Raw genomic sequence first — 144,179 nt, 5'->3', positions numbered from 1 at the left:
TTAAAGCACATTTGACACACTGAAATCTGTAAAACGGGGTATATGTTTTACAAAATATAATATCCAATATATTTTATGACCTACCAAGTCCACAGCACAACTATGTATTTTAATAAGATTGAATTGTGCGGAGGGATTTCATGTACACTGAAGTACGCTAACCGTTTTGCCAAGCGCAGTAAGGAACCGTCCACATCTACACATTAGCTAAAGATAGGTAGGGCAAGATAACGAGAAACAGTTTTAGGAAGGTAAGGCGAGCCTTTTAAAACAAGGTTGATGATTTTATCAATCATTGTTATAGTTTAATAAAGGGTAAAATATTATCCTGTAGTTTATGGACGACCAGCTGTTTTGAAGAATATTTGAACTGCCTCAGGTAACGTTAACAAAATAATGTATAATTGCTTGCAAATGTAGCTAGTTAACGCCTGCCAAAAGTTAGATCGGGTAGAACGTTTCAAAGTGGCAACAACATTTGGCTTCGACTGCCCGTTCACAACGGTGTTGAAATAGCCATTCTACATTGGTTGGTAGTTTGCTAAATGTGTTTATTATGAATAATTCGGTAACACTGAAGCGCGTGGGTAGTTGGCTAGCTAGGTTAGCACAGTGCCATGCTTGTTGGAATACATGTTGGTTGGCGATTCAATTTTAAAGTCAAATGTAACTAATTTACAAAGACTGACGCTAGCGTTTACAATCCTCAAACGTATCCTTACTTGGCAGTTGTAACCAGTTGGCACAGATTATTGATCAATACATTGTTGCGATGATGTTACAAATCAGAACAATGTGGCTAACTAGAATCATTGTTGAATCAGTCATATTTTACACGATCGCTCATTATCTTAACGTTTGTTTCTTTGTATTTTAGGTAAAGTTGAATTCAAAATGTCCCTGCACGGGAAAATAGTTGTAATCAAAAGGAGTGGCGGAGATGGGACTGAGTTTCCTCTGACTGCATCATGCTTATTTGGAAGGTGAGAAAAAGCATTCAAATTCTGTCAACAATACGTGTAATACCATGGAAGTGAGAGTCATTAAGTATGTTTTCGTTTTTTTTATTGGTACTGTTCAATGTATGAAAGTCAACTTTTACTGCATGTAATGAAACGTGTTTTTACTCAGTGGTTCAATGTTGCAGTCTAGCCATTTTAAATTTGTAAAGAGGCGGGCTTTCTTCTGCTGTCGTTGATCAGTATTACAGCGTTTCAAAAGACATGTCACCCAGATCCTAGAGGCCCATTCAACTTTATCCACTGAAAGTTAACTGGTTTGGGTTTAGCACACCCATGTTGATAAATTGCCACACGTTTAACATTTACTCAACTGGACTGTTCCTGTATGTGCTGCTGTTAACCCCAATACGTTTTGCTGGAGTGACAGTTTATGGTAGGGTGTCCACCCATGGGTGACAATTGTACTTCCTTATGTTATAAAATACATTTGACCAATAAATGATTATTCATGTTCTAAATCTTTCAGTGGTATCTTTCTCTAACATATCATTGACATGATATCCAATAAGATTTGGATTTGGTAACCTAATACATCCGATAATAAGCACCTAGCTCTGACATAGTTGTGCAGATTTCTCATAACTTTAGAGGATTTTGTGGTCGTCTTCAAAGCTGCATGACATGAGCTGAATTAAATGTGTCGTTCAAAGATTGTTTTTTGAAATAAATAAAAAATATATATATTTCAAAATATATATCTGAGAAGCATATTAAAGATTAAAATACTACATGCCTCAAAATCGACATCCATCTTAGCTCTAAATAGTTTAATGTCCTCCAGATTCGAGGCGAAAGTGAGCCTGTCAGGTGCAATGTCACTTTTAAAAAAACAAAACCTTTATTACCCTTTCTCAGGCTTCCATTTATTTAGTAATCCTAATTTTGGCCATCCTACAAGGGTAGAAAATAACTAATTATGATAGATGTGGTTTGGGCCCTTTTTCCCATTGGTCAAAAAAAACATTTTTGATTGGACACCCTACTAATGGGGTTATGAAATATAATTGACATGCCATAAACACATGTTGTATTGACAGAACCAAATCTTTATGTATGCAATGAAATCAAAATGTAGACAACCTTTTTACATAATATAATGGTGTTTTTGTCTCTTAGGAAACCTGACTGCGACATTCGCATTCAACTTCCTCATGTCTCCAAGGAGCATTGCAGGATTGAGTTGAATGAAAATAAAGAGGTAACTATAGTCAGTCGATATACATTGCATTCAGGAAGTATTCAGTTTGCTCTACTTTTTCCACATTTTGTTACGTTACAGCCTTGTTCTAAATTGGATCAAATGTAAAATAATTCAGATCTACACAATATCCTGTAACGACATGGCAAATATATAGATATATTTTTTGCCAATGTATTAAACTGATACCTTATTTACATAACTATTCAGACCCTTTTGAAATTGAGCTCAGGTGCATCCTGTTTCCAGTGCTCATCCTTGAGATGTTTTTTTGGGTCCACCTGTTGTAAACGGTCCCACGGTTGACAGAGCAAAAACCAAGCCATGGGGTTGAAGCAATTGTTCGTAGTGGTCTGAGACCTGATTGTGTCGCGGCACAGATCTGGGGAAGGGTACCAAAACATTTATGCAGCGTTGAAGGTCCCCAATAATAGTGGCCTCAATCATTCTTAAATGGAAGAAGTTTGTAACAGCCTAGACTCTTCCTAGAACTGGCCAAACTGAACAATCAGGGGAGAAGGGTCTTGGTCAAGTCTCAAAACAAGTCTTAACCTGTTTTGCTTTGTCATTATGGGTTGTTGTGTGTAGATTGTCCCCCCAATGTAATCAATTTTAGAATATGGCTGTAATGTAACAAAATGTGACAAGTCAAGGGGTCTGAATGCTTTCCGAATGCACTAATTGCTGTCTTGAATAAGTCGGCTTTATTTTAATATCTGTAGAGCAAGTATTGAAAGACCGTTTTCTCTTACAGGTTATTTTAACTAATTTGAGTTCAACGAACCCGACCCGTGTCAATGGGGAGGTTTTTCAGCAGTCTGAACGTTTGAAACATGGAGATGTAATCACAATTATTGACCGTTCTTTCAGGTTTGTGCATCTTCTGTCGGTTTATAACAGTCAGAGAATAAGAATTATGTGTTTAGTCTGCTTACTGTCTTCCTCCACTTTGATGGACAGCATGTCATAATTGGACAAGTGTTTGTCATTTTGAACATGCACATGGATAGACACTATGATAATGGGCCTTTGTAATTATTTTTCTTCAGGTTTGAATACCCTCCAGCACCCACTCCAAAGAAAAATCGATATTCTACTGCTAGCAAAAGTGAAACTCCTCAGGTATTATGCATGTTGCACACTAAAAGTAAAAGCCTGAGGCATATTTGATAATAAAGCATGACTTACTATTCATTATATGCACCATTTAGGAAATCTACCTCATGAATTGCCCTAGAAAGTCTGCTCAAGCTGTCTTTGTCACAGGTTTTACATGAAACCCAAGCAAGGGATACCAGTGCTAAAGATGGAACCAACACTTCTGATGTCAAACCCAAGGAGGATGGAAGTCTTGAACAGAACAAGCCAAGCTCCCCTTTCTGTGAGCTGTACCAAATGTTCAAACAAGATCTGGATTCCAAGACTCCAAAGAAAGCACTTGGAACACCTGCTTCGAGGCTTTGCCCACAGAACCCTATCTCAACCAGGAAAGTGGATGGGGCGTCTGTCATTTCCACACCCAAGAAGGCGGAGACTGAAAATGTGTCACCTGTCACTGGAGTGACTCCAAAATCAGCTCAGAAGAAGCGAAAGTCCCTCAAAGGTCGGGTTGTTGAGGGGAATGTGCCAGTCGACGATTTCATCCAACTGCCTCCATCTATTCTTGAAACTCCCAAAGGTAAAAGGCGTTCTTCAAAGTCCATAACACCCACCACTGTTGAAGAAAAATCCGCCCCTGTTTCTCAGAGGAAAAGTCACCTGGCAACCCCCGAGAAGTTCACTGCTAGTGAAGTGGCTGAGCAGATTTCTGAGTGTCCGACTGCAGAAATCCTTACGACCCCCACTCGGAGGAGGAGTAGGGAAGCCACTCCTATCAAATCTTTGATAACTGGGGTAGAACCACCTGCTGATGCTTTCGTCTCAAACCAAGACCAGATCGTACTAACTGAGAATTCCACGCCAAGTACTCCTAAGACCGAGCACTCCCGCTCTCCAAGGCCTGCTGGGGAAAAGCTTCAAGCCCAGGATGTGCTTTGTGAGCTGGAGGTGACCGCACCCATCAATGGTGAGGAAACGATGCCCAGTTATTTTCCAATAGCTGTCACGTTTTTCACGTATACATATTAACCTACTTTGAAACTTAAGCAATGTCAATTATTTGATTTACATTCTGTATTATTCCTATGTTTAACCCAATGTCTGTATATATGTATAAACAATGCCATTGATCATGTGACACCATTCATTCCTATGCGGAGACTCGATAGCGCATTGAAGTCTGTTAAGATGGCTATCATGGAGACATGCACAGTTTGAGCTACTCCGGGAAGTGACTTTACACCCTAGCTGCCCTCTCTCAATCACTGACTCAAAGTTCAAGGCCGACCAGAGTACTGCAGGCCGCCGTTAGCAACTAAATTATCCTTAACTACTTCTGTGTGCAATTTAAAATAACCTTTTCAAGGATCTGTTGTCTATTGGTCCCATGATTCTTCTAAAATGTTTCCATTCCCTATAATAGTGGTCCTGTTTTCTGCTAACAATGCCTGTAGTACTGCAAACAGCCATGAACCTCTGGTTTCAATGAGAGTGGGCAGTTCTCCCCTGGTTTAACCTAAGGTGTCATGTCCTCTTGTGATTGCATGTGTTTGACCACTATAATAAAATATTTTTCATTTCCATCTACTCAGTTAAACAGTCGTCTGCTAAGAAACGGAAGAGTGGAGACCTTGAAACTGAATTTCCAACACCTCTGTGCAAGAGGAAAAGGGTTTCATTTGGAGGTCATTTGGAGCCGGAACTGTTCGATAAACGTCTTCCTCCTGACTCCCCACTATGCAAAGGTGCCACTCCTGGACGGCGAAGCTTGTGTGCCCCCAAAATGAAACAGTCACTCCTCAGGAGAGCGTCTGCAATTGGTCTGATAAAGGCAAGTTCAATAATATACTGTTGGTTTGTGTGCTGACTTTGCTCATTTCACATATATTGCTGATTCTCACTTAAATAACTTTTGCATTTCATAGGAGCATGAACAATCTGCCCCAGAGAGTCTTAGCGTGAAAGGAAGTCCAGGAAAGAAGGCATCTCCCAAGACTCCCTCGCCTGCCAAGAAGTCGCCGAAGGCATCTCCCAAGACTCCCTCGCCTGCCAAGAAGTCGCCAAAGGCATCTGCCAAGACTCCCTCGCCTGCCAAGAAGTCGCCGAAGGCATCTGCCAAGACTCCCTCGCCTGTCAAGAAGTCGCCGAAGGCGTCTGCCAAGACTCCCTCGCCCACCAAGTCGCCAAAGGCGTCTGCCAAGACTCCCTCACCCGCCAAGTCACCGAAGGCGTCTGCCAAGACTCCCTCGTCTGCCAAGAAGTCACCAAAAGCTAAAACGCCATCTCCAGGTAAAGAGAAGACCCTGAAAACTGCTGTCAAGACTCCATCTCCTGCTCGAAGAAAGTCTACATTAAAAGATGAATCTCAAACACCCAAGGCTGGGAAAACTCCCAAGACCCCTGCAAGTTTGCCATCAGCCAACACGACACCCACCATGCAAGGCCGGTTCTCAGTGTCCCTCGTCAGCACTCCATCACCCACCGCAGACCAGGACTCTGTCCTACAGCCGTCTGTCACTGTAACGCCTCGTGTTCCTTTGAGGCGAACGACAATGTCGTCTACCTCGAAGACGACACAGAAAAGCGCAATGAAAAATTCCCTTCAAGTCATCCGTAGAAGAAGTGGTGTTTCTCGGGCATCTATGAAAGGTATGCATCCATTTACTTCATTTCCTATTTGGGATTCAGTAACTTTTTTTTGTTGCTTTTTGTATTTTGATTCCAATCTAAGTGTTTAATTTCCTTTGTTTCAAGTTGTGAATTCCTGGGCTGACATTGTGAAGTTTGGCCAGACCAAGACCCAAGCTGTTATCCCAACCAAGAAAACCACCCGAGTGACTAAGACGAAGACTGTTGTACCAAAACCGAAGGTATGTTTCAATAGTATTTTGCCCTCCATGGCTGCACTTTATGAAATTTGTCTAGTGTAGCAAATTGAAGCTTGTTGTTAAATTGACTTCAATGGTAGTCTTGATTTTGTTTTCCTATGGCTACATTACCTAACTTGTTGTTTGTTCTGTTACAGACACCTGTGAGGAAACTCATAGGACATGTCAGCACTGGTCATGCCGATTCACCTGTGACTATTGTTGTGGGCAAAGCTCACAGGCTGAAAGCCATTCAGCCAAGTGGGGCCGCCCCAAAGCTTGTCCACAACATTGCTGTGCTAAAAAAGAACATGAAAATGGATGAGGATTTGTCAGGTAATTGTTCTATTTCCTAATCCCACTGTTCTATGTGCATATGTTTTTCATGTGGGGTGTTGGTAAATATACTGTATTGTAAGAGTGCCTCACTCTGAACTTTTTACTTGCCCTAGAGAGTAGAGCCGGTGAGTGTTTGTTATGAAGATGGTTAGTGACTTACTCTGTTACTAGCAACCATTTTAATAGGTATACATAAACATGCGCTAAGAAAGCTGTCATAAATTAAAACAATTATTTGGCGCTCTGGAACTCAAACCAGGGTGCTCAGAATTCGGCGTAGATTGCCAGGGTGAATTTATGAGCTCATCCATTGTATATAAAGGACTTGTTACATACATTGTTCTCAAGTAAAGCAACCTGGTTTTGTTTGGTTTCAGGCATCGCAGACATTTTCAAGACCCCTGCTAGGCAGAGGAAGTCTGTGGTCAATGTGCAGAGTGCCCTCAAGACCCCCCTGAGAGCCCAGTCTACATCTATGATTGAATCATCAGGGATGAATACCCCAGAGGAGACTGGTAAGTGATTTTGGGGGGTGTGGGCTCAATTGCATACTCCTTGTCCCTCCCCTCTGACCTTCTCCAATGGGTTTTGAGAAGAGGCGAGAGGACACAAGGAGTATGTAATTGAGATTCTCCCTATGATCATGTCAAGATGAGTATGAATGATGAAGAATCTGGTGTGGGGGACTTTTTCTGAATTGTACACTTATATGTTTCATACGTTGTTTTTATGCTCATCAAACTATTCAGTGACCACTTGTGCGCTGTGGATGGGGAACATTGTCATCCTATGGGGGCGTAGCCGAAATAATGCCCTGCCCAGCATTTTTATACAAGGGTTGGTAATTCCAGTCCTAGGGGGCCTGATTGGTGTCACAGTTTTGCCCCAGCTAACACGCCTGACTCCAATCACTTAATCATGATCTTCAGTTTAGAATGCAATTTGATTAATCAGCTGTTTGCTAGGGATGGAGAAAGTGTGACATCAATCAGGCCCTCCGAGGTCTGAAGTTGCCCTGCCCTACATGATGTTAATTGCTTAATTAACTCAGGAACCACACCTGTTTTCAATATACTTTGTATCCATTATTTACTCATGTGTTTCTGTTATTTTGGCAGTTAGCTATATCATGCTGAAATCAGTTGACACTAAACATATCCTATCTTCACAGGTGAAATGGTGGTGTCTCCACTTGTTTTTTCTACTGCTAAACGGGGAGCGTACAACAGCGATGCAGTCACTAGACTCCTTCGGGATGGTCAAGAATCCAGTTTCATCACGGAGGAAGCTGATGACTCCCGTACTACACAAAATGAGATTCTTGCCTTAGAGAGGTCTTCAGAGGAATCGAAGGAAGAACAGCGGCCAGAATCAAAAAAATCTATTTCGACTCCCAAACAGAAGAAACCCGAACAACCCGAGTGTCTCACTGGAGTGAAGAGGATCATGAAGACCCCAAGACAGAAGGTGCAACCCATTGAAGACCTCAGAGGAAAACTGATGACAACTCCAAGAGGGCCTAAAGCTTCTCAGGAAGTAAGCTTAGTTGGTGTAAAGGAACTGCTGACCACCCCCAAACAAATTGCTGGACCTGTTGAAGAGATGTCTGGGAAAGTCCAAGATGACAACGTCCACAGCGAGACAAAAGAGGTAAAGGCAACACGGCTATTTCTGTGTAGTTTCAGCTCCATTGTTCTCTTTTTATAACACAGATGCTGTTTGGTATAATGGTAAGTTTACACACAAAAGTCTTTGGCATAACTTATTTGCCTGTTATGTTTATTAGCTGTTGAATGGTTTATTTAATCTTATCCCATGACTATAATAGGTTCTGAATATTTCAACTTTATCAGCTTTTTAATTAAAAAGGTCTTTGTTTCATTTTCAGATTCACGGTGACGCTATTTCTCCTAAATGCCTCTCAGGTAACATATCTGCTTGCTAGATAGCTAACATAAGCATTCACAATGCACAGAGTGACAAGTTAGCTTCACCCGTCAGTCCACATCAATGTTTGAATAGCAATTCTACATTGGTGTTTGACGCTCTGCTTATTCTGCTACCGGTAATTAGTTTACACGGAAGAGCGTGGTTACTTGGCTGGCTAGGTTGGTAAGCACAGTGGCATGCGGGTTCAATGCAGCAATACATATTGGTTGGCGATTCAATTCTTAACTCATGTAACCTACGAGTAGTTTACTACTATCAAGAGGCACTGCAATCACTCAACTTAATCTTGCTAGGCAGTACTAACCAGTTTGCACACAGGTTATTGGTTGCTGTTCTTTTTACGAATCCTAACAACTTGGCTCCCCTAGCTAGCTCGTGCCAGTAGCTAGAATCATTGAGTCACACATTTCACATGATTGCTCAATGTCCTAACATAATTTTTTTAATTTAGGTAATGTTGAATTCAAAATGCCCCTGTTCGGGAAAATAGTTGTAATCAAAAGGAGTGGCGGAGATGGGACTGAGTTTCCTCTGACTGCATCATGCTTATTTGGAAGGTGAGAAAGAGCTGTTCAAATCTGTCAACATGTGAAATGCCATAGCAGTGAGTGCCATTGTCTAAATGTAATATATTCATAGTTTTGTATGGTACTGATAATTTTATGAGTCTACTTTTGCTGCATGTATGGAACATGGTTTTTACTTGGTGCTATTTTGAAATAACAACAGGTTGATTTACAATACCGGGAGGAAGAAAAAACGTCATCTGAAATGTGTCAAATTATATCCAGCCCAGGGCTCCAGCTATGCATTTGGTTTGTTTACTTGCTAGCCAATCAAGCTTCTTGATTACAGCAGAGACATTTGCTTAATCTTGACATCTAGCAAGTTAGCAAACCAAATGCATAGCTTGAGCCCAGAGCAGGATATAATTTATTTGACACATCTTAGATTTCTTAATGTTTTTGCCAATCCCTACTTGGGGTCACTTTTAAATTTGTGACGAGGCGGCCTTTCTACTGCTGTCTTTGTTTGTTGAGCTTTGTTCACTATTACAGCTTTTCGAAATTTTTCAAAAGACATGTCACCACAGACCCTAGAGATCCATTCAGCCTTATTCACTGAAAATTAATTGTGGATTGGATTTAGCCTGCTCTTGTTTATAAATTGCCACACATTTAGCATTTACTCAACTGAACTTTTGTTTCCATATGTGTGCTGTGTGAACCCCAGCAATTGTAGCTGTTGCTGGAGTAACAGCTTATGGGGATAAAGATAAACCATGAAATACAACTTAAATGCCTTAAACAGTAAAAAAAAAAAAGTTTAATAATGTGACAATCATATATTTGCAGAGCTGATGACGGGTATACAATGAAATCAGGAAATGTTGACAACCTTTCTACAGAATATTTATTATGGTCTCATTGTCTCTTAGGAAACCTGACTGCGACATTTGCGTTAAACTTCCCGAAGTATCCAAGGAGCATTGCAGGATTGAGTTGAATGAAAATAACAAGGTAATTGCAGAGTCAGCCAATATAATTGCTGCCTTCAATAAGTCAGTTACTTTAATTTTAGTGTCTGTAGAGCAAGCATTGTAAGATACTCCCCCCCCCCCCCCTTCTCTTGCAGGTTATTTTAACTAATTTGAGTTCAACGAACCCGACCCGTGTCAATGGAGAGGTTTTGCAGCTGTCTGAACATTTAAAACATGGGGATCTAATCACAATTATTGACCGTTCTTTCAGGTTTGTGCATCTTATGTCAGTTTATAAGTCAGCGAATAAGAATTTATTTAATGTGTTTAGTCTAGAGCCTGACCGATATGGGACTTTTGATCTGATTTTAATGTAAATATTCACTGTTAACCTCTTGAAGCTAGGGGGCACTATTTTTATTTTTGGAAAAAATAACGTTCCCAAAGTAAACTGCCTATTTCTCAGGACCAGATGCTAGAATATGCATATAATTGACCGATTATGATAGAAAACACTAACGTTTCCAAAACTGTCAAAATATTGTCTGACTATAACAGAACTAATATTGCAGGCGAAACCCTGAGAAAAATCAAACCAGGAAGTGGCTTCTATTTTAAACTCCATGTTCCATAGACTCCCATTGCTCAATTTTAAAGGGATATTAACCAGATTCCTTTGTGGCTTCCCTAAGGTGTCAACAGTCTTTAGACATAGTTTCAGGCTTTTATTTTGAAAAATGAGCGTGAAGGATCACATGGCATAAGTGGAGAGGTGGGGGCTGTCGGAGTAAGTTGAGTAAAGCCGCCATTGTTCCTCCGCTGTTATGGAAAAAGCTACACACTCTGTTGATATATTATCGAATATATATATATATATATTTTTTAAACTATCTGAGGAATGATTATAAAAAATAAAAAAAACGTTTGGCATGTTTCTGTCGACACTTTAGAATTTCCGTCTGCGTTGTCATGACCTCTTTCCTGTGGATTTCTGAACATAACGTGACAAACAAACGTCAGTATTTTGGGTATAAAAATAATCTTTATGGAACAAAAGGAACATTTGCTGTGTAACTGGGAGTCTCGTGAGTGGAAACATCCGAAGATCAAAGGTAAACGGTTAATTTGATAGCTTTTCTGATTTTCGTGACCAAGCTTCCTGACGCTAAGTGTATATAATGCTATGCTAGGCTATCGATAAACATACACAAACGCTTGGATTGCTTTTGCTGTAAAGCATAATTTCAAAATCTGAGACGACAGGGTGATTAACAAAAGGCTAATCTGTGTTTCGCAATATTGCACTTGTGATTATATGAATATTAGTTAGTAATATTATTTGACTGTTGCGCTATGCTATTCAGCGGTTGCCGACGAAAATGATCCCGCTACAGGGATAGGTAGCGTCGAAGTTAACTATCTGCCAAATATTTTATTACTATAGCTGGAAAGAAAAAACATACATTTTCTGTATGGATTGCGCTTAAAACAGCCCTGCAAAAATACTCTAAGCTTATTTCCTACATTTGATTAAAGAACATTAAATGTAAGCAAATAAATTTGAGCACCAGAATGACAAGATATGTTTATGGAAAAACTGTTACTCTAGTGAAATGAGGATAAACTGTACTGGCTGCCTCGTGCTAGCCTGCTGGAAAATGACACGGGGACACATTTTCAATGTATTGGTATTTACGGTAGCTATGTTGTCATCAATTGAAGAGCTGTGGTCACTGAATTCTGGTAGTTGTCACTTAAAATGAAAAACATAACTCACAAAATTGGCTGCTGGCATATTGCTGCCTTTCGCCCCAAGCGTTGCCTCAGTGAACGGTCCTTGCTTACCCCATTGAAGTTGAAATGTAAAATGGTAAGGGTTATGGTTTAGTTAGGGTACTCTCCACCACAAAAAAATATATATTTTTAGAAGCAATAGAAATGCATATATTAATGTGTCTTGTTTGCCACATTTATTCTATTAGACACCTTTAATGCATACTTTTTAAATTGTGAGTTAAACACAACTAAGAATAAATATACAGTGCCTTGAAAGTATTCACACTCCTTGACTTTTTCCACATTTTGTTGTTACAAAGTGGGATTAAATGTGATTTAATTGTCGTTTTCAGTCAACAATATACACCGTACAAACATTCTAAGATTTGTTAACGATAATGAAAAATAAAACCAATCTTGATTAGAAATGTATTCAACCCCTCAATACATGTTGAATCAACTTTTGGCAGCGATTACACCAGTGAGTCTTTCTGGGTAAGTCTCGAGCTTTCCACCTGGATTTGCCAACATTTCCCCATTCTTTTAAATTCCTCAAGCTCTGTCAAATTGGTTGTTGATAATTGCTAGACAACCATTTTCAGGTCTTGACATACATTTTCAAGCAGATTTAAGTCAAAACCATGACTCTGCCACTCAGGAACATTCAACATCTTCTTGGTTAGCAACTCCGGTGTAGCTTCGGTTTTGTTTTAGGTTATGATCCTGCTGAAAGATGAATTCATCTCCCAGTGTCTGGTGGAAAGCAGACTGAACCAGGTTTTCCTCTAGGATTTTGCCTGTGCTTAGTTCTGTTTCTTTTTTATCCTGAAACTCACATCCTTAATGATTACAAGCATACCCATAACATGATGCAGCCACCACAATGCTTGAAAATATGGAGCGTGTTGTATGTTTGGGGCAAATGCAATAACACTTTGTTCAGGACAAAAGGTTTATTGCTTGGCCACATTTTTTTGCAGTATTCCTTTAGTGTCTTATTGCAAACAGGATTCATATATTCTTTATCTACATGCTTCCTTTTCACTATTTCAATTAGGTTAGTATTTTGGAGTAACTGGTGTTGATCCGTCTTCAGTTGTCTCCCTTCACAGCCGTTGTTTTAAAGTCACTATTGGCCTCATGGTGAAATCCCTGGCAGGGGAGTTAGGAAGAACGTCTTTGTAGTGACTGCGTGCTTTTAAAAAAAATACATGCCAATAGGTGCCCTTTGTGGCATTGGAAAACCCCCCTCATCTTTGTGGTTGAATCTGTTTGAAATTCCCTGCTTGACTGAGGGACCTTACAGATAATTGTATATGTGGGGTGCAGAGATGGGGTAGTCATACATTTTTTTTGTTTACAATATTATTGTACACAGTACATGCAATTTATTGTGACTTTTACTCCTGAACCTTTGCCATATCAAAGTGGTTGACTATGTATTGATTTTCATTTTTAATGAATTTGCAAAAAAATGTCAACACAATTCCACTTTGACATGGGATATTGTGTGTAGGCCAGGGGGAGGGGGAAATCTATTAAATTCATGCTGTGATACAACAAAATGTGGAATAAGTCGAGGGGTGTGTCAACTTTCTGAAGGCATGGTAAATATTTTAGACATTACTAATGTTACTGTCCCCATTACAAAAAAAATATTTTTTTTTACTCATTTGTTCCTTGAAACGTTTGAAATAGAATTTCATGATTTCCTATGGAGAACCGCTCCTACTGGGGAGTGCCAATATGGCCGACCGTTGACTTGAAAGCCTCAATAGAGCTTCTGGTTTGTTCAGCCATCGCTATTGGGAAAGTGTATATAGGGTTTTAGAATAAACAAACTCTATTTTCCATCACTGGCTTAGGCGGTCTTATACATTTTTTTTTCTATGAGATGATAGCAGTCAGTTAACATGACCTTTTTATGAAGCCTTTATGGTCCTTATGTGCTTTATTACAAAAAGACGATTACAATTTTTTTTTCTTTCTGGCAAATACATAGCATCAGCAATCCATGGTTTATGTACATAAATGAATGCGTTGGCCAACTGACTTTAGAAACGAGGCATTCAGAGGCATCAAATCTTCCAATGCGTTATCAAACAAATCTAGAAAATAACTGAACGAAGCATCACCTAATGCGCTCGACATCTTTAATCAATACCTTTTGACATTATTAATTAAACAGGTCTGGCTGCGGTTCGGGCTGCCACCCAGACGGAACCGGCATGGACACGTAGCCAACACCACTATCAACAATAGCGACAAGTGTCACATCAAAGGTGACGGGCTCACTGTGCTGAAAGGGCAGGGACCGTAATAACTGCACTCCATGGCACCGATGGAGAGCCAATTCTGGTCAGGCACGGCTGATACAGGCGACAGCCGTTAAACACAGCATCAAATAATGCTAAAGAATAAGCAGCCCATTCACTCCAGTAGGCCCCATGAAATCATACCAATACAACAGCACAACCATTTTATGTCACAAAAAAAAAAACGCTATTACCTTCCATTGCAAATATAATTGATCATGTCTATCACACTGACATGGGATCTAAAGTTTTACATGCAACAATGTTTCAGTCATTGTTTTCAGAGATGGCTAACAGCAAGCGAGCTGCAACAAAACAGTGCCACTCATCAGATAATCAGCTGTAAACAGTATGAATGTACATCTTAAAGGTTAGCAAATTAGCAAAAACATCCATCTTGAAGTTAACAGCTGCTGCAGCTGCCTTCGCTATTTTGTCACTACAACAAAAGCTAGTGAACGTTACTAGTGTGAGCAAACTACTGCTTGTGACACTGATTATTTTTCTCTTGTCGAGTCCTGTAAATGTGATTGGGTCATTCCACTGTCACTCATTCTGCTCTAATACAGTTGAATGCCAGAAGCCTTCTGTCCAGCTTCTGAAGGCCTAGCCAATGGCTGGCTGAGCTAGCTCAATTTTCCTACCCAGAGACCACCGAAGAGAATCCTGATTTTGATCATTTTCTCTATTCAGTATTAACCCTGCTCTTTACAACACAAACTGAAGGCATGGAATCAGAAAATGATTACAATTATTGTAAAGATGAAATACAAATGACATTTTAATTTAATTTCTACAAAAATATCTGAAGGCCTACAACTGATTGTAACACATCGGATTTTGCGGGCTTCGCTAAAGGACTAATGAAATGCAAAGAGTCTACTTTTCCTCATGTTTTCTCTGCACCTTATCTCGGCCCTTTTCGGTGGATTAAGCGCTGATGCAAATACATCCGTAAAAGGCTGCTATCGTCCGTTTTTTATTATATCGGCCCACCGATTTTAAAAATCAGGCAGGCTCTAGTTTAGTTTGCTTATAGTCCATTTTAAAATGTGATGGACAGCATGTCATAATTGAACAATTATTTGTCATGTTAAACCATACACTTGGATCCATAGGTTTAATGGTGTACTATTAACATTTTAATTTGATATTTTCCTTTTCAGGTTTGAATACCCTCAAGCACCCACTCCAAAGAGAAATAGATCTTCTAAACAGAACACTCCAAGAGGGCCTAAGGCTCTTCAGAAAGTAAGCTTAGATGTTGTGAAGACCCCCAAGCACGTCGTTCAACCTGTTGAAGAAATTTCTGGTGACGCCCAAGAGATTCCTGATGCCATGACAACCGAGGCAGTGGAAGAGCTTGCTGCTGCTCTTGCTGAGGCAGTGGAGGAAGAACAACCTACTCCTCTTGCTGAGGCAGTGCAGAAGGTAGAAGAGCCAGTTTCTGCACATGCTGAGGCAGTGGAGGAGAAACAACCTGCTCCTCTTACTGAGGCAGTGCAGGAGGTAGAGACCGTTTCTGCACCTGCTGAGGCAGTGAAGGAAGAGCAACCTGCTCTTCTTGCTGAGGCAGTGCAGGAGGTAGAAGTGCCAGTTTCTGCACCTGCTGAGGCAGTGAAGGAAGAGCAACCTGCTCTTCTTGCTGAGGCAGTGCAAGAGGTAGAAGTGCCAGTTTCTGCACCTGCTGAGGCAGTGAAGGAAGAGCAACCTGCTCTTCTTGCTGAGGCAGTGCAGGAGGTAGAAGAGCCAGCTCTTGCACCTGCTGAGGCAGTGGAGGAAGAACAACCTGCTCCTCTTGCTGAGCCCGTTGCCGCACCTGCTGAGGTAGTGGAGGAAGAACAACATGCTCCTCTTGCTGAGCCCATTGCTGCACCTGCTGAGGCAGTGGAGATGGTACATCTTGACAGTGAAGAGCCTTCTGTTCCAGTAAAAGGTAGAGTAAAGAAAACTGAGGGGATTGTGCCACCATCTGCTAGAGGGAGATCGGCAAGGCGTAATGAGACCAGTAGCGTTGAGGCACCAGCAGAAACGATGGACTCTGTGGATGTCCAGGAGAAAATGGCAGTTGACCCAGTTCCTGCTGAAAAGCTCAAGAGAGGAAGAAAGGCCAAAGAGGCTTCTGTAGAGAGAGTTGAATCAGTGCAGGAGAACGCTGTTGAAAGTGAGAGTGCTGAAATTCCTCCAATTGAGGACCAGCAGCCAACTTCTGATGTCCCCGTGGAGAAACCCAGAAGAGGAAGAAAGGCCAAACAGGCTTCTGTAGAACAAGTTGAAACCGTGTTGAAGAACACTGAAGCTGTGAGTGTTCCTGTCACTGAGACGTTTGAGGCCCAGACTCCAGTCGTTAGGTCTGAGAGAGGAAGTAAGCCTAAACAGGATTCAGTAGAAGAAGTTGAAGCGGGGGTTCTTGAAATTCCTCCAATTAAGATTGTGGAAGCCAAGGAGATGCCTGCTAGTGTTCCTGTTGAGAAACCACAGGCAAGAGGAAAACGGGGTAAACAGGAATCTGAAGAAACCAAAACAATGGAAGAAAATGTTGTGGCGGTTGATATTCCTACAGAAGAGGTGGAGGCCTCAGTCCTGTTTGCAAAACCCATAAGAGGAAGAAAGACTAAGCAGGAGCCTGTAGATCAAGTGGAGTCTGTGAGTGTTGAAACTCCCATTGAACAAGTTGAGGCCCAGGAGCAGGCCACTGTGGCTCCAGTTGAGAAACCCAAAAGAGGGGGAAGAAAGACTAAGCAGGCTTCTATAGAGAAAGTTGAGCCTGTTGAGGATCACCCCGTTGAGTCTCTGACTGTTGAACTCCAGGAGCAGACTACTGTGGCCCCAGTTGAGAAACCCAAAAGAGGGGGAAGGAAGACTAAGCAGGCTTCTATAGAGAAAGTTGAGCCTGTTGAGGATCACCCCGTTGAGTCTCTGACTGTTGAACTTCAGGAGCAGACTACTGTGGCCCCAGTTGAGAAACCCAAAAGAGGGGGAAGGAAGACTAAGCAGGCTTTTATAGAGAAAGTTGAGCCTGTTGAGGATCACCCCGTTGAGTCTCTGACTGTTGAACTCCAGGAGCAGGCCACTGTGGCTCCAGTTGAGAAACCCAAAAGAGGGGGAAGAAAGACTAAGCAGGCTTCTGTAGAGCAAGTTGAGGATCACCCCGTTGAGTCTCTGACTGTTGAAGCCAAGGAGCAGACCACTGTGGCTCCAGTTGAGAAGCCCAAAAGAGGGGGAAGAAAGACTAAGCAAGCTTCTGTAGAGCAAGTTGAGCCTGTTGAGGATCACCCTGTTGAAGCCCAGGAGCAGACTACTGTGGCCCCAGTTGAGAAACCCAAAAGAGGGGGAAGGAAGACTAAGCAGGCTTCTGTAGAGCAAGTTGAAGATCACCCCGTTGAGTCTCTGACTGTTGAATTCCAGGAGCAGACTACTGTGGCCCCAGTTGAGAAACCCAAAAGAGGGGGAAGAAGGACTAAACAGGACCCTGGGTGTGTCCCGCCAGTATCCACAGAGACTCCGGCGGAAACATCTGCTCCCCCTACAGAGAACCCTAAAAGAGGAGGAAGAAGAGCAAAGCAGCAGAAGGTTCCTGAAGTGGTGGAAGTTGAGAACATGGTAGTGCAGGAGGTCCACCTTCCTGCACAAACTGAGGTTGATGCTAGACCAGAGTGTGAAGAGGCTGATGCTGAAGAACTGCTGGAAGCTCCGGTTGTCAAACAAGGATGGAGAAGGAAGGCAAAAGCCGTTGTGAAGGATGAAGTGCCTGCCAAGCGAGCACGCAGAGGAGCAGCTGATTCCACAAAGGTGCCCACTGTTGCAGAAGCAACTGTGGAAGTTCCAACTGAGCCTGTCAAGCGAGGTAGAAGGGCAGCTAAATCCATAGTCTCTGCAGATGAAACCACCATTGCAGCTGAGAGCACTCCGTTGGAGGCTGAGGTAACAGACACGGAGGTTATGACTGCTGTGGTTAGAAGTGGAAAAGCCCCTAAAAGGGGAAATGCTGTTTCTGAAACGACCTCTGACCAGGCAAATTCTATTGACGGCATGGAAACCATTGACGAAGACTCAAAAAAGACCTCAAAATCTGTGAATTGGAAACCTGATTTGGAAGTTACACACAAGGTCACCCCTCTTCCTAAAAGGAAGACATCCAGACGGAATGATACTGTTCCTGTTACTAAGGTTGAACAGCCTGAACGGAGTGAAGAACAGCAGGTTGTGAAGACAGTGCGAGGGAGAAGAGCAAGATCTTACGTCGCGGTCAAAGAGGAGACCGTACAATCAACACCCTCAAAAAGGGCACGCCATAGCACAATAGAGACCTCTGCTGCTGAAGCCACGGTCCCCATTTCAAAGCCAGTAAACGAAAGAAATGCAGCAAGATCTATGACAACTGAAGAGGCAGATCTCTCTGATAAAGCTGTTCCAAAGGAGCCTGTCAAGAAAACAAGACGTGCAGCAAAGTCTACTGCAGCAGCTCCCGTTGAGGCCACGAGCACTACTCCTGCTGTCCCGGAGGGAGAGACCATCCCCGATGCCACAGTTGTGGCTGCTACAAAAGGAAGAGGTAAAGCGACAAAAGGAAAAGCGGTATCTCAGGAAATTGACATTGAGCAAGGTACTGAGTCGGAGCAGCCGTGTAAGCCCCGCAGAGGGAGAGCGGCAAGGAAATAGAGCTTAGGCAGTCATAGGCAGATTTTTGTTTGTTTTTAATGCTTTGTTATAGAAATGCTAATGCTCAACTTATTATTTTTTTTGTACTTGCCTGGAGTTACAGATGTATAATTGAAGGCCAGTGCTTTACAATATTATTCTGATTTTTGGTCTTAATTGTGGTTAGTTTTGCTACATTCTCTGAATATTTTTTTACATTTTTAAAGAATTTTGTATTTAGACTGAAAATAGTTTGGGTGAAATTATTCATATTAAAAATCAAAAAATTAAGTTGTCAGAATTTCTTATTATGCTGTAGCATTATTGAGTAGGTTCTGGTACTGTACATTTTTATATTTGTCTTTGATTTAACTCCAACACATACAATACCACATGCATGGAGGTTATCCCCACACATTATTCATTCAGATTAGTGAGGATACATTCACAAACGATTCAAGTATTTCCATTGTGGCTGTCTTGGCCAAAATGACATCGCCGTTTAAAAGAATAACAATGCTTTGTTTGACACACACAAAGCAAGGAGGCAGCTCTTGTATGAAATGGTTTCCAGAACCTGTGAAGAGAACAAATGGTGCAAAACTCCCCATCTCTGCCCCAGACCCTCTGAGGAAACAAGTGGTCATCTTTACTGTCAAAAAGAAGCCTTGTAAGCTTCAAACATTTGGGATCTGCATAAAGTACGTGTCAAACTCATTCCACAGAGGGCCGAGTGTGCAGTTTTTTTTTATCCTCACTTGTACTTGATTGAAGAATTGAGGTCACAGATTAGTTAGGAACTCCCTTCACCTAGTTGTCTAGTTAGGTCTTAATTGAAAGCAAAAACCAGCAGAGTTTGACACCCCTTGTCATAAAGTAATTGTCTGTCAGTTGTCTCGGAGTAAAATAAAGAAGGAATCGTTCTAAAGTTCACATACTGTGCAGAAAAAGGCATTGTGGTTTAGATGACTTCTGACTGCATCTAGAAACAAAAGATGAGATGCAGTTTTCAGCTGGCAAGTATGTTGACCCTGCCAGATATTGTATTCCTCTTATAATTTCTAGTATGTGCAAACAAGCTGTGTAGGAAATGTTCCATGTTTATTCTAGCTGCATTATAAACATACAATTATTATGATCATTGACCATCTAATACCGAAGCTGTGTTTGAATACTCGTATTAACCTGCACTAACTGTATATGTGACAGAAATTGAGTATGTAGTATGCTTATTGGTCATCGTATGGACATAGTTAGTATACCAAAAGTTCCCGGATGTCGCACTAAATTCGCCAAAATACGAAGTATACAGGCAGTGGACAGTATTTCTGTGCTTTTAGGGCCCATAATTGAATTTCTTCAGAAAATGGGCGTGGCTTCACAAAAATATTCCGGTTTGAAAGAGTGGATACAAATTCATTGCTTTAACTAGTTATGGCAAATGTTAACATGTTGAGCAATGTAATAAAGTAATTACTTTTAAAAGAAGTTACATTACATGTTATGTTGGCTGACAATTGATTAGATATGCTATCTCTTATGAAACACATATTATGTACCGGTATGTTGCTAACATTAGCTACCTACTAATACATCGAACTTGCCAGGCATTATATTAACTATATGTTATTTAACTAACTACGCAACATGTGTTGACTTGATTATTTAGGATTATTCCAATTTCATAGCGCAGAATAACGCTCAACACCTGTTGAATATGACCGGTGTCAATATTGACAGTAAACAGGCACAAAAAAAAGCGTATTTAAATAGTTGCCAGCAGCACAGTTACAGTCACCAACGCTCTGGATAACACAAAACAGCCTAACCAACTCTGCTAGAGCGAGTAGTCTGACATTCTGAGCAAACTCTGGCACTCCAGATTGAATTTACGAACACACCCAAAATCATAAAATTAGTCATTTGTTAACAAGCTAGCAAGAGGTTGCAACAGTATTAACTTCCGGTACAGGCGAAGCCCTAGTACCTTCGTTTACTGTATACTAAAATGAACTAATATTGTGTAGTATACACTATCAGTCAAAAGTTTTTCAACGCCTACTCATTCAAGGTTGTTTTATTTGTACTATTTTCTATGTTGTATAATAATAGTGAAGACATCAAAACTATGAAATAACAAGGAATCATGTAGTAACCAAATAAAGGGGGGGTATACAGATGATAGCCAAAAAAGTCCAACTCCATATTATGGCAAGAACAGGTCAAATAAGCAAAGAGAAACAACAGTCCATCGTTACTTTAAGGTCAGTCAATACGGAAAACTATCAAGCACTATGATGACACTGGTTCTTGTTAGGACCACCACAGGAATGGAAGACCGAGTTACCTCTGCAGCAGGAGGATAGGAGGGATAAGGTCATTAGAGTTACCAGCCTCAGAAATTGCAGCCCAAATAAATGCTTTAGAGTTCAAGTAACAGACACATCTCAACATCAACTGTTTAGAGGAGACTGTGAATCAGGCCTTCATGAACGAATCGCTGTAAATAAACCACTACTAAAAGACACCAATAATAAGAAGAGACTTGCTTGGGCCAAGAAACACAAGCAAAGGACATTAGACCAGTGGATTTTTGGTTCCAACCGCTATTGCTTGTGAGATGCAGTGTAGGTGAACGGATGATCTCCGCATCAGTATTTCCCACTGCAAAGCATGGAGGAGGTGTTATGGTGTGGTGGTGCTTTGCTGGTGACACTGATATATTTAGAATTCAAAGCACACTTAGCCAGCATGGCTACCACAGCATTCTGCAGTGATTCACCATCTCATCTTGTTTGGGCTTAGTGGGACTATCATTTGAATTTTCAACAGGACAATGACCCAACACACCTCCAGGCTGTGTAAGGGATAGTTTACCAAGAAGGAGAGGGATGGAGTGTTGCATCAGATGACCTGGCCTCCACAATCCCCCGACCATAACCAAATTGAGATGGTTTGGGATGAGTCGGAGCGCAGAGTGAAGGAAAAGAAGCCAACAAGTGCTCAGCATATGTGGGAACTCCTTCAAGACTGTTGGAAAAGTGTCCAGGTGAAGCTGGTTGATAGAATGGCACGAGTGTGCAAAGCTGTCATCAAGGAAAAGGGTGGCTATTTGAAGAATTTCAAATATAAAATATATTTTGATTTGTTTAACACTTTTTTGGTTACTACATGATTTAATGTGTTATTTCATAGTTTCGATGTCTTCACTATTATTCTACAATGTAGAAAATGAATGAGGAGGTTTTCTAAAACTTTTCTAAAACTTTTGACCGGTAGTGTATACTCATTAAGCATGTAGTATACAGTACGTTGGTATGGGTATTCGAGCACAGCTCGAGTATGAAGGAAGCGCATCTCCCCTAAATATCGCAGAAAGACATTCCCAGACCCACCCATCCAGCGATAAAGGGGAGCAGTTTTTCGCAGATACTCTGTGCAACAAGTTTTAAATGCCAGGTCTGTCTTTTTATTGACATATTTAGATTTTAATTTGTAAAAAAAAAAAAAATGCAATCCAGAATGCAACATTATGTCCATTTCAAATTATGAAATTCATATTTCTAGCGGAACTAGTAATTGAGGTTTGCACATGTACCCGGATGAGATAGCGGATGGACTAAGGAGAAGAACGCACGGTGAACGACGGAGGGAGATTTGAGAAGAAAATATATTCATTTACTTTGTTGAATTGTTTATTTGGTTTCTTGCAAAATGGAAGATTTGGACAAAGACATACGATCCACTGCGAGAGGTTTTCATTGCATCCTATGCAATGTGAATGTACCCAATAGTAAGTGAATGTCGTCGTTTTGCTATTTGGTTGCAGTTAACGTTAGCTAGCTATCGGCTAGCCACAAACCAACCAGATATATGGCTAACTTACTTTAGATAGCTAACTAGTTCATTACTCTGTCGGCTGTAAACTAATCAGCCAATCGTACAGGTGGCTAGGACAGTAACGTTAGCTAGCTAACCTTTTAGAATTTCTATGATATTTTATCAATTTCAGTTAACAGAAGTAGATACTTACAGTAAATGCTTAGCTAGATATATGAATTCATGACAATTAATACGGACGCTGGCTTAGTTTTACACATGTCTGCTGGATAATCTAACGTTATGCATATCAGTTTTGTGACCAATTTTCTTTACTGACTGGAAAACACTGAATCTACAGAGGCCAGTCTGGATGCCCATGTGAAAGGGCGAAAGCATGTGAAGCTGAGCACAGTGCGGGCGACTCGGAAGGCTCAGGTGGAGAACAGTGTGTTTGTCAGTGGGATCAAACCGGATACAGCTCAAGCTGACCTTGTAGACTACTTCCAAAGGTTTGGACCAGTGTCAGAAGTCATCATGGACAAAGACAAGGTGAGCTCTAAGTAGTTGGAGTGCTGATCTAGGATTGGGGCCATTGTCAATATCATCTTGCTGCCATCTCTTCTCTCAATATTATATTCTCTCAATCAGACATTGAAAAGATGGCGGCATATACATTGTCAGATTACTTCATGGCGCAAATTTAGCATTTGCTAAATTCCAAAGTTCCACCTGCAACTAGCCATGGGAGTTTAGAAAACACTGGTACCTTCCAAGCTGAATTAAGGAAGTATCGGCAAGTAAAGGTTGGTTGAAAAATAATGCCTGATTGAACATCCCAAACCATAATTATTAAAGGACAACTCTTTCATTAGTCCATTGTTGATATAGTCCCAAAATGTTTTGCATGTCATCAATCAAGTTTTCAAGATATGTAACTTTCAAAATAAAGAAATCAGGCAGATTTGAAAGTTCTTAAACCTCTTAAACTTGATTGCTGACATGCAAAACATTTAATGGTAGGATAATCCATTGCTTTATAAAGTTTTTTTTCCATAGCTAGCTGGAGAGGAATATTCTTTGCAGTATTCTTATGGACCCCCAGCCCAAACAGTTGGTTGACACAAGCCTCGGACATACCCCTTGTCATATGTCTATAATCCATTGTCTTCCGTCCACAGGGTGTGTACGCTATTGTGGAATTCAGTGAGAATGACAGTCTGCAGGCCACGCTGTCCCGGTTAGAGCACGACATGAACGGTCTGAAGCTGCGGGTGAAACCCAGGGAGAACAAGGAGTTCAAACTGATCCCTAAAAAGAGGCAGGATTCCAAGAACCTGCAGCAGATACTGGAGCGGCTCACCAAAGAGCTGTGCCAGACTGCTTCGGTAAGTGTTCCTTAGTTTAGTGTCCCTCCTCATTTCATGTTCCATGACTCTCTCTGTCTGATATGCACTATTAATGTAGGGAATGATAAAAAGGGTAAGTATCAAAGTGCTGATGGATATGATGTGTTGTTGAAGTGCTTCTCTGTCTCCAGGTGAATGAACAGATGCAGAGTGTGGTGGAGCGATTCCAGTTGGGGGAGAATGAGAAAAAGGCCAGAGAGTTACTAGTGCAACTGCTCCAGGAGGTGTTTACAGAGTTCTTCCCAGGTAGGCCAACTTTCATTGAGCCCAATCATGTAGCTTGAAGTACAAATAGCCCCTAACCACAGATCAAGGATCAGATTACCTCCAGTCATAATCTTAACCACAAGGGGGATGAAAAATAGCTGACCCCGTGTCAGTGATTAGGTGCATAAATGATGGCCTTTGATGTTTGTGTGTGGTCTTGGTACAGATAGTCAGATCCTGGCCTTCGGTTCCTCCGTCAACACATTTGACATCCACTCCTGTGACTTGGATCTGTTCCTGGACCTGGACAACACCAAGGTGTTCCAAGCTCGGGCCAAGAATTCTTCTGAACAGGTGTGGTGGTGTCAACTTTTATAACGTCCCCCAGCGTCTCAATGTATTTTAAATTACCCATGCTATCTCCAGCACTCCTCTTCCTCTGATGTCCTCCAGGCAGGGGAAGGCCCATCGGATGACACCCGCTCTGAGGACTCCATCCTGTCCGACATCGACCTCTCCACTGCCTCGCCGGCTGAAGTGTTAGAGCTGGTGGTGGCCATCTTGAGAAAGTGCGTCCCTGGGGTGCACAAGGTCATGCCGGTCAGTGGCGCTCGCCTCCCTGTGGTTAAGTTCATCCACAAGGAGCTCAACCTCCAGGGGGACGTGACCATCAATAATAGGTCAGCCTATACAATGCTACTGTCATAATTAAATGGTACGAGTCATTTAATGCATCTCTATTGCTACTGTACTGTGTATGGCCCAGAACTAAGCTGACCACTACCCCTTCGTCCTAGAAACCTAATAATGATCAGAAAAGTCCCAGAGAGCAACTCTTAGTACTTTGGGTATGAGGATAAGCACGACGGGCCACAATGGGTCCCCCCACCAGCCAACCTTACTAATCTCACTTCCTCCACCCCTCAGACTGGCGGTGAGGAACACCCGTTTCCTGCAGCTGTGCTCAGGGCTGGACTCCAGGCTGCGCCCTCTGGTCTACACTATCCGCTACTGGGCTAAACAGAAGCAGCTGGCTGGTGAGTGGCCTTCACAGCTCCCCTGTAGGAGAGACTAACATCATTTTAGATCAAACACCATTTTGAACAGTATTCAGTAGGGGTCAGCAGAACCTTGCTTGTGGACTTTCTGTGACCTTTTTTTTGTCTACAGATGATGTGGTATTATGCCTCTTTGTGCTACATGCGTGTCATAACTGTTTTGTCTCTCTGGTGTTTCTCCCGTAGGTAACCCCAGCGGTGCTGGACCCTTGCTGAATAACTATGCTCTGACACTGCTGGTGATCTTCTATCTGCAGAAGTGTGACCCTCCTGTTCTCCCCACGTTGGACCAGCTGAAGGACATGGCCTGTATGTACTACTTCCTGTCTGCACCTCTTTAAAGCTCATCACAAATGGAACATGCATGACCTTAACACGCATCTCATCTCAAGGCATTTCTATTCTGAACAAAAAATCTAAACACAACATACAACATGTGTGGTGAGTATGCTAGGCCACGGAAGAACTAGGACAGTTTCAGCTTCCAGGAATTGTGTACAGATCCTTTAGACGCAGGGCCGTGCATTATCATGCTGAACACAAGGTGATGGCAGCGGATGAATGGCAAGACAATGGGCGTGAGCATCTTGTCACGGTATCTCTGTGCATTCAAATTGCCATTGATAAAATGCAGTTGTGTTCGTTGTCCGTAGCTTATGCCTGCCCATACCATAACCCCATCGCCACCATGGGGGCCTTCTGTTCACAACGTTGACATCAGCAAACCGCAAGCCCTCACGACTCCATACACGTGGTCTGCAGTTGTGAGGCCAGTTGGAAGTACTGCCAAATCCTCTAAAACGACTTTGGAGACAGCTTATGGTAGAGAAATTAACATTAAATTCTCTGGCAATTCTCTGTTTGTTTTTCTCACTGTTCTTCTCTTCCTCTAAGGTGAGGAGGAAGAGTGCGTGATCGAAGGCTGGAACTGCACCTTCCCCAGTCAGCCCATTGCTGTGCCCCCCAGCAAGAACACCCAGGATCTGTGTAGGTTACACCAAAAAATTGCATGAAAAATACATCCAACCATGCAGGGGAAAAAAGGATGGGCAGCATTTAATTATATATATTTTATATATATACACACACACACACACACACACACACACACACAAAGTAAGCCACCAATTGTGCAAGTTCTCCCACTTAAAAATATGAGATGCCTGTAATTTATCATTATAGGTACACTTCAACTATGACAGACAAAATGAGCAAAAAAAAAATCCAGATAATCACATTGTAGGATTTGTAATGATTTTATTTGCAAATTATGGTGGAAAATAAGTATTTGGTCAATAACAAAAGTTTATCTCAATACTTTGTTATATACCCTTTGTTGGCAATGACAGAGGTCAATTGTTTTCTGTAAGTCTTCACAAGGTTTTCACACACTTTTGCTGGTATTTTGGCCCATTCCTCCATGCAGATCTCCTCTAGAGCAGTGATGTTTTGGGGCTGTTGCTGGGCAACACGGACTTTCAAGGACCTTGAAATGCTTCTTACGAAGCCACTCCTTCGTTGCCCAGGCGGTGTGTTTGGGATCATTGTCATGCTGAAAGACCCAACCACGTTTCATCTTCAATGCCCTTGCTGATGGAAGGAGGTTTTCACTCAAAATATCATGATACATGGCCCCATTCTTTCCTTTACACGGATCAGTCGTCCTGGTCCCTTTGCAGAAAAACAGCCCCAAAGCATGATGTTTCCACCCCCATGCTTCACAGTAGGTATGGTGTTCTTTGGATGCAACTCCGCATTCTTTGTCCTCCAAACACGACGAGTTGAGTTTTTACCAAAAAGTTATATTTTGGTTTCATCTGACCATATGACATTCTCCCAATCTTCTTCTGGATCATCCAAATGCTCTCTAGCAAACTTCAGACGGGCCTGGACACGTACTGGCTTAAGCAGGGGGACACGTCTGGCACTGCAGGATTTGAGTCCCTGGCGTCGTAGTGTGTTACTGATGGTAGGCTTTGTTACTTTGGTCCCAGCTCTCTGCAGGTCATTCACTAGGTCCCCCCGTGTGGTTCTGGGATTTTTGCTCACCATTCTTGTGATCATTTTGACCCCACGGGGTGAGATCTTGCGTGGAGCCCCAGATCGAGGGAGATTATCAGTGGTCTTGTATGTCTTCCATTTCCTAATAATTGCTCCCACAGTTGATTTCTTCAAACCAAGCCGCTTACCTATTGCAGATTCAGTCTTCCCAGCCTGGTGCAAGTCTACAATTTTGTTTCTGGTGCCCTTTGACAGCTCTTTGGTCTTGGCCATAGTGGAGTTTGGAGTGTGACTGTTTGAGGTTGTGGACAGGTGTCTTTTATACTGATAACAAGTTCAAACAGGTGCCATTAATACAGGTAACGAGTGGAGGACAGAGGAGCCTCTTAACTTCTTGCGTCGAGCAATCCCGTATCCGGGAGCGTAATCATAGCCTCAAGCTCATTAAATCAAATCAAATTTATTTATATAGCCCTTTGTACAGCAGCTGATATCTCAGTGCTGTACAGAAACCCAGCCTAAAACACCAAACAGCAACCAATGCAGGTGTAGAAGCACGGTGGTTAGGAAAAACTCTCTAGAAAGGCCAAAACCTAGGAAGAAACCTAGAGAGGAACCAGGCTATGTGGGGTGGCCAGTCCTCTTCTGGCTGTGCCGGGTGGAGATTATAACAGAACATGGCCAAGATGTTCAAATGTTCCTAAATGACCAGCATGGTCGAATAATAATAAGACAGAACAGTTGAAACTGGAGCAGCAGCACGGCCAGGTGGACTGGGGACAGCAAGGAGTCATCATGTCAGGTAGTCCTGGGGCATGGTCCTAGGGCTCAGGTCCTCCGAGAGAAAGAAAGAGAGAATTAGAGAACGCACACTTAGATTCACACAGGACACCGAATAGGACAGGAGAAGTACTCCAGATATAACAAACTGACCCTAGCCCCCCGACACAAACTACTGCAGCATAAATACTGGAGGATGAGACCGGAGGGGTCAGGAGACACTGTGGCCCCATCCGAGGACACCCCCGGACAGGGCCAAACAGGAAGGATATAACCCCACCCACTTTGCCAAAGCACAGCCCCCACACCACTAGAGGGATATCTTCAACCACCAACTTACCATGAGACAAGGCTGAGTATAGCCCACAAAGATCTCCGCCATGGCACAACCCAAGGGGGGGCGCCAACCCAGACAGGATGACCACATCAGTGAATCAACCCACTCAGGTGACGCACCCCTTCCAGGGACGGCATGAGAGAGCCCCAGCAAGCCAGTGACTCAGCCCCTGTAATAGGGTTAGAGGCAGAGAATCCCAGTGGAAAGAGTGGAACCGGCCAGGCAGAGACTGCAAGGGCGGTTCGTTGCTCCAGAGCCTTTCCGTTCACCTTCCCACTCCTGGGCCAGACTACACTCAATCATATGACCCACTGAAGAGATGAGTCTTCAGTAAAGACTTAAAGGTTGAGACCGAGTTTGCGTCTCTGACATGGGTAGGCAGACCGTTCCATAAAAATGGAGCTCTATAGGAGAAAGCCCTGCCTCCAGCTGTTTGCTTAGAAATTCTAGGGACAATTAGGAGGCCTGCGTCTTGTGACCGTAGCGTACGTGTAGGTATGTACGGCAGGACCAAATCAGAGAGATAGGTAGGAGCAAGCCCATGTAATGCTTTGTAGGTTAGCAGTAAAACCTTGAAATCAGCCCTTTCTTTGATGGGAAGCCAGTGTAGAGGCTAGCACTGGAGTAATATGATCAAATTTTTTGGTTCTAGTCAGGATTCTAGCAGCCGTTTTTAGCACTAACTGAAGTTTATTTAGTGCTTTATCCGGGTAGCCGGAAAGTAGAGCATTGCTGTAGTCTAACCTAGAAGTGACAAAAGCATGGATACATTTTTCTGCATCACTTTTGGACAGAAAGTTTCTGATTTTTGCAATGTTACGTAGATGGGAAAAAAGCTGTCCTTGAAATGGTCTTGATATGTTCTTCAAAAGAGAGATCAGGGTCCAGAGTAACGCCGAGGTCCTTCACAGTTTTATTTGAGACGACTACAACCATTAAGATTAATTGTCAGATTCAACAGAAGATCTCTTTGTTTCTTGGGACCTAGAACAAGCATCTCTGTTTTGTCCGAGTTTAAAAGTAGAAAGTTTGCAGCCATCCACTTCCTTATGTCTGAAACACATGCTTCTAGCAAGGGCAATTTTGGGGCTTCACCATGTTTCATTGAAATGTACAGCTGTGTGTCATCCGCATAGCAGTGAACATTATGTTTTCGAATAACATCCCCAAGAGGTCAAATATATAGTGAAAACAATAGTGGTCCTAAAACGGAACCTTGAGGAACACAGAAATTTACAGTTGATTTGTCAGAGGACCAACCATTCACGTGGTGTTGCAAACTGATATTTTTCCGACAGATAAGATCTAAACCAGGCCAGAACTTGTCCGTGTAGACCAATTTGGGTTTCCAATCTCTCCAAAAGAACCATAACGCAACGTTAACTATTCATGAAAATCGCAAATGAAATGAAAGAAATATATTCACTCACAAGCTTAGCCTTTTAACAACACTGTCATCTCAGATTTTCAAAATATGCTTTTCAACCATAGCTACACAAGCATTTGTGTAAGAGTATTGATAGCTAGCATAGCATTAAGCCTAGCATTTAGCAGGCAACATTTTCACAAAAACAAGAAAAGCATTAAAATAAAATAATTTACCTTTGAAGAACTTCGGTTGTTTTCAATGAGGAGACTCTCAGTTAGATAGCAAATGTTCATTTTTTCCAATAAGATTATTTGTGTAGGAGAAATCGCTCCGTTTTGTTCATCACGTTTGGCAAAGAAAAAACCCTGAAAATTCAGTCATTACAACGCCAAACTTTTTTCCAAATTAACTCCATAATATCGACAGAAACATGGCAAACGTTGTTTAGAATCGATCCTCAAGGTGTTTTTCACATATCTATTCGATGATAAATCATTCGTGGCAGTTGGGTTTCTCCTCGGAAGCAAATGGAAAAATACACGCAGCTGGAGATTACACAATAATTGCGACAGAGGACATCAAGCGAGCACCTGGTAGATGTAGTGTAAAATGGTCACTCTTCCAATGATATGCCTACAAATTCGTCACAATGCTGCAGACACCTTGGGGAAACGACAAAGTGTAAGCTCATTCCTGGCGCATTCACAGCCATATAAGGAGACATTGGAACACAGCGCCTTCAAAATCTGGGGCACTTCCTGTTTGAAATTTCATCTTGGTTTCGCCTGTAGCATCAGTTCTGTGGCACTCACAGATATCTTTGCAGTTTTGGAAACGTCAGTGTTTTCTTTCCAAAGCTGTCAATTTTATGCATAGTCGAGCATCTTTTCGTGACAAAATATCTTGTTTAAAACGGGAACGTTTTTTTATCCAAAAATTAAAAGATCGCCCCCTATATCGAAGAAGTTACAGGTCTGTGAGAGCCAGAAATCTTGCTTGTTTGTAGGTGACCAAATACTTATTTTTCCACCATAATTTGCAAATCAATTCATAAAAAATCCTACAATGTGATTTTCTGGATTTTTTTGGGGCTCATTTTGTCTGTCATAGTTGAAGTGTACCTATGATGAACATTACAGGCCTCTCTCATCTATTTAAGTGGGAGAACTTGCACAATTGGTGGCTGACTAAATACTTTTTTGCCCCACTGTGTGTGTGTGATATATATATATCCCTTTAGCAGACACTTTTATACAAAGCAACTTAGTCAGTCATGCGTGCATACATGGGTGATCCCTGGACTCAAACCCTCTATCGTGGTGTTGCAAGCGCTATGCTCTACCAACTGAGCTACAGAAGATGTTAGAATATCAATAGTAGAATTGAAGATGCCATTTTATCCATTGATTTCTTTTAGATTGAACAATGGCTTTAAGCTTCTTCTTTTTCTGTAGGTGCCCTGCTGTCAGGCTTCTTCTCCTTCTATGCCCAGTTTGACTTTGCCAGCTCTGTCATCTCCATCAGGGAGGGCTGCTCTCTCCCTGTCACCAGCTTTCTTAGCCGAGACAAGGTAAAGGGGGAAGGGGAGGCCATGGAGCAGGAGAGGTCCTCAGGCCCCAAGCTGGGCCCCCTCAATGTGCTGGACCCCTTCGAGCTGCACCACAATGTTGCGGGCAACCTGACTGAGCGCAGCCAGAGGAGCTTTCAAAGGGAGTGCCAGGAGGCAGAGAAGTACTGCCGCAGCCTGCAGTACATGCGCAAGTCCACCAAAGGTAAGGTGTGGGGCCTGGTGCGCCTTTTCACCCCCCGGGACGAGGGCCCTCACCACCACAAGGGGGCTGAGGGGGCAGAGCGGGAACTAGCCATCAGCATCCCCTTCAAGGCGGCATCGCTCCCCGAGGTGGTCCGCAGCCAGCTGCACTCTGCCGGGGACGGCTTCCGCTTGCTCTGGTTCCAGAGGGTGTGCTCTGCTGTGGAGGGGGTGATTCAGGGAGTCCTTAAGTGCAGCCTAACTAACACTGGCATGGGGGAAAGCACTGGAGCTGACGGAATGGATACTGCGTCTCCAATTGGCAAATCGACAAACGACCACGGTGAGAACGCCAGCCGCCTTGCCTCCAGTGACTGCAGCCCACAGAGCAAGGACACCCCAGGAACCAAGAGACACCTGCTGTCCTCTGAGAGCAGTGGTGACTCCGTGTCCCCGCAGGGCAAGAGGCCCAGGTTGGACAGTTACATCGGGTCCCAGCCCGGTTCTCCACACTGGACCTACATCCAGAGGCACAGGGTGTGGGCGGGCCGGCGGAAGGTAAGGAGGGAGCTGCTTAAAGGGGGAATGGACATGGACTCCAGGCCAGAGGGCAGCAGTGTGGAGCTGGAGACCCAGGTGACCAAGCACATTGTGGACAAGGAGCCAGAGGACAAGGAGCCGCTGGAGTTCCAGGTTCAGGCCCAGGTGGTGGGCGGCACAGAGAGCACCAAGGCCGTGATCAAGTTTCGACCCTCTGCCGATGGTGCCGGACTGTTCCAGGACTTCTTTCACTTCCTGGAGATGTTCCTGCCCAAGATGGCCGACACACTGATGGGGAAGACTGGGTAGATGATGTCAGATGACGTCAGACTGTTTTGTAAAAGGGTTGTGTGGGTTCTGATAATCATCACTTTTAGTTTTTTCTTCTGAATAGTGGAAGAGTGGTTGAAACTGGCCACTTTGCACTATTTTCAGATTATGGGAGATTTTTTGTTGTTGATAAAACTAAAGGAGTTGTCTCTTCCGAAAACGGATCTGACCAAGATGGCTCTGAAGTGTTATGAAAGAGCTTGAGCAATGGCTTTGATAAAGCCATGAAAATATTGTGAAAATTGATTGTGCGCTGTCATGCTATTAAGTTAGGTATGTTTTACTTGTTTTAGATTAGGGTTGGCAAGTGCCCTGCAGCAATGCACTCCTTTGTATTGTTTCAGTGATTTGTTTAGTTTGACATCTTGTTTTATGGGGGGGGGGGGGGGGGGGTTGAAGGAAATTAAAGGCTATTGAATACTGTTCTCAACAGTTGGAATTAAATGAAAAACATATATTTTTTAAATATTCTTTTTAAAATTCACATGCCGACTTTTGCCCTTTGTCTTGGCGCCGTTGTGCCACAGAATCTATCCAATGTTTAACTATTGGACAAGCTCCCATGTCCATAAATCACAATGGTAGGCTGTCTACCTAAGGTCTCCAGGGGGACTTGCCTGTTTATGATGTTACACAGGTCATAATTACATGGTGCATGCATCATTGACCCTCTGTCCACCATTGAAACAGCCTGGCAGACACAGGTCTATGCCAGGGGAAGTGTGTTTACTGGAAGCCTGGTCCAGATAGGCCTCTTCTCATACGACTGAGACCAACAACTGCAATTGCTCAGGCAGGTAGCCTAGGTAATAAAGCAGCATATCTGCCGCCATAGTTGGCAGTGGATAGGTGTAGTGCTGGGCGGTATGGCCAAAATATCAGCTCACGGTTCTTTTTAAAAATGTTGAAGGTATTTGATAGTATTTTATGTTTTTAAATTATATTGTTTGCAACACTCATTATCAAGTTCCAAACTGCCCCTGGAAGCACCATCAGAGCGATAACTGTTCGTCAGGGGGCTTCCTGAAACGGGTTTCCATGGCCGAGCAGCCGCACGCACACAAGCCTAAAATCACTGTGCTCAATGCCAAACGCCGGCTGGAGTGGTGTAAAACTCACCACCATCTGGATCAGTGGAAATGCGTTCTCTGGAGTGATGATATCATGCATCACCATCTGGCAGTCTGACAGATGAATCTGGGTTTGGCAGATGCCAGGAGAACGCTACCTGCTCCACTGCATAGTGCCAACTATAAGGGTCTGAGGATGTTTTTCATGTTTCAGGCTAGGCCCCTTAGGTCCAGTGAATGGAAATCTTAACGCTACAGCATACAATGACATTCTAGACGATTCTGTGCTTCCAACTTTGTGGCAACAGTTTGGGGAAGGCCCTTTCCTGTTTCAGAATGACAATGCTTTTGCGCACAAAGAGAGGTTCATACAGAAATGGTTTGTTGAGATCGGTGTGGAAGAACTTGACTGCCCTGTACAGAGCCCTGACCTCAACCCCATCGAACACCTTTGGTATGAATTGGAACGCCGACTGCTAGCCAGGCCTAATCGCCAAACATCAGTGCCCGGCCTCACTAATGCTCTTGTAGCTGAATGGATGTTGGATCATCCCTGCAGCAATGTTCCAACATCTAGGGGAAGGCCTTCCCAGAAGAGTGGAGGCTGCTATAGCATCAAAGGGGGACCAACTCTATATTAATGTCCATGATTTTGGAATGAGATGTTCAACAAGATGTCCACATACTTTTGGTCATGTAGTGTAGCTACTAGAACCATGCTATCACTGAAGACTGAAGTGACCACAGAACAAAATGTACTGTAGCATGTTTAGTACATGAAACAAAGCCTAAAGGCTCTGTCACCATTGCACTCATCATTCCTGCACTGTCTTTGAAGTCTGTTTTGTCAGTACATCAAAGACTCATAGAAGCCCTGCTTGTTAGATGTTTTACACATGTCCTAGTACACTGCTGTCAGAACATAAGGCTGGAAGAAATTGAATAAGAAATTGAGTTTTGCCATATAGCAAAATATTAGCTATTGTAGCTAATATATTAGCTATACGCATGATCTGTCCCAACGATGACGTCCAACAGGGAACATCCACCATTTTCTCTTAATTGCTTTTGTAGATGAGTGTATATTATATGCAGACTATCGCAACGGAGAATGATTTCATGTAGGCTAATTGCTCAACCATCGTCAGTTTCATGGAGCTCTCTGAGTAATCAATACCATCACGAATTGATTCTGCTTCTGAATCTTTTAACGTTCTTACGTAATAGTTTTTTTGTTGTGACACTAGCGTCAATCTTTAATTAGGGGGGAAAAAACACCTCATTTAATATTCGGTGTCATTGGTGTCCATGATACAGCCACTGCGTCAATTTGTTCCCCAGACACCCTACATTCCCACTGATTCAGATCAATGGCATCAATTAGTCCTAACTCCCAACAGACTGAGTAAATAAAGTTACCCATGGAAATAAGGTTTATGTGGCTGTCTTTTCTGTCTTAAACAGATATATCAGGTGGCCTTCTATTGGTTTAATTAGTCAGATCTTTTTAAGAAGGGGTGTGGGTTAATTGCTTCTACAGGCAGACTGGCTTTGTTCCTCTGTGGAGATGACATCTGTTGCGAGGGAATCAAAGCAACGTTTCTCATCCACAGCTAGCAGAACTGAAGGCTGTATACGTAGAGGGTTTTACGTGTAAGAAGAGTGAAGCAGTTTTGGACACATAAGCTACAAATGACATACCAATCGGAAGGCATGTCTTACTCTGCCAATATATTCTCTCCCATGTGTGGTGACTCAGGGATTATGTTCCCCACATTAAATGGAAAAACCCTGGGAAATGCCATCTCATTGTTTGGTTACTGTTATGCGGTAGTGCTTCTGAGTGATGCTCGAGGGCTTTTCAGGGCATTTCATGTATTCATAAATTATTGCACTAAACAGACAGTGATATCCATTGATGAAGTCTGCAGTGCAAACAGACCGGGTTGACTGGATCACTGGAAAGCACTCTGCTCACATTAGTGGCTGCCTCAATCAGAAGATAACGCTAAATTAGCCTTGCAATACTACTGGAAGGAGTCAGATTTCTCTGGGGAGACATCCATGAAATGAAGCGCGTGGGCTTCTTTCTGTGCATTAGTCCTCCCTCTACTATGTTTGGAAGCAGCAAGTGTCATGAGTACAAAATAGGGTACAATCATATTGTCTCTTCTTCAAAGTGAGAGGTTTTTCAAACAGAGGAATTTGGTCTTGCCTTCTAACATGCATACTAACATAGTATTAGCATATCTGGTATTCCATGGAATACATATTTATATTTACATACAGTACCAGTTAAAGTTTGGAGACACCTACTCATTCAAAGGTTTTTCTTTATTTTTTTCTATTTTTTTCTACATTGTAGAATAATAGTGAAGACATCAAAACTATGAAATAACACATGGAATCATGCAGTGAACAAAGAAGTGTTAAACAAATCAAGATATATTTTAGATTCTTTAAAGTAGCCACCCGTTGCCTTGATAACAGCTTTGCACACTCTTTGGCATTCTCTCAACCAGCTTCACCTGGAATGCTTTTCCAACAGTCTTGAAGGAGTTATCACATGCTGAGCACTTGTTGGCTGCTTTTATTTCACTCTGCGGTCCAACTCATCCCAAACCATCTCAATTGGGTTGAGGTCAGGTGATTGTGGAGGCCAGGTCATCTGATTGCAGCACTCCATCACTCTCCTTCTTGTTCAAATAGCCTTTATACAGCCTGGAGGTGTGTTGGGTCATTGTCCTGTTGAAAAACAAATGATAGTCCCACTAAGTGAAAACCAGATGGTATGGCGTATCGCTGCAGAATGCTGTGGTAGCCATGCTGGTTATTTGTGCCTTGAATTCTAAATAAATCACTGACAGTGTCACCAACAAAGCACCATCACACCACCTCCTCCATGCTTCATGGTGGGAACCACACATGCGGAGATCCTCTGTTCACCTATTCTGCATCTCACAAAGACACCGCAGTTGGAACCAAAAATCTCAAATTTGGACTCATCAGACCAAAGGACAGATTTCCACTGGTCTAGTGTCCATTGCTCATGTTTCTTGGCCCAAGCAAGTCTCTTCTTCTTATTGGTGGCCTTTAGTAGTGGTTTCTTTGCAGCAATTCGACCAGGGAGGCCTGATTCACGCAGTCTCTGAACAGTTGATGGTGAGATGTGTCTGTTTCTTGAACTCTGTGAAGCATGTGTTATTTTTCATTTTTTTTGTACCATCTTTGAAATGCAAGAGAAAGGCCATAATGTATTATTGCAGCCCAGGCACAATTTAGACTTGGGCCACTAGATGGCAGCAGTGTGTGTGCAAAGTTTTAGACCATTTAATTTCTGTTCAAAATTTTGGATCAAGACTGCCCAAATGTCCCTAATTGGTTTTCAAGTTCATAACTGTGCACTCTCCTCAAACAATAGCATGGTATTATTTCACTGTAAATTGGACAGTGCAGTTAGATTAACAACATTGTAAGCTTTCTACCTATATCAGATATGTCTATGTCCTGGGAAATGTTAATATTACTTACAACCTCATGCTAATCACATTAGCCTACGTTTTCTCGATCGTCCTGAGGGGGACCCACCAATCCTGTAGAGGTTATTAAAGTAATGATGGACTGTCATTTCTTTTTGCTTATTTGAGCTGTTCTTGACATAATATGGACTTGGTATTTTACAAAATAGGGCTATCTTCTGTATACCACCCCTACCTTGCCACAAAACTAATTGGCTCAAACTAATTAAGTAGGAAACAAGGCACACCTGTTAATTGAAATGCATTCCACGTGACTACTTCATGAAGCTGGTTGAGAGAATGCCAAGAGTGTGCAAAGCTGTCATCAAGGCTACGGGTGGCATCTTTGAAGAATCTCAAATATAATATTTTCTTTTGTTGGTTACTGCATGATTCCATGTGTGTTATTTCATCGTTTTTATGTCTTCAGTATTATTCTTCAATGTAGTAAAAAAAAAGAAAAAAAGAAAAACCCTGGAATGAGTAGGTGTCTTGACTGGTAATGTATATTTATGTAAAGTAAATGTCAAATGTTCACTGTTAAAGAAGGATCATCAGCACATACATTGCCATTAGTTACACCTGTAATTGAGTAATGGGCACACCAACATTAGTAACAAAATGTGTTGCGTGGTTGTGACTGAGTTGTATTTGCTGCCTTCTTGGAGTGCATTAGCCTGAGACTTATCTGGAGGAGTTTATTGGTTCTAATGAGCCTTGGAAAAACTCAACTGTTTGCCTTTTCGTTATTTTCTGTTACTTCTGATTGTTTACCCGTGGAGACGGCGATCGGGTGAGGAGATGAGTTTGCCTTCTGCCTGTTGTTTCTTGTCATTGACTTTTATTGCGAGTTGGGTAAACAGAAAGAGTCAGTAGATTACTATCACGGGAGAACGGACAAGTTGTAGTGGGATACACTGTGCTTTTACTGCTATCCCATAGGCCGGATGTGAGGGGTGCAAGAGAAAGGTACAGTGGGCCTCCAAATTATTGACACCCTTAATAAAGATGAGCATAAATGGCAAAAATAAATCTATAATATTATTGTATTCTCTTAAATGTATACTAATACAATTGCTCAGAGAAAGATTTTGTTTAACAAGTCGTTATATTTCTCAAAAAGAACGTGTCAAAATGATTGATGCCACTGTTTTCAATACCTTTCAATACCTCACCTTGAGGTAGGCGGCAGAAGGCAGCAGTCAGTGGCTCTGGATGAAGAGGAAAGACCCCAGCTGGGCCCCGAAGTGAGAGGGCCAGGAGGTATGCGGTCAACAATGCTTGACTCAGGGAGGAGTCCCATGGGATGTTGGCTATCATCAACAAGGCAACTCCTATGACTAATTGGGAATGGGACGCAAGCGTAGGATTGATCACCCTGTCGCTGGCCGCCTTTGGGGAGGGTGTATAGTGTGAAAGGCCGAAACACCCTAGGAACCAAAGGTACACTACTGATGATGCGCTCCCCAAATTTCACCAGGCTCACTGTTCATTAACTCTTGGAAGTGCTTGCACAAAGGATAGTAACATCTCATCCTGTGTTCTTGGAATCTTTGCGAGGATAACGGCACCGAGTCTTTTTCTAGAATGTTTTATGAGATCGGTGAACACATTGGGAGGGATCTTAGACCATTCTTCCATACAGAATCTTTCCAGATCCCTGATATCCTTTGTCTACTGTAAAATATACTGGTGGATCTTTGATGTTATGGGGCCTATTTTGCTTCCACTGGTCCTGGGGCCCTTGTTAAGGTCAACGGCATCATTCACTATACCCAGTACCCAGATATTTCAGCCCAAAACCAGGTTGCCTCTGCCAGGAGGTTGAAACTTGGCCACAAGTGGATGTTCCAGTGAGACAATAACCCCAAGCACACATCAAAATTCACAAAGAAATCCACATTTCCAGTCTCAGGACTTGAAACCCATTGAAAACACTTTGGGTTTCTACAGCACAATGGCAGAGTCATGTCATAAGTGTAAAACTAATAATGATGCAATAATCCATGCTTTCTGGGAAGTCTGAAAATTGTGGGCGGAGCAAGAAAGTTGGCTGTCAAAAAGGTGTTACAATGTAAACTTACTTTTAATCCCGTCGGTCTGCATATTTCAAGACATGGCTTATGTGGATGTAGTGAGATACCCAACGGGCTGGACTCATCACAAAAACAAAAAGTATACTAAATATGTGGAAATCAATCAATCCTCCATCATTAACACAATGGAAAAATCTAATGATTAAAAAAAATATTGAAATAGCATGGGTGACAAAGAAAAACAAATTGATACAATTTAAGGTCCAAGTGGCAAACAATAATGCAGGCACTAAGGGATGGGGGTGTGAACATGCGGGTCTGGGCAGATGAGATGTAGTCGTTGTTTGTGTGCGTCTGTAAGTTGTTCATATACGTTTGAATATGGAGTGGATTAAAAAAATATATTTTAAAAATAGAATACCTGTGGTTTGAATTGAAGAGGGCAGTCTATAAGCGCAGACAAAGGATATCAAGGATCTGGAAAGATTCTGTATGGAGGAATGGTCTAAGATCCCTCCTGACGTGTTCTCCAATCTCATAAAACATTCTAGAAAAAGGCTGTGTCGTTATCCTTGCAGGGGTAGGGTGCTGGAATATGGAAAACGGGTGCCAATCAATTTTACCCCTTATCTTTTTTAGATTGCTTAGTATTACTTATTAAACCAAATCTCTTTCTCTGTATTAATATAAAATAATATACATTTTCAGTTTTTTTGAGCATACAATATAGCTCAGTATTTGTTTTTTTTATACACTTTTTGCTCATCTTTATCAAGGGTGCCAATAGTTAGTGACCCCTCTGTACAGACGCTAGAATTTTTCATTTGTATACCTAATTCTTATGAGGGATTCTCTTTACTCAATATGGTAAAAATGTGATTAAATGTAAATTATATCTATATATCATTTAGCATTTGTTCTCAACAATGATCCTGGTAAAAAATAAATAATAATCCTGGTATTGACACGTTTCTTATTGCTTTTCAGGCTAGATAAGAGGGATACACTTGGGGATAAGTAGTCGCAGACAGAGAGATGAGGGAGGTTAAACTACGTATCGACATCACAGTCAACTTCTCAGACAAATATTTTTAAATCAGGAAATAGTCTTCATGTCACACACACATAAGAATGTGTGCACTTTCACATGCAAAATAATGTATCACGCACCCCACACTTTCTGCATGCGCCGTTCATCTTTGCCTCAACCCTGACTAGTATCCTGGTCCCTGCTGCTGAAAAACATGCCCACAGCATGATGCTGCCACCAGCATGCTTTACCGTAGGGATGGTGCCAGGTTTCTTCTAGACGTGATGCTTGGCATACAGGCCTTAAGAGTTCAATCTTGGTTTCATCAGACCAGAGAATTTTGTTTCTCATGGTCTGAGAGTCTTAAGGGAACTTTTGGCAAACTCCAAGCGGTCTGTCATGTGCCTTTTACTGAGGAGTGGCTTCCATCTGGCCCCTCTACCATAAAGGCCTAGTTGGTGGAGGGTTGCTGAGATGGTTGTCCTCTTGGAAGGTTCTCCCATCTGCACAGAGGAACTCTAGAGCTCTGTCAGAGTGACCATCTGGTTCTTGGTCACCTCCTTGACCAAGGCCCTTCTCCCCCAATTGCTCAGTTTGGACGGGCGGCTAGCTCTAGGAAGAGTCTTGGTGGTTCCAATCCTCTTCCATTTAAGAATGATAGAGGCCACTGTGTTCTTGGGGACAATTTCTTTGACCTCATGGCTTGGTTTTTGCTCTGACATGCACTGTCAACTGTGGGACCTTATATAGACAGGTGTGTGCCTTTCCAAATCGTGTCCAATCAATTTAATTTACCACAGGTGGACTCCAATCAAGTTGTAGAAACATCTCAATGATGATCAATGGAAACAGGATGCACCTGAGCTCAATTTCGAGTTTCATAGCGAAGGGTCTGAATAATTATGTAAATAAGGTATTTCATTTCTGAAAACCTGTTTTTGCTTTGTCATTATGGTGTATTGTGTGTAGAATACTATTACGCAATTGCTGTGACTCAGTCTCATATCAAGTCTCAGCTCCCCTTTATTCCACCCAGGGCAATGGCCTCTGTTTATTCTAGACCTTCATGGTCTACTGTTCACATGACGCCTATCTCCCTACAGTCCTTATCATAGGGTATTCATATCAGTCAACTTGTTCAATTCAATTCAAACAACTTTTATTCCTGAGAGGGAACTTCATGTGTGGTGACGGAGCGGTACACAGAACGTAGAACACATCAACGTAGAACACAAAATCATGTTCGGTATTAGAGGATTAGAAGCATTATATGCAATCACAGGTTATACACATCTATATTTGCTATGATAACGTAGAGATGTGTACAAAATAAATGTGTGTGTGTGTGTGTGCTCTAAGGCTGTATTTTTACATGATCAGACTAACAACCATATTATTAATCTGTGACTAGTCTTTCTTCTGACCTCTCACTCCACCAGGTCACATGGAGACTGCATCATATAGTCATTCTATCTATAATGCAATCTGGAATTATGTAGGTGTAGGCCTACAGAATTACTGCTATTTTGGGTTTATTTTTTTTCCCTCGATTGATGTATTTTATAAGCTACCTCATATGAATAATTCAACAAGAAATGACTCATTAGGGTCATTCATACACCTACACCGATATGGGTGCGTTTATGATAATTTTACGCGATTCTCGGGCAATTGCAAATACAAAGATTACTTGGCTATTCTTATCTATACATAACTGATTTATTCAGGTAAGTATGCAACAAAGTTATCAATGTAACGTTTCTTGAAGAAAAACATGTATAAGCCTAGTTTTGATATTAAATTAAAGAATGTAGGCTTTTATCAAATCAAATCAAATCAAATTTATTTGTCACATACACATGGTTAGCAGATGTTAATGCGAGTGTAGCGAAATGCTTGTGCTTCTAGTTCCGACAATGCAGTAATAACGAACAAGTAATCTAACTAACAATTCCAAAAAAAACTGCTGTCTTATACGCAGTGTAAGGGGATAAAGAATATGTACATAAGGATATATGAATGAGTGATGGTACAGAGCAGCATAGGCAAGATACAGTAGATGATATCGAGTACAGTATATACATATGAGATGAGTATGTAAACCAAGTGGCATAGTTAAAGTGGCTAGTGATACATGTATTACATAAGGATGCAGTCGATGATATAGAGTACAGTATCTACGTATGCATATGAGATGAATAATGTAGGGTAAGTAACATTATATAAGGTAGCATTGTTTAAAGTGGCTAGTGATATATTTACATCATTTCCCATCAATTCCCATGATTAAAGTGGCTGGAGTAGAGTCAGTGGCATTGACAGTGTGTTGGCAGTAGACTGCCACTTTTATGCACTGGCACCTGTTACCAAATTACACATGGATCTAAATTCCCATTAATTACATTTCCACAGATAAGACCAGAGTCAATAGAGACAATTTGAACACCGATTACAATCTTCTCCCGAGCAGCGACTCATTAAGGCAAATACTCCAGATTAATTTACACCAACTCCTCCTGTAGGCTGGTATTGCTGATTTGCTGAATGCTTGCCCCATCCCACTGGGCACACACTTGTTGAATCAACTTTGTTTCCACGTCTATTCAATGAATTTACTCATCAAATCACATTTTATTTGTCACATGCGCCGAATACATCTTTACGGTGAAATGCTTACTTTACAAGCACTTAACCAACAAGTAAATTATTACGTTACAAACAAAGTCCCACCATTCACTCCTAAAGATCATTCTAAATATGAGAACTGGAGAATTTCCATTGCAATGCAGAACCAGGCGTCGAATAGTGAACGGAGGGATTTGTTTGGTGTTCAACTTTCATATTTACGTTTTTTTATCGGCCCATCCACCACTCCCCCTCTTCGGAGGACAAAAATAACTTCATTTTTTTGTTACGTGTACATTCTACAGACATTTTTACATACATGGCACTTTTTGTACACAGTAGTTACATAGAAAAATATAGCAATTAGTTTTTTTGATGGACTGTAAAACTAAGATATTAGGGTGGTTGTTTTCAAACCACAGGGCATGACTCGAAACTCCCCGAGTAGCACGTAAGAAATAGAGGCTAGCAGCAATTTATATTGATTGGTTTGTTACTTTTAGAGCTTTATAGCTAGGCTACTTTGCAATTTTGTGAACGATTAAATAGTATCTCTGAAACGCAGACTCACAAAGTTATGTAAAACACACTTGTATTCGGTGCATGTTATGCTGCAAACAAAATGAGAATGAACGCTGTGTGCTACTATTTGACGAATCACCGCACTATTTCCGCATAAAACATTAAAATCACCGCACTATTTCCTCATAAAACATTAAAATCATCTCAATATTATTGCATAAAACTGATCCATCACCGCAGTATAAAAACAATCAAACAATCACTGCACAGAAAGCAAAATTATGTTGAAAATATATATACATATATTATTTTCCAGACATTTAAATCAGGTGTATTTTACCTGAATTAATGGTGAAAATACGTTTTTTTCCAGATGTATTTTCCAGATGTTGAAAATATGTCATTTACAAAAAAAATGCATATTTTTCGGGTCATTGATTCTAAGGCCAAATTTCAACTGCTGTATATATTCTCAATGAAGTAAGTATTATATCACAATCATATTTGTTGAAGCCTCTTAATATACTGAAGATTGCAACATAATATGTATTATTATTATCTGTTACATACACTTTAAGCTTTAAAACCGGCAGCAATGATGTTCAAAGTAGTCCAACCTACAGAATAAACCAACAGACCACTTCAACTACAATAACATTCTCAGTTACAGAATTACAATTGCAGATTATTATTTTTTATTTTTTGCTATGACTGTGATATCTTGTTGTTTATTTACCTTTTACCTGTTTATTTAGTTGAATGCACTGACTGTAAGTCGCTCTGGATAAGAGCGTCTGCTGAATGACCAGAATGTAAATGTGAAAACAAACACTTGCTGGGTATTATTCCAATGAGCTCCACCCCAAAACAAGTACACATTGGTCTGTGCGGACCTGATCAAGATCTGAACGAATCATAGACGTCTATGCTATGTTTCACAAGTTTGAACATCACAGTACAGTATGGCACAGTTTAGTACAGTAGAGCACAGTAGAGTATGGTATGGTACAGGACAGGACAGTAAAGTTTTATTCAGTAGAGTACAGTAGGGTACAGTACGGTACAGTAGAGTTTAATTCAGTAGAGTGCACTACAATAAAGTAGAGTACATTAGAGTAAACTAGGGTACAATACAGTACACTATACATGTATTTTATTTACCCTACTCTACTGTGCTATTCTGTATTGTGCTGTACTGTACCCTACTTTTCCTTAATGTACTGTGCACTGTACTGCAATGCACTGTGCTGTACTGTATGAAAGAACCCCTCAACTCACCGAAGGTGCAAACATGAACCATTGACTAGCAATGATTGCCTGAGGAACTCCAGGGGTTCCTTGAGAATCTCCAGGTTTCCTCAAGTCACCACTAATTCTAAGAGTGTACTGCATAGGCCTACCCTTTCAAAAAATACAAAGAATTGTGTGCACAGTGTGCTATTAGCGTGCTAACAATCATTAAGACAGACTGGTGAAATGACTAGCATAGCTAGCCATCGCTAGCATTTACTTGTTGAAGTAACTTTTGAATGTAATGGAGTTGATTGTAGCCTCTTCACTCTGGGAGATCTGTAGAAATTGGTCTTATCCTATACCCCGATAACATATTGACCTATTTCTGATACACTTTTACAGTCACCGATGGCAAATCTATAATGCCTTACCAGTCGATACGGGCTATACTATGGTTAAAAAAAACATGTTTAAATCTACATTTTTCCAAGTTCACTGATCTCAGATGGCAGCGCACCTTTAGGGAGATATGGTGTGAATTCTGTAAACTCTATAAAAGTTCATATAAACTTTTCTTTTCACACATTGTATAGCCTGTACCGACTGATAAGGCATTCTGGATTAGTTTATAGATTTGCCATCGGTGACAGGAAAAGCTTCTCAGAAATAGGTAAACCAGAGTGCTGATAAATATGTTTTGGGGGTACGGGATGTCTCCTTCAGCGACGGGAGGCCATATGTACAGGACCATATGTACAGCAAAGATGCTAAGTAACAGGTCAACTATGACATTGATATACACTACATGCAGTGGCGACCCGTCATTCAGGGCAGGTGGGGCAGAGCAAAAATAAAAAGTGTTCTCTAGTTGAGCCGTGATGGCTCAGTGTTCTGTCACTCATGGGAACACTACGTAACCGCAAAATCTACGAGAGAACTCGAGGGTGCTGCCATAGAGTTACATTAGAAGTGCCCATCCAAGAACGCTCAAGGTCATTGGCCACGGATAAAATGATGTCAAATCAAGTTATATCTATAGTAGCTTTGATTGGACTGATCATGTCAAAATCTTAGCTAGCAGTCATCATCATGAATCAAGTCGACAATCTACTGGCAAATCCTTTTCAATCCTTGTCATATGAAGTGAAATTATAGATAAAACATATCGGTGCTCATCGGCCATTGGATATAAACATTAGACAACAAGTTAGAAATCGTAAATTCAGCAATGAGTAGTTTGTAAGGAATCAGTGGCTAACTGCATGCATTGCAAAGCAATCACTAGCCTGCTATTCAGTGGTGGGTGTGTGGTCAAAGTCTGGATTTAAGGGTCTCTTTTCCAAGCTTAAAAGGATAAAGATTCACATGCCATGGGCCAGAAAAGGTTGAATACATTGGCCATGCTGTCAATCCAGCATGACTTCTGCCTCATTCAAAACAATTGGAAACTCAGAACTGGGAAATCTCAGTTCAAGACAACTGGAAACTAGGGGAAAAAACGATCTCCAACTGGGATAATACGTTTTGAAAGGTCATCCAACTCGGAATTCCATGTCTGGAACTCGGGCCTTTTCTACAGCTCCGACCTGAAGATCACTGACGTCATTTTTCCCCCAGTTGTCTTGAAAGCACCATAAATCCAGAGAATGCCAGACTTTGAAGACAAAGTTTGATGACAAAATTTGCCCACGAAAGATGGCCACGCCACCTTCCTGTTCACGTGAGCACAGCACAACAAGGTGAGTCCAAAAATGTATTGTATGCTGCTGCATAAATTATGTAACATGCCAGGGAGATATGTATACTGTAGCTAAGAAAGTAATACTAATTGTATGTTGTGTAGTAAGATGTTAGTAGCCCATGTGCCTCACCCTAATAATTTGGTCTCTTTCCCCCTCATAACTTAGCCTAATGTTCTGACTTGGTGGTGCACATGTAACCCATAGCCTGTTTTTGAGAAATGTAATCATCGATTATTGTAAGAGCTTTCATTGTCTGCTTATATGCCCCCTTTATTTATCTTATGGTTCTGACTAGGTCTACAGGGAGAATACTGTAAGAACAGCCCATGTTTAGAATTCTGTCACTGTACATTTTAAAAGTGCTGAACAAATAGTTATATTGACTACGTCCATTCTAGCTCGCTCATTAATGTCTTTATTCGAAATTACGAATTGCCTCTTATCTGCTCGGCATCCCCTTATGCCATAGTTTGTACATCTCAGTTGTCAGTAGAAACCACATTTGTTTAAGCATGTCAGCCATATCAGCTATGTTTTTTAAAAGGCAGTAAATGAGGCTGAATGAAATGTCAGACCAGGCTCCGCTGATAGCCAGGTGTAGCAGTGGTAAGGATTCACTCCATGGGGCTGAAAAGAAAGCTCTGCTGTTTGGACAGCTTTATGTAGGCCCTAACAGTTTGTGGGCACCGTTTGTCACCGTTATAGTGCAATTAATGCTGTGTTGTGTGGCTTTTCTGGCATGCATCTAAAAAAATGTTGGGTAATTTGCCCCACCAAGATTTACATGTTCAAATCGCCACTGACTACATGGCTAAAAGAATGTGGACACCGCTTCAAATGAGTGGATTTTCCTATTGAAGCCACACATGTTTCTGAAAGGTGTATAAAATTGAGCACACAGCCATGCAATCTCCATAGACAAACATTTGCAGTAGAATAGCCTTCACTGAAATGCTCAAAATGTTCAAAGTGGCACCTTCATAGGATGCCACCTTTCCAACAAGTCAGTTTGTCAAATGTCTGTCCTGCTAGAGCAGCCTCGGTTAACTGTAAGTGCTGTTATCGTGAAGTGGAAATGTCTAGGAGTAACAACAGCTCAGCCTCGAAGTGGTATGCCACACAAGCTCACAGAAAGTGACCGCCGAGGGCTGATGCGCGTAAAAATAGCCTGTCCTCAATTGCAACACTCACTAACGAGTTCCTCTGGAAGCACAAGAACTGTTCATCAGGAGCTTCATGATATGGGTTTCCACCATGCACAATGCCAAGCGTCGGTTGGAGTAGTTTAAAGCTCGCCGCCATTGGACTCTGGAGAAGTGGAAAGGCGTTCTCTGAAGTGATGAACCAAGCTTCACCATCTGGCAGTCCAACGGACTAATTTGGGTTTGGCTGATGCCAGGAGAACGCTACCTGCCCCAATGCATAGTAACAACTGTCAAGTTTGGTGGAGGAGGAATAATGGTCATGGTTCAGGCTAGGCCCCTTAGTTCAAGTGAAGGGTTCTGTGCTTCCAAGTTTGTGGTAAGAGTTTAGGGAAAGCCCTTTCCTGTTTCAGCATGACAATGCACCCATGCACAAAGCGATGTCCATATAGAAATGGTTTGTCGAGATGGGTGTGGAAGAATGTAACTGGCCTGCACAGAGCCCTGACGTCAACCCCATCAAACACCTTTGGGGATGAATTGGAACGCCGACTACGAGCCAGGCCTAATCACCCAACATCAGCGCCCGACCTCGCTAAGGCTCTTGTGGCTGAATGGAAGCAAGTCCCTGCAGCAATGTTCCAACATATAGTGAAAAACCTTCCCAGAAGAGTGGAGGCTGTTAAAGGTGAAAAAGGGGGACCAACTCCATATTAATGCCCATGATTTTGCAATGAGATGTTCGACCAGTAGCTGTCCACACACTTATGTTAATATAATTCATGACGGTATCTACAATCCATTTATAATTAAAAAACACATGATAAACTCAGCAAAAAAAGAAACGTCCTCTCACTGTCAACTGCGTTTATTTTCAGCAAACTTAACATGTGTAAATAAACTGAGACATAAGCTGAACAAGTTCCACATACATGTGACTAACAGAAATGGAATAATGTGTCCCTGAACAAAGGGGGGTCAAAATCAAAAGTCAGTGTCTGGTGTGGCTACCAGCTGCATTAAGTACTGCAGTGCATCTCCTCCTCATGGACTACACCAGATTTGTCAGTTATTGCTGTGAGATGTTACCCCACTCTTCCACCAAGGCACCTGCAAGTTCCTGGACATTTCTGGGGGGAATGGCCCTAGCCCTCACCCTCCGATCCAACAGGTCCCAGACATGCTCAATGGGATTAAGATCCGGGCTCTTCGCTGGCCATGGCAGAACACTGACATTCCTGTCTTGCAGGAAATCAAGACGACTCGTTACGGATACCCTGTGTACATAGCCAAGTTATCTTTACTCATTGTATATTTATTGTTGCTTTTATTATTACGTGATACACTTTAAAAAAATTATTTATCTATTTTCTTTCTCTATTCGTTGTTGGGTTGGCCCGTAAGTAAGCATTTCACTGTTAGTCTACACTTGTTGTTTACAAGCATGTGACGAATAGAATTTGATTTGATATTTTCAATAGGGAAACAGTGCTTCCGTACTCCGCTCGTTCTCGCTTGCGTAGATTGAGTTGAAAACGTGACTTTGCCGTGTCTCAAGGCGCGCGCATCAGGTAGCCTTGACCATATAAACCATCCCGATTTGGGAATAATAAAACGCACAACCAGAACATAGTGAAAACCGGTGAAGCAAGCAAGCCTGCTGCAGAGTGAGTAATGAGTTACGTTTTTCTCTCTGTGACTATGCTGAGTTGGGAGGTTTTGACTGTTGAATTAGTTTTAACAATTGGGTCGTTTTTGAAATGCGATGGCAATGCCATTTAGGAAATAATAAACTACATTTTTCTTTATTTAAATGTAGGCTATATTGGTATCATCCATTCTAAATCAAATAATTTGGCAGCTTAATGACGACTATCAGTAACATTTGAACTATCTACTAACCCTAACCCTAAACTTTACCCTAGCCCTATAACTCTAACCTTAGCCCTTATCATAACCCTTATTCTAAACATTACCCTATAACCCTAATCTAACTTCAAGAAGCAGTTGCTTATCAACAGTTTGTTAATAGTATGACCACTTACAGATGGACTATTCAAATTTTTACCATTATGATAACTTTGCGCATACTACAAAGTAGGATCTATGAGTTACCCAGCTAACTTTGATGAACAACCATAAATAACTATTGATTTTCTGGTTCATTAAGAAAGCTAAACTTGGATATGCGTTTTTGGTTGTTGAGTCAATTACACCATGCCCAAAATAAAAAGTTAATTCAGAACATTTAGGGAAGCTAGTTGGCTAACTTCTTGATCCTGCTTCGTACACCCTACAGGTGTGGTGGTGCATTTATGCTTGAGGGTGCTGTACTACGGTCATTTTGCAACCCAATCACTACAACTGTTATTGGGTTGTTGCTGAATGTTTACTCTGCATCATTTGTATCTAATGAAGGAATTCCCTTTATATATTCTAAAATACATAAACATATGTTGTTTTAGTAGTTTATAACATCTCAAACTGGATTCTACTAGACGCTATACGGCACATAAACAGTATAGTATGATTGTGGAAGAAATTAGAGGGAAATAACAAGAGGAGTAAAGAAACTAAGGACAATAACATGTAAGAAAGTAAGTATTGAAAATAGGCTCAATTTATGTAAGGATTTATGCATTTGTGGAATAATAGAGCTGTTTTGTGATCAAGTAAAAACTGTGCAGAATCCTTTAGTTCGATTTTCACCAAGAGCTTGGAAGGTTCCCAAATACATTTTACAAGGGCATGGAGAGGGTCTAGTATAATGTCATTGACACAATTGTTAAAACAGAGTGTGTTATTTATAAGCCTCTACAATGCCTCTTTGATAATTTCATAGCAAGTGGCAGGTGAAGTGGGACATTCATTAATTTCTAATGAGAAAATAGTGCCCCACTTCATCTACTCAATTGCCCCACTGCAACTGAAAGACACACTTTAGCAAAAGTAAGGGTCTGATGTTGTTTTAGGTATTGTAGCAACCACTGAATAATCCATTATCCACTTGTTTTCATCATAAACATGTAGATTAAGACCGTAATTAATGAAAATAAACATTACTTGAGTAGGGTAGGCTGATTTTGATTGTCTACATAGCGATTTACCAAAAGTGTCCCTATAATGCTGACTTCACCCTCGGAGTAGTAACACCACAGATGCTCAAATCTAAGGTCGTTAACCCTTTAACCTTTTCATTTACTAAAGTGATATGATTAATCCATTTTGCTCACAATTTAATTTCCCTTCATTTAAATTGAGTAACACGCATGACAGTTTGTATTTAGACACACTAAATGATCAATGGAATCGTTAAATGACTAAATGGGATTCACTAATCTGAAGGGAATGTTCAAGGTCCTTGTATATCTTTGTAATGAGTGATTTTCAAACGTGTTTGATGTGTAAGTATTTGTAATTTTAAAGTGTTTTTCATGGTTGCAAAGGCAAAGGACGCAAATGGCACCGCAATTGCAGTAGCAATTAGCAAGAGTAAGCAATTCTTTCATTATCATTACTTAACACAATATAATGTTCCATAGTATTGTAGAATCAATAGGTTGAAGACCAATTGGTTTATTTCGTAAGCAACTTTGGCGCACATTTCAGCACCATAGACAGTGCAACTGCAAATGTGTCTCTGATACAGACTCCTTTCAAAAAGACGAAGACTTACTCATCTGAGTCATCAAAAAGCTTTGCTTAAAACTGATAACTTTGAGATTCTGATGCCAAGAATGCCAAGCTTTTGTTCAACTTTTCTTTAAGTCCAGCAGACGTCAGGGAAATGCTAGCCTACATTCTTTATTTACAGATGGCCAACACACTGAGACCCTGGTTGATCCTTGTCGTCCTCGTCCTGGGCATGCTGGTTTGTCTGGGCACTTTCACGGATGCCTACTTTACCAAGCCGGTGAGCCCCGACGACAACGCGCCTCCGGAGGAATGGGCCAGATACAACACAGCGCTGCGACACTACATCAACCTCATCAATAGACAGAGGTGAGTGAGTTCAGCACTCTGTAGGTTAGCATTTTATCAACACGGGAAAACCTTGTCTTAGATATGGCACGAGAGTCCGAGATAATGCAATGTTTCAGCCTATTGGGGGGGGAACAATTTCTCAAACCAGTTTTATGGGAACGGAACCTCCCACTGACAATCAATAGACTCAGCATATTCCTTCACTAAATTTGTTTTCAAAGGTAAAAAAAAAAATCCCATCTGCCAAATTACAATAAAATGTTGCTGATATTCTGAAGAGGGTTAAATTACCACTATAGCCAAGGTCACAGAAGAAGCTCTGAGGGGGCAAGAGATATTTTAATTAATCCTGAGGATAATGATATTCTCTTGGCTCTCCAAGTTCATGTCCTGTCTCTGTGCCTTGGGGGCAAAAGGAAAGCACAACAGGATTTGCCCCTGTCTCTCAGTACAATTGAGTCTGTGTGTCTGCGACACTGCATCAACCTCATCACTAGACAGAGGTGAGTGAGTTCAGCACTCTGTAGGCTAACATGTTATCAACAGGGGAACACCTTGTCTTAGATATGGCACGAGAGTCAGAGATAATGCAATGTTTCAGCCTATTGCAGGGGGGGGGACAATTTCTCAAACCAGTTCTATGGGAATGGAACCTCTTACTGACAATCAATAAACTGATAGCATATTCCTTCACTCAATTTGAATACAAAGGCAACAAAAAAATCCCAATACCTAAATTCCAATCAAATGTTGCTGATGTTCTTAAGAGGGTCAAATTACCACTATAGCCAAGGTCACGGGAGAAGTTCTGAGGGGACAAGAGATATTTGAATTAATCCTGAGGATAATGATATTTTCTTGGCACTCCAAACAGGCAGTTGTTCTGAACACTGTTATAACATAACTTCATTCCAGTTTTGGCAAGACATATATGCAGCAGCATTACACAGACAGAGAGATTAGTATTTAGAGAACAGAGTGTAGTTATTTCAAATAATGATGGTATGGACAGAAAAGGAAAGGAGCCTGGTTTTGCTCTAGGCATTAAGTTAATGTCCTGTCGCTGTGTTTTGTGTGTGTGGGGGCGGGGGGGGGGGGGGGGGGGGGGGGGGGCTTTACAAGGTGGCCGTCTTTGTAAGTAAGAATGTGCTCTTAACTGAATTGCCTGATTAAAAAAAGGTTAAATAAAATAAAACAATTTGTGCAGATATGTGCACTACGACATTTCCCTCTCTCTCTGTCTCTGTCTCTGTCTCTGTGTGCTGTGTCCACTGAGCCTTTGGGCGCGCCCTGCAACCTCATTGGATAACACTGGGCCGGCATCTTGCTAGCTGTCACTCAAATGTGAGGGGCTGAAGCTCATTGGCTAGAACTCAAATTCCTAGGGTGCAGGCACACGTGGTGGGAAATTTAGGGAAAAATGCACAGCACAGCTTCAAGAAAACAGTTGCTTTCTAACTAGGGATTTCGTGGCTAATTGAGGTAAGACAGTAATTCTGCTCATAGATTATGCATGTGAGAACTACACATGGACACATTCAGCGCAAAGCGGGAGGTTTAAAAAATACTTTCTTAGTCGCCAAAATATCGGAGCATGTCTTTAAGTGGGCTGGAGCTGTCAATGCACTACAAGGGCTGTGTGCCATGCAGTTCAGCCCCTCTTGTTCTCACACAAAGGGAGATTCACTCCTCATTGGCAAAGCATTGATTTCAGTGATTTAAAGATGATTTAAAAGCTGTGTCACTCTCTGTGGAACCGAGGATTGCTTGCCTTGCTGAGCATTGGGCATTGGACTTTAAAATCTCTCCTTGTTTAGAGCTAATTGCTTGAGATATGTGTTCTTGCCTCTGGAGATAAAAAGGGTATAGGCGAGTAGTGAGTACACACACTAGGGCAAGGGTCCACATTACATTCAGCCGTTGCCCTATTTTTCCTTGGGCGGATGGTCGAGGAGCCAGAACATCGTTCTAAACCATTAGCACACTGCAAATGAACAGCGAGAATCCCAAACAGATATGGTTTTTGACAAAAACATATGCCTCTCTATTTATGCGTGGGAATACTTGGGAACACACAGTACCAGTCAAAAGTTTGGACACACCAACTCATTGAGGTTTTTCTTTATTTGTACTATTTTCTACATTGTAGAATATTAGTGAAGACTTTAAAACGATGAAATAACACATATGGAATCATGTAGTAACCAAAAAAGTGTTAAACAAATCAAAATATATTTTAGATTCTTCAAAGTTTCCACCCTTTGCCTTGATGACATTCTCTCAACCAGCTTAATGTGGAATGCTTTTCCTTTCCAACAGTCTTGAAGGAGTTCCCACATATGTTGAGCACTTGTTAGCATCTTTTCCTTCACTCTGCGGCCCATCTCATCCCAAACCATCTCAATTGGGTTGAGGTTGGGTGATTGTGGAGGCCAGGTCATCTGATGCAGCACTCCATCACTTTCCTTGGTCAAATAGCCCTTACACATCCCGGAGGTGTGTTTTGGGACCTTGTCCTGTTAAAAAACAAATGATAGTCCCACTAAGCACAAACCAGATGGGATGGTGTTCCGCTGCAGAATGCTGTGGTAGCCATGCTGGTTAAGTGTGTATTGAACAAGGCAAAGGGTGGCTACTTTGAAGAATCTCAAATCTCAAATATATTTGTTTAACACTTTTTTGGTTACTACATGATTCCATATGTATTATTTAATAGTTTTGATGTCTTCACTATTATTCTACAATATAGAAAATAGCAAAACAAATGAAAACCCTGGAATGAGTAGGTGTGTCCAAACTTTAGACTGGTACTGTATTTCCTAAATTAAAATCACTTTGAGCTGACTTCCTGTTGATTTTACAGTCTTATGTCCAACAATGAAAATTATATATATTTTTTGCTCAGAAAACTTGTGGGCCAAATAAAATCACCGGCCCACGGGCTGCCTATTGGGGAACCCGGCAGTAGGGTATTCACACCATTAATGTCTGCGTAGTTTCTTGAAACTTTGGCTCTTTCTCAATAAATGTTTCTCCGATTCCTGGCATCCTCTCGCCTCTTTCTTAAAACGCATTGGAGAAGGAGTTCTGAAGGGAAGGACCTTGGATCTTCTCTTCCAGAACCCAGAAAGACTAATTGAGGTAGTGCCTTGCAATTCATGGGTCTGTCAACGATCAGGTGGCCAGGCTATTCATCGCGACAAGGGGACATAATATGATCTTAAAGACCCCTGTTAGCACACTCCAGCAAGTAATGTACATCTCTTGGTGACATACAGCATGTGATGGTCTCTGTGTCCAATAGGTATGGAAAGAGATCTGCACCTGAGTCAGCTCTGGGGTGGTTGCTGCTCAGAGATGAGTCGGAAGGCGATTTAACACAACGGTGAGAGGATGAAGAGACTGAGGGAAAGGGTGATTCAAAGTGACTGTCTGCTCTTTGTTACAACAGACTCATCATACCTTGAGTATATCAACATGACCCATGCATACACCCGCAGTAGGAATGTGACAGTCCACTCAGAGATTCCTAAAAGTAGTGCCCACACTGGATAGCAATATCTAAGTTTGATCACTAGATATGGAGTTTAGTGAGTTTGGAAGGCCAGCTACTGACTTTCTGTGTCTTTTTCTAACAGTTCGGGTGGCAGTGATCGCGGATAAATCTGGGTCCCGTCCCACTGGCATGCTGTTCCACTCAAATGGTGGGCCTTACAACAACTCAAATAGGCTGCTCAACTGGCAACCTTCACTGGACTGTGTGGCCCACTATTTATTTTCAACATCTCTGTCTCTCTTTCTCACTCTCTCATTACAACACATAATTGTCTATTTTTGGTTGTTGACATAATTTGTAATTAAATTCAACAATGAATAATAAATAAATGTGTTATAATACATCTTGTCACAGTGAATTTTGTTGAAAGCCTTTCAGTTTCTGTGACTCAACAAATAAGCAAACCAATATTTATATCCAAAAGCCATGATTGGAAATGATCCTAGACCAACCACCACTTCAGGCTTATTATTAAACATGGTTACAAGAGTAATATCATTGTTTATGACATATTCATACCACTAGGTGACAGTATATTACAAGGAAAATGCTCTCTACGTTATTTGCCATTGGGACTTGTAATTTATGCATTAGACCACATATTCTACTGACCTTGCTGCAGGACGTGGCCAGCCTACACATTTACCATAATTCCTCACAACGGTCTCAAAAAGAGTAGGGATGTATTGAAGTATCAGCATTTTAATACAGTATCCTATGCTGAAGATGAAACTCATCATTTTGAAACTTTTGGACACAGTATAGTGTACTATTTCCTTACTTTGTTTATGGTACATTGTATATTGCACTGTCTTATCACGTGTGATATTTAGATATTTAAGTCATCTAGACTCAAGACCTGCACGAGAAGAAGCATTCAAACCGCGGTTCGGTGGGTTCTGCACTGTGGCACACATACCGTTTTCCCTTTAATCTTCAGCAACGGTGCTCAGGGATTTGACATTTCAGCCGCGCCGTCTTTGCTCTCGTCTCGAATTGGACAGTGGGAGCAACAGAAGCAAGGTAACCTAACATGAGCTCCTAAAGTAGTGATTTGTTGAACAGAAAGAATGGTTATTGATATAGAAGATAATTTCTTGTCGCTATCGTTTTCTTTGTGTCCCGGCTATTTAGAATCGATTGTGATTCCGCGGTGATGCGCCCGTAGCACCAGGTGGTTTGTTTTACGCTAGAATCTATCATATTACGAATGAATGGATTGGACATTGTGAATTATTGATAGTGGTGGCATCGCAATATCAATCATGTTGATCGTGCACATGATAGTATATTCCTGGCACTTTACCTCCTCTAGCTTAGGCTACGGTTATTACGCAGGAGCGTATTGGTGTGCATACAAAGCCCACAGATGGTGAGGAATAGTCTAAGAGAAAAGCATTTAAGCAAAAGCACAAGCTATTTCTGATTTATTTTCTTATCCCACGTACGGCACTCAATAGCTGCCAAGTTGTGTGAGGAGATACAATGTAGTCTAACCCGTGTCCGGTCTTCCATCCTTTGCGCTTGTGAATTAGAATACTATCACTGACTTTACAAGTTAATGATGGATTATCAATCATACTCTTGGAAATGTACTTGTGACTGGGAGAGAATGGCTGTTTTACAATAGCAGAATTCCAGACCTTATGTAGCCATTACGGATAGTCGGATCGGACATCATGTGCACCTGTTCCCTGGTGCATGCTCACGTCACTCCCTACGCACCACATTTCTCTTTCAGTTTTAATGTGAATATATGAATAAACAAACAAATGATAATGTGTCATTTGGTTCTGAGAGTAATAGCCTACAGTAGCTTATTGGGTAATGACATTGTAGCAAATATGAGGGGTAGCCCCGACCGGGACTCGAACTCGGGTCCACGACTGTCAAGCAAACACTTTAACCCAGGGATGGGCGTTTGCGAGCAAAACACTTTAGCGGCTCCCCTTTTGACAGTTGAGCAAAACATATACATTTTAGAGTTTATTTCCTGCAATTCCGTACTTGGCACAGACTTCAGTTCAACATCAGGTTGGTTCAGTTGTCAACTAAGGAGAAATCAACAAAACATTTCACCGTCATTGGATTTAGATCAAATGTTTGGCGAATTTTTTTCCCTTTACATTTTTGACTTTTAGCAATTCCAATCAGTTTTCCACAAATATATGTTTTGTTGAAATAACATGGAAACTCAACCTTACCATTCAGTCAGAACATCATACCTGGTGGATGGGACCATGATGTAAACACATTCATTTTTGACATATTCTCTAACAAGGTAATTGGGAGAGGGTGTAGTCTAGCCCAGGGTTTCCCAAACTCTGTCCTACCCCCCCCCCCCCTAGCACTACACAGCTGATTCAAATAACCAACTCATCATCAAGCTTTTGATTATTTGAATCAGCTGTATAGTGCTAGGGCAAAAACCATACCTGCACCCAGGGGGGGCCCCAGGACCGAGTTTGGGAAACCCTGGTCTCGTCTACTGAATGAGTACTAAGGACACGGCTGGCAGGAAGAGAGGTCCTTTTCAACCATCATAGTGTCCTTTGTTACTTTACACTCAAACTTACATTGAGATGGTTATGTCTAAAATCATAGATCATATCATATTAGGTGTTTGGGTTGAGATGAGCTTCAGCAGTTATTCAAGTCTTCTAATACAGTTTTTCCAAATCACTCTGGCGGAGTTACACATCAAAACTGTGATAGGTCTTATTCTGGAGTGCTTTTAGCTCAGCTTAAAGGAACTTCATCCTTCTTAATAGTCTCCCTTTTGAGAACTTGCAGCTGCAACATGATTTTTGGCGGGTTTGACAGCTGTGTGATGCTGCACGATCAATGAGCTCCACAGAAATGTGACCTAAGCACTTCCTTACACAGCATGAAAACACTGGCAGATTTGGGGTGATTCTCAATTAGTAAAAAAGTATGTCCTCTCCTAGACTCCTCTGTCATCCTCTCCTCTGTGACCGGGAAACCGATAAGTAGTCGCCATATGAAGGAGTGTCAATTCGTTAATTAATAAGAGGCAAATTGAGGAGTTTGCTCCTCTACTGGATTGCCTCCCCCGGCGAAGGATGTTCAGGTGTATCCTACTGTGGAAGAGTTTTGAAATCCGCCACACCCCCTTTGAAACAGCTGTTGTTTTATCGGATGAGAAAATCATGCACACATTTAAAAACAACATGCTACTTATCCATTTATTAATGTCTTGCACAACTAGCTACATTTCATTTGACCATTTTACAGATGTATTTTGGGGTTCTAAATCTGTAAACATAATTTGCCCGATGACACACTACAGTAGGGTAGCCTCATTTCATATACAAGCGCATTTGTTTCCACATTTCCTCTCCTCCTCACCTTGATTAACTTGGACCTTTTTCAAAAGGAGGCGAGGAGAAGATAGGACTTGAGGAATAGAGGAAATCTAATTGAGATTCTCCCACAGTCTTAAGCCTCCCTCACTTCCTCCTTCTATCCTTACTTCTCTTCTTCCTTGAGGCAATGACTGCAAGGTAACCAGTTTATTCATTCACCAATCCAACCGTGTCAGATCAGTGGTTAAGGAAGGAAGGAGCTCTAAAATATTTAAGCAGGGCCTAGGGCAGCCTCAAATCTCACAACTATAATGTTTTGATGTGGTAACCTAAGTTAGCAGGCGTAAAGTAAATGCATGAAACAAGATCCCCCCCCTACTGCAGGGATCATCAACTTGTTTTCTTGAGCGGATGGTCAGGGGGCCGGGAACATACTTAGAAATCATTTGTATAATGCAAATTTATTTATTTATTTTTACCCATTTTTCTCCCCAATTTCGTGGTATCCAATTGTTGTAGTAGCTACTATCTTGTCTCATCGCTACAACTCCCGTACGGGCTCGGGAGAGACGAAGGTCCGATACACAACCCAACCAGCCGTACTGCTTCTTAACACAGCGCGCATCCAACCCGGAAGCCAGCCGCACCAATGTGTCGGAGGCTACACCGTGCACCTGGCAACCTTGGCTAGCGCGCACTGCTCCCGGCCCGCCACAGGAGTCGCTGGTGCGCGATGAGACAAGGACTTCCCTACCGACCAAGCCCTCCCTAACCCGGATGACGCTAGGCCAATTGTGCGTCGCCCCACGGACCTCTGCTTCAATAAAAGTCAATGACTTCCTCCCCACTGACTGTTTTTTTCTGCTTCTTCATTTATCCACCAAATTTGGTAGGGCCTCCATTGTAGGCACGGTGAGTCGGCATAGAGATTAACCAAATCAAATCAAAATCCAATTTATTTATATAGCCCTTCGTACATCAGCTGATATCTCAAAGTGCTGTACAGAAACCCAGCCTAAAACCCCAAACAGCAAGCAATGCAGGTGTAGAAGCACGGTGGCTAGGAAAAACTCCCTAGAAAGGCCAAAACCTAGGAAGAAACCTAGAGAGGAACCAGGCTATGTGGGTCTAACCGGCGACGGTGTAACGCATCTATTCCAGTGGCACCCCTCCGTCCTTCGCCCCACATTTAAAGCAACTGGAAAACGTCCATGGCAGGCACTGTTGTCACTTTAGCTTGCTACATAAGGAATTATAGAAAGCACGAGCACCACCACCAATCAGTTTACACCACAGCGCACACACCAGTCGTTACTATGACAACTAGTGTAATCCGATTTGGTCACTTTTAACTTGCTGATTGGACAGTCAGTTCCAAAACGGATTTTAACAACTGATTTGAGTATTAGGGCCTGCAGTGTAAACTATGCTTATGCCACCCCTGTCACTACCACAACAGATCAGTCTGGATGAATTTAGGGTTCGTAACCATGGTGACACAGCTACTGTAAAATGGGCTGGACTACTGCATTCTTTTGTATGGATTGGCTCTATAGGGACAGGAGTTTTACTTGAGGTGAGCTCATGTGCTCTGGAAAAACTCAGGGCCACTAGATCCAAGACAGTATAGTATAAAGATAGGCAGAAGCTACTTCTCCAATAGAATTCCCCGATCACACTTGTAGGTGATGTCATGGTGATGTTGGCTAGCTAAACTCATGTGCAAAAACATGTTGTCTCGCTCTAAACTGTGCGTGTGCAGGTTGTCAAATCAAAGGCACTCCTTCGATATAAAGTTGTTTTTGACGGAAATTAAAACGTGTCAGTTTGTCACTTTCATGAGCTGGAGTAATAACATGTTCAACTAATTACTTTTCTCGGATGTAAGTTGTGCCTTTGGATTTTGGGAAAACTAACAACTAAGGAATGATTTTTGACCTTTCTTACCACCTGTTTCCATCCAATTAGCGACAGATTTGAAAGCGAATATTCTAAAATCCCCATGAAGAAAATATGCCTATATTCCCACCAGTGGTGTTTCCACCAAAGGGACTTGTTGCGGATACAAATGAGTGCAGGATGAGGTAGTGCACACAACATGTTAAGTTTTCATGTACCGAATAAAAATCTAACGTTCTTATGTGTTTCCATCACATTTTCAATTCCATCGCAAAAACTGTTGCGTTAAATAGTAAATGTACCTACTCTGGTTTTGGCACCTGTGCTCTAGCCAACAGCTCACAGATACAGTGCGGTTTGGCTGTGCAGGTTGGCTAGTCTACACGATGAGATTATTATGAATAAGAGCGATGTCACCATAATAAGACCCTCTTATTGGAACGGAGCATCAAGCTCATCACCGTGCACTTTCACCACCCCTTGAAAGTTCCATCATACTTTATCTAATCTGTAGCCTAATAAATTGCATGCTTTCCCAAATCATAGTGGGAGGAACACACAATATATCACCGCGTGACTCTAAATTTACTTTGATATGATGTTTATTATATCAACATTTGCGCGTTAAGGCATGTCCATTGCCATTTCTCGCACACTTCATTTTAAAGATGCAAAAAGAGCCCATCATGTCGAACGAACAAATGATCTGTCTGCTCTTATAACATTGTACCTAGACTTCCTGTTTCCATCACAGCTGTCAGGATGTTTTATTATATGGTATGACTTTACTCGCATAACATTTGTGGATGGAAATGTGGTTACTGATTTCTCAAACCCCCAAATCCCGGCTTGGCTTGCTTGGTCTGTTTCGCAAGTGTTCCCGGAAGCCTAACGATGTTGCACCTCAGGGTTTAGAAACTTTGTGACTAGAGTTTCATATCACAGCTTTGCCTTTGAAGACCTCATATCGTATCTGATCATATTATACTGTATTGTATATCGTGTATTATAAACTGGGTGGCTAGAACCCTGAATGCTGATTGGCTGACAGCTGTGGTATATCAGACCGAATACCACGGGTATGAAAAAAACATGTATTTTTATTGCTCTAATTAGTGGATCACCAGTTTATAATAGCAATAAGGCAACCCGGAGGTTTGTGGTATATGGCCAATGTACCACGGCTACGGTATATGGCCAATATACTGCAATGTGGTATATGTGGTACATATACCGCAATGTGGTATATGGCCAATATACCGCAATGTATCATGTCTAAGAACAGCCCTTAGCCGTGGTTCATTGGCCATATACCACACCCCCTCGTGCCTTATTGCTTAAATATATCGTATAGTGTACCATATCGTACTGTACCATATCCTATCTGTAACATTTGGTCAGAAACTTTAGTCTTTAGTCAAGAGCTATGTTGGTGACGTTGAACCAAGGCCTGTCATTACTCAGACTTATTCAATCAGTACTTCCTTGACTGAATTACCAGCAACAGGGACCTTGACTGAAATACTGGCAGTGGAACTGCTTCACTGCTAAGGCTATTGTGTGTGTGTGTGTGTGTGTGTGTGTGTGTGTGTGGCTAAAATGTTATTTTCCAGTTGAGTTGGGGCTATCACTGTTGACATTTAAGTAGCTAACTATAGTAGCACTTTGTGTGCATCAATATACATGAGGTGGTGAGAATGAAAACAGTGTTGAACATGCAGATCTCAGATCTCAGTTGACCATGTGGCACGTACTAGCTTCAAATGGCATTTCAATTAGTTTCTTTCTCCTCCCTACAAAATAATCTTTTGTTTTGATGTAGTGAATTCAAGTTATTTCGGGCTCCCGTTGTGTGACACAGATTCACAGAAGTTTGAGTTTGTTAAGGAGGAATTTAGGTCACACCTGATTTCACAGCTCTTAAGTAAATAAGTCAAACCTTTAATCTGTTATTTAAAAGCTCCTTATAAATGTTCTGTAATTCTCTACCTTTAGTTTTTCATGGAGAAATCAGGGCCGGTGTCAGAGTGGGATCAGGTCCCTCCTGTCCATGTAATTACATTCATTATGATCTAATAGGCAAAACTGATCGTAGATCAGCACTCTTACTCTAAGACACTATATGAATACCGCCCCGGCCCCAGACCAAATACACCATACGCTTGCCACTCAAATATTGCACCAGTGGACCTGAATATAAACTATATAAAGTGTACAATTAGACACACACTCCTGAAGTTTATTCAAGCACTGTGGTGAGACATGATACATATCTGAAATCTGAAATCAAGTTAATCAGTCTTTCGGGTGAGAGAGCAAGTTCACAAAGACATTTCTCATTGAGAGCTTTCATCATAGACCTCTGAGTTGGCCTTTTTAAACTGCCGTTTAAGCCTTGTGATCCAGCTTGTGTATCTCACTGTGCTGTGATCGATTCCACTGGGATTCATTTTGAAGGCAATACTCTGGATTTCAATGGTGCTGTTCACCCTCTACAATTTATTCTCAGTATTGTTTTGATATAAAAAAATAAAAACTACAATACAATAGCAGAGACACATTAAACTACTACCATTTGCATTTCATTATTCCCCAATTGAGTACAATTGCAATCCCCTCTCCCCTTATTATTATTTTACGCATTTTTCCTTGTTGCCATGGCAAACCAGTGGAAAAAAGAAAAGAGGTCCTTGCGGTTGTCTTGGATACGAGCGCTTTCCCCCTGTGATGCAACGAGAGGAGGAGAGGAACCTGTGGGAGTGCAGGCAGGGTTATTTTTAGGCGTGACGCGAGCCACGCGTGGATTAGGATTTGGTTGTGGTGTATGTGTGTGTGCGTTTGTATGTGTCTGTTTCTGTCAGAGTGTGTGTGTGTCAAAGAGTCTGTGTCTGTCAGTAACAGTGTGTGTGGGTGAGAAAAAAGGGTTTGTGTGTGTGCGTGTTGGCATCACAGATTTAAGGTGCAACCTACCTGTTGGGGGTAGATATAACACCTGTGTGCCAGGACCACACATTAAGAAAGTAGGTGCTGGCTCCTGGCCAAAATGTGGATCCAAGACACCTAGCTTATGTAACAGAAAACCTTTCACAAATATATATCAGAGACCTGTAAATGACTGTATAGAAATAGAAATGCTACCCTCAGTGTTTCGCACTCCTCTCTCTGAGATTGTGTTAATCCTGTTGTCGTCCATCCCTCTGTTTGTGTGGCCCTGGCCCAGTGTCAGTGTTTCTCTCCACTTCAGCGTTGCGCTTCTCTTAATTGGTTGGCAGGGTGTAGAGATGATGATTGCAGGCCTGCGCTGCGAGCATGATGTCATAGCAGCTGTGGTGTCGATGTAACCTGGGCTCAGTATGACAGAGAACATGGGACTTTGGATCACACCTAAAGACAAAGCAGTCCCCACAATAAGAAAGACCTAGCAGGAGCACAGCTACAGGCCCTGATCTCTGTTGTAGAATGTAATGCAACTATTGTACATTTATATACCCGTATTATTTAGATTGGAAAGTGCTTTATAAAGGCTTAATCGCTTGATTACAATTTCATCCGTTTTCATAATAGGCTAAGAAAATTATATCATTCGGTGTGCAGCGTCATTGGGCTGATTTTGCCCCTGTATAAGAAACGCTCCGGAAAAAAAGAGAGGGAGAGAGCTGGCGAAATAAAGCAGGAAAATGCTGACCCCTCTCTCTCTCTCTTCACCCTCTGTAAACCCAGCTCAAGCATGGCCAAGGCTGCCTGCAAGCTGCCTGCATACTTTTAACAAGCTCTGTCATTTGTGTGTGCGTGTATGTTGTGCGTCTATGTGTGAGAGAGCAACTGTATGTGTGTGTGTGCGCGTCTGTGTGTGCTTTATCGTGTGTGTGCTTGCCTGTGTGCTCTGTCATTTCCCAGTGTGAACACCGGAGGGCTGGGGAGGGAGGGATATGCTGGGGGGGTGGGGGGGGGGGGGGTGAACTGGTGTGAATGTTTTAAGAGCCTGATCTGCGTAGATCAGAGTTATACAAAGCCCTGGGCAGTGGTAGAGTATATTTCACACTCTGGGTTTCAGTGTGTTTCAATGGCACAGCAGGAACTACAATTCGAGCTTCTGTCTAAGTGTTGATGTGGTGGTAATATACTCATCTGCATAGACACACACTTTTTAGATGATGATTGTGCCTTTGTGCTTTATACTGTAGGAAGTGTGTGTGTGTGTGTGTGTGTGTGTGTGTGTGCGTGTGTGTGTGTGTGTATGTGATGAGGCGGTTGAATGATAGACTTTCCCTCCAATTTGGCTACCACCCCTTCACCCTGACCACAGTCTGCTGTATATTGTCATGGCAACCAGGCATTAGCATTATTGGATGCTGTTCTCCCTCATCGACTTCACTTTTTCCACCTCTGTTTCATTTCTCTCTCTTTCTCTCTCTCTCTCTCTCTCTCTCTCTCTCTCCCTCTCTCTCTCTCTCTCCTTCTCTCCCTCCCTCTCTCTCTCTCTCTCTCACTCACTCTCTCTCTCTCTCTCTCTCTCTCTCTCTCTCTCTCTCTCTCTCTCTCTCTCTAGCTCTCTCACACACTAATGTCTCACTCGACTCTTCAATCCGTTGCTATTTGTCCTTGATTTCTCACTGCTGTAATGTAACACAATTCTAGGACTCTTCTTCACAAATCCATCCGCAAACCATTTATTTAGAACATGTCTGAAGTTGTTGAGCCTCTCCAGTCAGTTCCTGATGACATTAAGCGTAATGCCAATGGGTTCAATCAGATGCCTTAACGATCCTCTCCAAGCTAGTACAACATGTTATCCTGCTTACTGTAGCCAATCTCTTTAACTAGCTATAGTTGACTTCGTGGAAACTGAGTTGGACAGTGTGGGTGTTACCTATAATTAGACACTGACAACAGGGGAATGGGCATGTGTGGGCATGGGAACTATACTGGGACTGGGGTGGGCGTAAATAACATGAGGGAGAACTCCCTCAGTGTCCCTCTACTGCTTTTTGTCTGCTTCTCCTATAGTCCCTCCCTCCTCTTGGTCCATTTCTCCAGTTGGGTGATTGAGGATGGTCGTTTTCATAACTGATGAATAATTCATGTTTGTTTACCATGTTCTTCTCCCTACCTCTCTCATTCTCTCTCTCCAGCTGACCTAACAAGATTCAAAGAAGAGGATTTGGGAAGACCAGATTTCCAAAATGCCCGTGGCATCATCCAGCTCGGACTCTGGTAAGTGGCTTGGCCTCAGCGTGACGGAGCGATAGAAAGAGATAGAGATGGTGAGAAAGTGGTGAAACGTGTGTGTCTGTGTGTGTGTGTACAGTTGAAGTCGGAAGTTGACATACACCTTAGCCAAATACATTTAAACTCTGTTTTCACAATTCATGACATTTAATCCTAGTAAAAAATTCCACGTCTTAGGTCATTTAGGATCACCACTTTATTTTAAGAATGTGAAATGTCAGAATAATAGTAGGGAGAATGATTTATTTAAACTTTTATTTCTTTCATCACATTCCCAGTGGGTCAGAAGTTTACATACACTCAATTAGTATTTGGTAGCATTGCCTTTAAATTGTTTAACTTGGGTCAAATGTTTTGTGTAGCCTTCCACAAGCTTCCCACAATAAGTTTGGTGAAATTTGTCCCATTTTTCCTAACAGAGCTGGTGTAACTGAGTCAGGTTTGTAGGCCTCCTTGCTCACACAATCTTTTTCAGTTCTGCCCACAAATGTTCTATAGGATTGAGGTCAGGGCTTTGTGATGGCCACTCCACTACCTTGACTTTGTTGTCCTTAATCCATTTTGCCACAACTTTGGAAGTATGCTTGGGGTCATTGTCCATTTGGAAGACCCATTTGCGACCAATCTTTAACTTCCTGACTGATGTCTTGAGATGTTGCTTCAATATATCCACATCATTTTCCTACCTCATGATGCCACCTATTTTGTGAAGTGCACCAGTCCCTCCTGCAGCAAAGCACCCCCACAATATAATGCTGCCACCCCCACAACATGATGATGCCACCCCCGTGCTTCACGGTTGTGATGGTGTTCTTCGGCTTGCAAGCTTCGTCCTTTTTCCTCCAAACATAACGATGGTCATTATGAATGACCCCCCAGTCCAGCATATTTCCACATAACAGAGAGAAACACAGCTAAAAAGAAACAGAGAAGGATGGAGGGATAAAAAGAGGTAAAGCGGTGAAGTGGGAGAGAGATAGAGAGAGAGAGATAGGGAGAGAGATAGGGAGAGAGATAGGGAGAGAGAGATAGGGAGAGAGAGATAGGGAGAGAGATAGGGAGAGAGATAGGGAGAGTGATAGGGAGAGAGATAGAGAGAGAGAGATATGGAGAGAGATAGAGCAGGTAGGGACAGTTTATCACGTGGGGCCCTGCAAGTTATCTCCACTCCTCTAATGTGACTTAATGATGTGCCTAATGAAGCAGTGAATTCGGACTCAAACTCAGACTTATCAGTCCGGCTGTCTGGAAGGATCCCCCCCCCCATGTGGCTTCTCTAGTGGGTATTAGTGTTGGGGTTAGATGGGGGTTTGGGAGTTTTGAGATTGGGTGGGCTGATTTCTCTTCAAATAAATCCTTTCAATTCGCTGATTGTGGGCTGATTTCTGTGTTTGCTATTGGACAGAGAGAGGGAGTGGGAGAAGGACATTGACAAGGACAGGGACACAAGACAGACATATACACAATGACAAAGACAGAGACAATTTGTTTATCTCACCATTGGGAGATGGAAGAGAGGGGAAATTCTCTCGTTTGAAGTGTTTTCACCAATGGCTGGCTGACTCAATGTATTACCGAAAGTTGTATGGCATCTGATGTGAAGTATATGTAGCTCATGAGTTTGAGCAGGCGAGGTGAGGAGGGGAATTTAGATTTATGGCAGTTCAACACCCCTGAGATATTGAATGTGCATTAAATCTGTATTTAGAAATGGCCCGCATGTCAATCTCTGATTGTAAACTAGCCAAGGGGGAGATCTCCCTGATGGACGTTTTCTGTAACCAAGAATAAATTGTGCCTCGGAACAATTTCTTGTCTCCCAGTTATCAAAAAAGTTAGCATTTTATAGTATGGCTATTGTTTGGCGCTGATATGCAGCCGGTTACAATTACATTTGGATTTGAAGCGAGGAGGTGGTTCATGCACTCGGTCAATGAAGCCGAATGTTTTTATGTGCACTGCTTCGTGAGCATAATGCTAATAGCTAGCTACAGCCATAATACAACACAGAGGAATACTTTATTGAGTTTCATAGCTTACCCAGTCTCTCTTATTACTTGGATTTTTGCAACATCTCGATTCTTCACCCTTTCCCAGAAGCGTGCACTTGCACACTCCTGTCATGAATTTAAAGGTATAGGATTGGTTGGAAGGAGTTTTCATCAGTGTTAAATTCATACGGGAAAGAGTCCAAGTGTAGGGTGGAGAATCAGGACACGGCCAATGTGTGGTGAACCATGATGATGTCACTAAACAGGAAGGACGTTCTTGATATAAGCACCAATCAGAAGATTCTCCCTCCCTCCCTCCCTCCCTCCCTCCCTCCCTCCCTCCCTCCCTCCTCCCTCCCTCCCTCCCTCCCTCCCTCCCTCCCTCCCTCCCTCCCTCCCTCCCTCCCTCCCTCCCTCCCTCCCTCCCTCCCTTCCTTCCAACACACGCGCGCGCACACACACACACACACACACACACACACACACACACACACACACACACACACACACACACACACACACACACACACACACACACACACGGTAGTGGCTAGTAGAAGATCATTGTGCCTTGACTCCCCCTTCCTTTCCAAGCATCGCACCTCCTACGTGAGATGCATCACTCTATCCCTCCTCTTTCCCCCTTTATTTCTCTCTCTCCCCCTTCCTCTCTGCTCTGAGAGGCTTCCATTCAGGGGGAGAGGCTCAGTCATCCTTGGCAGCTCTCAGGAGCTGCAGGTATTGAGAGGGGGAGGAGGAAGAGGAGGAAGAGGAGAGAGAGGCGCTCTGAAGGAGGGGAGGAGAGGAGAGAGGGTGAGAGGAGCTTCTCTCAGGCTGTCTCAGGTGTAAGTGTGTAAGTCGTCGCTAGGTGTGTGTGTGTGTGTGTGTGTGTCATGGAGGTGTGTGTGTACCACACGGCTGGCAGCCTGTTTTGAAGGTTCTCCCTGGAGAACTCTGTCCTGTCCCTGGAGTGCCTGGAGCTCAGTGGGAAAGGTAAGGACAGGCGGATGGGGTGATGCTGATGATGGTGATGGGGGTCATAGAAAGGATGAGGGTTTTAGTGGTTTATCTATGGTGAAAGTATTAGGGTTTTAATGGTTTATCTAAGGTGAAAGGATTCGGGTTTTAATAGTTTATCTATGGTGAAAGGATTAGGGTTTTAATGGTTTATCTATGGTGAAAGGATTGGGGTTTTAATGGTTTATCTATGGTGAAAGGATTAGGGTTTTAATGGTTTATCTATGGTGAAAGGATTGGGGTTTTAATGGTTTATCTATGGTGAAAGGATTGGGGTTTTAATGGTTTATCTATGGTGAAAGGATTGGGGTTTTAATGGTTTATCTATGGTGAAAGGATTGGGGTTTTAATGGTTTATCTATGGTGAAAGGATTGGGGTTTTAATGGTTTATCTATGGTGAAAGGATGAGGGTTTGCACTCTGTTGATAGGGGTCATAGAAAGGATGAGGGTTTGGATTCTATGGTTCATCTATGGTGAAGGGATGCGGGTTTGGATTCTATGGTTCATCTATGGTGAAGGGATGCGGGTTTGGATTCTATGGTTCATCTATGTTTGGATGGGTTCCACTTACTCCCTGTATGTTTTGGTGTAGAAATAGAAGTGTAGTGTGGTTGTGAGAATTATGAGCTATCTGGGAGATACAAGCGAGACAAATGAGTACCGAAGGCAATAGGGTGTGGAGGTGCGAGACTCATTGCTAAGGTGTGAAACTGTATTCATCCAATGTCAGAAATAACTAACAGCGGAATCTCAAGCATATGGGACTCTACTTATCATGTTGTATGGTGTTCCTGTCCTTTACTTTGACCATTGATCAAGTGGAATTATGACATACTAGCTAAACTATTGTATGTATAGATTCAATGTCCCTTATGACTGAAGGAAAATGAGAGAGTGCGTAGAGAGAAAACATGTACTACTTTACGCAGAGCCCTCATATAGCCATAGAAATAGAACCAATCTATTTCATTCTATTTCTATGATAATAACCATTATACTCTTCATGACAAATATGGCTGCCCGTAACAGTAAATGGCCGTGCGTTACAATAACCAGGAGATAGATAGTGACGGCCTCCCATAGAAGTAAACTGAATGATAGTACATTGATAATACTGTATGTGCTCTCAGTGTGTGGGGGACGTGCTCTTATAGATTCTATCCATAATTGATGGTATTAATTCATGTTGCATTTATTGCATGCTATACTGCAAGGAAATGTGTCACTGTACAAATGGATAGTGGTCGAAATGGAACGTAAAGGAAATTGGATACCTGGTCAGTCGCACAACTGAATGCGTTGAAGCTTTCACAGGACGTACTGGAATTATATGCCTTTGTTAGACAAAATGTTGCGTTGACGATCATAAGTAATTGTACTATACATTAAATAAACAACAAGAGAGAGAGAGAGGTGATGGAGGAGTGAATAAGATGACGCTTGAGGTACGTACTGCTGTACAACACAGTGAGGTCGAGATGTAGAAGTCGGACGTTTACATACACTTAGGTTGGAGTCATTAAACTCGTTTTTCAACCACACCACAAATGTCTTATTAACAAACTATAGTTTTGGCAAGTCGGTTAGGACATCTACTTTGTGCATGACACATGTCATTTTTCCAACAATTGTTTACAGACAGATTATTTCACTTATAATTCACTGTATCACAATTCCAGTGGGTCAGAAGTTTACATACACTATGTTGACTGTGCCTTTAAACAGCTTGGAAAATTCCAGAAAATTACGTAATGGCTTTAGAAGCTTCTGATAGGCTAATTGACATCATTTGAGTCAATTGGAGGTGTACCTGTAGATGTATTTCAAGGCCTACTGTCACGCCCTAACCTTAGATTCTCTGTTTTTCTATATATTTTGGTTAGGTCAGGGTGTGACTAGGGTGGGTACTCTAGTTGTTGTATGTCTAGGGTTTTTGTCATCTAGGGTTTTTGTATGTCTATGTTGGCCTGATATGGTTCCCAATCCGAGACAGCTGTTTATCATTGTCTCTGATTGGGGATAATTTTTAGGTAGCCATTTTCCCCATTGTTAGTTGTGGGATCTTGTCTATGTTTAGTTGCCTGTCAGCACTAGTTTGTATAGCGTCACGGGTCGGTCGTTTGGTTGGTTGTTTGTTGTTTTTGTTCATTCATACCTCTTTTTATCCCTCCATCCTTCTCTGTTTCTTTTTAGCTGTGTTTCTCTCTGTTATGTGGAAATATGCTGGACTGGGGGGTCATTCATAATGACCATCGTTATGTTTGGAGGAAAAAGGACGAAGCTTGCAAGCCGAAGAACACCATCACAACCGTGAAGCACGGGGGTGGCATCATCATGTTGTGGGGGTGGCAGCATTATATTGTGGGGGTGCTTTGCTGCAGGAGGGACTGGTGCACTTCACAAAATAGATGGTATCATGAGGCTGGAAAATGATGTGGATATATTAAAGCAACATCTCAAGACATCAGTCAGGAAGTTAAAGCTTGGTCGCAAATGGGTCTTCCAAATGGACAATGACCCCAAGCATACTTCCACAGTTGTGGCAAAATGGCTTAAGGATTAAAAGGGCAAGGTATTGGAGTGGCTATCACAAAGCCCTGACCTCAATCCTATAGAGAATTTGTAGGCAGAACTGAAATAGTGTGTGCGAGCAAGGAGGCCTACAAACCTGACTCAGTTTACACCAGCTCTGTCAGGAGGAATAGACCAAAATTCACCCAACTTATTGTGGGAAGCTTGTGGAAGGCTACGCAAAATGTTTGACCCAAGTTAAACAATTTAAAGGCAATGCTACCAAATACTAATTGAGTGTATGTAAACTTTTGAGCCACTGGGAATGTGATGAATGAAATAAAAGTTTAAATAAATCATTCTCTCTACTATTATTCTGACATTTCACATTCTTAAAATGAAGTGGTGATCCTAACTGACCTAAGACAGGGAATTTTTTACCAGGATTAAATGTCATGAATTGTGAAAACTGAGTTTAAATGTATTTGGCTAAGGTGTATGTAAACTTCCGACTTCAACTGTATCTCCTAATAGTAGTTGACGTGACAGGCAAGACAGTCTGTCAGTACTTTCACATTAGTTCTTCATTGAGGAGCTCCCTCCTACCTGGTGCTTTTTGTATTCGCTGTTGTTCAGATGCAACTGTGCGCTTCACAGAGCGGTCACATTCGGGAGTGTCACCGACAGAGACACAACCTTCAAATAACATCCGTCTCTCTCTGCCCTCTCTGGACCAGGACCTGTCAGATGAATACTCAATCACATGTCCCAAATGTCAGTAATAAAAGTGTGGAGCCATAGACAGCACTGTTGAGTGTATTATTTCTGAGTGATCCGGATTTGATTATGTGGTTTGGTTATCCTAACAATAAAACCTGGGTTTTATATAGCCATTTTCAAAGACCCAAATATGGATGGTTTGGTGACACAATGGTGTCATGTTGCTATTGAAATGTTATTATAAACTGGGCGGTTCGAGCCCTGAATGCTGATTGGCTGACAGCTGTGGTATATCAGACCGTGTACCACAGGTCTGAAAAAACATTTATTTTTACTTCTCTAATTATGTTGGTAACTGGTTTATAATAGCAATGGTTGGTGGTATATGCCCAATATACCACTGCTAAGGGCTGTGTCCAGGCACTCTGCGTTGCGTCATAAGAACAGCCGTTAGCCGTGGTATATTGGCCATATACCGCACATTCCTCGGGCCTTATTGCACAATTATAGATTATAATTGTCATTATAAAAACAAAGTGTGTCTACGCTACACATTTTTCTGTTACCTTCCTGACAGCCATCATATAATAGAGCTGTTGTTCAACCCTGTCATCTTTTTCTGGACATACTACCATTCAATATAATGGGAGGTGCAAGAGTGAAATGTCACTAAATATCACTGGTTGTTGTCTGGACTGATGACCTTCAGCTTGGTAATGAGGTCTGAGCCCTTCTAAGGCACGCAGACAGGGCACAATGACCATCACCATGGAGATGTTGTTGTGATTTCAGTGGCTGGTATACTGCAGGCCCTTCAGAGGGTTTGTTGTGTTCTCAACAGGGAAGGGGGGGGTTGGGAATATCTGACTGTCAGGAGGTGTTACACACATACAGTGGGGCGAAAAAGTATTTAGTCAGCCACCAATTGTGCAAGTTCTCACACTTAAAAAGATGAGAGGCCTGTAATTTTCATCATAGGTACACTTCAACTATGACAGACAAAATCAGAAAAAAAATCCAGAAAATCACATTGTAGGATTTTTAATGAATTAAGAAAATAAGTATTTGGTCACCTACAAACAAGCAAGATTTCTGGCTCTCACAGACCTGTAAGAGGCTCCTCTGTCCTCCACTCGTTACCTGTATTAATGGCACCTGTTTGAACTTGTTATCAGTATAAAAGACACCTGTCCACAACCTCAAACAGTCACACTCCAAACTCCACTATGGCCAAGACCAAAGAGCTGTCAAAGGACACCAGTAACAAAATTGTAGACCTGCACCAGGCTGGGAAGACTGAATCTGCAATAGGTAAGCAGCTTGGTTTGAAGAAATCAACTGTGGGAGCAATTATTAGGAAATGGAAGACATACAAGACCACTGATAATCTCCCTCGATCTGGGGCTCCACGCAAGATCTCACCCCGTGGGGTCAAAATGATCACAAGAACGGTGAGCAAAAATCCCAGAACCACACAGGGGGACCTAGTGAATGACTTGCAGAGAGCTGGGACTAAAGTAAAAAGCCTACCATCAGTAACACACTACGCCACCAGGGACTCAAATCCTGCAGTGCCAGACGTGTCCCCCTGCTTAAGCCAGTACATGTCCAGGCCCGTCTGAAGTTTGCTAGAGAGCATTTGGATGATCCAGAAGAAGATTCGGTGAATGTCATATGGTCAGATGAAACCAAAATATAACTTTTTGGTAAAAACTCAACTCGTCTCCTGGAGTGGCCTAGCCAGTCTCCAGATCTCAACCCCATAGAACATCTTTGGAGGGAGTTGAAAGTCTGTGTTGCCCAGCAACAGCCCCAAAACGTCACTGCTCTAGAGGAGATCTGCAAGGAGGAATGGGCCAAAATACCAGCAACAGTGTGTGAAAACCCTGTGAAGACTTACAGAAAACATTTGACCTCTGTCATTGCCAACAAAGGGTATATAACAAAGTATTGAGATAAACTTTTGTTATTGACCAAATACTTATTTTCCACCATAATTTGCAAATAAATTCATAAAAAATCCTACAATGTGATTTTCTGGATTTTTTTTCTCGTTTTGTCTGTCATAGTTGAAGTGTACCTATGATGAAAATGACAGGCCTCTCTCATCTTTTTAAGTGGGAGAACTTGCACAATTGGTGGCTGACTAAATACTTTTTTGCCCCACTGTATATTGTACAGTGGGGTACATTAGATATATACATAAGTACATTAGACACAGGCACATGCATGCACACATGAACACACAAATGTACGCAGATACACACACACACACACACACTGCATGCACACGTTCTTTACGCAAACATCAGTCCAAATCAATTGTCTTAGCAGTAAACTTACTGTGTCACTGTGTGAATGTTGACTTCAACTCTGAGATCTACATGCTAGAACTCTTTCACACTCTAGGCTGGCTCAATTTATAATGCAATACCTTGTGTTGGATGGCATTTTGGATTCTTTTTGATGTAGCCTAGATCTCAATTGACGTAGAAATGACTTAAACCAAATCGAAACTGTGTAGAAATTATAATGAACCTACATTTAGTCTCGTCACTCTGTCCAGCTTGCTAACAGTCATGGAAACGAGAGCTAGACAGTCAGGGACCATCAAAAATGGAAAAAGTGATAGTTAGAGGACAATTTTGAGCATTGTTTTACGGCAAGGAAATATAATAAATGTTTAATGTTGCCCTCCAGCCCTCTGTGAATTGTGAATTCGGCCCGTGGGGAAATTGAGTGTGACACCGCTGGCCCTAAACCATCTAAACTGGAACTATGCTGGTCTATGCTGTTGTTTTCAGCAGGGAGGACAAGCTATTGATTAAAAGGGTGTGTTCCATCATAAGTTGTTGAACAGTGACAGACCACTCAGGAATAAGCTCCACTCCAAGACGTCTACTGAATATTGTCCACCGACACTCATCTTTACCTGAGGCCTTAGTTTAATTACACAACTGTAAGAAAGCAGGGGATATTATCATAGTACAGTTTCATATCTCTGTCAAATGTAAAGTTTTCAAAGGCTTACTCCTGATAGGTGATCTAGGCGATTTTGTCGGTCATCGTCAGCGTGGAACATATTTGATTTATAAATCGCTCCACAGCAGTGCACTCACTTCCAAAAATTGAACAGCAATTACTTAGTCATATCAAACACCTCATTGATTCATTCAGAGGGAGCAATGTCGAAAGAGGATTTCAGGGAAACTACCCAAATAGCTTACTGAAACACTACCTGTTAAAACCCTCGAGACATGCCAGTGTAAATTACCGAGTAGTCCTTTAGCAAATTCAAATCCGACATTTTGGCTGTCTTCAAACGCTTTGTCTCTAGACATCATTAGTCTGCATTTCCTACATCCTTCAAACCTCTACAAAACCAATATCCACAGTACATCCTGTTGTTATTGTCAGGCGCTCCATAGAGGCGTGTGTATTTGTATGTGTGTGTGTGTGCATGCACTTGGAAATGACTGTCTATCTGCTAAAACCAGTGTCTGCTCCTCTGTGACCCAATCGCCATATCACCTGACCCCATATCTGTATGTACTTTAGCTAACCCCTCTGACATACAGTACCAGTCAAAAGTTTGGACACACCTACTCATTCAAGAATTTATCTTTATTTTTACTATTTTCTACGTTATAGAATAATAGTGAAGACATTAAAACTATGAAATAACACGTTTGGAATCATGTAGTAACCAAAAATAATATTGAATATTTGAGATTCTTCAAAGTAGCCACCCTTTGCCTTGATGACAGCTTTGTACACTCTTGGCATACCAGCTTCACCTGGAATGCTTTTTCAACAGTTCCCACATATGCTGAGCACTTGTTGGCTGCTTTTCCTTCACTCTGCGGTCCAACTCATCTCAAACCATCTCAAATTGGGTTGAGGTCTGGTGATTGTGGAGGACAGGTAATCTGATGCAGCACCACATCACTCTCCTTCTTGGTCAAATAGCCCTTACACAGCCTGGAGGTGTGTTGAGTCATTGTTAAGTGTGCCTTTAATTATAAATAAATCACTGACAGTGTCACCAGCAAAGCACCCTCACACCTCCTCCTCCATGCTTCACGGAGGGAACCACACATGCAGAGATCATCTGTTCACCTACTCTGCGTCTCACAAAGACACGCCGGTTGGAACCAAAATATTAAATTTGGACCAAAGGACAGATTTCCACCGGTCTAATGTCCATTGCTTGTTTCTTGGCCCAAGCAAGTCTCTTCTTCTTAGTGGTGTCCTTTAGTAGTTGTTTCTTTGCAGCAATTTGACCATGAAGGCCTGATTCACGCAGTCTCCTCTGAACAGTTGATAATGAGATGTGTCTGTTACTTGAACTCTGTGAAGCATTTATTTGGGCTGTAATTTCTGAAGCTGATAACTCTAATAAACGTATCCTCTGCAGTAGAGGTAACTGTTGGTCTTCCTTTCCTGTGGCGGTCCTCATGAGAGCCTGTTTCATCATAGGACTGACCTTCATGTCTTAAAATAATGATTAATTGTAATTTCTCTTTGCTTATTTGAGCTGTTCTTGCCATAATATGGACTTGGTCTTTTACCAAAAAGGGCTAACTTCTGTATACCAGCCCTACCTTGTCACAACACAACTGATTTGCTCAAACACATTAAGAAGGAACAAAATTCCCCAAAGTAATTTTTAACATTTTAAATGCATTCCAGGTGACTACCTCATGAAGCTGGTTGAGAGAATGCCAAGAGTGTGCAAAGCTGTCAATTAGGCAAATGGTGGCTACTTTGAAGAATCTGAAATATAAAATATATTTAGATTTGTTTAACAATTTTTTGGGTTACTACATGATTCCATATGTGTTATTTCATAGCTTTGATGTCTTCACTATTATCCTACAATGTAGAAAATAGTAAAATAAAGAAAAACCCTTGAATGAGTAGGTATGTTCAACCTTTTGACTGGTACTGTATGTGTGGCACGACAATGACAGACAGATCTCAGACCAGTGTATTCCCTATGTGGATTCACTACACAACAAAAACACCCACACCCCCTGCCTCCCTCACTGGAGCCGTAGTGCGCCATAGCAACCGGTTGCCTCCTCTATTGCTGAGGTTAATGTTCCCCACTGTGTTCCCGAAGCACTAACCTAACGTAGCAGGCGTAAAAACGGCATTTCTTTCTTTCGGGTCCTGACGAGAGGGAAAAACTCTCTGCGGAGGTTCTCTTCTGCACTGTTCAACCAGTCCAGTAAATGTGGAGGAGGAGTTAAGATGGAGGGTCGCCTTGGTAACGTCCAAAAGTGTAAGTTGCGTCACAGGCTCTCTTTCCATTTCCCCTGAAAACCGTATGCATCTGGTTGAGAATAATCCCCGCAGAGGGTGCTGAAACACAAACAATAAGAACTTTCATGTGCAACATTGGTGCTTTAATTGCAGCTGTTGTTACCATGGGAATGCTAAACTGCATAGCATGAGAATGCATGAGTGTTTGTGTAACTCAAGGTAGTCCTTTCTCCCTGTTATTTTTTTCTAGTTTAAAGATGTCTACCTTTTCCCCTAAAGCAAAACAGAGGTTATTACAACCGGTATTACAACCGATTGTATTGTTTTCGTTGTGGTACCTTAGCGGCTTCCCCATGACATCAACTGAAGCTTAGCAATCAATGGCTGGTCACCTGTGGCCTCATGCTGCTGTTTTGGGTGAATATGGACAAGAAGGGAGCATTCTTTGATGTAGTTTTATCTTTTGTGATGGGCTAGTGACCAAATCCTTTGTCTGTCTGCCATCTTAGGCTGTTAATAAAGCCAGTGGAATGTGGTAATCTTGCTGACTGCTCTACACGCTTATACAGGGGTGCAACTTTGGTTTTGGAAGGGGGGGGGGGGAACACTCCAAACAGCCTACCCAACACTCAGAGGCGTTCGTATAGTCCAAAAGCACACCGTTGCCTCGTTTTGTATTACATTCCAATGATACAATTGGGGGGGGGGGGGCAAAAATGCAATTTCAGAATGTGGGGAGCCCGTCCCCAGTGAAAGTTGTGCCCCTGCTCTTGTAAAAAAGGGCTCTTTGGCTGTCCCTACAGGATAACCCTTTTTGATTCCAGGAAGAACCCTTTTGGGTTCTATTCAGTACCCTCTGTGGAAAGGGTTCCACGTGGTTCCATCTGGAAACCTGTTGTTGAGCCTCGCACTTCAACGCTCTTAGTTGTTGCGGAAATTGACCCACGATACTGTTTCATTTCTGCGTCTATGTCATATCGCTGAGTCTGTCTTCAAACTGTAATTCAACGATAGTTGATTAGTTGATTACTGTATAAATGCTTGCGTTTTTACTGGTTTTACTGTGTACATCCATTGTGGGATAGAGATAGATGAGTACTTCTTTAGCGTGGTTGAAACTATTCAATCCTGGCAATGGTAGCTGGACACAGTTCATAGGGGAGAATTTCACAGTAATCGTTCCCCTACTAATTTAATAAGTAAAGATGACACTGTATTTGAATTTGAAACACAATAGAAATGCATTACACAGATTCCGCATACACTATGGGAAAGGGATCACCTGAACTAATACTGACATCTAAACCTACCTATGTTGGTGAACTTCTGACCTGTACTCTTCTTACTCTTAATTCTACAACTCTTTTATTGTAGTGTAGGTCGGGGAAAGTGAGCGAGGCAACCCAATCTGGCAACTGACACAGAGCAGCAAGGCATTGCGACACAAGAAGGAGGCCATGTTGGATTTGTGATAATCCTTCTGAATAATACAACAATGGCAGCAGCAACCAACCGCTGTTGAATAGGGCCATTATTCTCTTGTCGCTTTCACAACTTCGCTCGTAATCTGCCTAGATGGCAAACCTATTCCAAAAGCATGGCTAGGCTACTTATTTACCCTCCTCTGTTATTTAGCTCTCCTTTATATCTTATTCAAGCCACGTAAAGAGCCTACTGTGATGCCTACATTATGTCAGCATTGTCGGAATGATGGGAATAAGAACAGGAGTAAATGTGAGGGGAGGGAGGGAGGGAGGGAGACTCACTAGATTCTCCGATGGATTCTCCAATTACATTGAATGAACTACAGGACAAAATACAAACCCTCCAACCCACAAAAGGCCTGTGGGGTTGATGGTATCTTAAATGAAATTATACCACAAATTCCAATTGGCTAAACTCTTTAACATCATCCTCAGCTCTGGCAAATTCCCCAATATTTGGAACCAAGGACTGATCACCCCAATCCACAAAAGTGGAGACAAATTTGACCCCAATAACTACTGTGGGATATGCGTCAAGAGAGAACTGCTTCATCATTAACAGCAGACTTGTACATTTCCTCAGCGAAAACAATGTACTGAGCAAATGTAAAATGGTCTTTTTAGCAAATTACCGTACGACAGACCACATATTCACCCTGCAGACCTTAATTGACAAACAAACAAACCAAAACAAGGGCAAAGTCTTCTCATGCTTTGTTGATTTCCAAAAAGGTTTCCACTCAATTTGGCATTAGGGCCTGCTATAGAAATTGATGGAAAGTTTTGTTGGGGTAAAACTATATGACATTATAAAATCCATGTACACAAACAACAAGTGTGCGGTTAAAATTTGCAAAAAAACACACGCATTTCTTTCCACAGGGCCGGGGATGAGACAGGGATGCAGCTTATATATCAACAAATTGGCGAGGGCACTAGAACGGTCTCCAGCACCCGGCCTCACCCTACTAGAATCTGAAGTTAAATATCTACTGTTTGCTGAAGATCTGATGCTTCTCTCTGCAACCAAGGAGCATCACGGAGATCTTCTGCACAGATTATGTCAGACCTGGGCCCTGACAGTAAATCTCAGTAAATCTCTCCATAGCAAAGCCATCACCTAAAGGGAAATGAACCTGGAGAAGAGCCCCCTAAGCAAGATGATCCTGGGGCTCTGTTCACAAACACAAACAGACCCCACAGAGCCCCAGGACAGCAACACAATTAGACCCAACCAAATCATGAGAAAACAATAAGTTAATTACTTGACACATTGGAAAGAATTTACTAAAAAACAGAGTACACTAGAATGCTATTTGGCCTGAAACAGAGAGTACAAAGTATAAATTCAACCTATATTTATGTTAATGTTTTTCTCCTTTTATTACTTTAACTATTTGCACATCATTACAACACTGTATATTAACATAATATGACATTTGTAATGTCTTTCTTCTTTTGGAACTTTTGTGAGTGTAATATTTACTGTACATTTTCTATTGTTTATTTCACTTTTTTTTATTATCTATTTAACTTGCTTTGGCAATGTAAACATATGTTTCCCATGCCAATAAATCCACAGAGACAGAGAGAGAGAGAGAGAGAGAGAGAGAGAGAGAGAGAGAGAGAGAGAGAGAGAGAGAGAGAGAGAGAGAGAGAGAGAGAGAGAGAGAGAGAGAGAGAGAGAGAGAGAGAGAGAGAGAGAGAGAGAGAGAGAGAGAGAGAGAGAGAGAGAGAGAGAGAGAGAGAGAGAGAGAGAGAGAGAGAGAGAGAGAGAGAGAGAGAGAGGGAGAGAGGGAGAGAGAGAGAAATGAAACAGAGAGAGACGCAAAGAAGGGCCCTGTACACTGAAGTAAACAAACCCTGTGGCACACTGTGGTGAGTGTTGGTGATTAAAGAGAATTATGCAGGGCCTGAAAAAGCTTGGTCGGCATTTTGATCTGTTCTCTGCAACCGCTCCAGATTTTGATCTGCAACCTCTTCTCCAGGGGAAGAGGGGGAAGAGGAGAAGAGAGGACAAGGGGAGGAGGGGAGGGATAACAAGGTTTTACCACTGCACTCTACATCTAATTATTTGTTTAGGGAGGCATTTCTTCCTTCCGTTCTTCCTTCCTGTCCCGATGGAAGCCAAACCAAGACCAGGGCTGCATCTTTATGTTTTGCTATTGACAGCTGGGGGCGGATGTGTTGAAACTGCAGAAGTTGCCTAGGATGAGTATAACTACAGTAATGTCTCTATTATTGGGGAGAGGTCTGCAATGATAGGACAGATGTAAAAAATGACAGGGAGCGCAAAACAAACCATTCGTCAGTATCCTCTTGAAAATGAACAGTATCATTACGACCATCAGAGATTTTTGTGGTAACATAGCGTTTGTGTGTTTCGTTTGTGTGTGATTCCTCATAGATTCGTAGTGTGTTTCTCTTAAAATAGGAAATACTCATGTGGACTAGAGTATGTGACTTCCATTTATTTTGACACAAGTCAAGGCTGTGTCTGATGTGCAATGCATGCCTGACCTCAGAGTTCCTTATAGCCTTTGCTGTGTTTGTGATCTGTCTCTATGGTGATGTGAGTACAGAACTACTTACCCGTCTGTGCCACCAGAGCTATAGTGTTATGGAGTGGAATTCGTAGAAGTTTCTCCCAGCCACTATTAGAGGGTCACATGTTCTCTTTCTTTTTTGTTCAAAATAATATTTTATTTAAAAAATATTTTTTATTTTTATTTGAACAAATATGATAGATTCATTCATATGAATACAAATCTGTTTTCACATCAATACATGGGTTCGTTAAGAGACTACTTAACATCCTTTACATACTTAACATCCTTTACATACTTAACATCCTTTACATACTTCATAGTGTCCAGCTTTCTTCTTCTTTTTTAGAATTCCGTTTGGATATGTTTCAAAAGAAAGTTATGTTATGGTCGTCATACATCATCATGCATCTTGTCCTCCAAATCTTATTGTTCACCATGCATATTGTTGTCCACCTTAGATATTCAGTATTGTCGTCCATGTTAGGATCAAAAAACGCCAGCCTCCCCCTGTGCTAGAGGAGCAATAGAGGAGCAATAGAGAACAGATGAGGAAGGCCCACCCCCACACTTGTGCTATTTCATGAATTACCTGGAATTACCTGGAATTACCTGGACCAGATGCGACTTTTGTTAACTAAATCAGGTGAAACATGAGCTGAAAACTGGACTTTATGGTTTGGATCTGTTTTATAGGTTTTTTTAATGGTCTCTGGTAGGGTAGGGTAGGGTAGGGTAGGGTAGGGTAGGGTAGGGTAGGGTAGGGTAGGGTAGGGTAATCATACCCTTGATCTATGGTTATGAGAAAACAATATTATAGTGGGAGGCAGTAAATGATGCAGGGTCGTTGTGTCTCCAAATTTGCCGTACAGTCACTCCTAATGGAGCTGATTAAATTGATGAACTGCACTCTAATTGCACAGATCATCTCTGAGTTACATATCACGCCCTCGTTAGGGAATGATGCCTCGTTAGCAAGTGATGACATGGGGAAAAGGAACTCTAGTGCAGGGGTTCTCAAACCTTTTGGGGTCGGGGACCCGTTTTATGATAGCAAATTTATCAGGGACCCCCTCATAATCAGAACACAACTCGAGTCAGGGGCGCTACTTTGGTTTTAGAAGTGGGGGGGCATAATTATTATTATTGTATATATATTGTTTATCCAGTTGGATAAATACTCCAAACAGCCTATCTGACCGCACGGAGGCGTCCACATTGTCCTGAAGCGCACTGCTGCCTTGTTTTGTATCACATTCCAGAAATAGCAAACAAGGAGTTTCAATATGCCTTTGGTAGTGAATGGCAGGACGAACCAAGTCTCAGGCCCTGGGGAAGAACATTTATAAGGCCCGTCTCTTGGCATCGGAGAGGAAATGTTGTGGTTTTCAAGCTAATTTCCTGTAATTTTGCACATTTTGTCATGGGGCAGAGAGATGTTTTGTTGTTGCAGCTCTAAAGCTAATATCCTGCAATTCTACATATTTTGCCTTGAGGCAGAGAAAACTTTGTAGTTTTAAAGTTTAAATTGCAGTGCTTTTATGTTTGGGAGTACAATAACTATTGAGTTTAAACATTTTATAATTGTTGGAGTACTGCAGTGGAAACCAATATCCCTGTGAGCCTCCCAGGCCCATGTTGCCCTTGGTTAAGAACCTACATTGTAGATGAATGATTGTGTTATTGTATTACACCCTTTAAACTTATTTCACAGATATGTATGTTTCATCTGTTTTTGTTAGTAATATTCAGTTTAAAAAAAATGTAGTGCATACAGTATATCAATTTTGGGATATGGCCTTTTATTTGACCTTTATTTAACTAGGCAAGTCAGTTAAGAACAAATTCTTATTTTCAATGACGGCCTAGGAACAGTGGGTTAACTGCCTGTTCAGGGGCAGAACGACAGATTTGTACCTTGTCAGCTGGGGGGTTTGAACTTGCAACCTTCCATGTTACTAGTCCAACGCTCTAACCACTAGGCTACCCTGCCTTGGACCCCTAGTCCATGGAGGTACTGCAGGGGTAGTCCACGGCAATATAAAAGTATATATATATATGCATTACGACTTGGAGAACCCATGCTCTAGTGCACTTCTCTGACAATTTACAAGTTTGATGCATTGCGATAGGTTGAGACGGTGAGATGAACAATAAGCTATCCAACACAATGAGGGAAGGATAGTGTTCTGAGAAGAAATGCCACTGTCTCCATCAGTCTGTCAGTCGGTTAGTGGCAGTCCGTCAACTGCTCTGTGTCCCCTTTGTTATATAAAATCAGTGGACAAACTGTACTGCCAACCTTCCTAGTTATACTAGTGGAGTTGCTTTGAAGGGTTGTTGATGTGACTTCCTCAGATCGTACAGTTCCTGCTGCCCCCCCCCCCCCCTGTGACTCTACCCCAGAGAGATAAGAGGTAGAGAGAGAGACGAAGGGGAGGTGAGATGCTGTCTCCACTGTCAGAAAGAAAATTGACAGGGAATTCACTGACAGTGGTGAGATTGCTTTGGAAAGGATGTGAGGCATTTCATCTCTCTCTGTATTGCTTTCCTCTAGACTACTTTTTCTCTAGGTTCTTTTGCTCATGCTTCCGGTGAACATCTCTATTCTCTCACACTCTCTCTCTCTTTATGTGTTTGTTTTCCTTACGAGCTGATCAATGGTGACTAATCAAATGAAAACCACTGCACTCTCCCAAAGGGTTAGTATGTGTATACAACCAGCGAGTATAGATATACAAACGATATAGTAGCTCCGCACTCAAAAAAGTTGCTGCAAAGAGCTTACTTAAATATTCATTTTTGTCAAATGATTTTCACTGCACAGGGGGGGGGGGGGGGGGGGAAGTGGAACGGTGAGTAACCTGTAGTCCTAACTGTCCTCTTCTCTCCTGTGTCTGTCTCCAGCTATGCAGCAGGTTCTAGACACTTTGAGTGACAGCACCAGCTCCACCATGGCCAATGACCTGGACCTCATCTTCCTGAAGGGCATCATGGAGAGCCCTGTGGTGAGAATATACCTTTACCTACAGTATACCTACTTGTCTATGGATCTGTTGGGCTTGTCGGTATGAGGTTATAGCTTTCTTGTTGAGTTCTAGTTGTCTTCATATTCTTTGCTTTACATAGATGGAATTGCAATTCATGAATCGTTTGTTTAGTCAACTTATCAGTCTATTCTTGTCAGAAACTGTCTGCACTGGACTCAAATGTCTGTGAAATGACTATTTAACAAGTAGAAAAACATTTAGCCAAGAACAAAAGACACCTGCATTGTCATGGGTGTTTTGATTCAAGGACGTTATCAACTTTCTGTCTGAGACACAAAGTCACAACCTTATGAGGCACAAAGTTCACCAAAAAGCACAAAGAAGCTACTTTCTTGTGAGAGAAGAGATACCAAAACAAAAACTTGCCTTATCGACTTTTCTTTTTAATGACGACTGCTACTAGTTTTCCAACATATAATGGATGCATGTTCTTCGTTTTACACTTTGAGGTTTTCAACTTTTGAAGAGACTGAGGCTGGAGGGAAGGAGGAGGGGAGGGATAAAGGGAGTTTGGAGTAGCAGACTGGCTATTGAGAGCAGCGCCCCACTGAGCTCCGGGTTCGGTCTTTTTTTTATCCCCGATTTTAAACCTTTTCCCGAAAAGAAAGGAGCATGATTCCAAATTCAGCGCCCTTAAAAAAAAAGAATTTTCCAAAAGCTACTAGAATGAAAAGTCCACAATCGATAAACAAAATAATAAAACCTCAATTTAAGTTTAGAACCTTGAGAAGGAAATGAACAAATCAACATTGACATTAACATTGTAATTATTACAATTACAATATAGTCGTGATTGTTGCGCTATCTATTCTAATGCAGTTGAGGCCTAGGAACTGTCAGAAGCTCTGAGATTTTACAATCCTGGGGGATACTCTGTTCTTTGCCATGCTTTCAAAGAAAGAACAGACTCGCAGGCTCACTAATGCTGTGTGGTCTTTCTCTCTCTCTCTCCGATTCAGAGCATTCAGACAGACAGGGTTTTCTGGAAGCGAGAAGGAGATTAGAGCTCTTTGGGGAGCACTGCATCAAATGCATTCAGCTGCATCTCTCTCTCGCTCTCTCTCTGCTCTCCACCGCTTCTCTCAAGGCTGATTTATTTATTTTCTGGGAGAGATTTATTATCTGTGTGTGTGTGTCCCTTTTGTCTATCTATATATGGGAAGCTCCTAAAGGATTCATTCACAGATGCAAGCTGTACGAACACTGTCCTATGTTCAAGGACTTGAAACAGGCTTTTTGAACAGAGTGTACTGTTGCTTGCCATTGACCTCCAAGCAGGTCTATTGTATTATTCTTCATGGTATAGAGTATATGGAGTAGCTATGCCAAAATCCATTCACAAAGCAACAGTGCATCACGATCAATTATCAACATGGCAGCTACTGCTTGGCTCCTTATGTTGGAGTCATCAGAACTATTGAAGCATTGAAATAGCGCATCAGATCACAAGCGCGCAATTGCTCTCGCTCTCACTCACGTCTTGAGGTGGCCTATGTCTTTTGAACGAGACGACACAGACCTGGTATGCTACACTAAGGTTCCGCAGCTGTCCCCATAGCATAGGAGCATCGTTTGAAGAACCCTTTTTGGTTCAAGGTAGAACACTTTTGGTTCGGTTCCAATGTAGAACCGTTTCCACAGAGGGCTGTACATGGAAACCAAAGGGGTTCTACCTGGAACCAAAAAGGATTATCCTATGGGGACAATCGAAGAACCATTTTGGAAGAGTGTGTGCATACAGTACAATCCTCTCCGTGTTTGTTTTGTCAATGCTGCCATATAATAATTCAAATGTGCATATCAAGTAGCTTACAAAGCCAGACAACAACAACAGAGACTAAAGGTAGCTACAGTATTCTTGTCAATTTAGGTGGTCTACAGAATTGATTTTAAACGGGACAAAGACTTAATATGCACACGCAGTCCTTTCGCTCTATTTGGATTCCTCAGCCTCGCATATTTTCAATGTGCCTGTGAAGGAGCTTATAAAGCCAGACAACAACAGCAGAGACTAAAGGTAGCTATTCCAAGAGGGCTGAACCTTCTGGCTGTCTGTCTCCCAACCCCCTGATCTAAGCAGCAGTATTTGTGTTGTTCTGCTGTCCAAGGACCACTTTCTGACAGCTTGCTCCACAAGGTTGCCAGACCCTTGCCAAAGCACATTGAGTAAACCCAGTCTTCCTGCAGAAGAGTCCTACACAGTGTGTGTGTGTGTGTGTGTGTGTGTGTGTGTGTGTGTGTGTGTGTGTGTGTGTGTGTGTGTGTGTGTGTGTGTGTGTGTGTGTGTGTGTGTGTGTGTGTGTGTGTGTGTGGGTGTGTGGGTGTGTATGTGTCTCTTTGAGCGTGTGTCTGTTTTTCTGTCTGTCTGTCTGTCCGTCCGTCCGTCAGTCCGTTTCGTCCATCCGTCCGTCTGTCAGCCTGTGTGTGTTTCTGCGTCCGAGCAAGTGTTTGTGTGTACTCATATCCTGTTCAACAGCAGGGGCGCGTTCCCTTCCGTCACGTAAACAAACAGCCATAGCTGCCAGACCAGACAACAGGCCCATGGGAGCATGTCTCTGTGGGATTGACTGTCTCTGTAAATCTACCCATAAAACAACATGGCTATTTGTGTCTGTTTGGGAGTAACGTAGCAGGGCGGTGGAATGTTAAATGATATCTGATCTATTTTTATAGGCTGTGCAGCAGCAGATTAACTGCTATGTATTGATATCCTTATTTGAGTTGTTTTCTCAGTGTTCTTATTCATTTCTCTTGTGCTAATTTGGGTCAGCATTGTAGTTACGCTGTACTTGCCTCAACACTGTAACACTGCCTCAGCACTGTAAACTGCCTCAGCACTGTAACACTGCCTCAACACTGTAACACTGCCTCAGCACTGTAACACTGCCTCAACACTGTAACACTGCCTCAACACTGTAACACTGCCTCAGCACTGTAACACTGCCTCAGCACTGTAACACTGCCTCAGCACTGTAACACTGCCTCAACACTGTAACACTGCCTCAACACTGTAACACTGCCTCAACACTGTAACACTGTAACACTGCCTCAACGCTGTAACACTGCCTCAGCGCTGTAACACTGCCTCAACACTGTAACACTGCCTCAGAACTGTAACACTGCCTCAGAACTGTAACACTGCCTCAACACTGTAACACTGCCTCAGCACTGTAACACTGCCTCAACATTGTAACACTGCCTCAGCACTGTAACACTGCCTCAACACTGCCTCAACACTGTAACACTGCCTCAACACTGTAACACTGCCTCAACACTGTAATACTGCCTCAACACTGTAACACTGCCTCAAAACTGTAACACTGCCTCAACACTGTAACACTGCCTCAACACTGCCTCAGCACTGTAACACTGCCTCAACACTGTAACACTGCCTCAACACTGCCTCAGCACTGTAACACTGCCTCAACACTGTAACACTGCCTCAACACTGCCTCAGCACTGTAACACTGCCTCAACACTGTAACACTGCCTCAACACTGCCTCAGCACTGTAACACTGCCTCAACACTGCCTCAGCACTGTACCACTGCCTCAACACTGTAACACTGCCTCAACACTGTAACACTGCCTCAGCGCTGTAACACTGCCTCAACACTGTAACACTGCCTCAACACTGTAACACTGCCTCAGCACTGTACCACTGCCTCAACATTGTAATTACACTGTATCTACCGTATAAAGGTTGAAGCCAGCATAAGTTGATATAAAGTGGAACCATTTAATTAAGCACTATGCAGCATTTCAAACTTCTAAATTAATTAGAGGGTTTTCTGTTAATGGGAAATAAACACTTGGAGATTGAGGGGCAGGAGCGAGCACATTATGATTTAGTTCATAAGTCCCACATGGTTGGTGGGCCAGAGGCCAGTCGTGTTATAAAGGTGAGGACATGTTCAGTAAAGTAGGACCAGTGCCCTCAGTGCAAAAGACAAAGTGAAATATTCATATAAACTAAAATATTGATGCTCCATAGCACAGGGAGAAAACACATAGTGTATCTGATTGTTTTAGGGCAGACATATTTTTCAGTGAAGTCGTGACTCAAAGTGTGTTTGTTGCTGCATGGGAGTTGCACTGTGTTTCTTTAGATGTTTTCTGTGGTTTTACAGGACAGTGACTTTATTGCTAGAAAGTAACTGAGTTCATAGTAAATACTCTGTGACTCTTTGTTCGGCCTAAGTGCCTTGCGGGATTTGCCATATATTTGCTCTAATTTGGTACTATTGGTCCTGTGTGGCTCAGTTGGTAGGAGCATGGCGCTAGGAATGCCAGGGTCCTGGGTTTGAATACTAAAATGTATGTACTCACTGCACTGAAAGTTGCTTTGGATAAACGTGTCTGCTAAATAGTACGTATAAATAATTACTGCAATGGGCTAAAATGACCAACAAAGATGGCTAGTTATTAACAATAACTTTTTGACCTTCAGTTCCCGTCTCCCTGCTACCCGCAGGCCCATGAGAACCTGGAGGAGTCCAGGCTGGAGGCGGTGAGTGACAACAACATGGAGCTGGTGCAGGACATCCTGAAGGAGCTCACTCCCCTCACGCACAGGAGCAAGGCCGCAGACGAACTGGCGTGCATACTGAAGGAGCCACACTTCCAGGTCTGCACGCTCGACGGTTTTGTTTATGCTCGATATCATAGCTGATCTAGGATCACGCAATCTGTCCATGCAATCTTATTCATCATGATCTAAAAGGCTAAACTGATCCTAGATCAGCACTCCAACTCTGCGACTTCTACTCCATTCTCAAAGAAATCCCTTATTGAAGGGAAACTGTTCTAACTGGTGTTGCTACCATGGGTGCCATGCTAATTTGCTTAATGTATCCAATGCAGTCTTCTTAAGATCAGTTGTGAATATTACTGTCTTACTCGAACAATTCTATCGTACAGTATGTGCCATGCAATCATCCACATCTTGATCCTCTGTCCCTATTGGTCCACAGTCTCTCATGGAAACCCATGATTCGGTGGCCTCCAAGACCTTTGAGACTCCTCCTCCCAGCCCCTGTTCCTTCATGGACGCTGCCTTCAACAACCAGCCTGTGCCCCCAGATGCAGTCAGGATGGTGGGCATCCGCAAGGTGTCTGGAGAGCACCTGGTAAGACTCAAGGATGGACAAGAAATGCTGGACACCATGGCAGCCATTTTGAAATGGCTTTACAGTGGTTTACATGTGCAACTGTGTGTTGAGTTGTGGTGTGGTTCTTTATGAAACTGAAAAACAAAATGGTGGTCCTTGTTAAACCTTTGTTAGTACTTCTAGTCATGGTCCTGGATGTTTTCCTCTTCTTTGACTCGGCTCAGGTAGATAAAAACCAATGGTAAAATAAAGGGCTACATCTTTGTCTTTGTAGGGTGTGACATTTCGGGTGGAGAGTGGAGAGCTGGTGATCGCCCGCATCCTTCATGGCGGGATGATCGACCAGCAGGGCCTCCTCTACGTGGGTGACATTATCAAGGAGGTGAATGCAAAAGAGGTGGGCAATGACCCCAAGGTGCTCCAGCAGATGCTAAAGGAGGCCAGCGGCAGCGTGGTGCTCAAGATCCTCCCCAGCTACCAGGAGCCTCACACCCCACGCCAGGTGAGTTGAGCCCTGGCCCTTTGATCCCTCGGTGTACCCCATACATTGACCCATATGACCTCAGCAACAGCTGCTGAAATTCCTAGGGTCCTATGATTCATTCTAATTGAAACCCTAGCCCATATCGTTTTTTTTCATTAGATCTGAAAGCATTGGATAGGTGTATCCAATATGCCCCAAAAGATCCACTTAGTCTGTCAGAGTACAGTTAGAGCTATTACCATATTTCTTATACCTATCAAATCTTTTCAGATCTATATGCAATTCAAAAGGATTGGTTGCTGGGAAAGTTTAACAGAAAATATTTTTGCATTTGTTGTCAAATATTTAAAAAATTATAATTTGTCATAGAGTTTTGCTCTCACTTTAAAATGATTTGCTTACAAGTTTGGGGGTTTTACAATTCTATATATTATGCTTTCAATTGTTTGGTTTTTGATTTCAACATACATTATTTCACCCGTCCTGGAAAATATGTTTACATTCTCAACTTTATTTTTCATGTTCAAGATTGATTTTATTTTGAATTCAATACATATGGCGTGAAAATGACCCCATATAATCCTACTAAATTATTTTCTCTCATGAATAATGAATTAGCTACTGGAGTGAGTAGGATTTAGAGCAAACCAAAAACAACCTGGGGAAAACAACTGATCTGTACAGTAGATCTGTTTCAACTAGAAAGAAAAGGTTATCGATGTATGATTTCCAGCCACATCCTCAGTATTTCAGCTGACAAAAACGTTGTATATAAGAGTGTTTAATAAGAGTTTCACACCATTTGCAAGAGTTTTAACTTTTGCAGTAAGTAAGTTATTCAAAATAGTGGATTGTTCCCCTAAGTATTCACCCTGAATGAATACACCCAAAACACATTACTGGATACTATTAGTTATTTTAAACAACCCCTTTCCATTTAGAGGCCCAGCCTTTAAATTTGTTGTTGGTATAGTGTCCTTAGCTCTGTGAGTGTTTGGTCACAGGGTCTCAAAGGAGCCAAAGAGTGTTATAGACTGAGTGTACTCAGCGACAGAATGGCCCAAATGAAAGCGAAGAAAGAAAAGGTCACAGGACAGGACACCTGTCTCAAATAACAGTAATTCATGTCATGCCAATAACCCACAGCTCTGTACTGTCTATCCCATTCCACTAACTAGCGAAGGCCCAATATGAGCTGGACAGAGGCCCTGGGCCAGACGCCCTTTTGAAAGAGTGCCTTTGAATCGGCCCCTCATGGCTGACTGGATAACATCAGGTCTGGGCTATTCGTTTGAAATATTTTGGGGCGTATTTCAAAAGGTTCGGACAACAAATTTTGAGTGGTTACTCCCTTGAATGTCTTCCTGACGACCGACGCGGGTTCATTTGGAAGTAGTTTGATTGCCGGAGGCGACTTCAAGCTGTCCAAGCAGAGAGCTGCTGCAGAATGTTATCTCTGAGAGGGAGAGAGATTACAGATTAGATGCTGTTGTCTGTATAGACATTTCCCTTGCATCAGAAAACTGCTCCATCATCACAGCACATTGCCAATCATGAGAAAAACTGTTCGTCAAAACACAATTCCATTCCATATAAGGATCTATGTGCAGGTGGGTGCTACAGTACATGTTGATAGTAGATGATACATTCCCCTTAAGTGCAAAATAAATCCAGTCCAGTAAAGAGATGTTCAACTCCGTGTATTACACAGTATCAACAATAACCGCCTCTCTGTACTGTGTGCGGGTGTATGCTGAGGTGACCGAAGTAAGTAGACAACATATTTTACCCAGTGCCCTCTCCATCTTCCTCAGGCCTATGTGAAGTGTCACTTTGACTACGACCCGTCCCATGACAACCTAATCCCCTGTAAGGAGGCAGGCCTGGGCTTCAGCAGTGGAGACATCCTGCAGATCTTCAATCAGGAGGACCTCAACTGGTGGCAGGTCAGTCACTTCTGAATGGACAACCCCTCTTAAATCGTTCACTTGATCCCGTTTATCCCGAATAGTTTTCAATGTGTTGTTGTTTAAAATGGTGACAGGACAGCTTTATATGCATTTCTTTTCATCACAGGCATGTCACCTGGAGGGGGGCAGTGCAGGCCTCATCCCCAGCCAGCTCCTGGAGGAGAAGAGGAAGGCTTTTGTCAAGAGAGATCTGGAGCTGGTTACAACAGGTGCTGTATATTATATATGCGTCATTCCTGATACCGTATTATAACCCATACGGGCTGGAAGACACAAAGTAGCTTGACATCTTCTACACGCTAAAGATAACGCTCTGAATGCACAAGTTGAACACGTTTACTCCTCTGACATCTGTCGTGGAAATAACACAAGACACTGAAGAACTGAAACAGAGATAAGCGATGATACTTTATTATTGTCTGAATGCACAACAACATGGTCCACAAGAAGAAGAAACAGAAAAAAAACCATGAAGCATAAATGGAGACTAAAGGAAGATTTGTTGCTCTGGGTGTTTTGCGCTGTGCACTGTGCACGTGTACGCTTTAGGCCTCTGCATGTCCCCCAGTCAACCTTCAAGACGGTTGTTTCATCAGTGAAGAGGGACTAGCAAATAAGCAGCAGGCTTAGAGAGGAATGACTCAGACAGGCGGGCTGATTCAATCTGTTCCTCGTTAAGCTCATTCTAAACAGAGGGGCCAGGTCACATTCATACTGTAGTGTCCTCTGTCTGTCTGTAGCACACCAGTACACGTGGTGGGTGGTGAGTCAGCCTGCAGCCTTGCCTGCAGCTGCTTCCCTTCACTTCACTTGTGGCTCAGTTGGTAGCGCGTGGTGCTTGCAACGCCAGGGTCGTGGGTTCAATTCCTACAGGGGGACCAGTACAATAATGTCTGAAAATGTATGCAAGTCACTCTGGATAAGAGAATCTACAGTTGCTAAGCCAGTCTGCTAAGGTGCTAAGACTCCTCTTGAGTCTGTTGTAGACACATATGGGGCACTTTTGGGGGGTATTCATGCAGTATATGATATAATTATACACTGCTCAAAAAAATAAAGGGAACACTTAAACAACACAATGTAACTCCAAGTCAATCACACTTCTGTGAAATCAAACTGTCCACTTAGGAAGCAACACTGATTGACAATAAATTTCACATGCTGTTGTGCAAATGGAATAGACAACAGTTGGAAATTATAGGCAATTAGCAAGACACCCCCAATAAAGGAGTGGTTCTGCAGGTGGTAACCACAGACCACTTCTCAGTTCTTATGCTTCCTGGCTGATGTTTTGGTCACTTTTGAATGCTGGCGGTGCTTTCACTCTAGTGGTAGCATGAGACGGAATCCACAACCCACACAAGTGGCTCAGGTAGTGCAGCTCATCCAGGATGGCACATCAATGCGAGCTGTGGCAAGAAGGTTTGCTGTGTCTGTCAGCGTAGTGTCCAGAGCATGGAGGCGCTACCAGGAGACAGGCCAGTACACCAGGAGACGTGGAGGAGGCCGTGGGAGGGCAACAACCCAGCAGCAGGACCGCTACCTCCGCCTTTGTGCAAGGAGGAGCACTGCCAGAGCCCTGCAAAATGACCTCCAGCAGGCCACAAATGTGCATGTGTCTGCTCAAACGGTCAGAAACAGACTCCATGAGGGTGGTATGATGGCCCGACGTCCACAGGTGGGGGTTGTGCTTACAGCCCAACACCGTGCAGGACGTTTGGCATTTGCCAGAGAACACCAAGATTGGCAAATTCGCCACTGGCGCCCTGTGCTCTTCACAGATGAAAGCAGGTTCACACTGAGCACATGTGACAGACGTGACAGTCTGGAGACGCCGTGGAGAACGTTCTGCTGCCTGCAACATCCTCTAGCATGACCGGTTTGGCGGTGGGTCAGTCATCGTGTGGGGTGGCATTTCTTTGGGGGGGCCGCACAGCCCTCCATGTGCTCGCCAGAGGTAGCCTGACTGCCATTAGGTACCGAGATGAGATCCTCAGACCCCTTGTGAGACCATATGATGGTGGGGTTGGCCCTGGGTTCCTCCTAATGCAAGACAATGCTAGACCTCATGTGGCATGAGATGAAGGCATTGATGCTATGGACTGACCCACCCGTTCCCCAGACCTGAATCCAATTGAGCACATCTGGAACATCATGTCTCGCTCCATCCACCAACGCCACGTTGCACCACAGACTGTCCATGCTCCTCATCAGGAGCATGCCCAGGAGTTGTAGGGAGGTCATACAGGCACGTGGAGGCCACACACACTACTGAGCCTCATTTTGACTTGTTTTAAGGACATTACATCAAATTTGGATCAGCCTGTAGTGTGGTTTTCCACTTTAATTTTGAGTGTGACTCCAAATCCAGACCTCCATGGGTTGATAAATTTGATTTCCATTGATAATTTTTGTGTGATTTTGTTGTCAGCACATTCAACCATGTAAAGAAAAAAGTATTTAATAAGAATATTTCATTCACTCAGATCTAGGATGTGTTATTTTAGTGTTCCCTTTATTTTTTTGAGCAGTGTATAGAAAATGCCTAACCCAAGCTACTTGTATTGAATGTATGAATCAAACACACAACAGTGGCGTTGCCATGGTGCTACCGACTAAGCCATTGGAACCAGCATTCAGTTTAGGATTTTAATGTGATTGAGCCATATTTAAAAATCAGAAGTGATCATTGTCAAATGGCCAGCTCTTTTAATTCATCCCATCAACATATTGATCCACTGTGTCGATATCAAAGTCGTATTTATTTTCATAAAACAAACATCAAAAGGTTATGTCATGCCCATTGTTGTCCCCGCTTCAAACAAACGTCCTCAAAATCCACCTGCCGGCCAATACTGAGGAGACGACTGGGCAGTAACAGTGATTCCCAGTTGTACTGTTGTAATAAAATGGAGTGTCATCCTTACTGTAATGCAGAGGCATACTGCCATCTAGTGGTACATGCTACCTATTGCACCCTCAGCAGACCTGATTTACGATTCAGAACAGCAACACTCTAAAAGGCAACTGGCAGGCGCTGTTCATTAAATTGATAAAGATTCAATTGAAGTGGGCTGAGAAGTACTGAATGAAGACCGAACATTCTGTGTGTTGCTTTTCACAGGTCCTCTTTGTTCTGGAATGGGCGGGAAGAAGAAGAAAAAGATGATGTATCTAACGACCAAAAATGCAGGTGCGTTTTTTGTACCAACATGACCATTTGTGAACGTAACAATGTTTGAAACTGCGGCGAATGTAGTCTTTACTTGTTGTAAACATTATTATACAAACGTGTAAACTGTTGTCAATGCAGTATGCTAGATTGAGTAGGTGCAGCATGAATTCGACTAGGTAAAGTAATACCGTTAGTAAATGCGGATATATGATATGAATATGTTGATTGTTCAGAGTTTGATCGGCATGAGCTGAGGATCTACGAGGAGGTGGCCAAGGTTTCCCCGTTCCGTCGGAAGACGTTGGTTCTGATTGGAGCACAGGGAGTGGGCCGCCGTAGTCTGAAGAACAAACTGTTGGTGTCAGACCCCCTGCGCTATGGGACCACCATCCCCTGTGAGTAGTACTAACACTGACAGAGCTACGAAACACTGACACTTTGATGTACTCTGGTATTCTGTAAACAATGCCATGTTAGAAAAGTATACAAAAAACATAAACAATTTAAAAAGACAAAATACCTTTACTTTGTATGAGTTACAAAAACTACATTTTGTGATTCTGTGTGCGTTGTTCAGCACTGTATTTGTCAGTTGCTATACCTTAATGTACATGACCAAACAACAACCATCAATCTGTATTTATCACCAGCAGTGGTGTAAAGTACTTAAGTAAAAAATACTTTAAAGTACTACTTAAGTATTTTTGGGGGGTATCTCTACTTTACTTTACTACTATATTTTTGACAACTTTTACTTCACTACATTCCTAAAGGAAAATAATGTACTTTTTACTCCATACATTTTCCCTGACACCCAAAAGTACTCTTTACATTTTGAATGCTTAGCAGGACAGAAAATTGTCAAGAGAACATTCCTGGTCATCCCTACAGCCTCTGATCTGGCGGACTTACTAAACACAAATGTTTTTTTTGTAAATGATGTCTGAGTGTTGTAAACAATAGCCAGTGTATCCCTGGCTATCCTTCAATTTTAAAAAGAAGAAAATTGTGCCGTCTGGTTTGCTTAATATAAGGATTTGTTTTGTTATTCGTACTTTTACTTTTGATAATTAAGTATATTTTAGCAATTCAATTTACTTAAGTATATGTAAAACCAAATACTTTTAGGCTTTTACTCAAGTAGAATTTTACTGGGTGACTCACTTTTACTTTTTCTATTAAGGTATCTTTACTTTTACTCAAGTATGAAAATGGGGTACTTTTTCCACCACTGATCAACAGTTACCTCAAGGAAACCCAAGGTGGATGAAAAGGATGCACAGATGTACTCGTTCATGACTCGCAGTGAGATGGATTTGGACATTAAGAACGGGCGCTTCCTGGAGCACGGCGAGTACGACGGGAACCTCTATGGCACCAAGATCAACTCCATCCACGAGGTGGTGGACTCTGGCAAGATCTGCATCCTGGATGTCAACCCACAGGTAGACTATAGCATCTGGGCATCTATATTCATTCAGATATCATCCTCTATACATTCTTTGGGGTATCAATGTCCAGGGAAGAGGTTGATTTGGACCTTTTTTTTTTCATTTAAAGGAGAACTGAATTGGTTCCCCCCATTCATATTGTTTTATTTTTAGATTGTTGGCTACATTACCACTATGCCAAACTTCGGCACATAGTAAAGTAATAGGGTTATGATATGTTCTTATTGTTTAACCAAAGCAAGAGTTTGAATTACAGAGATGAAACGGAAGGAGCGGATTCCTTCAATGAGACACATTTTCAAGTGATTCGTGGCCAATTTCAGTAGCTCGTTACGTCATTAGCGGGGTTAATAATAATATATTGCTACAGCCACTCTTCAACGATTTCATTCCACGCTACAGGCACTTAAGGTTCTGCGGACGTCAGAGTTCCTTCCCTACGTGGTGTTTATTGAGGCTCCAGATTACGAGGTCCTCAAAGCCATGAATAAGTCTGCCAAAGAAGCCGGAGTGATGACCAAACAGTTAACGGTGAGTCCCAGACTGGATAGTTGTATCACAGCTACATCACTGGTCCTGTTACTGTTAGCAGACATTGTTGTTAGACACACGCAATTAATTTCTGACCGTGTACAACCAGTCTCAGTGTTTTACGTCCTCCCTTGTTACCTTCTCAGTCATGCCATGGGATCAGTTTGACCTTTTAGACCACAATGAATAAGATTGTGATGGACAGGGAGGATCTGATCCTAGATCAGCACGTCTACTCTGAGATGCTTTTTGAACGGGCCCAATTGTTCACATGCAAACAAGTCATAGTTGTCCATGATAACCACTATCATCCCCCTGTTGTTCCTCCCATGCAGGACTCAGAGCTGAAGAGGACAGTGGATGAGAGCGAAAGGATCCAGCGGGCCTACGGACATTACTTTGACCTGAACATCATCAACGACAGCCTGGAGGGGGCCTTCTGCGGCCTGAAGATGGCGCTGGAGAGACTAGGTGCAGAGCAGCAGTGGGTTCCTGTCAGCTGGGTCTTCTAAAGGCCGGTCAGAGGTCAGAGCTAGAGGTCAGGATGTCATCATGAGGAGGTCAGAATAGGCATCAAAGGCCTGAGGAGTTGGTACAGGCCGCAGGTAGAGAGGGACCAATCAGGAGAGAGTAAATTGTAGAGGGGTGGAGCTTCCCTCCACAGCTTGTGACGTTATTGGTTGGAGGTCTGTTGTAAGGGGCCAATCCCGATGTTCCAGTGCAAGGGGTCTGCCTCATGGTAGGCTTTTGCACAAATTATATACTCCGCAGACATGATGTCAAACTGCAATTTTTGTTTAAAAAAATATGTAAAAAATAAACAAATAACCAAATATATATTGGGGATATTTGTTGAGGAGGCTTTAGAGGGGATTTGAGGTACAGTGCGTAGTGTGTGAGTGATACGAGTGACAGTATATTATATATGTTGAAGTAGGCTTATATATTTTGCAAATACTGTGCTGGCGGTCTTGGAGTATAATGGATATGGTTATACTACCAGGAGTTCCCTGAAAATGTTTAGCCTTCCCAAATCTTACAAAAACTATGTAGTGCAATGTTTACATTGAGTGTTTTGTTTTGTGGCCGATTTAGAATACAAAGGTACCAACTGTCACACTATTCTTTATATAAAATTCGGTGTATTTTGTCATATGAGCGTACGATTGTAAATATTTGACAGTTGTCCTGATGTTACTGACCTTATTCTTATTTATGTTCTCTTTGTTGAAAAAAAGATAGCATAGCAATACATGATCTGAGACGAATACACCAATTCACGCATGAATGCACACACACTCACACAAAGACAAAACACACAGGCAATCAACAATACATACATGTCAATACGCTCTATTTTCTCACTCTGAGAATTGAATATTTTAATGTCATCTTAAATTTATTTGTTACCATGTTTAAAAAAAAAATCAAATGTGTGTTTTAAAAAAAATGTGTTTAATGTGCGAGATGTTGGAAATATTCAGTTGGTGATCTTTTTAGCACAGATGTGACCACAATTGCTAAGTGTGAATTTAGGCCCCTAAGAAATGTTTTAGATGATTGAAACTATGTTTAATTGAAACGGTGTAATTGTTTGATTACTCTGCGCACTTGTTCGTTTTACTTTATGTGGACTATAGTGTCTGTTACTTATAGTGTCTGACTCTTTCTGAGTAGAATGTTTGTTTTGATGGACATATTTTGTTTATTTTCAATGTTGATTATACAGGATATATATATATATATATATATATATAGTACCAGTCAAAAGTTTGGACACACCTACTAATTTCAAGGTTTTTCTTTATTTGGACTATTTTCTACATTGTATAATTACTTTCTACTTCAAAATTATGAAATAGTTTGTCTAAAATAGCTACTTTGAAGAATCGAAAATATATTTGGATTTGTTTAACGCTTTTTTGGTTACTACATGATTCCATATGTGTTATTTTATAGTGTGTATGTCTTCACTATTATTCTACAATGTAGAAAATAGTACAAATAAAGAGAACCCCTTGAATGAGTAGACGTGTCCAAACCTTTGACTGGTACTGTATGTATACAAAATAAGTGGCTTCCAACATGCTTACTTTGCCTTAACATGGTACAGAGGCCAAGGATATACTTACTGTACACTAGTTATAGGTTGAAATGTTATCTATTTTTCACATGCTACAGCATGATTACTGTATGTTATCCCTTTCCCTATGATTAAAAAAAGATATATGTATAATTCCAGTGATTTTATCTCAGAATTTCGTAAATATTGTACTGTAACAAAGGTTATATGTAAAGAAAACGTTAGTGCTCTGGATTACTATACTACAGTGTTGAGGTAGTGGGGCAGCTACACAAGATTGTAATTCTGAATTTCATAGAAAAATATTAAAGATGAAATATCTTGTAGAACATTGCCTCGTCCTCATGGCTTAAGGTAGATTTAATTCTAAATGTTCTTCCTTGTCTTACAAATGGAGGTTAGTTAAGTTTAGTTAGTAGTTAGGTGCACAGGCAGGCTGAATCCCAAATCAGCCCCCCGGCGCACCATTTGGGCGCTCACGCACACCTCTGCCACATACACAAGTGTCCCAAAGCTGAGGGTGTCGGTGCTAATTCGAACCTCCGATAGCCACTTCGACCGAGCCAGCAAGGCTGGAGGCTCCAGGCGAAGTGCTATCCCAACATGCACTGCAATATGTTTGGAATTTGCGCAATTTCATGCAACATAATTATATGTCACGTGCATTTGTTTGTGTCTGATTTCGAGGCTTGACACCCAAATTAAACGTTTAACTGTTACTGAGGTTCACATCTTGTAAAAGGACAGGGGGGGATATGTTCGTTTGAATTTCATACTTGTCTTATTATTTAAATATGGAACATGAATTGCATCATTCAAGTCACCAGTGTGTCCCAAAGTTGGCTGTATTTGATCCGCTTGCCACTCTGGAAGTCACCCTTTGAGTTTCTTCAGTGAAGAAGGTACAAGGGAGGACCCACCGAGCGAGTAGGTCGGGGCGAGGGGCTGGTTTGGGACACTACCTCATCCACACTCCATCTCTAGGTGGCGTCAGTAATCAAATGAAATGTTATTTGATACAACAGGTGTAGAAATGCTTACTTACAAGCCCTTAGCCAACAATGCTTTAAGAAGTTTAAAGATTTTGTAAAGTAAAAAATAGATACCTAAAAAAATACAAATAAACAAAAAGTAAAAAAGTAACGAATAAATAAATAGCAGCAATAAAATAACAAGCAAGGCTTTATACAGGGGGTACCGGTACAGAGTTAATGTGGAGGCTATATACAGGGGGTACCGGTACAGAGTTAATGTGGAGGCTATATACAGGGGGTACCGGTACAGAGTTAATGTGGAGGCTATATACAGGGGGTACCGGTACAGAGTTAATGTGGAGGCTATATACAGGGGGTACCGGTACAGAGTTAATGTGGAGGCTATATACAGGGGGTACCGGTACAGAGTTAATGTGGAGGCTATATACAGGGGGTACCGGTACAGAGTTAATGTGGAGGCTATATACAGGGGGTACCGGTACAGAGTTAATGTGGAGGCTATATACAGGGGGTACCGGTACAGAGTTAATGTGGAGGCTTTATACAGGGGGTACCGGTACAGAGTTAATGTGGAGGCTATATACAGGGGGTACCGGTACAGAGTTAATGTGGAGGCTTTATACAGGGGGTACCGGTACAGAGTTAATGTGGAGGCTATATACAGGGGGTACCGGTACAGAGTTAATGTGGAGGCTATATACAGGGGGTACCGGTACAGAGTTAATGTGGAGGCTATATACAGGGGGTACCGGTACAGAGTTAATGTGGAGGCTATATACAGGGGGTACCGGTACAGAGTCAATGTGGAGGCTATATACAGGGGGTACCGGTACAGAGTTAATGTGGAGGCTATATACAGGGGGTACCGGTACAGAGTTAATGTGGAGGCTATATACAGGGGGTACCGGTACAGAGTTAATGTGGAGGCTTTATACAGGGGGTACCGGTACAGAGTTAATGTGGAGGCTATATACAGGGGGTACCGGTACAGAGTTAATGTGGAGGCTATATACAGGGGGTACCGGTACAGAGTTAATGTGGAGGCTATATACAGGGGGTACCGGTACAGAGTTAATGTGGAGGCTATATACAGGGGGTACCGGTACAGAGTTAATGTGGAGGCTATATACAGGGGGTACCGGTACAGAGTTAATGTGGAGGCTTTATACAGGGGGTACCGGTACAGAGTTAATGTGGAGGCTATATACAGGGGGTACCGGTACAGAGTTAATGTGGAGGCTATATACAGGGGGTACCGGTACAGAGTTAATGTGGAGGCTATATACAGGGGGTACCGGTACAGAGTTAATGTGGAGGCTATATACAGGGGGTACCGGTACAGAGTTAATGTGGAGGCTATATACAGGGGGTACCGGTACAGAGTTCATGTGGAGGCTATATACAGGGGGTACCGGTACAGAGTTAATGTGGAGGCTATATACAGGGGGTACCGGTACAGAGTTAATGTGGAGGCTATATACAGGGGGTACCGGTACAGAGTTAATGTGGAGGCTATATACAGGGGGTACCGGTACAGAGTTAATGTGGAGGCTATATACAGGGGGTACCGGTACAGAGTTAATGTGGAGGCTATATACAGGGGGTACCGGTACAGAGTCAATGTGGAGGCTATATAAAGGGGGTACCGGTACAGAGTTAATGTGGAGGCTATATACAGGGGTTAATGTGCGGGGCACCGGTTAGTCAGGGTAATTGAGGTAATATGTACATGTAGGTAGAGTTACCGCCCCAACAGACCCACAGATGAAGAAATCTCTATTGCACTCCACACTGTCCTCTCCACCTGGACAAGTGGAACACCTACATGAGAATGCTGTTCATTGACTACAGTTCAGGGTTCAACACCATAGTGCCCACCAAGCTCATCACTAAGCTCAGAACCCTGAGACTGAACACCTTCCTCTGCAACTCAATCTTGGACTTTCTGACAGGCTACCCCTAGGTGGTGAGGGTAGGCAACAACACAACCGCCACATCATCCCTCAACAACGGGGGCCCCTCAACGTGTGGTCTTAGTCCCCTCCTGTACTCCCCGTTCACCCATGACTGTGTGGCCACGCACGACTCCAACACCGTCATTAAGTTTGATGACGACACGACAGCGGTAGGCCTGATCACCTGCAGTAATGAGACCGCCTATAAAGAGGAGGTCAGTGAACTGCCAGTGTGGTGTCAGGACAGCAACCTCTCCCTCAACGTTAGCAGGAAAAGGAGCTGAAGGTGGACTACAGGAAACAGAGGGCCGAGCACCCATCCACATCGAAGGGGATGTAGCGGAGCGGGTCGAGAGCTTCAACTTCCTGGGTGTCCACATCACTAAGTATTTAACATGTTTCACACACACCAATGCAGTCATGAAGGCGGCACAATAATGCCTCTTCCCCCCTCAGGAGGCTGAGATGTTTTGGCATGGGCCCTCAGATCCTCAAAAAGTGCTACAGCTGCAGCATTGACAGCATCACAGCTTGGCATGGCACCTGCTTGGCATGCGAACGCAAGTCGCTACGGAGGGTAGTGCGTACGGACCAGTACATCACTGGCGGTGTCAGAGGAAGGCCCTAAAAACTGTAAAAGACTCCAGCCACCCAAGTCACAGACGGTTCTCTCTGCTACCGCCCGACAAGCGGTACCCAATGCACCAAGTCTGTAACCAACAGGACCCTAATCAGCTTCTAACCCCGAGCCATAACACTACTACATAGTTAACCAAATAGATGCAGATAATCTGTGTAGCTAACTATCTAACTCTTTTGACTCATAACAAACACTGCTGCTCTACTGTTTATTATCTATACTTTTGCCTAGTCGACTCAGTACTGGTACCTCGTCTATAGCCAAGTTATCCTTAATCATGATGTATTTATTCCTTGTGTTATTATTTGTACAATTTTTTTCTCTCTGCATTGTTGGGAAGGGTCCGTAAGTAAGCATTTCACTGTTAGTTTACGCCTGTTGTTTACAAAGCATTTGTTACAAATGCAATTTGATTTTAGGTGGACAGCAGCCTCATGGCATGGTGGGGCCTTTCTCTGAGTTGGTTTGTGTAAATACTTTTGTTTGGGCACGCCATTTGCATTTTCCTTTTTGCACGTCATTGTTTGGTCAGCACAACTGAAAGGAGTATACAGTAAGCTTCTTGGGCTGGAGGAGTCAGAACTAAGCTAGCTCTCGAGAAGGCCATACAGCCATTGGGTTCTCATTCGAACCATTGACCACAGCGCTGCCAATGTGTACAACAGTCCTGATGCTTTGTCTGACCGTTAATAATCATTGTGTGCAATGCCATTTTGGAAACCTCAGAAACTCTACTTTTATATCACTCCAAAATAAGATACACTTACTGTGCGCCATTTTGACATGATTTACATGGAGTTGTTTTATAGTTGCACTCTTTTCATCTGAACTACAACACTTCCTGAGCGAATGGAAACTCAGGAGGAACACACAAAGAACATTGGCTTGAAGCTGGGTTGCACAAAAACCTCAGCGGCAATCTGTGGTAAAACAGCTAACAGTAAGTGTAACTTCTGGATTTGTAAAGTTATTTTTGGGATGATAATTAAGTTGAGCGTTTATGTTTTCCAAAACTGTATTGCAGTCAAGGATCAATTATTATTAGATAGAATTATTATTATTAGAGTTCCACGCTTTGATCAATTCCCCTCAACAATCAAAATGGAGATTCAAGGACTTCAATACAGAAAAGCAAGTACTAGCCATGGACCCGGTAAGTTTGCTGTCTCCTATAAACCCACATACAACATGGACTCTTACTCTTTAATGCCCACAGGCCTAGCGCCTAGCAAGTTTAGCGTTAGCAGTCGTCTGGCTAGGTGGTTTCGTAACAGTTGGTACTGTATAACCATTTCAATCCCAAAGGTATTTCAATTCATTCATTGGTACTGTGTTCGATTAATGAATTGAAATATCTTTGCGAGGCCTACCTGCATGTGTCCTTCAGCATGATAAGTAAGTGTATGTGGGTTTATAGTAGACAGAAAACTTTTGTGCGCCCTAAGAGAGATTTGGTCGAGGGGCCCCGCACCTCACAGGCAAAATGTTCTAGTGAGTTTTAGTCTGCGTATATGAAGAGGTGGCTCTGAATCGAGTGAATTTAATTTGGTAGCACACGCAGCCTACCTTGGGAACAATTCATTTAAGATACTGTGACAAAGGGGCTGCAGGTATTTAGAGCGTTGGGCCAGTAACCCGAAAGGTTGCTGGATCGAATCCCCAAGCTGACAAGGTAAAAATCTGTCCCGACCTGACAAAGTAAAAATCTGTTGTTCTGCCCCATGTCTCAACAGGACCTCAGATAGGGTTTGTTAGTCTAGGGTTGTAGTAGTCAACTAACAAATGGTCATAACTGAGGTTATAAATACCCATGTTATCTTGACCATCTAGTTGATCATTTTGTGTTCCCCGGTAGGCCGTCATTGTAAATAAGAATTGGTTCTTAACTGACTTGACTAGTTAAATAAAGATAAAATAAATAAATACATGTTTTTTAAAAGGGGCAGTGTTTCCCTCCTATATGGAGTGAATGTATTTAGTTTTAATATTTGCAGCAGCTTCTTCCTTCAGTGCTCTATCTGCATACTAACAAACAGGAGGCATGTTGCATCGGGTTTTTTTTTCTCATTTTGAATAGAAATGACATATAAATCAAAATAATGTACATTAATGTAAACAATGTCATTTATATCAGCACTATTTGTCAAAATATGACAAATATAAAGGTGCATTTATTCAGTGTTATACCTTCTTCACAAGAAACTCTTTCCAAAAGATAAAGAGAAAATCATCCATACAGTGTTAATTTTGGCACTCTTTTTAAAAAAAAGATTTGGTCTAGTCTTAGTAATTTTGACTAAAATATCATTATCTCTTAGTCACATTTTTGTCATTTGAATATCTAATTTAGTCTAATTATTGTCAAAATGTACGAAAACACTGGGTCATTTTTGTCAACTAAATGCCCTTTCATTTTAGTCACATTGTAGTCACATCACATTTGCCTCAAATGTGAACACAAATCACTGATTACCATGTGGACAAACATATAGCACAAAACATGGTCCTATCGACATATTTTTCTGCTTAACATCACATTGTCTTCCCAACAGAAGAAAATTTGACAAACATACAGTACCAGTCAAAGTTTAGACACACCTTCTCATTCCAGTTTTTTTTTTCTTTTTTTTCTACATTGTGAATGATAGTGAATAATAGTGAAGACATCAAAACTATGAAATAAATCATGTCGTAACCAAAAAAGTGTTAAACAAATTCTTGAAAGTAGCCACCCTTTGTCTTGATGACAGCTTTGCACACACTTGGCATTCTCTCAACCAGCTTCATGAGGTAGTCACCTGGAATACATTTCAATTAACAGGTGTGCCTTGTTAAAAGTTCATTTGTGGAATTGACAAGGTAGGTCAATTGTGTTGTGACAAGGTAGGGATGGTATACAGAAGATAGCCCTAAATGGTAAAAGACCAAGTCCATATTATGTCAAGAACAGCTCAAATAAGCAAAGAGAAAGGACAGTCCATCATTACTTTAAGACATGAAGGTCAGTCAATCCGGAACATTTCAAGAACTTTCTTCAAGAAAGTTTCTTCAAGTGCAGTCACAAAACCCATCAAGCGCTATGATGAAACTAGCTCTCATGAGGGCCGCCACAGGAAAGAAAGACCCAGAGTTACAGTTCATTAGAGTTAACTGCACCTCAGATTGCAGGCCAAATAAATGCTTCGCAGAGTTCAGGTAACAGACATATCTCAAAATCAACTGTTGAGGCTGTGTGAATCAGGCCTTCATGGTCAAATTGCTGCAAAGAAATCACTACTAAACCACTATGGCAACCACAGAATTCTGCAGCATTACGTCATCCAATTTGGTTTGCGCTTAGCGGGACTATCAATTGTTTTTCAACAGGACAATGACACAAAACACACCCCCAGGCTGTGTAAGGGCTATTTGACCAAGAAGGAGTGTGATGGAGTGCTACATCAGATGACCTTGCCTCCACAATCATCTGACCTCAACCCAATTGAGATAGTTTGGGATGAGTTGGACCGCAGAGTGATTGGAAAATTAGCTACCAAGTGCTCAGCATATGTGGGAACTCCTTCAAAACTGTTGGAAAAGCATTCCTCATGAAGCTGGTTGAGAAAATGCCTAGAGTTGGCAAGGTGTCATCAAGGAAAAGGGTGGCTACTTTGAAGAATCGCAAATATAACATATATTTTGATTTGTTTAACACTTTTTTGGTTACTACATAATTCCATATGTGTTATTTCATCATTTTGATTTCTTCCCTATTATTCTACAATGTAGTAAAAATATAGAAAAATCCTCGAATGAGTAGGTGTGTCCTAACTTTTGACTGGTACTGTAAATAAGAATAAAATTGTATTCGAATTCTCTGAACATGTCAATTCCTAATTCAGCCTACATAGATATTGCACATTACATACAAAACAAACAGACATGAGAGAAAGACTTAATCACCCGATGGTGCCGCAAAGTAGTATGGATTGCACCGCCATCATTCAGTCGCGTCATTACCATTGTTATGAATGTATCACAGACGCCACATTGATCTCCAAAAGTAGAACAGGGGCTAATGATTTTGAAAGGGAGCTAATAACTATTTCACCCAGTGATGTATTTGAGTCACTGAACCTCAAGTCCGAATCAAGTCCCAAGTCCCCTGTGCTCGAGTCCAAGTCACAAGTAAGTGGCTGAAGTCAGAGTCCCAGTGCTTGAGTCCTGGTCCAAGTGCTCAAGTCTGAGTCACTGGGTCCACATTAACTCAAAATATAGTTATTTACCCAGTCAGACTTTGTGTAGTGGCAAGAGGAATTTCAATAAAATGTTTACAATCCCTTTAGCTTTCTCTCTGTGCCACAAAATGGTTGCATATACAGTGCCTTCGGAAAGTATTCAAACCCCTTGACCTTTTCCACAATTTGTTAGGTTTATTATTCTAAAATTGTTCTAAAATGTATTTTAAAAAGTGTTTTCCTTCATCAACCTACACACAATACCCCATAATGACAAATCAAAAACACATTTTTAGAATTTGAAGCAAATGTATATAAAAGAAAATAAATATCACAGACCCTTTACTAAGTACTTTGTTGAAGCAACTTTGGCAGCAATTACAGCCTCAAGTCTGCTGGGTATGACGCTACAAGCTTGGCACACCTGTATTTGGGGAGCTTCTTACTTTCTTCTCTGCAGATTCTTTCAAGCTCTGTCAGGTTGGATGGGGAGCGTCACTGAACAGCTATTTTCAGGTCTATCCAGAGATGTTAGATCGGGTTCAAGTCCGGGCTCTGGCTGGGCCACTCAAGGACGGTGGAAGGTGAACCTTCGCCCCAGGCTGAGGTCTTGATCGCTCTGGAGCATGTTTTCATCAAGGATCTCTCTGTACTTTGCCCCGTTCATTTTTTCCTCAATCCTGACTAGTCTCCCAGTCCCTGCAATGAAAAACATCCCTACAGCATGATGTTGCCACCACGATGCTTCACAGTAGGGGTGGTGCCAGGTCTCCCCCAGACATGACACTTGACATTCAGGCCAAAGAGTGTAATCTTGGTTTCATCAGACCAGAGAATCTTGTATTTTCATGGTCTGAGAGTCTTTAGGTGCTTTTTGGCAAACTCCAAGCGGGCTGTTATGTGCCTTTTACTAAAGAAGTGCCTTCCATTTGGCCACTCTACCATAAAGGCCTGATTGGTGGAGTGCTTTAGAGATGGTTGTCCTTCTGGAAGGTTCTCCCATCTCCACAGAGGAACTCTAGAGCTCTGCCAGAGTGACCATCAGGTTTTTGGCCACCTCCCTGACCACTGCCCTTCTCCCCCGATTGCTCAGTTTGGCCGGGCGGCCAGCTCTAGGAAATGTCTTGGAGGCCACTGTGTTCTTGGGGACCTTCAATGTTGCAGAAATGTTTTGGTACCCTTCCCCAGATTTGTGCCTCGACACAATCCTGTCTTTGAGCTCTACGGACAATTCCTTCGACCTCATGGCTTGGTATTTGCTCTGACATGCACTGTCAACGTTGGGACCTTATATAGACAGGTGTGTGCCTTTCCAAATCATGTCCAATCAATTGAATTTACCACAGGTGGACTCCAATCAAGTTGTAGAAACACCTCAAGGATGATCAATGAAAACAGGATGCACCTGACCTCAATTTCGTTGCTGAATACTTATGTAAATGTGTTTTTTTAAATAAATTTGCCAAAAATTCTAAAAACCTGTTTTCACTTTGTCATTATAGGGTATTGTTTGTAGATTGCTGAGGATAATTTTTGTTTAATCCATTTTAGAATAAGGCTGTAAAGTAACAACATTTGGAAAAAGTCAAGGGGTCTGAATACTTTCCAGTCACTGTAGGCTACCAATAATGTTACCAGTTGAAAAACGTTCTTGAACATTGCAGATAGAAATTCCAAGAATAGAGGCTACGTTATTTCTTATTCAACATGTCAGAGAGACATGTTTGTTCTACAGAGCATATTTATATCTGAACGTTTCAAAATGTTGCGTCCTGCTGAACATTCCCCCAGGTTGCTAGCTTTAGCTAGCCAATGAGGTAACATAACTGAACAAGGTGTAGCCTGAACAAATAACGGTCCGGTCCGCAAGTAACCTAGTTTAAGAACGGCCTGTGATATGCTTTATGAATGTAAAATGCTGCCCGCCAATGCACGATCTAAATTTAAAAAACATAGCGCTGGTATTATGGGTCATGTCTTTTCAATGGTACCTTAAGGGCTTAAATCAAGCCGTTTTCTCTGAGGAAAAGATGGACACTTGACAACAGAACCTGTATATGAAATGCAATGGGAGAAGTGGGAGGGTTGAACGAGACTACAAATGTAAAAGACGGACTACTTTTCTATAGCCTATTCAAGGAAGAGAAAAACATAGCTAGACTGTTGTTTTACTATTAAACACAATGCTGTTGTTGTTTTTAATTTGGTAAAGCAGCTTGTATTTCTTAACCAGCAAAGAGTATTCTAGCTAACTAGAAGGCTGGTGGTGTTGACTGGTTAAGGTGAAGCAAGAGAGTCACCTGGGTGATTATTTTAGTCACTATTTTTGTTGATAAAATGAACAATGACTCCATGATGGCCCAGTCCTCTACACAAGCCGAACCAGATACTTTACAGTACAATGTCACGTCAGTGACGAAAGTGTACCACTATACAGATGTATAAGATGTACCACTATACAGTATTTCAGGCCCTGAGTTTTCACCAACCGGGAACAACTCTAGGCCCTACCTGTATCACATAAATCCAAAGTTTCCTCAAAAACGTAGATTAATCAGCATTGTTCTTTGGACGGCCTGAATATGCATGTTCAGAGCTCTATATGAACCCCATGGAGGTGCAAGGGAATAGCAGACATAGCCTGGTCCCAGATCTGTTTGTGCTGCCTATAGGTGTTGGCAAGACAGCACAAACAAATCTGGGACCAGGCTGTAGCAGAAGTGCTGTGGGATTAAATGGAATTCTCAATTGTGCAAGTCGCGTCCATGTTAGGGTCTTGGTAACGGGACTTGGGCGTAACCTGGACTTGGGAGTAAGGGGGGTGAGACTGGGGGCAGTGGCGGATACCAGACAGATGGAAGATCATCTGAAACCACCACTGCTGAGTAGATGGGTGGTATGTCCTCTATCACCGCTCGGTAGGAAGGTGGAACGTCCTCTGGGTCCTTTGGGTCAAACTGCAATGGAGAGGAGTCAGGTTCATGTTAGTGCCAAGTTGAACGGTTATAGTCACTGATACCTCTGTGTGTAGTTTCTGTTTCTTCAAGAGGAGTAGATCACTTAAAAACTGAATGTGAAAAATTTAATTATAAATGGGGGAAAGACTTGACGGCCACTGAAAGTCTTTATAATCAAGATGTCTGTTGACAGTTTGAGGAGGTCAACCTAGCAGTGGAGGGATGTCGTACCGGAGTGTATGGCGGGGCAGGGTTGATGAGATCCACTGAGCTATACGGCGGCAGTTCTCTATAGGGAGGTCTGTAGACAGTCGTGGGTAACGGTGGAGGGGTTGGGGCCCTTGAGGGCCGAGGAGGTCTACTGGGGGGACTTGCCTCCTCTCTTCGTCCTTCTGTCCTCTCTTCTTCATGCATAGGGATGACATAGACAGAGGAGTCATCTGACTCTTCTTCCTGAGTGCACAGCCATTTTCTACGGCAACACAGCAGGTACAGTGCTATGCACATCAAAGGCGTGATTAAGAACCTGGGAATTGTAGTTTGAGGAATGTAGGATTTAGTCAGGAGTCAGTCAACTACAGCCAGAACTACAGTATATATTACACTTAGGTGTGATGATGACTGATGACCATGGAAGTGACAAAGATTGCCACTTAGTTTTGCTCTTGGACATCTTTGTAAAACTATTCTCTGTACTGTACAGTTGAAGTCGGAAGTTTACATACAGTTAGGTTGGAGTCATTAAAAGTTGTTTTTCAACCACTCCACAAATAACTTAGTCGGTTAGGACATCTACTTTGTGCACGACACAAATCATTTTTCCAACAATTGTTTACAGACAGATTATTTCATTTATAATTCACTCTATCACAATTCCAGTGGGTCAGAAGTTTACATACACTAAGTTGACTGTGCCTTTAAACAGCTTGGAAAATTCCAGAAAATGATGTCATGGCTTTAGAAGCTTTTGATAGGCTAATTGATTTGAGTCAATTGGAGGTGTACCTGTGGATGTATTTCAAGGTCTACCTTCAAACTTAGTGCCTCTTTGCTTGACATTATGGGAAAATCTAAAGAAATCAGCCAAGACCTCAGAAAGAAAATTGTAGACCTCCACAAGTCTGGTTCATCCTTGGGAGAAATTTCCAATTGCCTGAAGGTACCACGTTCATCTGTACAAACAATAGTACACAAGTTTAAACACCATGGGACCACGCAGCCGTCATACCGCTCAGGAAGGACGCGTTCTGTCTTCTAGAGATGAACTTAATTTGGTGCGAAAGTGCAAATCAATCCCAGAACAACAGCAAAGGACCTTGTGAAGATGCTGGAGGAAACAGGTTCAAAAGTATCTATACCCACAGTAAAATGAGTCCTATATCGACATAACCTGAAAGGCCACTCAGCAAGGAAGAAGCCACTGCTGCAAAACCGCCATAAAAAAGCCTGACTACAGTTGCAAATGCACATGGGGACAAATATCATACTTTTTGGAGAAATGTCCTCTGGTCTGATGAAACAAATATAGAACTGTTTGGCCATAATGCCCATCGTTATGTTTGGAGGAAAAAGGGGGATGCTTGCAAGCCGAAGAAAACCATCCCAACCGTGAATTACCGGGGTGGCAGCATCATGTTGTCGGGGTGCTTTGCTACAGGAGGGACTGGTGCACTTCAGAAAATAGATGAAATCATGAGGAGGAAAATTTGGTGGATATATTGAAGCAACATCTCAAGACATCAATCAGGATGTTAAAGCTTGGTCGCAAATGGGTCTTCCAAATGGACAATGATCCCAAACATACTTCCAAAGTTGTGGCAAAATGGCTTAGGGACAACAAAGTCAAGGTATTGGAGTGGCCATCACGAAGCCCTGACCTTAATCCTATAGAAAATGTGTGGGCAGAACTGAAAAACATGCGAGCAAGGAGGCCTACAAACCTGACTCAGTTACACCAGCTCTGTCAGGAGGAATGGGCCAAAATTCACCCAACTTATTGTGGGAAGCTTGTGGAAGGCTACCCGAAACGTTTGACCCAAGTTAAACAATTTGAAGGCAATGCTACCAAATACTAATTGAGTGTATGTAAACTTCTGACCCACTGGGAATGTGATGAAAGAAATAAAAACTGAAATAAATAATTCTCTCTACTGTTATTCTGACATTTCACATTCTTAAAATAAAGTGGTGATCCTAACTGACCCCCGACAGGGAATTTTTACTAGGATCAAATGTCATGAATTGTGAAGAACTTTATAAAATTATAAACTGGGTGGTTCCAGACCTGAATGCTGATTTGCTGAAAGCTGTGGTAATCAGACCGTATACCATGGGTAGGACAAAACATTTATTGGTCATCAGTTTACAATAGCAATAAGGCACCTCAGGGATTTGTGGTATATCAGACCGTATACCGTGGGTAGGACAAAACGTTTATTGGTAATCAGTTTACAATAGCAATAAGGCACCTCAGGGATTTGTGGTATATGGCCAATAAGAACAGCCCTTAGACATGGTATATTGGCCATATACCACACCCCCTCGTGCCTTATTGCTTAAATATAACCTCATGTTATTGCACACATACTGTTGTAATGTGTAGTATATAGTATATCCACATCGGTGCGTTAATTGGGACATCAGTATGTTTGTTTCCGTTTGGTAGAGGTGGAGATCACAACATAATATGGGAAAGAGAAAGACTTACTTTATCATATCAAGTAACCAACTTTCATTCAGCATGATGCGCAGTCTGTTGTTGTGGCAGGCGTCTGTCTCCGTGTGGAGAACACACAAAAGAGAATCCTAAGGTACAGTTCAAGGATCTTCCTTACGTTTCTATCCAGCAGCCTCCTCATCACTATTAGGACTTTCAACAGCTCTCTGTGAATCAACAGTAAGCGCTAGTCAATCGGTCATGTTCAGTTCCTATTCAATGTCAGACTCAGCTTCATGACCCAGAAATAACCCATCTCAACCCCTTTTTGTGACCGGTTCAGAACCACTTACATAGTACGTTCTCAGAAGTCATTTCATTTTCTAGGTGCTCCAGATGACATAAAATGTAAGTAAGACTTACACAAGTCTATCTAAAGTCTGCATCCTTTACATTTCTTCTAAAGGCCAAACGGAGCAGATTTTGAGCAGGACACTGACCACTGATCAGCAGAGACAGATGCGATCAGGGGTGTATTTATTACGGAAACTGTTTACCGTTTAAGAATCAATCGGAAGCAAACAGAGCAAACAAAACGTTTTGCAACAGAGTCGGAGTAATGATTTATACCCCTGAAGTCACAGGCAACCGAATAAGCTACATTTAATTGTACAAGTCTGACCTCTTTTACAAATGAAAACAAGTAAACTGGAGCATAAACCTTTGACCCTTTTGTCCATAAATGCCCAATGACAAGTGTGATCATTACAAAGCCCCTGTCAACAACCATTTAATACAATGGTACAATCCAATGGGAAAGTATACACTTTATACACTGTTACAAAGAGGGAGAGGCATAGTTGCTATGGTGCCTCCCTCTACCCAACCATGACCATGTTAAAATAATTGAACTGGGTTGAATGAATTTGGACCTTGTATGATGTACTTACGTTTCATTCAAAGTCTAATGAAAATCAGTTGGATTTGGAGTAAGACAACACAGTCATGCAATATCCTGTCGCCAATGATTACTACATTATTACTGCATTTCCTATTAATAGATGTATTCAAAATGCACCTTACCTTAACAACCAAGACCTCTGAATGTATGGCAACCTGTATGTCGACCTGTGAGTTGCTTTCAAACTCTTGTCACAGGAAGTACGCAAAGACACACTTTTACAGCCTTATTGACCTGTTCAAAGACCCTAAGCATGTTTACTGTCAGGTACTATCAGGTGCTATCAGTGACGCACAACACTTTAACGCTACAGCTGCGTCCCAAATAGCACCCTATTCTCTATTTAGTGCACTTCTTTCGACCATAACTGCACCCAAAGGGCTCTGGTCAAAAGTAGTGCACTATATAGGGAATCGGGTGCTATTTGGGACACATCCTACACCAGCCAATTGCTTTGAGGCACATGGAATGGAGACTCAAGTGGAGATATTAATAAACATACTGTATAAGAGATATGATATAGATGTGTAAGACTATTAGAGGGAGGGAAATGAAGAATATAAGGCTAATGAGAAAAACAAGGGGTCCACGTTAAGGCATGTAACTGAGGAATGCAGTCTGGGCATTGTTGGGACACGTCGCGGTAGTTTGGATGAGTGAGACCCAGAGCTGCTTTACATCGGTAGGAATGTGCACTTTTGGAGGGATTTTGTAAGATATATGTAGGCTATAGTAGCCTGGTCCCAGATCTGTTTGTGTTGTACGGTCTTCGTAGTGGTGTGGCATTGTCAAATGCAGTTATGTACAGTTATAACTGAATAACTGTATAATTGAATGCCTGAATAACTGAACGGAGAACCATAACATAACACTGGTGGACATAGAGGTAGTTTCTGCAAAACACAACATAGCAAAATATAGATTTAAAAACTTCCTTTAATGCAGAATCCTGTCATCAATATACTTGCAAATTGAAATAAATCTAATTGGTTTTATACATATTCATAAAAACTCAATCATGATCACACACTGTATTCAGGTTACATACCATATTCAGTTCAATTCATTGCTGTGCCATGTTATCATGTAATCCCTACATAGCAGAAGGTAGATAGAGAAGACACGTAACAATATAAGTTATGGAAGAGGAGGAGGTGGGGGTGGTGGAGGAGGTGGGGGCACCTTAGTGGAGGTACCAGGGAGAGGAGGAGGAGGTGGTGGAGGAGGAGCATTACCCATTGAACCAGGTGGAGGAGGAGGAGGAGGAGGAGGGAAGCTATTTGATGAGCTGGGAGGAGGTGGAGGTGGCGGAGGAGGTGGAACATTACCCATTGAACCAGGTGGGGGTGGCGGAGGAGGTGGGGGCACCTTAGTGGAGGTACCAGGGAGAGGAGGAGGAGGTGGTGGAGGAGGAGCATTACCCATTAAACCAGGTGGAGGAGGAGGAGGAGGAGGAGGAGCAGGGGGGAAGCTAATTGATGAGCTGGGAGGAGGTGGAGGTGGCGGAGGAGGTGGAGCATTACCCATTGAACCAGGAGGAGGAGGAGGGGGGAAGCTATTTGATGAGCTGGGAGGAGGTGGAGGTGGCGGAGGAGGTGGAGCATTACCCATTGAACCAGGAGGAGGAGGAGGGGGGAAGCTATTTGATGCGCTGGCAGGAGGTGGAGGAGGGGGTGGCGGAGAGGGAACATTAGGGGATGCATTCGGTGTAGGAGGAGGGAGGTTATTCGATGAGGTCATGGAGGGTGTAGGAGGAGGAGGACCAGTGCCCATGGAGTCAGGTGGGGGAGGAGGAGGGATGTTGGAGTCAAACGTGGATCCAGGAGGGGGTTGTGGGCAGTTTTGGGTGAGGTTTGAGGAGACTGGCAAGGTGGGCACCGATGGTAGGGCCACATTAATGCCAAGATTGGACCTGGGAGGGTAGAATGAGAAGGTTCCATTCAATGGATGTATCACTTTATCTTTGAGACAGTTAAAGCCATTGTAATACTAACAGATGGTACTGGTTTTAAGGGCACGATTTCATGATGAGTTTTACTGCAGTATGCTAACTGGTCCTATCCCATCACCACTCACCACCCTAACTAGCGCTGTGCTTACCTATAGAGATCCTTATTGCCGCTGGCTGAGGAGGGTTCCCCAGGCTGGGTAGCAGGAGCAACAGGACACTCCACAGGGCCACAGCTCCCTGTACTCCGCACGCTCTCTGTGGTCCCTGTTCTTTTCCGAGGCTGCAACTCATTGAGCTGGGGAAGACAATACATTGAGAAAAACACCACAAACATATTCCTGCTCTAAAGTCTAGATGGCCCAATAACATTGCTCTGGCGGGATTGAATTACAAAGTAAGTAGGTGCTAATAAGTAACTAAGGGCTAGTAATTGTAATTACAATAATGTAGACTGCGGTTTATTATCTGTGGACAGTCGATCAATATCATATTACAGAAAGAAAATGCTAAGCCTAATGGGATAAAATGTATCCATAAAGCGAAACATTCTCCCAGCTGTCCTCACGTTAAAGCTGTGGCCCAGTGTGTCCAGTCCGGTGAAGGACATGGGTCTTCTGATGTAGCAACCCTCGAGCTCCCGGCCAGCTTTGGGAGGGCTCATTAATTTGGCGCAAGCCAACTTCGTTACTGTGGTGAAAATTCCCATCTCTCTCCGAGACACCTTCTCCTGATGGATAGCTACAGCCTGGGAGATAGCACAGGTATTACAACACTGAGTTTAGGTCCCAAATGGCACCCTGTTACCTATATAGTGAGGTAGTGCACTATATATGGAATAGGGTGCCATGTGGGACGCACTACTGTACTGTACTTCATCTATTGAGCAAAAGCCCCGTACTGTAGTGTAGCCTCATGAGCTAACTGACGGATAAAGCGACAGTGTTTCTCACCAGAGAGAGGAGGTTGAGGGAGTTCTCCATGTCTTTCAGCTGCATGGCCTGGGTGTCCAGCAGTCTCAGGACAGAAGTGGCTAGGCTGTTGATCTGGTAGGCCACACTGGCCAAAGCCTGAGTGGTCAAAGCTTTGGTCTCCTCCAAACCCTTCCATGTGTCCTCATCCTTTAATCATGTTTCAAGCATTATTTTCTTGGCAAAGGTATGATATAGCAACACTTCTTACAGTGTTCGGATACTTTTCGACACAATCAGAATACTATGATAAACAGAAGAGTGCACAACTTGCCCTTTTATATGCCTCAATGTTCCCTCAAAATGGGTAGGCCTAAGGCTTTAAATTAAAATGTCAAATGTTTTATAACTACGTTATAAAGAAGGCATCGTACCGTTTTTGTTTCAAAGACAGAAAGAGAAAGAGCACAGCAAGCAAGTAAAAGTAATTCACAATTTCCCCAAAATATATTCAATAAACAAATAAATAGACTAAGCCTATTAGAATAATTCAGTTGGTTAATTCTGTTATCATTATTTAAAAAATACTCACCTGTAGGCCTAAATAATTGTTTTCACAGTAATCGGCCACTTTGTGAAGGTTGTTATAGTTGTCAATAAGCGCCTTTCTCGACGCAGGAGCCTCTTTTAATATTTGCGTAGCAAGTTCTGAACACTTCGTTTGCGCCGTCATTTTAGACTTTGTTCGGTCCGGAAAGAATGTGCAGAAGTTAACTACAAAGTAAAGGTGTGTCAAACTCTATGGGTGTGTTCTTATATCAATAGTCGAGGAGGGTCCCGCCAGTGAGCGAGACTACATGGGTGCATTCATTACTCCGATTCCGTTGGAAAAAAGTTAGAAGTTTTGCAAAACTGTTTCTAAAGGAAACCGTTTACTCCAAACGGAAAACGTTTTGCAAGTTTCTAATAGACAAATACAGGTAGGTTCCTCCCCGGTTCGTTCAGTTTGCTCTGTTTGGTTCACTTTGATTCCTAGAGTAAACCCTAAACGGGTTCTGTTGCAAAACGTTTTGCAATAGACCAAACGTGTTGCAACGGAATCTGACTATGAATACACTCCAGGTGAAGTGACAGGCGAGGCATGCTGCTGCAAGGAGTTTCTGCTGAATGCGGAACAACCGCAAGGTATGAGTTTTGACTCCAACTAGGCTACGGTGTTAATATTACAGGCTAAACTGAAAAAACAACCATACGATTTAGCGCGGCTGATAATCATCTAATAAGGTAGCCTAAAGCTAGGCTACTTGAATAATCACAATTTTATACAGTGAAATGATTTAATTTATAGGCCTACGTTTTTAATGTCAGCACCCAAATATCGATTTCATTTATTTAAATAACATTGCCTAGGCTCGCCTTTTTGGTTATTTTTCTAACATAGTCTTTATTTCAAAGACCCCAAATGAAAGGAAATGTGCAAGGTCCATAAATACATAAACAGGCTAAAGCTATAGCCTTCTCTACTGAACCTCCACTAGAGGTCAGTCTTATAATGCATTTTGTACTATGGCCTCAGCAGTTCAAATAGGTCCCTTCTCATTACCTACCTACCTGCCTACCTGCCTATCTGTCTGGGCTATGTGGCTACCTCTATCTATATATCCATCGAAATCAATACCCTACTCTATCTCCACAATGGCATAAAATTATGATAATATGTCAAATCTATGTTTTTGAATTTAAAAAAACGTATGCATCCATAAAGGGAGCTTCCTCCTGTATATTTGCTGCATTGCAAGTTACCTTCCTTCTTGCCATGGTCATTGATAGGCTCCTAACAAACAAGCCTGCCGCGAAGATTGTAAAGACTATACAGCCTTTGATCCACATGAATGAAGTCAATCAATCAGTGAAGTGCTGCCATGTATCAATGTCTAGGGGCGGACTGGCCATCTGGCATTTTGGGTATATGCCAGATGAGCTGGCCCATTTTTAGCCCAGTCCGCCCATGTACAATGTCCCTGATAATGTTCTGATCCTGCTATGATTGCTTATCAATAAGCCAATAAAAAAATACCTGATAATGTGTCGAAAGCCATTTTGAACAAAAGTGCGGTGCGTCAGGTATCTTGTACATTTAAAAAATGTAAAGTCATAGCTGTTTCCTCTGAGATAGGCCAATGCATACATGAGATTGCAACAAGTCTTTTGTTGGACAAAATGCTTCAATTTGAATTACCTTAAAATTGATTGATTGGTTGATTTATTGTAAGGTGAGACTATATATTTTTTAAATCCAGATAATTGAAAATAGTCAGTCTCAACCACCACAATATTTTTATTGATTTAAGTCTGCATCTTTCTTTCTCTATTCAGTATTTTCACTGTTAGATATTGTATAGGGGTAGCTACAGAGCTTACACATGAACTCGTGTTTGAAGGTAACCTCACGTCTCCTTGACTTATCTTTTATATTTCTACCTTTTGTTTAGGATAGAAAATGATGATATGATTGTGTACGTCTGTAATCAGCCAAGGTTAATCACATTGTTTATGGCTCATATAGAGGGCTGACCATATTATCGCCACACCGGCGGTCACGAGTCATGAAGGCAGTCAAATTCCATGTGACCGTTTAGTTACAGCGATGCTGCTGATGGTCATTAGCAGCCTACCAAAATTGCTAACTGCCTGGTATTCAGCACTCTATTGTCCCTCTAATCACTCTGACATCAATGCCAATGTGATCGAAAATCAAACATTTAATGGGAGCCCATGAGCTCATGTTGTGCAACATTTATATGGCTATACAACTGAGTGAGAAAACAGAATGATGGCCTCTATTAAAAAGAGGAGGATCCTATCAGCTTTCTATAGGCTAGGCCTACTATATTTATTTATCAACTTTCCTAATATTAAGCACATTGCTTATCTATACCACAGGAGTATAGCCTACCATTCGCTATCGAGATAGGTGCATGATAATGGTCCATTCTAAATCAAAATAATTCACACATATATTATTTAGTATACGTAAAGACAATATTAAATCAAGAATTAGTCTGATGGGTGACAATATTAGCCTATCACTTGTGAATCATAGTCGCACACCTCATGTAGGCTAGCTCATAGGCCTATATGTTTTGATAAGGTTTGTATCTAACTAAAGTGGCCAAATAACTTGTTAAAAATTAAGCACATTACATTAGAACCTGACATACATAAGCAGAGTGTCAAATTTGGGGCAGATCATTTTCACCATAAAAATGCACCTTTATAATATAAGCATTACCTGCATAATCACATTTGCGGTCACTTTTGATAATGGTGTTTTCCCGCTTATGGAACATTCGCGCTTATAGCCTACGCCGTGTGTGCATTGCTGCGCTTATAACGTGAAGAAATAGCCTAATAGTTTATCAACATTTTAAGCTAAATGTTCTGATCTGTTGTGCCAGCCACTGGTTTTTTAGAGCCTCCCGAGGGGCGCAGTGGTCTAAGGCACTGCATCGCAGTGTACCACTAGAGGTCCTGGTTCGAATCCAGGCTCTGTCGCAGCTGGCCGTGACCGGGAGACCCATGGGGAGGCGCACAATTGGTTCAGTGTCGTCCGGGTTAGGGGAGGGTTTGGCCGGCAGGGATGTCCTTGTCCCATCTCTCTAGCAACTTCTGTGGCGGGCCCGGGCGCAGTGCACGCTGACACGGTAGCCAGGTGTACAGCGTTTCCTCTGACACATTGGTGTGGCTGGTTTCTGGGTTAAGCAGGCATTGTGTCAAGAAGCAGTGCAGCTTGGTTGGGTTGTGTTTCGGAGGACGCACGGCTCTCGAGCTTCGCCTCTCCTGAGTCCGGAGTTGCAGCGATGAGACAAGACTAACTACCTATGAAATTGGGGAGAAAAAAGGGGTACATTTTTAGTGGTTGTATTAATTTGGGATCTATCGCATCCCACAACTGTCCCAGACTATGTTAGGAATATTTATTTCTCGCACAGAATAGGTCAACTTTTGTACTATGGGGATAGTAGATTGACATAGGCTAGTGCTTTTGCTGTTTGTTAGGCCTACTCATCTTGTTGGCTGATGAAAAATATATGTGGACAGTTCTTCCAATATCTTGAAATATGCACCTCGTAATTAGATAAGGACGAGCGCTGTTGCGTCCCCGATGTGCCTGTCTTCACTTGTAGCCTGTTAGAAAGACCCAATCGTGTGATGCAGAGCCATGTGAATGAGCGGTGTACTCAGGAAGAAGGGCACAACGCAGCAATCCGCAAAAGGCATGTATTATTTTAGGGTGCATTGCAGCCACACAAATCCGAGGCATTATCAAGTGCTTGTCAAATTGTAAATGAGAGACTGATGAAATGTGTACAGCCTTCGCAAAAAATATGTTACAAAGGTCTGCATCAGTGGCTTGTAGGCTATGTTTGGAAGCGAGGAGATGCTAAATGTGTTTATGTTAATTAACGGTCAAATACCATGAGACCGACAGTTATTTGCTTGACAATCACCGGCTGACGGAATTTTGTGACCACCACTGCCCTACTCATATACACTGAGTATACAAAAATGTAACTATTTCCATGCCATAGACTGATCAGGTGAATCCCTTATAGATGTCACTTGTTAAATCCATTTTGATCAGTGTAGATGAATGGGAGGAGACAGGTTAAAGAAGGATTTTTAAGCCTTGAGACAATTGAGACATGGATTGTGTATGTGTGCCAGTCAGAAGGTGAATGAAGTGCCTTTGAACAGGGTATGGTAGTAGGTGTCAGGCACTTTTTATTTTATTTTTTTTATTTCACCTTTATTTAACCAGGTAGGCTAGTTGAGAACAAGTTCTCATTTGCAACTGCGACCTGGCCAAGATAAAGCATAGCAGTGTGAGCATACAACAAAGAGTTACACATGGAGTAAACAATTAACAAGTCAATAACACAGTAGAAAACGAAGGGGGGGTCTATATACAATGTGTGCAAAAGGCATGAGGAGGTAGGCAAATAATTACAATTTTGCAGATTAACACTGGAGTGATAAAAGATCAGATGGTCATGTACAGGTAGAGATATTGGTGTGCAGAAGAGCAGAAAAGTAAATAAATAGAAACAGTACGGGGATGAGGTAGGTGAAAAGGGTGGGCTATTTACCAATAGACTATGTACAGCTGCAGCGATCGGTTAGCTGCTCAGATAGCTGATGTTTGAAGTTGGTGAGGGAGATAAAAGTCTCCAACTTCAGCGATTTTTGCAATTCGTTCCAGTCACAGGCAGCAGAGTACTGGAACGAAAGGCGGCCAAATGAGGTGTTGGCTTTAGGGATGATCAGTGAGATACACCTGCTGGAGCGCGTGCTACGGATGGGTGTTGCCATCGTGACCAGTGAGCTGAGATAAGGCGGAGCTTTACCTAGCATAGACTTGTAGATGACCTGGAGCCAGTGGGTCTGGCGACGAATATGTAGCGAGGGCCAGCCGACTAGAGCATACAAGTCGCAGTGGTGGGTAGTATAAGGTGCTTTAGTGACAAAACGGATGGCACTGTGATAGACTGCATCCAGTTTGCTGAGTAGAGTGTTGGAAGCCATTTTGTAGATGACATCGCCGAAGTCGAGGATCGGTAGGATAGTCAGTTTTACTAGGGTAAGCTTGGCGGCTTGAGTGAAGGAGGCTTTGTTGCGGAATAGAAAGCCGACTCTTGATTTGATTTTCGATTGGAGATGTTTGATATGAGTCTGGAAGGAGAGTTTGCGGTCTAGCCAGACACCTAGGTACTTATAGACGTCCACATATTCTAGGTCGGAACCATCCAGGGTGGTGATGCTAGTCGGGCATGCAGGTGCAGGCAGCGACCGGTTGAAAAGCATGCATTTGGTCTTACTAGCGTTTAAGAGCAGTTGGAGGCCACGGAAGGAGTGTTGTATGGCATTGAAGCTTGTTTGGAGGTTAGATAGCACAGTGTCCAGAGACGGGCCGAAAGTATATAGAATGGTGTCGTCTGCGTAGAGGTGGATCAGGGAATCGCCCGCAGCAAGAGCAACATCATTGATATACACAGAGAAAAGAGTCGGCCCGAGAATTGAACCCTGTGGCACCCCCATAGAGACTGCCAGAGGACCGGACAGCATGCCCTCCGATTTGACACACTGAACTCTGTCTGCAAAGTAATTGGTGAACCAGGCAAGGCAGTCATCCGAAAAACCGAGGCTACTGAGTCTGCCGATAAGAATATGGTGATTGACAGAGTCGAAAGCCTTGGCGAGGTCGATGAAGACGGCTGCACAGTACTGTCTTTTATCGATGGCGGTTATGATGTCGTTTAGTACCTTGAGTGTGGCTGAGGTGCACCCGTGACCGGCTCGGAAACCAGATTGCACAGCGGAGAAGGTACGGTGGGATTCGAGATGGTCAGTGACCTGTTTGTTGACTTGGCTTTCGAAGACCTTAGATAGGCAGGGCAGGATGGATATAGGTCTGTAACAGTTTGGGTCCAGGGTGTCTCCCCCTTTGAAGAGGGGGATGACTGCGGCAGCTTTCCAATCCTTGGGGATCTCAGACGAGATGAAAGAGAGGTTGAACAGGCTGGTAATAGGGGTTGCGACAATGGTGGCAGATAGTTTCAGAAATAGAGGGTCCAGATTGTCAAGCCCAGCTGATTTGTACGGGTCCAGGTTTTGCAGCTCTTTCAGAACATCTGCTATCTGGATTTGGGTAAAGGAGAACCTGGAGAGGCTTGGGCGAGGAGCTGCGGGGGGGGCGGAGCTGTTGGCCGAGGTTGAAGTAGCCAGGCGGAAGGCATGGCCAGCCGTTGAGAAATGCTTATTGAAGTTTTCGATAATCATGGATTTATCAGTGGTGACCGTGTTACCTAGCCTCAGTGCAGTGGGCAGCTGGGAGGAGGTGCTCTTGTTCTCCATGGACTTCACAGTGTCCCAGAACTTTTTGGAGTTGGAGCTACAGGATGCAAACTTCTGCCTGAAGAAGCTGGCCTTAGCTTTCCTGACTGACTGCGTGTATTGGTTCCGGACTTCCCTGAACAGTTGCATATCACGGGGACTATTCGATGCTATTGCAGTCCGCCACAGGATGTTTTTGTGCTGGTCGAGGGCAGTCAGGTCTGGGGTGAACCAAGGGCTGTATCTGTTCTTAGTTCTGCATTTTTTGAACGGAGCATGCTTATCTAAAATGGTGAGGAAGTTACTTTTAAAGAATGACCAGGCATCCTCAACTGACGGGATGAGGTCAATGTCCTTCCAGGATACCCGGGCCAGGTCGATTAGAAAGGCCTGCTCACAGAAGTGTTTTAGGGAGCGCTTGACAGTGATGAGGGGTGGTCGTTTGACTGCGGCTCCGTAGCGGATACAGGCAATGAGGCAGTGATCGCTGAGATCCTGGTTGAAGACAGCGGAGGTGTATTTGGAGGGCCAGTTGGTCAGGATGACGTCTATGAGGGTGCCCTTGTTTACAGAGTTAGGGTTGTACCTGGTGGGTTCCTTGATGATTTGTGTGAGATTGAGGGCATCTAGCTTAGATTGTAGGACTGGCGGGGTGTTAAGCATATCCCAGTTTAGGTCACCTAACAGAACAAACTCTGAAGCTAGATGGGGGGCGATCAATTCACAAATGGTGTCCAGGGCACAGCTGGGAGCTGAGGGGGGTCGGTAGCAGGCGGCAACCGTGAGAGACTTATTTCTGGAGAGAGTAATTTTCAAAATTAGTAGTTCGAACTGTTTGGGTATGGACCTGGAAAGTATGACATTACTTTGCAGGCCATCTCTGCAGTAAACTGCAACTCCTCCCCCTTTGGCAGTTCTATCTTGACGGAAGATGTTATAGTTGGGTATGGAAATCTCTGAATTTTTGGTGGCCTTCCTGAGCCAGGATTCAGACACAGCAAGGACATCAGAGTGTGCTAAAGCAGTGAGTAAGACACCGGTTTGTGTCAAGTACTGCAATGCTGCTCGGTTTTCCACGTTCAACAGTTTCCCGTGTGTATCAAGACACCCAAAGGACATCCAGCCAACTTGACAAAACAGTTGGAAGCATTGGAGTCAACATAGGCCAGCATTCCTGTGGAACGCTTTCGGGCACCTTGTAGAGTCCATGCCCTGACGAATTGAAGCTGTTCTGAGGGCGAAAGGAGGGGGCTACAACTCAATATTAGGAAGGTGTTCCTAATGTTTGGTATACTCAGTGTACATCTGTTGGCGATGAAATGAACTACAGATTGTTTATCTCATTGAATGGTGTTGTCACTGAGAAGAATTGTGAACAATAATAATGAAGTCTCCGATCCTTGTTCAAAGAGAATTACAATTGATTTGCATACAAATATTATACGTTTCTTATTCTGTAGGTACACTCTGACAGACTATTGAGAGGTAGATACAAAGAAAAGTGTCAGAGTCCTTTCCTTGTTCAACATTAACCAGTAAAACTATACTTTACTGCATACTGTGCAGCATCTCCCTGAGGATGCATTCATTTGTATAGGAATACTCCCGTTTCTTCCTAATGGAGTGTTTTGTGCAGCACTAAGCGTTCTTCCCCACAGTCTGACATTGACTAATGTCTGTTATTTCATAGCAAGTGTTTGTTCTTCTGCTTCGTTTAATAAGCCCTGCCAATGGATACCCACAGAGAGCTTGTAACAATACGATAACACTGACTACATTTAGAATAAATGAAGCAATTATTAATATTGTGAATGATGAATTGTGATGAAATATGAATGCTTAAACACTCATTATAATACCAAGCCCTTGTTGTTATGCCGGGGACAGTCTATAGAGAGACCGCACCGATGCACCATAGAGAATGAAGTGAGACCTCAAGGTTGCTCTCTTCAATGTTCCTCTCACTGTGTTCCCATTGACCTCCAGTCATTACATCAGTAGCTCTCTGAGCTTGATGAGTGCAGAAGGGCCTTTTGGAACCGTTAATGCCCCTGTTTTATGATTATGCTGAACACTGATTACTTTGCTATGACGAAGCACTTTCTAGCTGCTATGTTACAAAAGATTGCTTTTAAGATCGCATACAGTGGTTCTGTGTGTTCCGGAAGGTTCCACGTGTTATGGTAAGATCATCTCTTGGCTTGTGAATAAGGTGCAGTTTCACATTTGATTTGACAAAAATTGTTTGGCTTATATCGAGGCGAAAGTGAAGTTAAATAGTACCCAGACATTGCTATGTTGAGTAACCCCATAGCCACCACAAGGCAAACAATTCTTTTTTCTCCAGAATCTGTTTCACAGCAGTTTCCCATGCATGTGTTTCTTCTACAGCCAAGAGGCTAGGATATAATATTACTCATTGGGAATAGTCATTATAGAACCTATACGCCATGTACATTCCATCTAAATTCAGCCATCCATGGACATTTATTTGGGTTAAACCTTAAATGCAAACAAAGTGCATCACAAAATATTCCCAAGACATTAAACTTCCTCAACACATTTGGTATTATTTTATGATGAGGGCCAGGGAGCCTGAAACTTCCGTTAAGGAATTGATCACAGTACCCTTATTGAAGTGAGTTGCACTTCTATTTTCTATTGTAACGTACTGGGTATCGTGAGTATGAAGTCAGGCGCAGGGAAAACAAGAGAGTTCAATATAGTGCTCTTTTAATGCACACACGGTGAACCACGGCCACCCCACTAAACACTGTGTGCTCAAAACCAAAATGCCCCAGACACGGGGAACGAAAACAGTCCAGCACTATATACGAACATACACCAACACATTCGTCTGTAACAAACACCAGGGTTACAATAATCAATCCCGCACAAAGAAACAGGCGGGCCGGCTGACTAATAAAGCCCAACTCATTACAACCAACTCAAAACAGGTGTAATCAATAAACACAGAAGGAGGGGGAGAAAATAATCAGTGGCAGCTAGTAGGCCGGCGACGACGACCGCCGAGCACCACCCGAACGGGAAGGGGAGCCACCTTCGGACGGAGTCGTGACGTCTATCATCTACGGTACTACTATACTATAACCATACCAAAAGACAACGATGGTATTTGGATGTTTTCTAAGATGACACTGTCAGAAAATGATTTCAACGTTGTGTGCACCATGGTATTGTGTGATCACAATCCACCGGAACAATGAAGATAGCGAATTGATTGAAAAAAGTGTAGGGGACCGCGACATAAACACAGTGACAACATCTCTGTTTACTCCAATCCCTGCTATAGCCTCACAATATGGGCAGAGAAACAAGACACAATCCACAACAGAGTCGATGAGTGAACCATGTACACTGGGTTCTCAGACCCCCCCCCCCCCACCACACACACACACACACACACACTCACACACAATCCATATCCAATAAGCCTATGCCTCTTTTATTTGTAGTGATTGGATGCCCAGGGCTATCACAGCTTCGTCACGCTTCACAGAGTTCCATTACAGCTTCTCAATTCAATTATAGTCCTGAGTCTGGAGGGAGGATTGACTGGGGTTGCCTTGCATGGACGGTAGTAGTCAGACACTATCATTACAGCCAGCTTGCTGTCTGACACTATTGGCCCAGGACACTTTTTTTGTCCCCAGTAACATTGACCTTAGATCCAATTCTGGATTATCCAGAATTAGACGTTCATCCATGTTTTTCAAATGTCAAATTTCAAAATGATTGCAAACATAACATTTTAAAGTGTTTAAGGTTAAGTTTAGGTGTTAACTCTCTCATCCCCTACCCCACGTTGAAACCTACTTAAAGGTAACAACGCTTACTGTTGCCCCTAGTGACCGGTTTCCACGTCATCTCCCGACGTCTGAGGACATGGATGGATGCCCAATACTGGCTTGTATCAGGGGTGAACTGGTTGGGATTATCAGCCTCAAATTTACAGTGCTGACTTCTCAAGACCTCAAGGCTTATTTTGCTCCACTCAGTTTAGTAAAAAAGAACTGTTGTTGATCAGCTTGGGGTGTGTACCCTTACAAAAAAAAAGAAATGGCTGTTTTCCCATGTTGAGTTTCAAGGTGCTACACATTGGAATTGCAATTTAAGAAAATGTCCATAATATATCTGCAGTAATAGTGGAATGAACGTTTCACAGTATTACTTACCCACCAGTGTTGTGATTGGCTGTGATATTCGCCTCTTGATTTCTCCTGATGGAGCGGCATCTGTTGTCAAAGTTGTTCCGACTTTGTGGCTGTGTTGTCATGTGAATATCGCTCTGTCATTATGACCGAAAATAACTTTTGGACATTAGAACAGCGATTACTCACCACGAATTGGCAGAAGATTTTTTTTCCTTTAACGAGTCCGACGAGCCCAATGTGAAGGACATATTGCTTTCCCGGGAACAGGCCCAAATTTCTGTCATTTGCGTGAAGAGAAGAAAAAGAGGGCGGAGGTCAGGCTGCCTTCTGAGAATTCATAGGCAATTGAATAAACCCCCACCGCCTTCCGTTCTACTAGCTAACATGCAATCATTGGAAAATAAAATTGACGAGCTACGAGGAAGATTAAACTACCAACGGGACATTAAAAACTGTAATATCTTATGCTTCACGAAGTCGTGGCTGAATGACAACATTATCAACATACATGGTTATACGCTGTATCGGCAGGATAGAACAGCAACGTCTGGTAAGACAAGGGGTGGCGGACTATGTATATTTGTAAACAATATCTGGTGCACGATATCTAAGGAAGTCTCAAGTTTTTGCTCGCCTGAGGTAGAGTATCTCATGATAAGCTGTAGACCACACTATCTACCTAGAGAGATTTCACCTGTATTTTTCGTTGCTGTCTTACATACCACCACAAACCGATGCTGGCACTATGACCGCACTCAATGAGTTATATTCCACCATAAGCAAACAGGAAATCCAGAGGCGGCGCTCCTAGTGGCCGGACACTAATGCAGGGAAACATAAATCTGTTTTACCAAATTTCTATCAGCATGCTAAATGTGCAACCAGATGGGGAAAAAAACTCTAGACCACCTTTACTCCACACACAGAGATGCGTACAAAGCTCTGCCTTGCCCTCCATTTGGCAAAACTGACCATAATTCTATCCTCCTGATTCCCGCTTACAAGCAAAAATTAAAGCAGGAAGCACCAGTGACTCGGTCACTAAAAAGGTGGTCAGATGAAGCAGAAGCTAAGCTACAGGACTGTTTTGCTAGAAAAGACTGGAATATGTTCCAGGATTCTTCCGATGGCATTGAGGAGTACACCACATCAGTCATTGGCTTCATCAATAAGTGCATCTATGATGTCGTCCCCACAATGACTGTACGTACATACCCCAACCAGAAGCCATGGACTACAGGCAACATCCACACTGAGCTAAAGGCTCGAGCTGCCGCTTTCAAGGAGCGGGACTCTAACCTGGAATCTTAGAAATCTCACTACACCCTCCGACAAACCATCAAACAGGAAAGCGTCAATACAGGACTAAGATCGAATGGTACTACACTGGCTCCGTCGCACGTCGAATGTGTCAGGGCTTGCAAACCATTACAGACTACAAAGGGAAGTAGCACGGCCGAGAGCGGCCCAGTGACACGTGCCTACCAGACGAGCTAAACAACTTCTATGCTCGCTCGAGGCAAATAACACTGAAACATGCATGAGAGCACAGGCTGCACTGGACGACTGTGTGATCACGCTCTCCGCAGCCGATGTGAGTAAGACTTTTAAACAGGTTAATATTCACAAGGCCGCCGGGTGCGCTGACCAGCTGGCAAGTGTCTTCACTGACATTTTCAACCTCTCCCTTTCCGAGTCTGTAATACCAACATGTTTTAAGCAGACCACCATAGTCCCTGTGCCCAAGAACACTAAGGTAACCTGCCTAAATGACTACCTACCCGCAGCACTCCCGTCTGTAGCCATGAAGTGCTTTGAAAGGTTGGTCATGGCTGACATCAACACCAGTGGTCCAAGAGGCTTCTAAACAGCTTCTACCCCCAAGCCATAAGACTACTGAACATCCAATCAAATGGCTAATCAGAGTATTTGCATTGCCGCTGCTGCTTTCTGTTTTTATCTATGCATAGTCACTTTAGTAACTCTACCTACATGTACATATTACCTCAATTACCTCGACTAACTGGTGACTCTGTACCGGTACCCTCTGTATATTTTATTTCACCTTTATTTAACCAGGTAGGCAAGTTGAGAACAAGTTCTCAACTTGCGACCTGGCCAAGATAAAGCAAGGCAGTTCGACATATACAACAACACAGAGTTACACATGGAGTAAAACAAACATACAGTCAATAATACAGTAGAAAAATAAGTCTATATGCAATGTGAGCAAATGAGGTGAAATAAGGGAGGTAAAGGCAAAAAAAAGGCCATGGTGGCGAAGTAAATACAATATAGCAAGTAAAACACTGGAATGGTAGATTTGCAGTGGAAGAATGTGCAAGGTAGAGTGAATTAATGGGGTACAAAGGAGATAAATAAATAAATAAATAAATACAGTAGGGGGAGAGGTAGTTGTTTGGGCTAAATTATAGATGGGCTATGTACAGGTGCAGTAATCTGTGAGCTGCTCTGACAGCTGGTGCTTAAAGCTAGTGAGGGAGATAAGTGTTTCCAGTTTCAGAGATTTTTGTAGTTCGTTGAAAAGTGTAGGGAGTCATTGTAACATCTGAAATCGCTGTGAAATATCTTTTCACTAACAAAAAGCTGGTGGACCAAAACCGAAAGGCTCAAGCACTAGACTCCACATGTTACGGGAAAGGGTGTACAGGGGAGGGGGAGATTTGCATTAAAAACAAATCTCCCTGTGAAACAAAATCATTCCACTATTTACAGCAGATATATTTCTGAAATTACAATGCAAAAAACTAAAATATATCCTGTGTGTAGCACCTTTAAATTTGACAAGTGAAGCAATATTTTCACATGTATTACATTGATTGCCTTTTCACAATAACATGTTTTCACCTCACATGTGAATTGCAGTTTCGCGTGTATAAATCGGATATGCAGTTTTACATGTGAAAAACATTCACATGAAAATCTCACTTTCACATGTGGAATCATTGTTATTCTCCTCACATGTGAAAATATGGTGTTAACATGTTCCAGTACCAATGTTTCCACCAGCGGAATTAGGGTGACCACATCTAAAAAGCCCAATGATTTCGTGGGACATTCGCAGAACAGTGGACAGAATCCTTTTCGGGCGGCGGCAGGCTAATGGATCATGTTCAAAGGGCGACATAGTTATTCTGCTGTAACACGTCGCTGCCTGTTAAAAGGGAAATCCTTAGATGCTACATACATTTTTTTTTTACTTATAAATGAATGTACCCATTGATTCTTGAAGAATATAACGTAAATGCCTCATGAGCTTAGTTCAACTGTCGTGCCCCTTCAGAACCCTAAATATAATCTTGGTTGACTCCAATGTTGGTTAACAAAGTAACTGTAAAAAAAACTGTATAGCCTCAAAACAAAAATAATGATGTTGATGTTGAAAGCAAAACATAAACCCCAAAGTATTGATAGAAAAACTAAATAATTGCAAGGAAATCATTTCAAAATGCGCAGAGCAAATTAATTGCAAATGGATGCCCCAAAAAAAAATTCTGTGAAAAATGTTTTATGAAAATGCCATTAAACAAAACGTCTCTTTCCTGCAATTTTCCCTATCTTTGGTTATGGTACTCTCATCGTGTAGGCTATACGTGCAGATAGTGCTGTTGGCTAGAGCGCACGTGCCAGTACAAGAGAGGCACACTCGCTATATAATGCACATTGTTTTGTGTGAAAACCATCTGTAGAGTTGAAAATGCGGCTGAAACCCATTTAACTTGTTTTTTTTTGGTACATGGGAATTTAACCGCAAAAGGTATTTTTATGTGCACTACGTCATCACGCACAACCTATGCTGGCAAGCAAAGTTAGCTAACTAGCTAGCTACCAAAGGTTAGTTGGTTAACGTTAGCTACCCAACATTGGTGGAACAATAGATAGTTTGGTAGCTAGCTAACATTAGGTAGCTAGCTACCAAACTATCTATTGTTCCACCAACGAAGCCTGGTAAAATACAACAAAGGAGACAAGAGGCAATATTGACTCTTTATTTTTTTATTGATACAATAGGTTTGTGGGACCCGCGGGCCTGCCATGATTATTTTAGTGCGAGGGAACGATGCATCACCAAACAAGGGCATGGATTTACAACAATTCGTGGCCATTCTGATTTAGATGCCGGACTACAACACAGTGGCTGATATGAACGGAAGGCTGATGACACAAGTAGCTCAACTATTCCAACAACAACAACAATAGCAGCAGAATTATTATTTTTATTTGTTCAAGATATAAGACCTTTCCTGTGACTGGGAATGATAATTGGATCATTTATTTCAGCATGTCCATGCAAAGTCGTGACAAAAAAAGAAAGGAAGAAGTTAGCCATTCTATTGCTAATCAACAAGAGAGAAACGTGCTTATAGACAACTGCCATAAATAACTACGCTTCACCTATGGATAATAGCATGCTTTCGAATGCTGAAGATGACGAATTCCCCTCTTTACCGGTTACTCCGTGCAAACCTCCACCCTCCAAAAAACCCAACATGAACTCTGACATCGTGGCTACCCTCTCCTTACTCATCAACTCCAGGTGTGACGCCATTGAGAAAATGGTAGGTGCGAACACCATGGTTATCGAAGGCTTGAAAAATAATGTGGAGTTTGCATGTGGTGAAATTAAGGATGTGAAAACGAGAGTGGCAAATGTTGAAAAAAATGTGGAAAGGGTGGAAAAGAATAAGAATGTCTACCATAGACGTCTCACTGATCTGGAACAATACACAAGAAGATGGAGCCTGAGACTCTACGGCTTGCCAGAGGTGGAGAATGAAGATGTGCGAGGAGAGGCTATCCGTATCTACCAAGAAGTTTTGCCTGCAGAGAAGAACAAAGTTGGTGATACCATCGACGTTGTACATCGCCTCGGCAAGAAGCAACAGCAAAACGATTCAAGACCCAGGGGTGTCATCATCGTATTCACTACCAGATTCTACAGGGATGCTGTCTGGAAAGCTGCTAGGAAGAACGCCTTCCTTCAGAGCCATGGTATGCGTTTCACCGAGCATCTCAGCCCGGAAGACATAGAAAGAAGGAACAAGTTGTGGCCAACGATCAAGATAGCACTAAGTGAGGGGAAGGCTGCTTACTTCGTCGGAGGACGAGGTTTCATCAACGGTTCAGAAATCCATATTCCTCCCTAAAATCTCACCAGAAGGAACAGGTTGATGGTTTCAGCCATGGCATTCTCATTTTCCTTATGTTGTTTACCTAACAAGCATCAGGAGACTATTTTTCAGGAATACTCAGGTATTTCAATTTATTAGTTTGTTCTTGTATGACCAGAAGACCTATTTTGTTTATAAACTTACGAAGAAGATTGAAAGCTGAATTTATGTTGTATGTATACAGTAACTAATATACTGTTTTAAATGGCTCTGACTTTACACAGTTATTGTTCTATTTAGTTATTAATACTTATTTCCAAAAAAGGTCTTAGGAACGTTTTTATGTAAAACATTTTGTTATTCAATTGTTTTATGATCAGTTTTCATATGTACTTAAAATAGTAGGTACCCTTTTATTTAAATTATTATTTGTTGTTTTATTTCTCAGAATAGTTCCTGATTACACTAAAAAAGGGTTTTTAGTCTCTCTTACTACAAGAAACCTTGGTTTGGTCTTGAACATAATTTCCAGTTGAGTTGAATTTCAAAGCCAGATAACGTCTAGCTCAAAGGTTATGGAATAAGCTATTTTCACTTTCAATTGACTGAAATGGTGCAGATCTCGGTTCCTTATCGTTTACGTTCACTGCTCCTACGTCTTTGACTCATCCTACTACAGTTTATACTTTTATATAATCTTTGTTGTTCTGTCTTTGTCTATATTATTTCTTAATGCTAGGGGGTTACTAAACAATTTCGAACAGACTTCTGCTTTTTTCAAGAGTCTCACTCAATTTTGGCTGATGCCAACTTCTGGGGGTCACAGTGGGGCAACAATATTTGGCTTTCCCATGGATCTGAACGCTATCTTTGGTGGTAATATTCTACACTTGGAATGTGACCCCTTTGGCCACTTTATTTGTCTTGTGATCAGTTACAATGACATTACACTCATTACTGTAAACTTCTACCACCAAACATGAGAATGATGAGTTGCTTGAATCTATAGAGAAGCATATACTTCATTGGTTATCTAAATTTCCCAATTCGTTATTATTGATAGGAGGGGACTTTAACATTACAATAGATAATTCAACTGATAGATGGCCCCCAGGTAGGCCAACCAATCAGAATTTGGGTTTAATACTTTTTATGGAAAAGTTTGATCTTACTGATATATGGAGAGAGCGGTTTCCGGCTGAAAGATCATTCACTTGGAGTAACAAAACAGGCTCCAGACAATCCAGAATAGATTTTTGGCTTATATCCAAATGTATTGATAGTGACTGTGTTACTACAAGTATTTGTACTACTCCCCTCACAGACCATAGGGCTATTTACATTGATATCAAAATATTTACTAAGACCAGAAGAGCTGAGGAGCTGAGGAGGAAAAGGTGATCATTAAGATAACTTCCCTTTCTCAGAGGTCCCCAGCCGACCTCTTGGGGGAGGAGAAGATGGAACTAATTGAGTTACAAAATAAACTGGATAATATATATAAATTAAAAGCAGAAGGAGCCTTTATTAGATCTAGGAAAAAATGGATTGAGGAGGGAGAACAGAATTCATCCTATTTCTTTAGACTTGAGAAATTTCACTCTAAAAATAACACTATCTATAAGTTAAACATTGATGGTGTTATTACAGATGACCAAAAATTAATTGCTAAATACTGTAGCAATTTTTGACTCACTGAATAATGTTCACTCTATCAGTGATATAGAATCTAAACAGTGTGATGAACCCATCAAAGTTGAAGAAATTATAGAGTCTATCAAACATCTAAAGAACAATAAATCACCAGGTGTTGATGGAATTACATCAGAATTTTACAAATGATTTTCTGAACAAGTAGCTCCCTTCCTATTTGAAGTCTTTTTAGAGAGTATTAAAAACAATGTTCTCCCTCCTACAATGAGTCAGGGGTTAATAACACTGATACCTAAACCTAAAAAAGAAGTGCTGCTCATCGATAACTGGCGTCCAATCTGTCTTCTTAATAATGACTATAAGATATTAGCCTCACTACTTGCAAAAATAATGAAAGAAGTCCTGGATGCAATCATTGATGAAACACAGTCTGGCTTCATGAGGAACAGACATATTTCTAACAATGTCAGACTAGTATTAGACGTACTTGACTACTCAGACCTAATAACTGAGGATAGCTTCATATTATTTTTAGATTTTTATAAAGCATTTGACACAGTAGAGCATCAGTTTCTCTTCCACTCCCTTGAGAGACTTGGCTTTGGGGATTTTTTCTGTAAGGCTATTAAGACTCTCTATGCAAATGGTAACAGCTCTATCAAATTGAAATATGGCACCTCACCTAGATTTGAGTTAAAGAGAGGAATTAGGCAAGGTTGTCCTATCTCTCCGTACCTGTTTTTATTAATCACCCAACTTCTTGCAAATTCTTTAAATAATAAGGTATTTCCATAGCTGGTAAAGAAATGATTATAAGCCAGCTGGCTGACGATACTACACTTTTTCTGAAAGACGCTAACCAAATTCCCATATCGATCAATGTGATACAATCCTTTTCTAAAGCGTCTGGTCTATATCTTAACATTAATAAATGTGAACTCATAGCTGTCAAAGATTGTGTGACACCTTCATATTATGGTATTCCAGTAAAAGAAGAACTTACATATTTAGGCATAACCATTACAAAGGATCAGAAGTCTAGAGGCTTACTAAATTTTAACCCTCTTATTAAAAAAAACCAGAAGAAACTTAATCAATGGCTACAGAGGGACTTATCTTTAAAAGATAGAGTCCTAATAACCAAGGCTGAAGGTATCTCTAGACTAACATATGGTGCTCTATCTTTATATCTTGACCGTAAAATAAGCAAGGAGATAGACCAGATGCTTTTCAAATTTCTTTGGAGAAACCATTACAGTAGGAAAACTGTTGTAATGAACACTTATGGTGGACTGAATGGTGGACTGAATTTTCTGGACTTTACTACTTTAAATAATACTTTTAAGATCAATTGGATAAAACAATTCCTAAGAAGACCCACTTCTATCTGGAATTTTATTCCTCATCATGTCTTCTCTACTTTTGGTTGCCTTAACTTCATGTTGTTTTGCAATTATAATATTGACAAAGTTCTAGTGAAACTTTCTGCTTTTCATCGGCAGGTTTTCTTGTCATGGTCCTTAATTTATAAACACAATTTTTCTCCACACAGATATTATATATGGAATAATCGGGATATATTGTATAAAAATACCTCTCTGTTTTTAGAATATTGGTTCCGAAATAATATCCTATTGGTGAGCCAACTGGTAAATGCAGAGGGTCTTTTACTCAGTTATAAAGAATTCTTATCACTTTACAAGGTCCCTGTAACACCTAAAGATTTTGCAATTGTTTTAGATGCCATTCCCTCAGGTGTTGCTATGTTATTCAGGAACGTGTCAAGACCTGACCCTCAGAGCCTACCTTGACCCTGTTGACTCATCAGTAGGAAAGATTTGTTTCTCTTTTGGTCCATTCAACAACAGAGCGATACGATCCTTGTTTCAGCAGGATGTTGTATCTATACCTTATGTCATGCCTTATTGGAATGGATTTATTGATAATATCTGTTGGAAAAAAGTTTGGATGTTGCCACACACATACCTACTTGTTAACAAAATGAAGGAAGTTTCCTTTAAAATTATTCATAAATATTATCCTGCCAACCACTATATGAAGAAGTTTAAGGAAAACATCAACTCAAATTGCTCCTTTTGTAATGACCACCCAGAAACAGTTTTGCATCTTTTTTGGCATTGTATGCATGTAAGAAAACTGTGGCAAGACATCAGTAGGTTTATAATTGAACACATTTATGAAGATTTTACACTATTGTGGAGAGATGTACTGTTTGGATTCTTTACATACAATAGAAATAAGCAGAATCATTTTCATGTAATTAATTTAATTATTCTTTTGGCCAAATTTCATATACACAAATGTAAATTTACAAACAGAAAACCACATTTTCGTACCCTACAAAAATAAATTGAACTGTATTTTAAGACGGTTAAATACTCTATTAACAAAAAAGCTGTTAGAATTGTAAGTATATGCATGTCCCTTAAGGTCCTTGTGTAATTGTAATGTGATATTGTACCCCCTAGCCCCGCCCCCTAGCCAAGCCCCCAGCCCCGCCCCTAGCACGATTGTCTATTGCTTGTAATCTATGTATGCTTGTGTTCCCTCATGTGCTTTATGTATTGATTTGTTATTAAAACATGATTATTATTTTTTTAAACAACAATAGCAGCAGCTACAGCAGAGCACTCCTGCACCGGAAAGGGGCATTCGTCGAGCAAGACAGAATGAGCTATCCATAAGTTCAATGTTTACTTTTACAACTTGCACATTGGTGGTAGCAAACGTTGAATATTTGAGTCCTGTTAATTTGGTAATGTAATGATGGTCTTTTCTGTTTTAATAGTGGGCAGTAAGGGATCTACACATTAATGCCGGTAAGGAGGACAAATATAAGCCGCACGAAAAGTGAGGCCAAATTTGTTTTGGGGGGAAAAAGTCCAACCAAGTCCAACCAAGAAATCAAGGTTGGTTGTTGTTGTATGATGGTTCTTAGCATTCTGAAATACGTTACATGAAATAGGTGTGCAAATATCATGAATTGGTATCCATTATACTGGTAGTTACAGGTTAGGTACTGTTAGGTGTAGTACAGATAAACAGGAGTCTCATAAAATGTCCTTGTCCATTTGCAGGGGTCAGTTTGAATGTAGAAAATGCTTTGTTATTAAAATATATATTTTTCGCTCCATGAAGTAATCCAACAATGTGTACACCATCATCTTGTCTATTTCTTCTCTCATTGATTGGGGCTGTGAGAAAGGGAGAGGTGAGGGGGGCGGGATGTAACAATTGTGAGGTGTGAGTGTCAGGATAACTTAATGTCTCAGGCTGGACACATTGGCAGTCAGGATCTCTAGTCTCCACCAAGTGTTGTTAACACCTCATGGTTCACCTTATCCAACAGGTGGAGAAACCAACTTTTGAGGGTTCAGAGATAAAACACTTAAGTTCTTCCGACTGGCATGGACGTGGTTAGAGTCCTCAGAGGTGTAAGGATAATTAGGAGTCTGTACCTAGGGTATTTGGTGCAGTGAAAGTCCTGCAGGGGGTTATGTTTCCCAAGTGCAGGGGGTTTGCAAATGTTCATGCTATAACAATACATTTTTCAAAGTAACCCTACCTTCAAGAAAAATCTAAAGGTGGTTGAGGCTGACTAGTTGCAGACACGTGTCATCTTACAATACTTCAGAAAGGAAACACCACATAGAAATGTTTAACCATTTATCAAAAAATGAATAATTCAAGTCTTGTGATATAGGCTCTGCTCCTTCAGGCTAGCACACTGTCCAAGCAAAGCATCAATACATACAATTGCATACAAGCAGTGAGAGCGGTAAGCTACATATATGTATGCCAATCCCTCAAACAGAACCTGAATGTTTGGATTAAACCTGGATTGTAAACTATCATGGTCAAAACAAATTGATGCAACAGTAGCTAAGATGGGATGAGGTCTGTCCATAATAAAGTGCTGCTCTACCTTCTTAAGAATGCTATGAACAAGGTAGATCCTACAGGCAGGTCCTCAGTTTTGTCGCACTTGGACTACTGTCAAGTCGTGTGATCAGGTGTCACAAAGAGGGATTTAGGAATATTACAATTGTCTCAGAACAGGGCAGCACGGCAGGCCCTTAAATGTACACAGAGAGTTAACATTCATAATATACATGTCAATCTATCCTGGCTCGAAGTAGAGGAGAAATTGACTTCTTCCCTACTTGTATTTGTGGGAAGTATTGCCATGTTGAATGCACCAAGCTGCCTGCTTAAACTACTAGCACACAGCCCAGACACCCATGCATACTCCACAATACATGCCACCAGAGGTCTCTCCACAGTCCCCAAATCCAGAACAGACTATGGGAGGTACACAGTACTTCATAGAGCCATGACTACATGGAATTCTATTCCACATCAAGTAACTCATGGCAGCAGTAAAATTAAATAAATAATACAACAAATATGAAAATACACTTTATGGAACAGCTGGGACTGTGAAGAAACACACACACACACACACACACACACACACACACACACACACACACACACACACACACACACACACACACACACACACACACACACACACACACACACACACACACACACACACACAGGCATAGACACAGGCAAACATACACAGGATAACATCTGAGTAGTGGCCTGAGGGAACACACTTAATGTGCTGTGAAATCTGTTGTGAAATGTAATATGTTGTTAATTGTAAACAACTGCCTTCATTTTGCTAGACCCCAGAAATAGTAGCTGGTTTCAGAAAGGAAACACCATGTAGAAATAGGTTTAACCATTTATTAAGAAATTAATCATGTAAATCTTGGTGATGTAAAGTGCATTTGGAAAGTATTCAGATCCTTTGCTATGTGACTTGAAATTGAACTCAGGTGCATCTTGTTTCCTTTTATCATCCTTGAGATGTTTCTACAACTTGATTGGAGTCCACCTGTGGTACATTCAATTGATTGGACATGATTTGGAAAGGTACACACCTGTCTATTTAAGGTCCCACAGTTGACGGTGCATGTCAGTGCAAAAACCAAGCCATGAGGTCGAAGGAATTGTCCGTAGAGCTCAGAGACAGAATTGTGTTGAGGAACTGACCTTGGGACGGGTAGCAAAACATTTCTGCAGCATTGAAGGTCCCCAAGAACACAGTGGCCTCCATCATTCTTAAATGGAGGAAGTTTGGAATCCCCTAGATAGTCTTCCTAGAGCTGGCCGCTTGGGCCAAACTGAGCAATCGGGGTCGATTGGCTTTGGTCAGGGAGGTGACTAAGAATCCGATGGTCACTCTGGCAGAGCTCCAGAGTTCCTCTGTGGAGATGGGAGAACCATCCAGTAGGACAACCATCGCTGCAGCACTCCATCAATCAGGCCTTTATGGTAGAGTGGCCAGACGGAAGCCACCTCCACAGAGGAACTGGTCTGCGGGTCTGTCCTTGCAACAGCGTGCACTAATGAGCTTGCGATACTCTGGTTAGCTCAGAGCAGAACAGCAAGTGTAGCTATACAAGCACACTACTCCAGACCAGTCTGTACGTTAAATTGAATGCGTTCCTAGCTAAACGTGTAATGGAAGGTTCCAGAATCTTGTGAACTGCATAACACATAATAGCTACTATCAATATTGATTGCTCCACTAAACGAATTAGCGGCCGCATGAGACCAAATGCTATCAAATCGCAGAGATAAGCTCCATCTCCTTGCTCATGTCATGAAGAAAACATCATTACTCACTGTATATCGATGCATAGAGGTTTGCCTAGCTACTTCCTCCTATATAGGGAGGGATGAGTTTCTGTGAAAAGCTTATTTCTCTCAAATGTTGTGCACAAATTTGTTTACATCCATGTTAGTGAGCATTTCTCCTTTGCCAAGATAATTAATCCATCTGACAGGTGTGGCATATCAAGAAGCTGATGAAACAGCATGATCATTACACAGGTAATGATCATGCTTGTGCTGGGGACAATAAGGCCACTCTAAAATGTGCAGTTTTATCACACAACACAATGCCACAGCTGTCTCAAGTTTTGAGGGCGTGTGTAATTGGCATGCTGACTGCAGGAATGTCCACCACAGCTGTTGCCAGAGAATGTAATATTAATTTCTCTACCATAACCCGCCTCCAACAACATTTTAGAGAATATGGCAGTATGTCCAACCGGCTTCAGAACCGCAGACCATGTGTAACCACGCCAGCCCAGGACCTCCACATCTGGCTTCCTCACCTGCAGGATTGTCTGAGACCAGCCAACCGGACAGCTGATGAAACTGGGTTTGCACAACCAAAGAATGTTTCTGACAGTTTGTGCAGACAGTCTCAGGGAAGCTCATCTGCGTGCTCGTCGTCCTCGCCAGGGTCTTGACCTGACTACAGTTAAGCGTCGTAACAGTCTTCAGTGTGAAATGCTCACCTTCAATGGCCACTGGCACGCTGGAGAAGTGTGCTCTTCTCAGATGAATCCCGGTTTCAACTGTACCGAGCAGATGGCACACGATGTATGACATCGTGTGGGCGAGCGGTTTGCTGATGTCAACGTTGTGAACAGAGTGCTCCATGGTGGCGGTGGGGTTATGGTATGGGCAGGCAGGCAGGCATAAGCTACGGACAACAAACACAATTGCATTTTATTGATGGCAATTTGAATGCACAGAGATACCGTGACGAGATCCTGAGGACCATTGTTGTGTCATTCATCCGCTGCCATCACGTCAAGTTTCATTCAGCATAATAATGCACATCCCAACGTCGCAAGGATCTGTACATAATTCTTGGAAGCTGAAAATGTCCCAGTTCTTCCATGACCTGCATACTCACCAGACATTGAGCATCTTTGGATCGACTTGTACGACAGCTTCCTGACAATTCCTGCCAATATCCAGCAACTTCGCACAGCCATTGAAGAGGAATGGGACAACATTCCACTAAAGGACCACAATCAACAGCCTGATCAAGAAGGAGATGTGTTGCACTACATGAGGCAAATGGTGGTCACACCAGATACTGACTGGTTTTCTGATCCACGCCCCTACCTTTTTATTAAGGTACCCGGTACCAACAGATGCATACCCATATTCCCAGTCATGTGAAATCTATAGATTAAGGCCGAATTAATTGATTTAAATTTACTGATTTCCTTATATGAACTGTAACTCAGTAAACTCTTAGAAATTGTTGCATGTTGTGTTTATATTCTGTTCAGTGTATGTTCAACAATATATTGAACATTTAGCCAAATCATATATTTTCATAATTATTTAAGATATGCAGTAAAGCTTTACATGACACCAATGTTTGCTTTGTAGCACCTACAGATGAAACGGAAGGCCTGGGTAAGGTCAAAATGTCATAAATATGACAACTTTGATCAATCATTTCTCAATGATGTTTCAAGATACAAATGTGAAACATACAGTATGTCAACAATCCTTCCTCCAAAGGACCATGCTATGGATGACATTTTGTGAAAATCCCCCAAATCGTGGTATATTTTTGTCTGGGTTTCTCTCTCTCGTCTGCGTTTCCCCCTTCTCTCTTCCAGTGGCGGTCGGTACCGTTTAAAATAATGGAGGACGATTATTTTTTTTACAAGTATGGCCTTATATCTATTACAGCATGTTGGATGACTGTCATTCATATTCCATTCACCCAGCTCAATGTAACATCAATAGGTTTAGGCTACTACATGATACTCTAATGTTCCCTATACCCATCATGAGGTTGCTACAACCTAGCCTATGAATTAAAGTTTACAACGTAGGTGCACAGGTCGAGAGAAATTTGAGTAATCAAGGTGACAGACATTGACACATTTAATACTGCCTTGCACACTCTTGCCTGCACTTAGCTGATATCGGGTGTAATCATTAGTCCAACAGTTGCAAACGAGAGTTTCTATTGGACAAATTCAGGTATGTTTATCCCTGTTTCGATCCGTTTGCTTCCATTTAAGAAATGTTTTTCAACAGAAATGGCGGAATGAAACACAGTTTGCTTTCATATAGCGTGTGCCGAGTAGTCGGACAAAACAAGTATCGTAACGGATATGGGCAATTCTCTGGATATGATTATGATCGGAGAGTATTATTTGGAATTATCTGTGATCGGGAAAAAAAGTTATTTTTGAGTGTCAGCAAGCATCTTTCTCATGTCAGTCAGTCACAGAGTTGTTAAACCATACTGTACTGTCTTTGAGTCAGACATGTGCGGTATAAATAACTCAACCGTACATTGATCCCGTTGTTTTGATTGGATAGAGTGAAGCTGTATTTATCTGCCCACACTGCCTGTAGACCTGATCCCTTTTCTTCGCATGTTTTCGGGTTTGATCATTTAGATTGCTGCAGCCTGCTTCCATGATAAATCACATGGCAAGGACATTGCTATCAACGTCGCAATTCAAAGGCTTAGACACGAGACGTGTTTGTGGCAGGGTCTACAGGCAATCGCAGACTACAAAAAGAAAACCAGCCACGTCATGGACACCGACGTCTTGCTTCCAGACAAACTAAACACCTTCTTTGCCCGCTTTGAGGATAATGCAGTGCCACCGACGAGGCCCTCTACCAAGGACTGCGGGATCTCCTTCTCCGTGGCCGACGTGAGTAAGACATTTAAACGTGTTAAGCCTCGCTAGCCACGTCCTCAGAGCATGCGCAGACCAGCTGGCTGGTGTGTTTACGGACATGTTCAATCTCTCCCTATCCCAGTCTGCTGTCCCCACATGCTTCAAGATGGCCACCATTGTTCAAGAGGAATACCTATGTAAGAATGCTGTTCATTGACAACAGCTCAGCATTCAACACCATAGTACCCTCCAAGCTCATCATTAAGCTTGAGGCCCTGGGTCTCAACCCCGCCCTGTGCAATTGGGACCTGGACTTCCTGATGTTGCCGCCCCCAGGTGGTGAAGGTAGGAAGCATAATCTCCACTTCGCTGATCCTCAACACTGAGGCCCCACAAGGGTGCGTGCTCAGCCACCTCCGGTACTCCCTGTTCACCCATGACTGCGTGGCCATGCACGCCTCCAACTCAATCATCAAGTTTGCAGACAACACAACAGTAGTAGGCTTGATCACCAACAACGACTAGACAGCCTATAGGGAGGTGATGAGGGCACTCGGGGTCTGGTGTCAGAAAAACAACCTCTCACTCAATGTCAACAAAACAAAGGAGATGATAGTAGACTTCAGGAAACAGCAGAGGGAGCACCACCCCATATTCACATTGATGGGATAGCAGTGGAGAAGGTGGAAGGATTTAAGTTCCTCGGCGTACACATCACGGACAAACTGAAATGGTCCATCCACATAGACAGTGTGGTGAAGAAGGCGCAACCTTTTACAGATACACAATTGAGAGCATTCTGTCGGGCTGTATCACTGCCTGGTACGGCAACTGCACCGCCCACAACCGCAGGGCTCTCCAGAGGGTGGTGCGATCTGCACAATGCATCACAGGGGGCAAACTACCTGCCCTCCAGGGTATCTACAGCACCCGTTGTCACTGGAAGGCCAAAAAGATCATCAAGGACAACAACCACCCGAGCCACTGCCTGTTCACCCCGCTACCATCCAGAAGTCCAGGTCACATGCATCAAAGCTGGGGCCTGAGAGAGACTGAAAAATAGAGAGAGGCTGAAAAATAGCTTCTATCTCAAGGCCATCAGACTGTTAAACAGCCATCACTAACACAGAGGCTGCTGCCTACATACAGACTTGAAATCATTGGCCACTTGAAAAAATAGGTCACTAGTCACTTTAATAATGTTTACATATCTTGCATTACTCATCTCACATGTATATACTGTATTTTACTTCCATCTATTGCATCTTAGCCTATGCCACTCGGTCATCACTCATCCATATATTTATATATTATTATTCCATCCCTTTACAGATGTGTGTATTAGGTAGTTGTTGTGGAATTGTTAGATTACTTGTTAGATATTACTGCACTGTTCGAACTAGAAGCACAAGCGTTTCGCTACACTCACACATGGTTAGCAGATGGTATTGCATGTGACCAAAACAATTTGATTTGATGTATCAAGCTAACAATGTGCATAATATCTAACAGGTGGAGCAAGGGTAGGGAATGTTGAGGACACACAGACACAGAGGAGAGCACATACACACCCGACCCTTGGCGCTTCTCCTAATCTACAGCTTTCTTTGCAGTGAAAACATGCAGGGAGGTATTTTGCCAACATCTATTTTAAGCCTGTTAAAACGCTTCAGTTTTTTCTGATCATGAGTATCATCCGATTCGACTATCAACATCTATGCTCTCTCCTCCTCTCACCTTTTCCCTTCACTTGTGGAGTTCAGTGCACAATATCAGCTGTCTGTGACCAGGCGAAAAAACCTTTCCAGGCCAAATCTTCATATCATAACCACTACACCAAGCCTACATGTTTGTCACCGTATTAGCTAATGTCAGGTCAATATAGCTACTACAACTAACGTGTTAGTTAACCCACTACAATCATGCAGTGCAGTGT

General features: G+C 42.2%; 6 protein-coding genes across 10 annotated transcripts; 4 read left to right on the top strand and 2 right to left on the bottom strand.

Annotated features, from left to right (window-relative positions):
* The first annotated feature begins 187 nt into the window (after window positions 1-187).
* mki67 (marker of proliferation Ki-67) lies at window positions 188-18,977 on the top strand. Of its 4 annotated transcripts, none has more exons than XM_020453653.2 (18): window positions 188-379; window positions 878-983; window positions 2,139-2,220; window positions 2,975-3,090; window positions 3,270-3,342; window positions 3,487-4,285; window positions 4,911-5,149; window positions 5,244-5,967; window positions 6,073-6,188; window positions 6,344-6,521; window positions 6,902-7,039; window positions 7,696-8,174; window positions 8,413-8,449; window positions 8,926-9,031; window positions 9,913-9,994; window positions 10,110-10,225; window positions 15,212-17,114; window positions 17,343-18,977. In XM_020453653.2, the coding sequence occupies exons 2-18, from the start codon at window positions 895-897 to the stop codon at window positions 18,705-18,707; spliced, it is 6,642 nt and encodes a 2,213-aa protein (XP_020309242.1). In that variant the 5' UTR covers window positions 188-379; window positions 878-894; the 3' UTR covers window positions 18,708-18,977. The 4 variants fall into 4 exon arrangements, with proteins under 4 accessions (XP_020309242.1, XP_020309241.1, XP_020309240.1 ...); XM_020453652.2 differs by having other exon boundaries at window positions 15,212-18,047; window positions 18,084-18,977; XM_020453651.2 differs by having other exon boundaries at window positions 15,212-18,844.
* A 3,300-nt stretch (window positions 18,978-22,277) lies between these two features.
* Window positions 22,278-33,397, top strand: tut1 (terminal uridylyl transferase 1, U6 snRNA-specific). Its single transcript, XM_020454385.2, has 10 exons — window positions 22,278-22,479; window positions 22,867-23,057; window positions 23,687-23,893; window positions 24,046-24,160; window positions 24,348-24,475; window positions 24,575-24,801; window positions 25,049-25,158; window positions 25,366-25,488; window positions 26,074-26,166; window positions 31,121-33,397. Exons 1-10 carry the CDS (start codon window positions 22,401-22,403, stop codon window positions 32,263-32,265), a joined length of 2,418 nt encoding a protein of 805 aa, XP_020309974.1. The 5' UTR covers window positions 22,278-22,400; the 3' UTR covers window positions 32,266-33,397.
* Window positions 33,398-48,563: 15,166 nt separating this feature from the next.
* LOC109865910 (peptide Y-like) lies at window positions 48,564-55,080 on the top strand. The gene is made up of 4 exons (XM_020454415.2): window positions 48,564-48,871; window positions 51,019-51,206; window positions 54,493-54,573; window positions 54,827-55,080. The coding sequence occupies exons 2-4, from the start codon at window positions 51,019-51,021 to the stop codon at window positions 54,849-54,851; spliced, it is 294 nt and encodes a 97-aa protein (XP_020310004.1). The 5' UTR covers window positions 48,564-48,871; the 3' UTR covers window positions 54,852-55,080.
* Window positions 55,081-55,336: 256 nt separating this feature from the next.
* Window positions 55,337-99,727, top strand: mpp2b (MAGUK p55 scaffold protein 2b). 2 transcript variants are annotated; one of them, XM_020454583.2, is made up of 13 exons: window positions 55,337-55,767; window positions 65,102-65,183; window positions 83,645-83,745; window positions 88,237-88,413; window positions 88,760-88,915; window positions 89,172-89,399; window positions 91,196-91,327; window positions 91,458-91,560; window positions 94,476-94,544; window positions 94,760-94,921; window positions 95,769-95,971; window positions 96,380-96,508; window positions 96,844-99,727. In XM_020454583.2, exons 2-13 carry the CDS (start codon window positions 65,153-65,155, stop codon window positions 97,018-97,020), a joined length of 1,668 nt encoding a protein of 555 aa, XP_020310172.1. In that variant the 5' UTR covers window positions 55,337-55,767; window positions 65,102-65,152; the 3' UTR covers window positions 97,021-99,727. The 2 variants fall into 2 exon arrangements, with proteins under 2 accessions (XP_020310172.1, XP_031655492.1); XM_031799632.1 differs by having other exon boundaries at window positions 55,362-55,767; window positions 88,261-88,413.
* Window positions 99,728-107,912: 8,185 nt separating this feature from the next.
* LOC116355488 (extensin-like) lies at window positions 107,913-113,210 on the bottom strand. The gene is made up of 4 exons (XM_031799633.1): window positions 113,095-113,210; window positions 112,063-112,238; window positions 109,587-109,881; window positions 107,913-109,355 (listed from the first exon to the last, which is right to left on the bottom strand). Exons 2-4 carry the CDS (start codon window positions 112,095-112,097, stop codon window positions 109,167-109,169), a joined length of 519 nt encoding a protein of 172 aa, XP_031655493.1. The 5' UTR covers window positions 112,098-112,238; window positions 113,095-113,210; the 3' UTR covers window positions 107,913-109,166.
* Window positions 113,211-113,890: 680 nt separating this feature from the next.
* Window positions 113,891-116,686, bottom strand: abi3b (ABI family, member 3b). Its single transcript, XM_020453324.2, has 5 exons — window positions 116,424-116,686; window positions 115,874-116,041; window positions 115,489-115,668; window positions 115,073-115,218; window positions 113,891-114,884 (listed from the first exon to the last, which is right to left on the bottom strand). Exons 1-5 carry the CDS (start codon window positions 116,562-116,564, stop codon window positions 114,110-114,112), a joined length of 1,410 nt encoding a protein of 469 aa, XP_020308913.2. The 5' UTR covers window positions 116,565-116,686; the 3' UTR covers window positions 113,891-114,109.
* Window positions 116,687-144,179: the final 27,493 nt, after the last annotated feature.

This window comes from Oncorhynchus kisutch, linkage group LG20 (genome assembly GCF_002021735.2).
Source record: "Oncorhynchus kisutch isolate 150728-3 linkage group LG20, Okis_V2, whole genome shotgun sequence".
Lineage (NCBI taxonomy): Eukaryota > Metazoa > Chordata > Actinopteri > Salmoniformes > Salmonidae > Oncorhynchus > Oncorhynchus kisutch.
This window is presented reverse-complemented; position numbering and strand designations above follow the sequence as displayed.

What these genes read in the sequence shown, in the direction of transcription:
- abi3b (XM_020453324.2), bottom strand. Translation starts at nt 116,564, where the DNA reads ATGACGGCGCAAACGAAGTGTTCAGAACTTGCTACGCAAATATTAAAA. An exon ending in ACAATTATTTAGGCCTACAG is followed by an intron (nt 116,042 to 116,423) that starts GTGAGTATTTTT and finishes ACATGATTAAAG; the next exon opens with GATGAGGACACATGGAAGGG. An exon ending in GGCAATAAGGATCTCTATAG is followed by an intron (nt 114,885 to 115,072) that starts GTAAGCACAGCG and finishes CTACCCTCCCAG; the next exon opens with GTCCAATCTTGGCATTAATG.
- mki67 (XM_020453651.2), top strand. Translation starts at nt 895, where the DNA reads ATGTCCCTGCACGGGAAAATAGTTGTAATCAAAAGGAGTGGCGGAGAT. An exon ending in TTCTCGGGCATCTATGAAAG is followed by an intron (nt 5,968 to 6,072) that starts GTATGCATCCAT and finishes CTTTGTTTCAAG; the next exon opens with TTGTGAATTCCTGGGCTGAC. An exon ending in CTGTTGTACCAAAACCGAAG is followed by an intron (nt 6,189 to 6,343) that starts GTATGTTTCAAT and finishes GTTCTGTTACAG; the next exon opens with ACACCTGTGAGGAAACTCAT.
- mpp2b (XM_020454583.2), top strand. Translation starts at nt 65,153, where the DNA reads ATGCCCGTGGCATCATCCAGCTCGGACTCTG. An exon ending in CTATGGGACCACCATCCCCT is followed by an intron (nt 94,922 to 95,768) that starts GTGAGTAGTACT and finishes ACTGATCAACAG; the next exon opens with TTACCTCAAGGAAACCCAAG. An exon ending in TCCTGGATGTCAACCCACAG is followed by an intron (nt 95,972 to 96,379) that starts GTAGACTATAGC and finishes TCCACGCTACAG; the next exon opens with GCACTTAAGGTTCTGCGGAC.
- LOC116355488 (XM_031799633.1), bottom strand. Translation starts at nt 112,097, where the DNA reads ATGCTGAATGAAAGTTGGTTACTTGATATGATAAA. An exon ending in TGGTTACTTGATATGATAAA is followed by an intron (nt 109,882 to 112,062) that starts GTAAGTCTTTCT and finishes TACAATTCCCAG; the next exon opens with GTTCTTAATCACGCCTTTGA. An exon ending in CTGCCCCGCCATACACTCCG is followed by an intron (nt 109,356 to 109,586) that starts GTACGACATCCC and finishes TCTCCATTGCAG; the next exon opens with TTTGACCCAAAGGACCCAGA.
- LOC109865910 (XM_020454415.2), top strand. Translation starts at nt 51,019, where the DNA reads ATGGCCAACACACTGAGACCCTGGTTGATCCTTGTCGTCCTCGTCCTG. An exon ending in AACCTCATCAATAGACAGAG is followed by an intron (nt 51,207 to 54,492) that starts GTGAGTGAGTTC and finishes TGTGTCCAATAG; the next exon opens with GTATGGAAAGAGATCTGCAC. An exon ending in GAAGGCGATTTAACACAACG is followed by an intron (nt 54,574 to 54,826) that starts GTGAGAGGATGA and finishes TTTTTCTAACAG; the next exon opens with TTCGGGTGGCAGTGATCGCG.
- tut1 (XM_020454385.2), top strand. Translation starts at nt 22,401, where the DNA reads ATGGAAGATTTGGACAAAGACATACGATCCACTGCGAGAGGTTTTCAT. An exon ending in CCAGCTGAAGGACATGGCCT is followed by an intron (nt 25,489 to 26,073) that starts GTATGTACTACT and finishes TCTTCCTCTAAG; the next exon opens with GTGAGGAGGAAGAGTGCGTG. An exon ending in CAAGAACACCCAGGATCTGT is followed by an intron (nt 26,167 to 31,120) that starts GTAGGTTACACC and finishes CTTTTTCTGTAG; the next exon opens with GTGCCCTGCTGTCAGGCTTC.